General features: G+C 49.0%; 7 protein-coding genes and 1 long non-coding RNA gene across 11 annotated transcripts; all 8 read right to left on the reverse strand.

The window, feature by feature from the left end:
* Positions 1–24: 24 nt before the first annotated feature.
* On the reverse strand, positions 25–5503 carry Krt5 (keratin 5). The gene is made up of 9 exons (XM_034516795.2): positions 4859–5503; positions 4106–4320; positions 3314–3374; positions 3109–3204; positions 2824–2988; positions 2321–2446; positions 1681–1901; positions 1040–1074; positions 25–658 (listed from the first exon to the last, which is right to left on the reverse strand). Exons 1-9 carry the CDS (start codon positions 5402–5404, stop codon positions 375–377), a joined length of 1749 nt encoding a protein of 582 aa, XP_034372686.2. The 5' UTR covers positions 5405–5503; the 3' UTR covers positions 25–374.
* Positions 5504–26829: 21326 nt separating this feature from the next.
* On the reverse strand, positions 26830–35930 carry Krt71 (keratin 71). The gene is made up of 9 exons (XM_034516518.2): positions 35441–35930; positions 33132–33346; positions 32119–32179; positions 31637–31732; positions 30927–31091; positions 30573–30698; positions 29086–29306; positions 28290–28324; positions 26830–27555 (listed from the first exon to the last, which is right to left on the reverse strand). The coding sequence occupies exons 1-9, from the start codon at positions 35882–35884 to the stop codon at positions 27344–27346; spliced, it is 1575 nt and encodes a 524-aa protein (XP_034372409.1). The 5' UTR covers positions 35885–35930; the 3' UTR covers positions 26830–27343.
* Positions 35931–43752: 7822 nt separating this feature from the next.
* Positions 43753–56036, reverse strand: LOC117718806 (keratin, type II cytoskeletal 74-like). The gene is given in 9 exon segments (XM_034516719.2): positions 43753–45285; positions 45829–45863; positions 46252–46472; positions 48274–48399; positions 49920–50084; positions 50289–50384; positions 50838–50898; positions 51552–51766; positions 52555–56036. Coding segments are annotated over 9 exon segments (1584 nt in total). The 5' UTR covers positions 53020–56036; the 3' UTR covers positions 43753–45085.
* An 8926-nt stretch (positions 56037–64962) lies between these two features.
* On the reverse strand, positions 64963–74369 carry LOC117718769 (keratin, type II cytoskeletal 72). Of its 2 annotated transcripts, XM_034516643.2 has the most exons (9): positions 73917–74369; positions 72578–72792; positions 69921–69981; positions 69452–69547; positions 68797–68961; positions 68049–68174; positions 66858–67078; positions 66261–66295; positions 64963–65481 (listed from the first exon to the last, which is right to left on the reverse strand). In XM_034516643.2, the coding sequence occupies exons 1-9, from the start codon at positions 74367–74369 to the stop codon at positions 65291–65293; spliced, it is 1563 nt and encodes a 520-aa protein (XP_034372534.1). In that variant the 3' UTR covers positions 64963–65290. The 2 variants fall into 2 exon arrangements, with proteins under 2 accessions (XP_034372534.1, XP_034372535.1); XM_034516644.2 differs by lacking the exon at positions 68049–68174.
* An 8718-nt stretch (positions 74370–83087) lies between these two features.
* Positions 83088–90887, reverse strand: LOC117719049 (keratin, type II cytoskeletal 73). Of its 3 annotated transcripts, XM_076912132.1 has the most exons (10): positions 90228–90887; positions 89091–89305; positions 88295–88355; positions 87723–87818; positions 87159–87323; positions 85994–86119; positions 85426–85646; positions 84579–84613; positions 83663–83845; positions 83088–83319 (listed from the first exon to the last, which is right to left on the reverse strand). In XM_076912132.1, the coding sequence occupies exons 1-10, from the start codon at positions 90669–90671 to the stop codon at positions 83291–83293; spliced, it is 1575 nt and encodes a 524-aa protein (XP_076768247.1). In that variant the 5' UTR covers positions 90672–90887; the 3' UTR covers positions 83088–83290. The 3 variants fall into 3 exon arrangements, with proteins under 3 accessions (XP_076768247.1, XP_034373014.1, XP_034373013.1); XM_034517123.2 differs by lacking the exon at positions 83663–83845; XM_034517122.2 differs by having other exon boundaries at positions 83088–83845.
* A 4879-nt stretch (positions 90888–95766) lies between these two features.
* On the reverse strand, positions 95767–103921 carry Krt2 (keratin 2). The gene is made up of 9 exons (XM_034516628.2): positions 101835–103921; positions 100659–100873; positions 100281–100341; positions 99412–99507; positions 98994–99158; positions 98582–98707; positions 97719–97939; positions 96529–96563; positions 95767–96441 (listed from the first exon to the last, which is right to left on the reverse strand). Exons 1-9 carry the CDS (start codon positions 102423–102425, stop codon positions 95879–95881), a joined length of 2073 nt encoding a protein of 690 aa, XP_034372519.1. The 5' UTR covers positions 102426–103921; the 3' UTR covers positions 95767–95878.
* Positions 103922–107565: 3644 nt separating this feature from the next.
* Positions 107566–112288, reverse strand: LOC143434175 (uncharacterized). Its single transcript, XR_013103508.1, has 3 exons — positions 112095–112288; positions 108914–109075; positions 107566–107845 (listed from the first exon to the last, which is right to left on the reverse strand). It is a non-coding gene; the product is annotated as an uncharacterized LOC143434175 (long non-coding RNA).
* A 19427-nt stretch (positions 112289–131715) lies between these two features.
* Krt1 (keratin 1) lies at positions 131716–137250 on the reverse strand. The gene is made up of 9 exons (XM_034516718.2): positions 136574–137250; positions 135363–135577; positions 134993–135053; positions 134524–134619; positions 134180–134344; positions 133835–133960; positions 133080–133300; positions 132623–132657; positions 131716–132536 (listed from the first exon to the last, which is right to left on the reverse strand). The coding sequence occupies exons 1-9, from the start codon at positions 137189–137191 to the stop codon at positions 132196–132198; spliced, it is 1878 nt and encodes a 625-aa protein (XP_034372609.1). The 5' UTR covers positions 137192–137250; the 3' UTR covers positions 131716–132195.
* Positions 137251–137664: the final 414 nt, after the last annotated feature.

Here is a 137664-nt window from a genome sequence, read left to right on the forward strand (position 1 = left end):
AGAAAAACCATTTCACTCAGGGGCTTATATTATAAAAGCATTTTATTGGACACACTCTGGAGGAAGTCAGAACCAGGACAAAATTTAGGTAGGCATCAGGGTAGGGGTGGGGTTCTGCAATATTTTGGATGTCTGGGTTATCAGAGAACATGTATAGGTACTGACTTGCAACAAAATGTAGAACTGAGAGACATGGGGAGGCCAGAGGTTGGGATTCATTCCCTTCCAGGAACCAAAGCGTGTAGTTCTGCAGCAGGCGTGGTCTAGACTACTCTCCAGGAAAAAGAAGATGTGGCCTGGGGGACTGCCTAGAAGGAGCAGTCTCTGTGGGCCTGTGGCTGCCTGTGAGGCGGGACTCTTGCAGCAGGCTCTTCTTAGCTCTTGAAGCTCCTCCGGGAGGAGGAGGTGGTGGAGACAAATTTGACGCTGGAGCCACTGCCGCCGCCGCCACCGCCACTGCCGAAGCCTATGCCTTGACCGCTGCTTGCACTGAAGCCAGAGCCCCCCACACTTAGCCCGCTACCCAAACCAATACCCCCACTGCCCCTGGAGTAGCGTGTGCTGACACCTCCACCGAAACCAGTACTACCAAGGCCACCGGCAAAGCCGCTGCTGTAGGTTCCTCCATAGCCAGAAGAGACACTGTTCGTGACGACGGCTGTGGAGGAGAGAGGGATGAGTGAGGCGGGTCTGTCAGGTTTATCCTACACAGCTAACACGTTTGATCCTACCTAGGAAATAGTGTTTACCTGGCCTTTATTTCATAAAGTAGCAGAATGAGCCAGAAGAATTATTCAGTTGGGGTCCCTGACAGAAAACTGATGACCCAAGAGGCAAGGTAGAGGTAAAGATTTAGGACAAGGTCCAATGTGTGTGTATACTGTAGGAGGCCAGACGGAGCTCCATCACCTCATGCCCCTGCCTGTGTCCTCTCCTTCCACCGCTTACTTGGCACTATCTGATATTCATTTATGGGAATGGGGAATATCTAGTATCTAGAAACAGCAGGGTTCTGAGTTAACACTCTAAAGCTACTTACAGATGTTGACTGGTCCAACTCCTTCTCCACTCAGCCTGAAAGACAGAAAGTTGGGATAAAAGTAAAAAATTGTTCTCCGCCGCTCCCCCTCCCCCAAAAGCAAGACTGGTTGTTGTCATGGTTAGGGTGGGTCACCCGGGAGCGAGGCATCTGCACATCTCTACATTGCTGAGAGAGCAAAGAGCAAAGCACATGCTCTCTGGGAGGTCAGCCCACACACTGTGCCATCCTCCCCTCATCCTCCTGTGCCAGAAGAATGAAGAGCATGCAGTAGCTGGAGAGCCTAGAGGTAATGTGTCCAGGTTAGCAAGAGCAGTCATAAACAACTTCCCAGAGGAAGGTGTTCCAGGAGAATGAGGAAGATGGGGGTAAAGGTGGGTGTGACACAGACATCAGGTCTAGAAAAGAACATGTGCAAAAGCAGAAAGGGGACACGGTGCAGGACACATCTTAGTTGGTTGAGGAGGACAGAGTCCAAGCGCGTGAAATAGGCAGTAAGCCAAAGATGCCAGTCAAGGCTGGCAGTATGCCCACATGTCAGAGTGAAACGGGGAGAGGGGATGTTCAGCCATTTGTGTATGTATCTTTCATCCCTCATCAAACGCTTTCTCTAGGCCACTTGCACCATACTGTCTGCCCACCTGCACTCCTCGCCCTCCAGCAGCTTCCTGTAGGTGGCGATCTCCACGTCCAGGGCCAGCTTGGTGTTCATGAGCTCCTGGTACTCGCGCAGGAGCCGGGCCATGTCCTGCTTGGCCTTCTGCAGGGCCTCCTCCAGCTCAGTCAGCTTGTTTCTGGCATCTTTGAGAGCCAGCTCCCCACGCTGCTCAGCTTCAGCAATGGCATTCTGGAGGTTGGCACACTGCAGAGAGAAAGGGAGCAGAGGAGAGACATGGGTAGCTGAACTGATGCACACTGTCCTTTTCTGAGACCCTAAGTTGGACATATCAAACCTGGAGGCCTAGAAAGAACTCAGTATATGAACTCAGTATCTATCATGGCTCATATGAGTGGCTGAATATGGCAACATCAACATTGTGAATTGTCACAGCTCTGTGTGTGTACGTGAGTGTGTGTGTGAATGTGTGTGTGTGAGTGTCTGTGAGAGTGTATGTCTGAGTCTGTGTGTGAATGTGTGAGTGTGTATGTGTATGTGAGTGTGTATGTGTGAATGTGTGTGTGTGTGAGAGTGTGTGTGTGAGTGTGTGAGAGTGTGTGTGTGTGTGAGTTTGTACACATGTCAAATGGGACCTCCTTTGTCCTCCTTTAACTCCTCCCCACCTGCTTCTTGACGTTGTCAATCTCAGATCTCAGCCTCTGGATCATTCGATTCATCTCAGAGATCTCATGCTTGGTGTTTCGAAGGTCGTCGCCATGGCGGCCAGCAGTCTGTTGCAGCTCCTCATACTAAAGCCACCAGAAGAGAGGAAAGACACAGTTAATGTGGGATGGGATGCTCTTTCCCCAAGTTCACAGGCAGGAACTGACAGGAGGTGGCCAGTGGTGGAATCCTCTGGGGTCTGGGGCTGATTTGGGCCTTTTCAAGAAAGGGTTGTTCTTAAGTAACTTCTTGAGAGTCTTTGTTCTTCTAAAGCTACTGACATGAAAATTGCTCCAGTTCCTGGGCTCTGTAGAAAATAGATAGCTGGCTCCTCCTGCAACCCACGCCATGTGGCCTCGGTAGCCTTGAGAGTCTTTCCCTTAGCACTGTTATTGCCTGGAGTCCTAGACAGCCCTATACAGGTGCATCTCCTCTCTCAGGGGGTACTTAAACTAGCACTCACCTTGGTCTGGTACCAGGACTCAGCCTCTGTTCGGCTGCGGTTGGCGATGTCCTCATACTGGGCCTTGACCTCAGCGATGATGCTGTCCAGGTCCAAGCTGCGGTTGTTGTCCATGGAGAGGACCACAGATGTGTCAGAGACATGTGTCTGCATCTGGGACAGCTCCTACAGGGACCCTTGAAGTTAGTCAACTGATCCTTTTATTTAACATGAGTTTCATTCAAACTGCCCATTTATTGTGTCATAATAAAATACCCACAGGGAAAATCTGGGTTAATCGCTCACCGCATCAAAGAACAGCTTCATGAAGTTGATCTCGTCCATCAGGGCATCGACCCTGGCCTCCAGTTCCACCTTGTTCATGTAGGCAGCATCCACATCCTAAGGAACACAGAGGTGGTTGGCATGGACCAACATGCACCTACCTTAAGTGGCTCCACCTCCGGGAAAGCACAGCCCAGGGCTGCTGCTTTCTCTTCGCCACACCCACCTTCTTCAACATCACAAACTCATTCTCTGCTGTGGTACGCTTGTTGATCTCATCCTCATACCTGGTGGTCAAAGAGACAGGAAGGATGAGTCAGAGGACAGGAGGAGAGGATAAGGGTCTCTGTGCAGTCACTGTGAGCAAGCTTTCACACTAAAAGAGGCTGCTCGCATCTCACAGACAAGTATGGGACACCATGAGCCCTGAGCAACATCCCTCCCCCGCCCCCGTACTATGCCGCCTTTTCTGAAGCTGCCTGCCAGAAGCTCATTCCAGCGTCACTGCTACTCTCCCGTTTCACCCATAATCCTGCAGGAGTGGAGGTGTAGCTTGGTGGCAGAGCACTGGCTTAGCATGCACACATTCTTGAGTTCACTCTCCAGCACCGTCAAAAGCATAAGCCGAGAAACAAAACACTAGCAGCCCCCGAATGAGTAACTGATTTATGCAGCTAAAGAAATTCCTGGAGCCAAAGCCCAGTTCTGGCATCAACTTCCATTTTGAGTGGAAACTATCAAACATCACACTGTGTGTTTTGAGGGCATTGGGGAGAAAGCCCCAGAGCGTGAAGGCTCGAGGTACACACGCTGCTACTTGGGCAGGAAGGTAAATGCTTTATAAAGGGGCCTGAGCCTGGGGCTGGAACACTCTGGTCAGACTCGGAGCTTTTCTTAGTGGTGTAGTGTGCATGCATGCTTCTAGCCTGTGGGGAAGACAGAGGCCGCAGTCTGGCTATGGAGCGTATCTGGTACAAAGAAGAACTTGATGCCTCTTTTCCCCCACGTCATAGCTCACTTGTTCTTGTAGTCCTCCACCAGATCCTGCATGTTCCTCAGCTCTGAGTCCAGACGGCTCCTCTCCCCCAGGACCCCATCCAGCTGTCTACGGAGGTTGTTAATGTACTGTTCAAACAATGGATCCAGGTTCTGCTTTATGGTCTTGGTGCCCTGCTCCTGCAGCAGGGTCCACTTGGTGTCCAGGACCTTGTTCTGTTGCTCCAGGAACCGCACCTGGGTTGGGGGTGGGGGTGAGTATAGGAGGGAAAAGTTTGGGTTTGAGGCTTCTGTGGTGTTTTCACTAGTGTGACACCTGTCACATGCTGTCCCACAAAATCTGTGTTCAGTGCCTGGCCTGTGTCCTGTGAGGAACAATAGGCACTGATGCTCCCAACATCATCCCTTTAGGGAAGACAGGGGACAGCCAGCCCAGAAGTAGGTGGATGAAGTGTGGTCTAACTAGCACTGGGGCTGAAAAGGTTCTTAGACTGTTCTATAGACACTTAGGCCTCAGTACAATTGTCTGGTATGTGAGTCCTCAGGTCATCTCAGTCTACTGAGATCAGACACTCTTATGGGGCAACCTCTGGAGAAGAGGAACCCTGACTCTGATTTCCAGATGCCAGTCTAACTAAAGAGGAGCACAGAACCAGGGCAGAGATTAACTAGAAACAAAGGCAATATCAGAGCCAAGTCTGAAGCCTCTTCCCTCCACCTCTCTTCAGCATTCACTGCAGACACACAGGCTGCCCTAGGAAGGACCATGTCTCACCTTGTCGATGAAGGAGGCAAACTTGTTGTTGAGGGTCTTGATCTGCTCCCTCTCCTCAGTCCTGACCCGCTGGATGGTGGGGTCGATTTGCAGGTTCAGGGGGGTGAGGAGGTTCTGGTTGACGGTGACCTCTTGGATGCCTCCAGGTGGGCACACGGGGAAGCCAGCTCCCCCATAGCCACCACCAAAGCCAGCTCCACCACCGAAGCCAAAGCCACTACCAGCTCCACCACCAAAACCAAATCCACTGCCGGCTCCTCCTCCAAAGCCAAAGCCGCCACCGGCACCAGCACCAAATTGGTTCCTGAAGCTGCCTCCGCCAGAACTGAAGGATATCCTTTTGGAGCCCCCCACATTGTACATGCTCCGGCTGCCATAGCCCCCAGCTCCATAAGCACCCCCAAGGCTGATCCTGCCACCACCACCACCACCACTGCGGGACACCGAGCTGAAGCTGGTACGAGAGACGGATGGGGTGATGGCAGAGGCGGCGCTGAAAGTGCGGCTGCCCCCGCTTCGGAAGGACACACTCGACTGGCGAGACATGATGGTTTGTTCCTGGAGGAGCACGGAGCGCTGGTGGCGGGGAGGTGCTGGAGGTCGGCGTTCAACAGGACGCTGTGGGTGGCTCTGTAACTTAGGAGATTCTAGGTCCCCTTTTATCCCCTTAGAAGTGGGTTGGGCAGAGGAGCTGTCGAGCTGTGAATGATTAGTGGGCTGGGCATGCCTGGGGGGCAGCTGTGAGCTCACCCAGCACACCTGCATAGTGGTGTGGGGTGTAAATGCTACTTCCAGCAGGCTCTGTTCAGTTAGGAATAACCTTTCCTTGCAGCGCTGGTATCCTGGCAGTGTGTTGAGGGTCTCTTGTCACCTCAGACCTGGATGCTGTGTGTAGGCTAGAAGGATGTCAGGATGTAAGGGCTATTTGTAATGTCCTAGAGATCATTAGCGAAGTGACATGATCAACCTGGCTCATGCTCCTTTGCCAGCCCAGCTTAGGGGATGCTGTCCATCAGTGGGGCAGAGCGGGTCACCCACTTGACAATGACCTGTTCTTCTCACGCTTGGCTGTGTGGTGGGTGCTGTAGAGACCTGAGCTCCTGGCAAGGCGATCCATGGCGTCACATCTTGGGTGTATTCCAGAGAGAGAAGTAGAGAGTCCTTTACTGTGCCACACTTTCTTTAAAAGCAGTCCATTCACCCAAGATACCACTTGGAAGATTCTCTTGCAAGATTCAGACCAGAAAGTCTCCCTCAAGCCCCAGGCTCAAAACAAACAAACAAACCAAAGAAAAAAACAGAAGAGGTGGGCCTCCTCACTCAGTTCACTGTTCTCTTTAAGGCCAGATCCAGCCCTCCACAGTTTCTCCTAATTCAGCTTTTTGTGTTACTTTTGATGTTCTTTGTCCTGGGGAAGCCTGTGTAGGGGCTTATTGAGCCAGGGACCCCACGTAATCCTTTACAAAAAAAAGTCTTGACTCTCAACTGGCAGCTACGTCTTTGTGGGGAGCTGCTCTGCCAGCCTCCCCAGTACCCCACAAGCTGTGTTCCAGCAAGTTCTCAGTTATTCCAGCGGGGAAGACGTGAGTCACCGTATCTGTTGATACAGGCTGAAGGCCGCCGCAAACACATACCTGCAGGAGCTTCTAATCTCAGCAGGAACATGTTGAGAATCGGCTGGCCTGTTATAACGGGGAACCACCCTGTTCCAAGCAGCGGGAACTGCTGTGATTCCTCTATCTCTGGCCCAAAGCCTCCTTCAGGGCCAAAGGCATGGAAAATGGATTTTAAGTCTGTGAGATGACTGCCAGAGAAACTAGACAGAGCAAGTTGGGGGGACCAGGCAGTTGGCACAGCAGCCTGCTGGCTGCTCCGATGAGAGCTCCCAGAAGGCTTCTGCAAGGCTTCTTGGTATCACCTGTAGTGCCCTATGAAAGAAAGAATCTTGGTTAGATTCTAGCGAATGTCCATTCCAAGCTGTGCCCTGTCACTCTGGCTCAGGACTTGAGTGGGATCACCCCTCTTCCTGTCCCAGAGGAAAGCAAGGCTCTTGGACCCAATTGGCTGAATCAGGAGGATTGATGTGGGAACTGTTGAGAAGTCACACTCCCCGGGAGAACTGGAACAGGACATGGGAATCTCTGTATAGAGCCTAAGTTTGCCACAAGGAAGCCAAGGCTGTGGGGAATAATTCTTGAATACTAAGGGTCTGCTGAGCTGGTGATGGCTCACCAGAGGCTTGGCTGTCAAGACTGCTATAGGTAATCCAATCACTGACCAAGCTGGCCTGGCAAGTCTTGGGCAACAGGCTTGGGTGTCTCTGTCTGGAGAGTCTCAGAAACTGCTGGTGTTAGCTTTTGTTGCCATTTAGAGGCCAGGTATGAATGTCCAGAGACACACTGGAGATCCTCAGCCCTGAGAAGAACAGCTGTAGGCTTGAGACAGGTGTCTGGGTCTCCTAGCAGGATTACCCCTCCTTTCTAGAAAATCACTGTCAAGGTGTGCCCCACCAAACACACGCACAGCATCGATACTGTCCCACTGCCCTGGGGGGAGCTCCATCCCTCTAGGAGATTCTGGACACTCTCTTTCTCCACCAGCCTCTGTCTATGCTGTGAAGCTGGGCTTGGCAGGACAGGAGTGCGTTCTGGCTGGCCTGAGACTTGTCATAATAGCCACACTCAGATCCCAGGGCCAGTGACCAGAGGCTGGTGGGTGTGTTGGGATGCCTCACAAGAGAATCAGTGCTCTGTCCGAGCTCTGTGGGAGTCTCCATGGTAGGGAGGGTGAACCCTCCTACTTCATCTGACCAGTTGGGTATAAGTAACAGGTTTCTCTGTTACTTATATCCAAACAGAGAGCCAGATACCAGGGCCTCTGCCGAGTGGGAGACCCACCCTGGCTTGGCATCCCTGTGGGCAGGAGGAACAGGATCACTCTGAATCCCTGGGCTCTCCTTCAGGGCACTCCCAGGACATGGCTGGTCATGTCACCTAGCTCCTGTTTCCATTAGCAAAAGCCACTCAGGGCTATGGGGTCCTCAGCAGCTGGCTTCTCTATCAGAGGGACATGTCACAAGGCAGTACCTTTCACCTTTGCCCCAGAGAACATAGAACCTGGGCCTGTTTTATGAATAGACTCATGAGTGAGAAGAGGTAAATCCACAACACCTTCCCAGAATGCTCTCCTCAGATCCCATTCTCCAGCCTATGCATCTTTGAGCAAAGATACTTAATAGAAGATAGTTAAATAAAAGAAAATAATTTTGCAAGTATCTGACAGGGCACACCAAAGATAGAGATCCCAAAGGCTAGGACCTCTCATCAGCTTCCCTGTGAACACTGCAACCCTTCCCTGGGTTAACTTGACAGATACAGGGTTCTCTCTCAAGCCCTTCCCTAGGTCTCTGTGTGAACTCTATCTTTGTTCTGCGTACCAAAGACTTGTCTATCTGGTTCCATCTCTGGGTCCATCTCTATAAGGCAAGTCTTTTGTCCTCTTCAGACAGGACACCTTCTGAGGACAGAGGATCACCTCTCCATATTAAGGACCTCCCTTTGCTCCTTGAGCTTGCATCCCAGCCTAGACAATATCTGAAGCCCTTGTAGCCCCCCTATTCTGAGCATCCCCCAGGGAAGAAGGAAAGCAAGAGTGCCTTCATCTTTGCAGCTCTTCCATTGAGTGCTCTGTGCAAAACACAGGGGGGGATGGCTGAGGCATGAGTCACGTATTCATCGGGCTATGGTTGGCAGTCCCATCCAGAAGCCTGGAGCCTGGAGCCAGTTCACAAAATGGGGATGGGCAGATAGAGCAGTGAGCCCGCCCCAGACAACTTTCCACAAAGCCTAGCCTCAGGGAGGAATTGAGGAAAGAAGAATTTTCCTGCCTCTGCCCAAAGCTATGGTGTCCTGCCCTACAGTTCTGGGGCCCAGTGTGGAGTTCAGTGGATTCTCAGGATTGCAGAGGCATAGAAGGTGTGCATGCATATGTGTGCATGTGTATATAAGAGAATGTGTATATGCCTGAGTGCAAGAGAGTATGTGCACTTGAAGAGAGTGTGTGTGCTGTATGCGTGTGTGTATGTGCTCACATGTGTGTGAGAGTGTGGTACATGCTCTAAAGACAGAATTGCATGTGTGAGCATGCACATATGTGTGTGTACTCACATGCATGTGCGTATGTGTTTGCCTGTGTGTGTGAGAGGGAGAGAGAAAGTGTATGCCTGAGTGCAATAGAGTATGTACAAGAGAGTATGTGTGCTTATATGTACATGTGTGCACACGACAGAATGTGTGCGCAAGAGTATGGTGAGTGTGCTCGAGACAATTGTGTGTGTATCCACATGCATGTGCATATGTGTTTGCCTGTGAGCATGTGTGTGTGTGTGTGTGTGTGTGTGTGTGTGTGTGTGTGTAACTGGTCATGCTGGGAAGCTGGAAAGTTGGACACATAACCCCCAGCAATACAAGGTTGCCTGTGGAAGCTAGGAACCATGCCAGCTTATTGGGGACTCTCAAACCCAAGTCTGAGACAAAACCTAGGTAGAAAAGCAAACATCCAGAAAAAAAGTCTTGGTTTGGATTGAGCTTGGGAGCCCAGATTTCATTACTGGAGCCTTGAGTCTCCGTGTTGAACTTTCTTCTCTAAGTACTTTACACTGACCATGGCCTCACTCTCGGCTGTATCTTGCCACCAATACAACCCTTGAAACATCCCAGACCTCTGGACATGCTGCTCAGCCTCTTGTTCCCAGTTCCCTCCACACACTCTGGAGGAAATGAACGTGAGCTTGTCAGAATGGGCCATGTCGGCTGAGATTTTCATGCTGGGCTGGCTGGGGCAGGCAGGAAGGGTGGGGTAACACACTGGGGGTTGTGGGGAGCAGTCTTGGCCCCATCCCTCAGATTTAGCATGCGATTGGCACTTGCAATCCAAAGCTGTAGAACAGAGCTCTGAGTGTCTGTCCAACAGGCCCCTGCAAGCCTCGGGATGCCCGTCCCTCACTTCAAGGGTATTTTGCCAGTGGCATGCATACCAAGTCTTTGAAAATCCCCCTTGCTTGGTTGAAACTATGGACTGAAAACCAACAAATGCTTTAATTAGTCAGAGGGGCTAAAAAACGGATATACTTGCCCAGCACAAACCTTTGGGCTTTGCTTTCCCATAATGGGAGGATTCTCATTTTCAGACAAATAGAGAGGAAGTGCCAGGGTCTGGCTCTGCCCTGCACAGATTTGTGCATCTGGAAATAATGTGCTGGGCCACCAGATTTTTACAGTTGCTGTTGTTCTGTTTGTCACTCTCTGCACATTTTCTGTTTCTCGCATGTGGACAGGAACATACCTTGCAGGATCCTGGGAGTTAACGGTCTTCCTCTACAGTGGAGAAGCAGGGCCACACTGCATGAGTGCCAGCCTGCAGCCCCATTCATCAGAGGAATCAGGAGAAGCCCCTTCGAATCCCAGACACGCCTTCACATCCCAGACATTCCTTTTCCCTCTGGCCCTTTCTGATTCCATAAAAGCCACGCCAGAGAGTGGGGTCCAGGAGCTGCTTCTGGGGGCTTCCACCTGACTTGTCCCAATAGGCCAGGTACAGAAAAGAACAGCTGCCCCCCATCCTGTTTTTCCTTGACTTTGGATGAGTTCAGTCACAGAGGTTGATTCAGCACAGGGGATATCTCCACAGTCAAGAATGGAGATATGGCCACAACCAGAAATGATCCCTTTCCTCAGCTGCCTTCAGACAGTCATCAGGGTTTACCAACAACTTGCCTTCCCCAGGCCTATTCTCCACACACCCTCAGCTCCTGCAAGCTTTTAATACAGTTCCTCATGTTGTGGTGACCACCCAGCCATAAAATCATTTTTGTTACTTCGTAACTGTAATTTTGCTACTGTTATCAGTCATTATGTAAATATCTGATATGCAGATAATCCTAGGTGACCCCTGTGAAAGGGTCACTCAAACCTCCACAAGGGTCAAGGTTGAAAACCACCTGGCTAAGACAGCAGGCAGGCGGGAAGACCTACAGCTGCCACTGAATAATGGTTCCATCAATGAGTGTGACTTTTAAGCCATCGTGCCAAGCAATGGATACTGCTAGACTTGGTTGTGCACCTTTGACACCCCGCTTCCTCCCAGATGCTGTGTAAACACAGGGCTAAGCCTCTTCCTTGGATCTTCTTCTTTCCTGGCCTGGGCTGGTGTCCCACATCACGTGGACAGGCTGATACTTAACTTTCACTGTCACCTTCATCGATGAGAGTCTTCTAGAAAAATCAGTAAAGCGTAACTGTTGTGTGTGGGTGTGTCTGGGAGGGAGTTTCCAGAGAAGAGCAGGTCACCCTAAGAGTGGGTGGCACCGGCGCATAGACTGGTGTCTTAGGGTTTCTGCTGCTGCAATGAGACAAACACCATAACCAAAAAGCGAGTTAGGGAGAAAAGGTTGATTTGGCTTACACTCCCATATTGCTGTTCATCATTAAAGGGCAGGAACTCAAACAGGGCAGGAACCTGGAGGCAGGAGCTGATGCAGAGGTCATGGAGGAGTCCTGCTAACTGGCTTACTTCCCCTGGCTTGCTCAGCCTGGTTTTTTATAGAACCCAGGACCACCACCCCGAGTATGGTACCATCCATAGTTGGCAGGACCCTCCCCCATTGATCACTAATTGAGAAAATGCCTTATATCTGGATCCCCTGGAGACATTTCCTCAACTGAGGCTCCTTCCTCTCTGATGACTCCAGCTTGTGTCCAGTTAACACAAAACCGGCCAGTACAGCCGGGGACCAGGCAGAATGAAAAGACACATTCTATGAACTGGACCCTTGACTTCCCTCTTTGCTCTTGTTGATGCTTGTGGATGCCAGACTCCAGATTCTGTGGCCTCTGAATACAGACTGAATACAGACTTGGACCTGTGACCGTCCAGAGTGGCTTACAGGCCTTCAGTACGGCCACTGTAGGACTGCCCAGCCATTGCTTAGGCAAGTCATTCAGTTAAGACCTCTTACAGATGTATGTGTATATATACCTGTGCCTTGTGTGCCTGTGCATGTGTGTTTGCATGTATGTGTATGCCTATACATGTGTATGCATGCATGAGTATACCTGTGTATATGTGTGTGTGTGAACATGCTATTGCCCATCTCCTGCTCTCCCCTCACTCCAGCTGATACAGAGGACCACAGCTGTCCACACTCAGAACCTACAGCTCCTCACCAGCCCTCTATCAACTCCATGAGGATGAGGTACATGTTCAAGGCACTCATGGAGGTTCCTCCATCCACAGATGCCTGGGTTCCCATGACTACAGCCTCCACTCCCCAGCCCTGAAGACCCAGACACACCCCCATCCTAGGACTACAAATCCCTCTGTATTAACCTTAGAAAAGCAGTTCATGCTGAGTGCAGATGCTCCCCATCATCCCTGCCTTCTCTGCCCCACTGCAGCTTCCCCTTCCCAGTCCCCCTACCCCAGCTCTCCTTCCCCCACCCCCCACCCTCACCTCTCCTTCCCCATCCCCCACTTCCCATGATCCTCCAATAGCTCAGATCATAGGAAGGTGCTGGATCCATGAATCCACTCCTCCAACCCTCTCAAGCTCAGGAGAAGTGCCTATTACTATCACTATTTTACAGATTGCCAGCGTCTACTGACACCAGCAAGAGTGAGTACCTGGTAAATGATCACCTCCCTCTGGGTTCACTCAAGAATGGTCCTGAAAGCCCTTGTCTTCACCACTGTGGAGGCTCAGGTTGTTGATATATGATCACACATGGTTGTGAAGAGGGTAACTTAGCAGAGACCCAGTCAGCCTATGATGGCAGCACACACAGAGGGACATCTGGGCCACTAAGAAGTCAGTGTACCTCAACATCACCAGTAACCCTTGAGTGAAGTAAGAGGCAAGCTTTTAGGAGACCTCCCCCCTTTTTAACTTCCAAAGGTTGGGGAGGGGCATCTGAGATGGCAGGTCAGGCATCCAGGAGATGGACATGGTCTTCTACTTTATCCCTAAGGGCTAAATCAACTACTGCCTCAGATGGGCCAGACTACACAGGGTCCTCCAAGAGATCGGCTAGTTCTGTGTGCGATGCTACCTCACAGGAAAATCAATGCACTTCATTCAGGGATGTCCACAAGGTCTGCCTTCCTTCAGCCCCTTTGACCAGCTGCTGCATCATGACTAGGTACCTGGCACCGTGCTAAGACACACACAACTTGCCTGTTCACTCAGCTTATTCTCCAGAGCTAGCATCACCTCAACACCACCTCTTATTTATTGTCTCTTATGTCTGAGACATGAGAAGGGTTAGACTTATGTAAGTTCATGATCCTGTGTGGTGTCAAGATCAGGACATCAATTCAGGTCTGGCTCTTAGAGTCTATGCCTTTCCCAGGCACAGTGTTGCTGTTGTTGCTGCTGCTGCTGCTGCTGCTGCTGCTGTCGAGGAGGAGGAGGAGGAGGAGGAGGAGGAGGAGGAGGAGGAGGAGGAGGAGGAGGAGGAGTTGTTTACACCACCCACTTATCACTGACAGTAGCCTGACACCAAAGCTACCACAGACGTACATCCCACCTGAGAAAAAAAACAAAGTGTTCCACTGCAAACCAGTTTAGAGGCACATCTGCCATGCCAACATCGCTTCCTGAGCAGATTGCCTCTTCTAAGCCCAATTCCTATCCAGGAAGAAATCTTGCAGGGAAGAGGGGTGGATCTAAATGGGGTCAACACTACTGCAATGCCCCTGCAAGATAAAAGTCTCAGCTTTCTAACTATGAGGCCTCAGTGCTATCTGCTGACCCATCAGGATTTTCAGGTGTGTGCTAAGACATGAACAGAAGCTCCATTCACACAACCTTCCCCACCCCCATCCTGCCCTGCGTCTCTGACATTCTACCGGCCTGGGAATACCAACTGGTTTCAGATTTGCTCAGGTAAGGCTTGCTCATCCCACCCATCAGTCACTCTCACCCTCCAGTCTGCCCCAGGAGGGATAGAACTAGAGAGACACAGCAGACATAGGTGCCTTGCAGACAGACAGCCAGACTTATCTAGTCCTCTCAGACAGTCTCCTGCCTCCAGATGACCTGGGCATTCCAAGGGCTGGGCCCCCTCACTTTGGCATCATAACCTCCTTGTGCATTGGCACGCTGCCTTCAGCAGAGAACAGTAACATGTTATGGTCTGCAAGGGCGCAGACATAGCATGGTTCCATTGTTCCAAAGTCTGGAAAATGATCTCACGCTGACCCTGAGAACAGAGGCTATTCTCAGTACCTGGGGGATGGGGCTCTGCTTTGCTCGGGAGCTCATGGTAGCTACTTCTTCATCTTATTTTCTGACTCCTCATTTCTCTGGGTGCTTTTCCTCACTGTCTTCTCACCTCCTTTGGTTGGCAGAGCAATATCCCCTACCCCTCCCCACCCCAAAGATGTCCGGCATCCTACCCCTCAAACCTGTGAATGAATACATTAGGTTCCAAGGCAGAAAGAGACGAAAGCTATGCATGGAATTAAAGCTGTTAATCCACTACTGGCCTTGAGGGAGAGAGACCATCCTACATTATCCAGATGGGCAATGTCTGTCCTGTGGGTACTGGATACGGAAAGGGAAAACACAAGAAACTAGTACAATGCCCTGTGGAAAGAGCACAACATGTTGTTACAACATGTTTTAAAGAAGACAGGAAGGAGAACAGGGGAACACTGGCCGAGGCCTGTGTACAAGCCTCCAGAAGCTGGAAGGACCAGAAAGCAGATTTCTCTGGAGGCTCCAGGAGGCCAGCCTTGTCAACCACTCGATTTTAGCCCAGCAACGCAGATTTCAAACTCAGGCTGTCCATCTGTGATATAATAAAATTAAGAAGCTTTATCACTGAGTACTTGGTAATTTGTTACAATGGCAGCAACACAACAAAGAACTTCTCTAAACAAAGTGTCAATACCCTGATTCAGTTTCAGCTGAGAGGCAAGTCTAAACCTTCCACATCCACCCTGAGTCTCACCCAACTTCAAGATCTCTTCCCAGCCTCTGTCTCTCAGCTCTACCCACTCCTCCTCTTCCTGAAGTCTGCCCCTTACTTCTCCCGTCCAGAGAGCTCCCCTCTCCAGGCAAGGACCTCTTTCTTTATCCCCAGAGCCCCAGTTTGCCCCTCTAGGACCTGAAGTAGGTTTAGTGAACCCGTAAATAGGTAGTGCTTGCTGTCTGCTATAACTCCTGTGCTGCCATCGGGTCTCAGCGCACTGAGACTGGCCCAGCAGTATCAGATTAAGAGCTGAGTCAACCTGTCTTCTATGGATTTTCTCTCTGCACTCTAAGATGACAGTCAGGAGGAATGCTCAGGGAAAGAAGCTGGAGGCAGATCTACCCTTTGCTACCGTCTGATGGGAGTGAACTGCCCAGCCCAAGCCTCTCCATCCTGGATTCTTGCCTTTTGTGGAGGGTCCAACCTGTTCTTACCTTGCCTGTTTTTCTCTGATGTGTCCAGGAGATTGGCCCCTTAGCACCACAGTGGCCTTGTGTTCTGGCCAACTGAGTTTGCCCTTCGCTGTCTGCCTACTTCTGTGTTTCCTCCATCATGTGTTTTAGTGGTTCTCAGGCTAACATGCATCTGAAGATCACTGCCTTCCCCATGCCCACACTGGACAGTGGCATCTCGCTTAACAGGGAACCCTCTCCCTGCCTGTCTAGACAACTACTGTGTGCCTCATTTTGAGTGAAACCTGTCCCCCCCTAAGACCCACTGTTAAGCCACCCATGGTTCTGTTCCATGGAAACTGCAATAGGAACAGATTCATCCTTCTCCCTTTGACAAATGTTTTCATAGTAGGGGACATGTCTTAGCCATCCCCCAACTCTGAGGACATGAACTCCCTGGATAAAATAACATGGTTCTATTCTCGGTGCTTGCACCAACTCAAGTCCCCAGGTACCTTCTCATAGCTCAGCAGCTATCTGTGACTTGGTAGATAGCCACACCTGCTCTGGGTACACTGGCCATTCTAGCCTGTGCCCCTGTGCCCCTGTGCCCCTGTGCCCCTGTGCCCCTGTGCCCCTGTGCCCCTGTGCCCCGTGCCCTTCTCCTAAAATTTATATGGCTCTTTAAATAGTGCCCAAACTGTAATACTTTTGAGGGTATCTATCAAGAATTGTTCCATGTCCACAAACCACCTTTACAATCAGTGTCTTTAAAGTGGCTTACCTGCTTATTTGGTAATTTTATAAAGCCATTTCATAAGGAACCTTTGTTGGCTCCTAAATTACAGCCCCCCCCCCACCAATGTACATGAAAATACTGCATATAAAGCAAGCTGTGATATAGGGTCAGAAATAATTCAGTGTGCCTACAGTAATTTTCCACCCCACGCAGGAGATACTGGCCCACCTCACCCTCGATCACGCTGCCCCTACCCCAGCTTTTATACATCTCCTTCTGAGATCCATCTTGGAGGGGAACCTGGGAGCAAGAAGAAGTCTCCATCTTTCATCTGCCTCCCGTTCATGCCCCAGCACGCCAGCTGAGCCCTTCTCATTTTTCAGGTCTCTTCTCCCACCAAACCAGGAGTCCCCTTGCTAGGGTAACCCAGAAGAGCCAGGTGACCAGGCTGATTTACAGCCTCAACTGAGAAGAGCAGGTACACCTGCCTCGCAGTCAGGGAGGTGGCTGTGGCTGAGGAGCTTCTGTAATTACACAACGGAGTGCTGCAAACCACAAATGAGCACTTAGAGAGCTGAATAACAGTCCTTAGAGGTGAGAGGGTGTGAATGCAGAAACAGCTTCTGACCTGTCCAAACAGCAGGCTGCAGGAGGTCGGCCAAGGTGCCAGTCAGGGAAGAAAGGAGGAGGGAACTAAAGAGTCCAGGGAACTCCCACTTAGAGACCCTCTCTCTCACTGGCTGCTGGTAGGCCTGGGAAGTCTCCAAGCATCTGCCCCTCCCAAGTCCTGGGGCTTGCTTGCCCTTGAAGATCTGCTGCAGCTTTGGCTCAAACAGCGGCCCCTCCACCGGCTTTCCGGCTGCTGCCCTACCACGGGACCACATCTAGCCTCACTCCAACCCTCCCTTTGTTGCTGGCTCTGTACAAAGTCCTCAGTTTCTCCAGTTGCCCTTAGGGCTCTCATGGCTCCAGTCTTACTGCTGTAACCTCAGGTACCAGACAAGAGACACAAGATGGAGGTGAGATGACCTCTTGCCTGCCTTCCCAGCATGCACCGCAGTGCATGGTGTGGGTGGAGCAAGGAGAGAAGAATGGCTGCTACTCACCACTTAGGCTGGCCACTCTAAGCATGTACCGGGGCCTCTCTCGACCTAAATTCCTTAATTATACAAGATGAGGTGTCAATAAGGTTGTGAAGCAGGCTAAAACAGGGAATGGAACCTAGCTCACCATCAGACAAGAGAAATCCCTCATAAGCAACAGCTGCGGGCACTATTCTGCCACATTTACCTCCTGCTCCCAACTCCCTGTGCATCTTCCCCTCCCCTTTTCTGAGCAACCCTGTTAATGCCCAGCACTTGGCCCAGGTATTTGGGAATCCAGAGTCTGATCTGAGGCAGGAGACTCTCACTCTGTTACAGATGTTTGCTCCCTAGCGAGGAGGAGTCTACAGGGCCACAAAGATAAATAGCTCACTTAAAGCTATATTCCCCTCTTCTAGAGCAGGTCAGTTAACTACCCCATGTCCCCTCATTAGAAGTGTCCCCAGCTTGTGCCCGGGTCTAAGAGGGGCTCTTGCCTTGCCCTGTGGGGAGCGTAGGTCCTTACTGTGAACTACATGCTGTGTGCAGGTGGAGGTTAGAGCCATGTGGATATATTAAGGACAAAGCCAGGGGTCAGAAGGGAAGCGGGCAGAGCAGGCTCTAGGGCTCCCTCTGTGCTGCTGCATTCAGATCTGGAACCCTAAGAAATCAAAGAATAGCAGACCACCAGATCCTGAACGTAGAGGACTCAGAACCTGAGCCCCTCCTCCACCACTGACCTGGAAACCTTTAAAAAGAGAAACTTTGTCTCAATGTCGAGAGGAGCCCAGGGCAGCAGGTGTGGCTAAGTGCTCCCAGGGACTCTGGGATACCCACTGGCTGTGTTCTGCCTGATCTTCCAACCATTTCCCTGAGTCTTTTGAGGCATTTTCTCACCATTCAACTCCCATTTCATGTTCTCTTTGTTAAATCTCAGTATAAAAACAAAACCCCCTTCCTATCACATTCTACTTCCCGACACTTTATCATTCTCCAAGTTTCTGGAACTATTTCTAGGCACCGAACCTGCGCAGTAGAAATGCTACAGAGCAACGTGCTGGTGTGCACCTCTTCCGGCTCTGTGATTGGCGACACTGTGCTGGTGTGCACCTCTTCCGGCTCTGTGATTGGCGACACTGTGCTGGATGTATCCATTGTGAAAGTATTTGCACCAAAAGAACCGGAAGTATTTCGGTTGAAGCTTGGTTGACCTGCCTAGAGCTCCGCCATCGAATACACACGCCACTATTCCCATCTAGCTGATGGAGCACTTGACGTGCAACTAGCCCAGATTTGTACAGGCATCAAAACCTAAAATATGTGCTTTACTTTAAAGATTTGGTGTGCTGGTTAGGTGTTTTACTATTTGACATAAGCTAGAGTTATCTAGGAAGAGGAAACCTTAACTGAGAAAATAGATCCATCAGCCTGGCCTGTAGGCAAGATTGTGGGACATCTGGATTAATGTTGATATGGATGAGTCTAGCCCATTGTGGATCGTGCCACTCCTGGACAGGTGGTCCTTAGCAAACCATGAGGAGTAAGTATTCCTCCACGGTCTCTGCTTCAGTTCCTGCCTCTAGGTTTCTGCCTTGAATTCCGATTCTGACTTCTCTTCATGATGGAGAGGAAACTGTAAGACCTCCCTCCCCTAGTTGCTTTTGATCATGATGTTAATCACAGCACTAGAAAGGAAACTAAGACCTTTGGCATGGGAAAAAATATATATATATATATATATATATATATCATATCACCAATTGTTAGTGTTTATCAAATATTAAAGTGATTGTATAAACACATTTACCTTGTGATGTATGATATGCTTGAAGTAATTTCATCTTTTTTGTGTGTGACTATTAGAAGATTTAAAATATATATAGCTTATGTTACATTTCTATTGGACATCTCTCTCCAGATTACGTGATAGAGAAAAAATGTCAGTCATGAAGATTAAACTCAAGTGTAGCTAGTATACTGTAAATACTGGTAAGATCTGCAAAGTAAGCTCCACTACTCAAAAGCTTCATCCAGTCCAGCAGAGAAGTCTTTAGTGTTGCTGAGAAGCACCTGAGGTCCAGCTTTTCTCTTTCCTGACTGAGTCATCTCCTTAGCACCAGACCTGCTTTAATACATGCCTCACCATTCACATACATCTGGGCAGTGCCACACACTGGAGATGCCACTTCTTCACGTCTAGCCATGTCACTTCATGCCACGTGGCTGGGCACTGCAGCTCTCTGCCACCTCCCAGCATCACCAAAGAGTGTCCGTGCTTGCTACATTTCTATTACTATACAACAAAGTATCAGAGAAAACCAACTTTTGAAGAAAAAAGGTTTATTTGTGTTTATGGTTTGGGGGGTTCAGCCTGTGGTTTGAGGGCCACAAGGCAGTTAAGCATGATGCAAACACATGATAAACAAAGAATTTCACATCGACAGCAGAGGACAGAGGGAAAAGAGCTAGGTCCCCAAACCCTTTCTACGCACACCTCAGACCTCAAACCTTCCCACTTGGCCCTACCTCCTAATGGCTCCTCTACCTCCCAGTGGCTCAGATAATGGCCACATCTTTAATACAAGGACCTTTGAGAGACATTGAGATCTAAACTCTTAATAGAAGCATGTGGTATATTGCTAGGACATGAGATGATCAAAAATTAAAATAGGAAGTAGAGCTTCTACAGAACGCCCATGCCTTTCACTGTAAGGTCAAGCCACCATGCATTAGGGCTCTCTGCATGTTACATGGGTCATGGTCAGCAGGTTGCTAAGCTCACCAATGTCCTTTACTAACCAGCACACCCTTCTCCAGCCTCCTGATCCCTCCTCGTCCTCTCCTTTCCAGTTCTGGGAAGCCTCAGAGGAGTGGCCTGGAAGGCACCTCTCATCCCTCCTAACTCTGTTCTACCCAGAACAGCACATGTGCAACTCACCTGCCCTGGCTCCAATCCCAGTTTCTAGATGCCTGTCCCCCATAGCCAATCACAGTGGGTATTTTGTTCCACAGGCTTGATGTGTTGCCCAAGCTCTGCTTGCCTGCTTTCGACATTTGCTGGTAATTGCTAGCATACCTGGTCCTGGGAATGTCAGGCAGTCACAGCTTGCCTGCCTGCCACTCCTGGGAGCATCAAAGACAGACAAAATCAGGTCATAGGGGAGCTAAGCCACAGAGGATTCTGTGTCTGTGAGATGGGTTCAGAGAACTGAAGACACAACTATGTGGGTTTCTTGAACCCAGTATTCATCTAATAACAGTTTTGTTCTAGACACATTGTATAAGAATTGTCAAACCACCAGGCTGTATCCCCCAAAGATCCTCTGGACAAATGGGCCACATTGACCAAAATACAGCTAGCATTTCTGTAAATCATGCATTAGGCACAAGCTGGTTTAGGTGGTGATTCTAGAGGTCCAACTGAGAGAGAAGTCAGGGAGAAGGGTGTTCCACTGTGGTGGCTGAAGGAAGACAGAGAAGGAAGTGATGGGCTCTGAGCTCTGAATCGGCTGCTGGAGTCAAATATACAAGTCTGGAGTACAAGATGAAGAAAAGAGGAAACAAGTCCCCCTCCAATTAGTTTTCTTAGATAGCCATTATTGTATCTAATGCTGATGATGAAGAAGAAGATGATGATGATAGTGACAACAATGATGATGAGATGATGATGATGACAATGATGATGATGACAATTATGATGAAAACTTTGTAGATAAAGAGGATGGTGATGATGATGGTGATGATGATGGTGATGATGACAATGATGATAAGTAATGTTTACCATGATCTTCCTGTGGGCCTGGCTTTCCGTGTCTCCATCACATCAGTGCTAAGCAGCAGCAGTAACTGTCATTACCCTTGCTGTGGTTGTCATCCTCACTATGGCAGAGGCAGAGACTCAGTGAAGCCAATGGCCTTGGTGGCAGTGGATGCCCCGCTGCAGCCGGGGTCCAAGCCCCAGCCCTCCTACACACAGCCTTTGTCCTCATGAGTGAGGTCCATCCTAGCATTCACCAGCTCTTGCTTTTCTTCTGCATGCTCCCCTTACCCTACCCTAACCTACCCTCTTTGCAACTTCTCCGCCATTGTACAGTTAGCAAAGCAGCCATATCCCCAGTGTGTAGAGGACACTGAGGTACTAGGGGAGATACAGCACATGCTAAGGCAGCACACACACTTGGTATGGAACACTTGAGGAAACAAAGTCCGATGCAGTGGCGTGCAGATAACGCTACTGCTTTTGCTGACCTATGAGAAAGTGAAGCAGCTTTCTCCCTGGGGTATCCCCCACTTGTCCCTTCTAAGAAATGATTACACATTGAGTCCTATTGTAGCAATATAAAAGGCCTGCTGCCTCAGCACTGCATTTGAACCCCTGGTCTGTGATGTGCTCAGCATTGGTCTACATTGTCCTGGAGCCACTGCGACTGGCTTCCATTGCTTCCTGCACACATGATCAGATACTCCAGTGCATCTGTGCTACCCAGGGGCAGTGAAGGATGCTCAAGGGTGTTGGCCTAGCTGCCTTCCAGTCAAGTGGAAGAGTCCCTTGGTTACCCTTGATCAGAGATTAAGGAGCTCTTAGGGCTGGGTTTGACTTGTCTGGGTATGCAAAGGGGACAGTTTGGTCTTTGTGGCTTCAGAGGGTGTGGTGTACCAACTAACCCTTTCATAAACCTGCCTCAGCCAGTGTGGTCCCCTCTTCCTAACACTCCCCTGTGTACTTAGGTAGGGGATGAAGTAGGAACCTCCCTAACACCTCCTCTCTGCCCCATCCAGCATCAGGGAAATCCCACACATGATTCATCCACCTTTTAATTGTTTGGGGATTTTCCATGACAACCCAGAGGCCCTCTCCATGGGATTGGCTGGATCCCAAGGCCTTTAACGTCTTCAAGGAAAAAAGCCATGGCCCAGTAAGGGTGGCACTTGCTCCCATCCAGGGATGGGAGCACACCTAGATCATTGTTCTCACGGCGTCTGTTTCATGTTCCACGCTTCAGTGGGTCTATGACAGCCTCTCTCACTGTCCACTGGTCCAGCCATGGGCTGTGATTGTACTCTAGACAAGAGTGGAGAGCCAGAAACAGCTCAGGCAGGAATCCAGCCTTGAAGAAGTCATGTCCCCTTGAGCTTTTTTGGGTTGGAGGAAGGTGATGCTGAATGGCTGAAAGACGGATCCCAGGGGACTGGTTCACTGTGCTCAGGTCACAGAACCTGAGATGCTTGACCTGAAGACGGCCCAGAGCTGAAAGCTCTTGAGGAGAGCCAGGCTTCAGTGAATATGGCAAATAAGCATAGATACTCTTTTAGTCCTGAAGAGCCAGAGAGCGGAAGTCAGACACAAGGCAGAACAAAAGCAAGCATCTGAGACATAAAAATTCTGGGCCTCAAAGGGAGAGGACCTGTCCTTCATGAAGGGATAGTCACAGAGATGGTAGCTGGACACTGGTGGGAAGGACTGGCCTCTGCACTGGAGTCTCAAGGGTCCATTCACATGAGGCAAACTCTTGCTTCCTGGATCTTTCTTGGTTTCCATGCTTCTCCACTGAGAAGTCATGGCAAACCACCATCCCTGCTCCTCCAAGTCACCACACACCTAAACACATGCATACACACACACCTTTACACACACACACTTGTATACACATACCTAAACCCACACACTTACATACACACCTAAACACACACCTACACACATATCTATACATACACAGCTACACACACAAGCACATCTACATAAACACCTGCACACACCTGTACACATACTTGCACACACACACCTAAACATGCACACTTACACACACCTACATACTCACAGCTTCACATACACATGCACCTAAACACACACATTTACACACACATACACACTCACAGCTACACACACACATGCATGTACACACACACACACACACACACACACACACCAGCCTGACTTCCCAGACCCCCTCCCATACTCTGCCCACGTCTCTCCTCATCCCTTTATCCATCAGCTTTGCTTAGGCCAGTGTTGCCTCTGCTGCTCTGGCTGCCCCTGACCAAGGGATCAGAAGAATTGAGATCAGATCTTGTTCTAACAATCTTACCACTGTGGCAGGGGTAGGGGAGGGTGACCTGGAGTGGCAATGTGTCCAGCCTATGGCAGCCTTCAATAGGAAAACCCAGGGAGAGGGGGACCCAGCTCCGTGACTGGTACCCAGAGCCATTAGGATTCCACTGATGGAAAACACCAGAAGTTCCTATTCAGGATGTACAGGAAAGCCTACGGGACATTGTGAAGGTCTGGGAGGGTGCAGCAGCTGGGTGGGCAGAGCACTGGCTCCCATCCTTGGAGGCAGGGTGGTGTCTGGAAAGAGTGTGGGCTGCGAAGAGACAGAGCTCTTGTGTCTTCACTGCCTTCCTAGCCTTCGGACATTATGTCTCAGGGCAAAGAACACCCACCTGGAAGGTGACACAGGTGCTGTTCAGCCTATGGAGAGTGGCCAAAGGGAGTTTAAGCATCAGCCTCTATCCCAGGCTGGCACTCTGGCCTGGCCCACAGGGAGGGGCTGTGGAAAAGAAGCTTCACAGATGGAAGAAGATGACAGTGGCCAAGGCAGGCATGTAGTGTGGGGACCTGTCCCTTTCTCTTTCCCTTTCAGAGATGACTTGTATAGGTCCTAGCCATTGTGATCCAGCCTGAGCTGGGCTGCTGTGCCTGGCTCAGCCAACCCTGGGGTGCCCTCCAGTTGGGTACCTCCAGGATGGCTTCTGTCAGGACTCACGGTGACAGCTTGGAGTCAGAGTCCTATGGGCAGGGAAGTCAGCCCAAAGCTGTAATGAGAGTACAGGGTATGCCATGAACATGCACTGAACACAAAAGAGAAGACAGTGGCTGGAAGGGAGAATGGAGAGGACCAACAAGGTGGGATGAAGAGAAGATTAGTGTCTCTGAAGCAAGAGACACGAACCAAGCATCATGGGCGGTCACTGTTGGCCTTGAGGATAAGACTTTGTAATAAACGCTGCACTTCAGGTACCAATACCACAGCCAGTCAGGCCAATACCCACAGCTAGTAACCCACAGCCAGGCAGGCAGGCTCCATAGACATCTGTTCAGAAAGTCAAGGGTGACCCCCATTCCCTGTCCAATTTTCTTTTTCTTTTGTTTTTCCCTCTCTTTTTTGTCTTCCTTCCTTCCTTCTTTTTTCTTTTCTTTTTTTCATACTGTGTAGCTCAGACTGACCTTAAACTCTTGATCCTCCTGTTCCAGCCCCCCCAGTCCTTTGATTATCTGTTCCTGGTGTGTGTGTGTGGTATATGTGTGTATGTGGTATGTATGGTGTCTGTGTATGTGTAATATGTGTGGTGTGTATATGTATGTATGTGTGCGTGGTATCTGTGTGTGTGGTATGTGTGTGTGTATCTGTGTGTGTGTGTATCTGTGTGTGTGTGGTATGTGTGGTGAGTTTGTGTGTATGTAGTATGTGTGGTGTATGTGTGTGCATACGTGTAGTACATGAGGTGTGGTGTGTGTGAGGCATATGTGTGTGTAGTATGTGTGGTGTATATGTGTGTGTGTGTATGTATGGTGTATGTATGGTGTATATATGTATGTATGTATGTGTGTGTATGTGTGGTGTGTATATGGTGTATGTATGTATGTATGTATGTGTGTGTATGTATGGTGTATTTATGTATGTATGTATGTATATGTGTGTATATATGTGTGTGTAGTATTGTGGTGTATGTGTGTATGTATGTGTGTGTATGTGTGTATGTGTATATGTGTAGTATGTGTGGTATGTGTGGTTTATGTATGATGTATGTATGTATGTATGTATGTATATGTGTGTGTATGTGTGTGTATAGTATGTGTATATGTATGTGTGGTATATGTGTATATGTATGTGTGTGTGAGCATGTGTATATGTGGAAACCAGAGGTCAACCTCAGGTGTATTCCTCAAACTTCTCTAATTTTTAAAGTCTCTTAGTGATTCTCAACCTTCCTAATGCTGTGACCATTTAACATAGTTCTTCATGTTTCTTTTAAAAGGGCTTATTCTATGGAGACCACCAACCATGTAGTTGTTTTGTTGCTATTTCGTAACTGTAATTTTGCTACTTTTATGAATTATAATGTAAATCTCTAATATGCAACCCCCAAGGGGTGGTAACCCACAGGTTGACAACACTGACAACTGAGCCTGAAGCTGCTGGATACACACTGTCACTATTCCTTTGCCCCAAATTGCTCACCAAGTTCCATCTGGGCTGTCATCCAGCCACGCACTCCCGTGCTGGGATTTGCCATGAGGCTCATGTGGGGCTCCTAGCTGTTTCCTGCTTAGTATCTAGGGCTCTAAAGAACAGACTCAGAGTTCAGGATAAATCTGCTCACCTCGAAAGCTCCCATGAGCCCTGGGACATAAAGGGACAATGGGGGGGAGGGGATTCTTTACTCCTTCCCCAGATCCAAGTGGTAAGTCAGCCATGCCCAGAAACGTTTTCCCCACCCTGAGTCTGAGACGTGTTCGAGGCTCTTGACTGGAAACATCTTTTACTGTCTCATTTTGTTCCTTAATGTTGTAAAGGCAGTGGGGTAACAAAAACAGCAGGCATGTAAAGGACCTCTTCTGAGGAAATGAATGGCAGGGTGTGTGAAACACACACAGGCACACACACACACACACACACACACACACACACACACACACACACCAATCGCCTTGCCAGTCAAGGAAACTGGCTTGAAGGCTGCCTCCTATATGGCAGCGGGGCTACATAGCTCAGCAACCTTGCCCCAAGCCATAGTCACTACTCTGAACATTGCACCAGCTGCCCAACCCATTCAGCCCTTTCTCTGAACCCTCCCCTCCCATCTGCCACCCCCTCCTGCATCCCAGCCTCACATCCTTAATCTTCTGTATAACCAACCCCTGGTCTCAAACAGCACCATTAGTATGGTTATCTTGCAAACAGATGTTACTCTCACTTACTTCATGGGTCTCTGGCCCACAAACACCTGGCTCCTCCTCTACCTCTGTCCCTTCTCTATCTAGGCCGACAGTTGGCCTGGGGAATCTGTCTCCTTCATGTTCTCCTTCTCTACACAAGGAAGGACTGACCATCATGATATTAGTCTCATCAGCCGACAAGAGCTAATCCTAGTAGGTGCCAACCACCCAACCTCACTGCCATGACTCCACTCCAGCCTCAGCTTCCAGAAATTGCTCTATTGGCCACAGTGGTGACCCAAGATGTGGGAGTCTCACCAGCTCTACTCTCCCAGGAAGCTTAGTATAGTGAAGAGCAGGGCAGCTGCAGATACCAGCCTGCCTGCCATGAAAGACCCCAGAAAGGGGTCAGGGTTCCTACCAAGACACAGTTCAGAGACCTGTTGACACCCTTTCTGTCTCTGCCACCGACTCCTCTGTCCAGCCTGTTCTCTGCATTTCCCACCTGCAGCCTCAGTGAGGCCCCTCCTTCTGCCAAGTATGCTGATACTTTGTTATTTGGGGTCTACATTGTTACTCACTCTACTCACAGTGGCAGCACACAGTGGGTGAGGGGGGCTTGCCCACAGTGGCAGCACACAGTGGGGGGAAGGGGAGCTTGCCCACAGTAGCAGCACACAGTCAGGGGGAGGGGCTTGCACTTCACTGTATTTGTGCTGTACATATGCATATTCACATGATCATTTGACGGAAGACTCAGAGACTAAGCCATCAGATTATGCTGTTTATTGAGAATGCAACAGGGAGGGTTAAAGAATACAAGAGTAACCAAGGCTGTCCCCTTTTCTCTGGTTCTGGGTACAAGAAAGTGAAGACAGAGTTCCTTTACTCTGAGTGGCCCCGCTCAAAATGAGACTGTGCTGGGGTGGGGTGGGCTGGCCTCTCTGAGTTGGTTTTCTGTCAGTCTTCTTGGGTACAGCTAGCTCCTGTCTAGGAGCTGAGACAAAGCTCAGCAGATAAGGAAGCCCAGGTGAAGACCCAAGAAGCCTGGTAGTACGGTGAAGACAGAGGCAAAGGCTGGTGGAAGGGACAGGCTGGACCTGAGCTGAAGCTGAGAAACCCCTGGTGTCTACCAGAAGTACACCACATGGTAGCCCAGAGCTACCCAGGCTCAGAACACTTGGAGGGAGAAGGAGGTTGACTGAGGACACATCCAGGGGCCCAGGAGTGGTACAAGGGAGTAGAAAGGGGGACAACAGGCTAGGGCACAGATGCTGAGGAATCGAGGACACAGGAAGCCCTCTCACCGGCCACCTTTCTTGGAGGGGGTGCTCAGACTGGAGCCCTTTGTTAGGGTATCCTTGTAGTCACTGGCACTTCCTCTGCTCCTGTTCTCCCCACCACGGACACTGCACACTCCAGAGATGCAGCTAGTGCTATTGGCCACGTAGCCACCGCTGACTGTGCTGGGCCGGAAGCCGTAGCCTCCACTGCCACTGGTGCTGCTGATAATGGCTGCAGAGAGAGAGTGGGGGGGGCGGTGGACTCAGACCCACTCAGGCAGAGCTAGGGAAGGGGGTCTCCTATCCCCAAAATAGGCAGGGCTCCATGAGAACCTGATCATAGTCGTGTCTTCATCCTGAGGAGAATATCCCAGAGACACCTTCCCCATGCCCTTGGCTTACTCAATTTAAACCCACTGTGACTGAGTCTTGCCCTGTTGATACTCAAGATCATCTCTCCACCAGGCAACTCACGCACTGACCACTGCCCCTCCTATTAGTGGCTCTGCTAAATCTCCTGCCTCTAACCTCTTTCTCCTGCTGGCTCCCCACAGATGGCAATCCAAGAGAACAGAATGAATCCTGTTGGCTTGAAACACCCCTTCTGGAGTTCTTTCATCCCTGCCTAAATTCCCACTCCAGATCTGACTGTAACTTGCAAACTCAGCCTCGAAAGCCTGACACAGACCCCCAGACATTTTATTAGGATTCCCCCTTTCATTTCCCCCTCTCCTGTGGCAGAGGCTATCTCTTACTTCCATCCTCTGGGAGGCAGAATGATAAAGATAAAGGGCCTTGGGGGTAACAGGAAGTTGGGAGAGCTGCTCTGTCCCTGCCCTCTGGCTTTCTGACCTCGTCCTTTTCCTTTTTATTTCTTAGACCCCTCATCTACACCCACAGGGTGTGACTAAGGCCCTTTCCAGTATCCAGTGCCTCTGACTCAGATCCAGGCCCACTGGTACTTACAGATGCTGACAGGGGAAGAATATTCTCCAGACATCCTGTTTAGGGAGAAAAGTAAAATCAGAAAGAGCTTCCTACAGTATCTTCTAAGCCACTTTCCCCTTCAGACTGAGATGTGCCTTCTGGACCCAATGGGTACCTGTAGACACTCCAGGACTGCTTTAGCTCAGGCACAGCCTGAGGAGCTATGGAGGCCACCCCTCCACACTGGGGAGTAAGCAGGCAACACACTGGATCGAATTATAGATGTTAAGAGGTGCATACATGAGGACTGTACTGTCCACTCCCACCACGGTGAGCCTTCTCATACCTAGTACACTGGGAAGCTGGAGTGGCTGGCTAGCCTAGCACACCTACAGTGTACCTGTGATGGTAAGGAGTGGGGACACGGAAGCCTAATAGAGAAATGGGGTTCAGAAGACAAGAGAAGTAGGAGGCTCCCAGATACTCTGGCAGGTTGTAATGGCTGAATGTGCTGATACAGCTTTAGTATAGCCCACTGCAGCACAGCACCCAGGATGGGGTGAGCATTCAGCCTTCATGAATATGCCTGCTACTTTTTTGAGATAGTTTTATGTAACCTCAAACTCACTATGTAGTCAGGGGTGACCCCAAACCTCTTATGCCCCCATGACCACCTCACAAAAGCTGAGACATAGGGAAAGCATCACCATGTCCAGTTGTACACAGCTCTGATGATTAAACTCAGGCTTCACACATGCTTGGCAGGCGCTCTACCGGCTGACCTGCATCTCCAGCCCAGCTGATACTCCTAATTGCCCAAACACACTCTGCACACCTGCATTCCTCGCTCTCCAGCAGTTTGCGGTAGGTGGCGATCTCCATGTCCAGGGCCAACTTTAGGCTCATGAGCTCCTGGTATTCACGCAGCATCCTGGCCAGCTCCTCCTTGGCTTGGTGCAGGGCACCTTCCAGCTCATCCAGCTTGGCCCGGGCATCCTTGAGAGCACTGTCTCCTCGCTGTTCAGCATCAGCGATGGCCGTCTCCAGGTTAGAAGCCTACAATCAAAGAAGTTAGAAAACAGAAGCAGGCATGGGCATTGTCTGCTGCCAAACCCCTCACATTCAGTAAAATACAGTAGCAAACGCCAACTTCATTGGATGCACGCCTGGCTTCTGCCCTGGCTGGAAGGGGCTGGCAAGCCCTGCTGGATCTCAGCTATGCACCTATTCCCAGACATCTGTGGTGAGGAGAAAGCATGCTCCCTGCCTTCTAGAGACCACAACCACCTCAGTGCCAGACACTGATCACCAAGCAATCATTCACAGTGAATAAGTGGCTATCTGAGTTGCTTAGGGCCCCAGAGGAGCAGAGCAATATTGCAAGACAATGTGCTAGAATGTAGCTATTAGATGCAACCAGCCTACAGGTGAGGGTCACCAGAAGGAGAGTCTCCAGAATAAGTTATTTGCCAGGTGCTCAGTGTGCACCCAGCACTTCGCTCGCTCGGCACATGCATCCCACGCCTCACCTCATTTGCTCCTTATGACCTCCCGTGAAGTAAGGAGGGGTGACTTGCACACATGGTCCCAGAGCTGCTGTGCTAAAGCCCGTAGGAAGAATGTGGGATAGGGGTCTAGAAGCTACAGATCTCACACCCTCACCATGCCTCCCCTCATCTGGTACAGAGAGAAGGTTGCTCCTAGGGGGTCTTTGTTGGACTTAGATGTAGTAGGATGGTGGGCACGGCTGTCCTCTCATTCTATCTGCATTTTCTGTCCCCACTGCTAACATGGGGCTTACCGCTGCATCTGTACATCACTGGGGACTCCCCAAGTCCACTTCCCTTTTCGGCTGCATCAATAATATTTATTTATTTATTTATTTATTTATTTAGCTAATGCTATGTGTAGGCAAAGCTCAAGAAGCTGAGGGGGGAGTATGAAGCAGCCCGTGCCCTGACTCCTTTCAGTCTAAAGAGTGTGGGGGACAGGCAGCTGTCAGGAGGAACTGCCAAAAGCTGTGAATAGATCAGGGAGCACAGCCTGGGGGAGCACAGCCTGGGGGAGCACAGCTGGGGGAGGAGGTACAGCCCAGCCCATAAGCCAGGGAAGACTTCCTGAGGGAGAAGAGAATATTCAAGGAGAGGAGCTTAGAGTGAGAAGAGAAGAAGGAAGTAGCCCAGAGATGTCCACATGCTGAGGCAGTGACCTCACTGGTATCTTCTCTTGTTGCTGGAGACCTCTGGGAAGCTAAGGCCCTCAAGGAACTCACATGCACTCCGCCAGGCTCACTGCCCCTGGCCACGGGCCAGAGCTCCTCACCTGTTTCTTTGCATTCTCAATCTCTGAGCGGAGTCTCTGGATGAACCGGGTCAGCTCGGTGATTTCATTTTTGGTGTTTTTGAGGTCATCTCCATGGCGGCCGGCTGCCAGCTGCAGCTCCTGGAACTGGAAAGCCCAAAGCACAGAGATGGGTAAGTAGTGTGATAGCATGGCTTCTGTGAGGTCTCTGCATCCCTGAAGGGTCATGGCAGCAGGGCACAGGGGACTCTGACTTTAGCATTGACTCTTATTGGACATATCAGGTTTATCCCTCATATAATAGAGTCACTCCACCTGACATCTCCCACCTGACACCCCCCTCCTGACACCCCCAGCCCAGTCTCAGCTTCTCACCTTGGTCTGGTACAGGGCTTCGGCTTCAGCCTTGCTCTTCAGGGCGATGTCCTCATACTGGGCACGAACCTCATCGATGATGCTGTCCAGATCCAGGTTCCTATTGTTGTCCATGGACAAGATGACAGACATGTCGCTGATGTGGGACTGGATCTGAGCCATCTCCTACAGGCACCATGAGCAGAGGACTGTATTAGCTTGACCACTGTCAAATTCTAGCGATATCACATAGAGCCTGAAACACAGGACTGTGAGCTTTGTGTGTAAAGAAAATACCTTGTTGGGCCCTAGGCAGATTCTGCTGCCTTGAAATGAAGCCTCAGGATAGAGAGGGGCTCTCGGCAATAACATGCAAAGGTGCTTGGCCAACTGAGAGGCCTCCTTGATAGCTCTGTGACTCTCACAGGCCCTAAACTAGATTTTTAGCCACTGGCTACTCTGAAGAATAGGGTGCAAACACCATGAGAATAGGGTGCCAAGCCGGGCAGTGGTGGCACGCGCCTTTAATCCCAGCACTTTAATCCCAGCACTGCAGAGGCAGGCAGATTTCTGAGTTAGAGGCCAGCCTGGTCTACAGAGTGAGTTCCAGGACAGCCAGGGCTACACAGAAAAACCCTGTCTCGAAAAACCAGAGAGAGAGAGAGAGAGAGAGAGAGAGAGAGAGAGAGAGAGAGAGAGAGAGAGAGAGAATAGGGTGCCAAGAGACTTACGGCTTCGAACAGACACTTGAAGAATTTGATGTCCTGGTCCATGGTGTCCACCTTGGCCTGCAGTTCCACCTTGTTGGCATAAGCTGCATCCACATCCTGAAAGAAAACCCAGCAATCCACAGTCACCTCAGTTAGGTGACACCCAGATCACCCCAGCTGCCTGGCTGGAGACATTATCTTCTCCCAGGTGGCTCATGAGGAAGGCAGTGGGGACAGCTGAAGGCACAGACCCAACTTCCCATCATGAGAACCTCTTCCATGATTAGGAATATGGTTGACCCTCAGAAAGGGTATTGCAGTGAAAGAACATCTGAGCCAAGTCCCATGGGTGCAGGGAGCCCCTTATGCTGGTTCTTCCCTGTCAACCTGCCTGTCATTCCTTCTCCTGGACACTGTGGTCCCCTTGTTATTTCTGCACCATCTCACTTAGAAACTGATGGTAAAGCTATGGTAGCCTCTCTGGCCAGATACCTTCCACTCACCTTCTTCAGCAGCACAAACTCATTCTCTGCAGCTGTCCGCCGGTTGATCTCCTCCTCATACCTGTGGGAAGGGCGGGGATCATAGCTTACATCCTTCACCCAGGGGAGACCTTGAACACATAGAAAAATGCCAGGCTATGGGGCATAGAGAATTGAAGGGATAGCCAAGCAAAGAAGGCTTCCTGGAGGAGAGGATGATGGCAAAGTTTGGAAGAAGATCCATCTTGGAAAATGAGGAAGCACGTGGAGCAGATGGCCTTTGGGAAACCTCGGAGGATGCAGGAAGCAAGCTGCCTCACACCAAATGTGAGCAGTGCTCCAGGTTATCAAGAATTCTCATGCCACTTCTCAACATAAAAGCTCTGAGAATGTGAAAAGTTTGCTCATGGTTGACCTCAAACCAGAGCTCTGACACTGCCCAGCTACCTGGAAGTTTGTCCCTGGTGTCAGTCTGGAGGCTATGGGTCAGGAAGCTCATGTGTAATGGTTGGTTGACACAAGCTAATGTCATCAGAGATGACAGTTGAGGAAATGCCTCCATGAGATCCAGCTGTAGGGCATTTTCTCAATTAGTGATCAATGGTGGAGGGCCCAGCCATGGTGGGTGGTGTGCTCCCTGGTCTGGTAGTCCTCAGTTCTATAAGAATCAGGCTGAGCAAGCCAGGAGAAGCAAGCCAGTAAGCAGCACCCCTCTCTGGCCTCTGCATCAGCTCCTGCCTCCAGGTTCCAGCCCTGCTTGAGTTCCAGTCCTGCTTCCTTCAGTGATGAACAGGGCCATGAAAGTATAAGTTGAATACACCCTTTTCTCCCCAACTTGCTTTTTGGTCATGGCGTTTCACCACAACACACCAAAACCCTGACTAAGACAACGTTCTGGGTTTCTGATGTGGTGACTCTACTTGGTATGACCTAGAACATACAAACTCATCACCTCCGAAACTTTGAAACCAAATGTTTAAGCCCTTCAAATGGACAGGGCACGCTGTCCTGCGTCAGGTTCCCTCCTCACTCACTTCTTCTTGTAGTCCTCCACCACGTCACGCACGTTCCTCAGCTCAGAGTCCAGCCTCACTCTGTCCCCAGACAGTGTCTCCAGCTGCTTCCGCATGTTGCTGATGTAGCCCTCGAGGATGGGCTCCAGGTTGTTCTTGCAGTTGTTCAAGTCCAGCTGCTGCAGAAGCTCCCACTTGGTCTCCAGCACCTGGTTCTGCTGCTCCAGGAAGCGCACCTGGAACCCAAATCCAGCAGATGTTGAGCCCCACAGAATTCATCATAGTTGACATGCAAAGCCGTTGTGGTCAGTGCTCTGGATGCATCTTTCCCATTACCCCTCTACAGCTGTAAGAGGTGGGCACATCGTGAGACATGATCAGTGGAGAAGAAACTGAGGCATAAGAATGTTTGCTTCTTTCCAGGGTCTAGAAATTTCTTCAAGGGTAGAGCTCAGAACTAAGCATAGACAGGCATCCCCTCACTGAGAACATCCAATCAACCAGAGCCCACTGTGGCCAAGCCAGACTAAGGTAGGAACATGCCAGAAATAGTAGAATAGGGCCAGGCTGGATATATCTGTCTGGAAAGGCCACCCACTCTGAAGATGGGGTGCAGCCCCTGTCTATGACATGTCAGAGCACAGTGAGGTTAAGGCCAAGAGCTTCTGGGAATTTCAGAATCCCACACCAGACCTCTGCTCACTGATGCTGTCTCCTGAGCAGCTCTCAGAACCATGCTCTGGGGCAAGTACAACACATGGAACCAGATGGACAGACAGACAGAACCTGATCCTCACCAGACCATGGAACTTAGCATATACTTCTATCTGGTTACAATTTTTAAAATTTGACTTCTTTCCTTAGCATTCGTGCGCACAGGCACATTTATGGAAGGCTGTGTTCACAGAATGTGGAAATACTGCCTGGAATTCTATACTGAGAGGAGACTGCACTGAACTGCTGGTTTCTAAAGATCATCCAGTACTTGGCTTGGTTTAACCGATCTGCACTTCTTCCTGAGCTGAGCCTCACCTAGGACAACACAGTACCCAGCATGCCACTAGACATGAGTAGTTCACCATAGGAGTGGACATCTCTTCTCTGTCTGAGGTTGTGAGGTCACAGTGTTTCTGGGACCAAAGCTCCTCAAGAGCTGACCAGGCTCTGGATCCCCTTCCCCCTCCCCAAGAGGCAGGAACCTCCCACCCAAATCCTCAGACTTTGATTGTCTAGATGTGAGTAGCCCATAGGACAAGAAGCTGCAGCTCCAGCCTTGGCACCTCTGAGACTGCGCTGACGGTGGGGCCTCTACACAGGAGGACTAGCGCTGGGGCAGGGGTCTGCTTTCATGGCCCCAAGGTCCAGGACTATGAAATTTGACTGTCATAGAGCCACCACATCCCTCTCATCTCTGCCCCTAGACCTGGAGGTAAGAGTCTGAGGGTGAACTCTCACTGTGCCTGTCCTGCAAATGGCTGTAGGTGTTGCTGACCCAGAAGCTAAGGGAAGCTGTCTTTCAGATGCCACAGCAGACATCCTGACTGAGAGCGGATCCCTTGAGGTCTTGTACAGATCTGAGGTTCTTTTTCTTCCCAGAACCCTTTCCCAAAAACAACAGCCCCAGTTTGGGGAGGACTTGGTCTGAGCCACCGTTTGAGGAGGACTTAGCCTGAGCCAGGCATTGTGCCAAGATCTTCGCATGAGATTTCTTTTCTAAACTGACAGAAGCCTCAGAGGAGGGTCATGATTTCCACACTAGAGGGAAGGACATAGGACCCAGATGAAACAAGTAATTTTCCCCCAAAGCCTGCCAAGTCTGACTCTAGAGTATCTCTACCCCTATCTTGCAGGAGAGCCCTTGACCACTAAACAAACACCCCCAGTGGAGACATCCTTTAGCCTAAAGGGCCTGGGTGACCACACACCTGATCCATCAGTCAGGTGACTAGGGAACAAGATCAGCCTGAGAGGAAGACAGGCTCTTTGGAGCCTGAGGCTGATTCTTTCCCTGGTCTTTACTGTGTACAGCCAGTGTGACCACAAGGCTTAACAATGGTACCAACCTAGGTCTTCACAGCAAGGCCCATATCTCTTTCCCAGGGTTCCCCCGTGAGTGTCCCTGAAAGCCTCTACCAGCAGAAACTACCTCTGCAAGTGTTCTCTATCCGGACAGCAGAGAATCTTTTACAAGATATTAAGGTTACAGAATGTACCAGCCTCGTGTACAGTAAGTGTACCAACTTCAATGCCTCTTGAGGGATTAAAGATAGCCTACTCCGAGCAGATGAGAGAAGAGCTGTTTCCAGGTCCCTGTGTCCCAGCAGACTCACCTTGTCAATGAAAGAGGCAAACTTGTTGTTCAGTGCCTTGATCTGCTCCCGCTCCTGGGCGCGCACCTTCTGGATCTCAGGGTCCAGCTCCACGTTGAGTGGAGCTAGAAGGCTCTCATTGACTGTGACCTGGTGGATACCGCCAGGCGGGCACACAGTCGGGCACACGGGTCCCAGGGCCACACTACCAAAGATACTTCCGGCAAAGCCACTGGCCCGGTTCCTGCCAAATCCAAAAGCTCCGTTCTTCCCGCTGCCACTAGCCATGTTGAAAGTGATGCTCCTGGCGCCTCCCAGGCTGTAGAGACTCCGACTGCCAAAGCCCCCGCTGAGCCCTTTGCCTCCTGCCCTGTAGGAGGATGAGCTTCCCCCGGACAACACTGCAGAGCAACCGCTGAAGCCCCTGTTGCCGGCTCCAGACTTGCAGCTGTATTGGCGACTCATGTTGTTGGTAGAGATAGATGGAGTAGAGGTGCAGGAGGAAGGCAGATCCCACGAAGGTTGTGTTGGCTGTAGTGAGGACCAACAGGTGCCTTTATATACGCTTGCCATTGGTCTAGCAGATGGGCAGTGGAGAGCTTAATTCGTGGGTTTGGCTTGCCTGGAAGCAAGAAGTCATTTTCTCTGTGCTGAGCCAGAGATCGGCCCTCCCCACCTCTGAAACAACATGAAACTGTTAAATTGCTGGGCTTGCAAACTGCGCTCTGGTAATTTGGGCCTTATCTAATTAACCCGCTGTTATAAGGTAATTTGCCCCAGGCCACAGCCTCCCCAGGGGAATGTCACCACCACTCCACCATCTCCAAGATTCATCTCTCTGTGGCTGGCTTTCTTGCAGCGGGGTTCAGAAGACAGAGATGGCGTAGACATTTTGGACAGAGCAGGTCACTAAGTACAATGCCCAAGGACTCTACCACAGCTGTATCCTCTGGCTTAGAAAGGGGAAGCCCAGTTGGGCAGATTTTCTCCCCAGGCCTCCTGCAGATATAAACCATGAAGAGAATTGGGTCTCTCTTTTGGAGTACCAGGGTGACGGGACCCTATCTTTAGCATGGGACCTGAGCAGCCCAGGCCACGACAGTTGTGAGCTCATGACAACCGTGTGTTTAATCACACTTTCTGCAGAGCTAGAGGTCCCCAGTACACCTTTCAAACCCTGTAGTAAATTTGATAAGGGGCTGAAGAAAGAGACAAGCCTCTGGTCCTTGGGGAAAATCAAAAGTCAAGAGAGTGGAGTTCAGTGGGGACTCCACAGGCAGACAGCACAGTGGACCACCACAGTCTGAAGAGTTCAAAGGGCACAGGAGTTCCAGTTCATCATGCCTCTCTGCTGCCATGTTAATTTGCACGTTCACAGTAAGGGCAGGAATCAGTTGTCATCCATGGGCCCTAGCTCCAGCTACTACTGCCCAGGCCTAGGAATTGAGGAGTCCAGCCTGGTTGGGGCCATTCCTAGGCATCCAAACTTCACACAGCTAAGGTCAGAAAGCCCTCAACGGGAATACAAGTGTACACCACAACAGTTTCGTTGTTGTTGTTTTCTGTTGCTGTTGTTTGTTTGGTGTGTGTTCCCTGTCTGCAGTCCCCTCTATCCCGAGTCAACAGCTTTCATGATGGGCCCCAGTTCCTCCACTGATCATTCTGTGCAGCCCATGGCTGCCTCATTCCTGGAGAACGGCCTCCCTCAAAGTTCCCTGATACAGCCCCACAGTCAGGTGAGGCTCTCAGCTGCGTAGGACTCTAAAGGGAGAAAAACCTGAACACGGTCTGGGCTAGGGCTCTATCTGGATTCAGTGGGCACGGAGCCCACTCTCTCCTCCCCTGTGTTCCTTTCCATTTCCTCCTGCCATCTTATCTTTATCGCTGAAATCAAAACATCATAGCTTACTCCCTCCAGCCTCTTTTCTCCCCTCCCAACGACAGCTAGGTCTGAGCTCCGCTCCCCTCTCTCTGTCCTAGGCCTGCTCTTGGATACATAGTAACGACTTCCTCACCGCTCCTCAGGTGTCCACACCACGCACCATGTTAGCTTCCTTTGTGAGGATAGATAGAGCTTCTCCAGATCAGAGATACCCAGAATGGCCCTCTCCTCCCCCAGCCCCTGCTTCCCCCGTTAGCCTCCATTCAGTTCCCACGGAATGTCTGTGTAACACTGATGGGCTTGTCCGTGCTCTCAGAGCACAGCCCTGGTGCAGAATCCCTGTCAACGGCTTTGCCAGCTACACAATCCTCTGATATACATGGCAACATCCCTGCCCAGCCAGCCGTGTCCTGCATTCTCTGCTCCTACCCATGCACTGTTGCTTGCTGCTTCCCCTTCGTCCATGGACACCTCATCCTCTGGCCTCATCTTCAGTGCTCCCAATGTTTACCCAAGCTATCCCTGACCACTTCTGTCCCCACCTCTGGCACACATCCCTCTTCTCTGAAATTCTGCTTAAACTCCAGGCTTCTGGCCTCGCCTGTCTGTTCTACACTCTGGTCTTCTGTCCATGACATCTACATGAGAGAAATGGTATTTTCTGAGCATGATGCAGGTCCAGGAGCCAGTGATGCCTCCCTCTATGGGACCCTTGCATCCCTGGACCAGCCCCCTCCCAGTAAGCAGCCACTTGCTGGAGACACAGTAAAGAGCAGAGATGGATGTTAGACTTGTTCACCTGGAGTGGCACCAGATGGTAGCCTGGACCCCAGAGAATCAACTTCCTCTCCACCACCCAGTTTGGCCTTTCTGGTCTCAGCTTCTCCCGTGGAGAATGTAAGAATAGACATTAGCACAGGAGTGGCAAGGATGGCTCCTGTTGTTCCACAGGAAGCAGCCCCTAAGGCCTGACACATTCTTAATGTCCAATAACCGGTGTCAGTGACTAAGGAGCCAGAGGCTGGCCTGCCTTCCCTCCTTCCTCTCCAGCATGGCATCTTCATCAGCACATTCCCACACAGTGGCATGAGGTGCTGAGGACAGGGAAGGGGCGGTGACCCTACAAGCCCCAGGTTCTCCCAGACCGCTGTCGATCCCAGAAAATTGACCATTATGAACAATAATAATAGTAATAGCCACAGCCAACCAAGTGGCTGCCAGAATGAACCTCAGTAGGAAGCACTTTATAGACATTATGTCACATCTATTGATGTTGGCCCATTTATCAAATATTTGTTGGACACCTAACCAACTTCTGATGGAGACAGTCCAAAGCATCCTGCCTCCAAAGAGCTTGTTCTCAGTGTCCCTGAGAGAAGCAGCTCACTAGGTTATTACCAACTCGTTTACACAGTGGCATCAACTAATCAGATCTTGGCCATTAGAAACACAACGCCCAGTGTTGTTGATGAGGATGATAACTGAGGAGGAAGCAACAGAGTTCTGGACCACCCACAGGAAGGGTGGGCCCAGATTGGGTGCCTGGGATGCTTACATTTTGCTAGAGGGTAAAGGGAGGGAGTAAAAAAGACCAAAGTGGAGCCTCAGTTCACAAAGGGCTCTGCCCTTACCTGTGCCATAGTTGGAGAGAATTGTGGGTAGGAGAAGGCAGACTGACCCCATGCTTTGGGAATCCCATGGCCTGATGGTGAAGACCTTACCCACCTGTCCCCACGCAGGTGGCTCTCTGTGAGAGAACTGACTTCTAGTGATGTTTACCTATCCATGCATGTCTTAGGGACACAGTGTTGCTCACCTGTGAAATGGGGAGATGATGGGGATATAGAAATAAAACCCTGAAGATACCAGGAAGATCTGGCTTAGGCATTCAAGGGAAAGGCCAGCTGTTTATCCAATCAACTTGCACACATCCCTCTTCTCTGAAATACTACTGAAACCCTGGCTTCTGGCCTGGCCTGTCTCCTCTGCGTTCTGGTCTTCTGTCCATGATGTCTGCATGAGAGAAATGGTGTTTCCTGAGTGTGATGAGGGTCCCAAGGACCCTCTTTGTGGCTCTTGGCTGTACACTCGGTTCTTTTATTTTGTTTATATGAGTAAATTGTAGTTTTCTCTGCATGTGTGCTTTCGTGTGTGGGGACAATTGGTTGACACATTTGTTTGTGTCCTGTGGCTTTGTTTGGTGTGTCTGTTGTTCCTTTCCAGAGGTCTTGGGCCAATAAGCCTCTTGAGAGAAACATATCTGAGAAACTTGAGCCCATGAGGCTTCAGCTTCAGGGTTGAAGAAGGAATGAGCAAAGAGGCAACCCTTAGGAAACTACCACCACATGGGCCGCCTGCAGGAGAGGCTTTGATTCCAGTCTTCTAAGGGAAGAAGCATTGAATTGATTGTTCTAAGAAGTCAGGAAAGCAGCCCAGGATGGTGGGACACGGGTCATTTGTGAGGAAAAGAAACTCCTGAGTAGGCTGAAGTGATGATAAGTAGAGGGAGACCTTGGGTAGAGAAATTCCAGATCCCAGGCTGTGTGTGAGACAGGGAGCCACTGAAGGCTGTTGAGTCTGAAAGAGCCTAAACTGCACATCTGAGGCAGAATCCATTCCTGTGTGGGTAAAACTGGGAATGGGAGAGGCTAGAGGCACCAGGAGAGGGCTGGGTAGTTTTCTGAGCAAAGTAATTATCTCCAAAATTAGAGAAAATGAGCAGGGTTATTTGATGACATCAGCTCGGGTCCTTGCAGGCGTCCCCGGCTGATGGAGCAGGTTGTGAGTGTGCTGTCTGTGCATCCCCAAAAGGGGTCTCCTTGCATACTTGCATGGCCTCAGGTAGGCAGTGCCCTCAGCCTGAGTCAGCTGGACTAACTGCAGTTCCTAGGGGCCTTGGCCACAATCAGACCACTTGAGGGCAGGACAGGTGTGCTCAGCAGATTTGGACCTTAAAAGGCCAAAGGTGAGCTCACCCCAGGAGCAGGCTATAAAGGACAGGGGCATGCCCTGAATGCAGCTCTGCTCCCACCCAGTCACAATGCGTTCTTGCATTGCAAGATATCATTTGGGCTAGCCCTGTCCCCTGTCACCTCCATTAGCTCTCTGACCAAGACTCTTCTTTTGAGCATGGTTGAGCACCTCCTTCTTTACCTGCTGACTCCACACCTCTGACATAGTGTGTGGACTTGGGACTCTGAGGACCCTTATTATAGTCTCTCTTGGGCCACTCATGACCTATGTAACAGTAGGTAGGGCTTCTACCTTCTCTACATCCCTAATGAGGGGACACCAACATCTGTTCCACCTACTCCCCAAGGTGGATGGAAGATATCTTGTAAATAATAATAATGATGATGACCATGACTGTGCTGGCTCACACTTAGTCAGGGTTCATTGTGCCAGCCATGGTTCTAAGCACCTCACGTATATTAATTCACCTAATCCTCACAACAGCCCCGAAGGCTGCCACTATTATTATCCCTGCTTCTTAAATGAGACATCAATGCTGAAGGAAGTTTGGCAATTTCCTCGAGATAGCACAGCAGGAGGGAAGCTGCACCATAGCTTGGTTATTGGTAGAGCGGCCGTAGCCTGTGACCTGGGCCTCTTATAGCCTGCCTTTCTGTCACACAGATGCCTGGAGCTGGTGCTTGCCCTCCAGGTGCACACACCCAGCTATCATCCCCCAGAGCCTCTGGTTTCTGCCTCTTCTTGTCTAACTCTAGACCCATGGTGGTAAATACCATGCTGTTTGGATCCTGTCCCTCTGTCCCAGAATGCTCATGTCTCTAACTCCAATGGTCTCGTTTCACATATTTTCAAAGTATTATTGCTCAATAAAAGCCTACAAAAGGAGGCAGTGACTCCAGCTGCTGACAGACAGAGTGAGGTAATCATTCATCCTTCCATCCACCCTGAGACCACGAAAGCAGGAGAGGGCTGAGAAGATGTCCCTTCCCAAATGACTCACTCAGCAGTTATCAAACTGCCTCTCCATGCCAGGCATCTGCCATACAGTGATGAAGGAGAACAGCCTGCCTTAGAGGACTTCTCGGCCCAGTAAAGCTTGACCTCTTCTGCTGATTCCTCAATGGAGAGAAGGTTCTAGCAGTGGTTTGATTCTGTGCTTACATTAGCTGGTTGCCGTGGGGTTGAGAATTTCAGCAAGGTTGTACCATAAATACCTGCTCTAATAGGCTAGGAAGGTAGCTCAGCAGACAAAGTGCTTGCCACAAAAATGTGAACAACTGAGTTCAGATGCTAAGCACCTACATAGAAACCAGGCCTGGTGGGATATGCCTGCAATCCTAGTGCTGGGAGGCAGAGATAGGAGGATCCCAGGGGCTTGCTGGCCAATCAGAGTGGCTAAATCCAACTGATGAACACCAAGTTCAAGGAGAGATCCTATAGATAGATAGATGACAGACAGACAGACAGATGATAGATGATAGATAGATAGATAGATAGATAGATAGATAGATGATAGATAGATAGATGATAGATAGACAAACATACAGACAGGTAGACAGAGTGGAGAGCAATAGACAAAGATAACTGAAGTTGAATTATAGCCCAGCTAAATACACAGACACACATATGAACAGGTACACAGGTACACAGATGCACACACACACACACACACACACACACACATATCCTGGTCCAAGCTCCAGGGCTGGGGCCACAGTTCTGTCTGAGAAAGAAATGTTGTAGTTTGTCAGCTCCCATTGCTTCAGCTCACCATTCATCAAGGCGAACACTGGCACTGGGCTACCATCTGTCCTCCATGCCAAGCTGGAGACATAGATAGCCTGTTGAGTAATCAGGTGACTAGTTAATCAGCAGACAAAGTGCTTGCCACAAAAATGTGAACAACTGAGTTCAGATGCCTCATCTGGTGGAAGCCGGTGTCCTGGTTATTTATTTATTGGCCGGCAAAGATGAGCTTGCCCTGCTCAAGGCCAGCTGAATAGAGGGTATGTTGTCCCTGTGCCTTGTGTTAGCCTAGACAGTTTCCCTAGGCATGCCATTTGATGAATCATGGAAGGACTGGGAACTTAAGTCTAGGGACACAGTTTCTCAAGCCTCTTTAGTCTAACACGCTCACATTCAATTTTAGTTTTATTGAAATGAAATTTATAGACCATTAAACTAACCATCTCGGTGAACAGTTAAGTGACATTTCTATGTTCCCAATGGTACAGACACTCAGCTCTGCCTAATTTCAAAACATGCCATCACCCCAAAGAAAGCTCTGGGTCCATTGCCACCAATCTGCTACTCCACCTGTTTCTGAATATTTGGATTTCCTAATCTGTACACTTTCTATGAATGGATCATGCAATGGGGAAAACCACTTCTCTCTCCCTCTCCTCCTCCCTCTCCCCCTCCTTCTCCTCTTCTCTCTCTCTCTCTCTCTCTCTCTCTCTCTCTCTCTCTCTCTCTCTTGTGTGTATGTGTCCCAGTCTCTCTGTCTCTGTCCCTCTCCCTGTCTGTCTGTCTCTCTGCTTCTGTCTCTCTCTGTCTCTCTTTGTCTCTCTGTCTCTGTATCTCTCTCTGTCTCTCTGTATCTCTCTCTGACTCTCTGTCTCTCTGTCTCTGTATCTCTCTTTGTCTCTCTCTGTCTCTCTGTCTTTGTCTCTCTCTGTATTTCTCTTTGTCTCTCTGTCTCTCTTTGTCTCTGTCTCTCTCTGCCTCTCTGTCTCTGTCTCTCTCTCTGTCTGTCTCTCTCCGTGTGTCTCTGTCTCGCTCTCTCTCTCTCTTTCTCTCTCTCTCTCTCTCTCTCTCTCTCTTCCTTCTTTTATTTAACATGATTTTCCCCAGGACTCACTCACACTGTAACAGATAGTGCCACGGCATTTCTTCTCATGGATAAAAAAATTAGTCATTGTAAGTATATACTGTACCTCAGTTTTCTGTTCACTCACTGACAGATGTTTGGGTTGTTTTGTATAGTACAGCTCTGAGCTTCCATGTTACATGTACTGTTGAAATATCTGATTTTAGTTCCTTTGCCTGTATCTCTAGGAGTGGACTTACTGGCATGTGACAATCCTTATATTTATTGTATTACTTTATATATATGAGTATTTGTTTGTATGTATGTGTACCACATGCATGCCTGGTGCCTACTGAGGTCAGAGGAAGGCACTGGATCCCCTAGAATGGGAGATGATTGTGAACCGCCATGTGGGGATTGGGAACCAAACCTGGGTCTTCTGCAGGAGTCCCAAGTGCTCTTAACCACTGAGCCAACTCTCCATTCCCACCAGGACCTCTGCAATAGGCTTAGTAGCACATACCCTTAAGCCCAGTGCTTGGGAGGCAGAAGCAGGTGGATCTTGAGGTCAGCCTGGTCTACAGAGTGAGTTCCAGGCCAGACAGGGCTGCACAGTGAGACCCTATCTCAAAACAGAACCAAAAGCACAAAAAGTTTCAGCTTCTCTTCATCCTCACCAGTATCTGTTATTTCTTTATTATTAATATTTTTAATATTAAGTTTGTCTTAGAAGATGCAAATTCATAAAGTCCAATTATGTTGAGCATATTTTCATGTGTTCATTGGCCATATGTATACTTTCTTTAGGTGAAAATCCATTAAAGTCCTTTGCACACTTCTTTTAAAAAAACAATATTGCTTTTAATTGTGCGAAGGGTTGTGCACGTGAATGCAGATGCACGAAGAAGCCAGGGGTGTTTGGTTCCCTCTGGAGCTGGAATTACAGATGGTTGTGAACCTGACGTGCATGCTGGAAATTGAATTTGAGTCATCTGGAAGAGCAGGCAGTTCTCTTAACTCTGAACCATCTGTCTGGCCCCTTTGCACCTTTCTTAACTAGGCTGTCCTTGTACTGTGGAGTTGTGTGGAGTTCCTTTCATAGTCTGAATACTAGACCCTTACTAGAGATTTATAAATATTTTTCTCCTTCTGCAGATTGTGTTTTCCCTTACAAAAGCCACTGTTACCTGATGCTTCATTGAGGACTGTGACATTGATGCCCTTCCTGTGGCGATGATCATGACCTACCAGCAAAATGTGAAATCTACTGTCTATTGAGCTCTGTCTGCCAGGCCTGAGATGGCTCATAGGTCTGTGACAAGGGCTAGCTCACCCATGCTAAGAAACAGCGTCCCTCTGTATCCCAAAGATGTGGCTTGTGCATTCCCTGCAGGATTAGGTGAGAATTTGAGGCAACACATTCAGGGTTCCTGACAACCTGCCTCATAATAGGTGCTTGGCAGGTGGAAGTAGCTATTATTACTAATAAAGATGATGGTTACAGGTGGTAAGGAGCCCTGTTCTCTTCCACATAGCTCTGTGAATAGGAGACCTGCAAACACATATGCTTTCTCCTCAACAGTCAACAATAGTCTCACTAATAAGACAGAGAAAGGCTGCCAAAAATTCCACCCCTTCTAAGAAGGTCAGAAAATCTAGACAATTGAGAACACAGCCTCAATGTCCCCCTTTTCTCTCCACCACCTCCCTCTTCCCTCTCTGGAAGAGCCTCCTTATCATAGACTCCTCAGCTCAAGAAGTCAATGGTGGCTTGAGTTTCTAAAGCCTCCTGCTGGCTGAAGGTACAAAAAGTCAGAAGCCTGCATGGGGCCCACCAACATGGGAAGACTGACCATGTCGATCAGAACTTAAAGTAGAGAGTGGGTAGTCAAGTGTACTAGAAACAGTCCTAGAACTCAGAGATGGCACTTTCAAGTGTCATGGGCATCTCTGAACAGTAGCAAAGGCAGTTCTTCTCCAGACACTGAGGTGAGTGGAGTTATCAAGTGGTCTTCCTGGCCAGGGTACCACCAGCAACAGTGTTCTTGTCCTGGGCATCCCTGAGGACTACTCTTTATCCTCTGGTCTTGGCCTGGCTGTTTCCAGGGGTGCTGGGGCTGCCAACTGCATTGCCAGCCTCAGAGACAGAGATCATGGAGCTTGGATGATAACCGTAGGAGCCGTAACTGCTGCTGATGACAGCTGCGGACGAAGAGACAAAAGCAGGTGTTTCTCAGCAAGTGACAGCCATGGCAACTCCCATCTCTGAGGAGGACCTGCCTAATCCTGTGACCCTCCTCAGAAGTCAATCTGCATAGCCAGTGCAGTGAATGAGACCTTGTTCTGTGCTGAACTGTATGGGGACCACACAGAATAGGCATGCTGCCTGCCATCTGGGATATCCTGAGAAAGCAACCATTCCCAAGCTGTTCTCTAGACAGGAGTACCTCAGGCTAGGACAACAAAAGAGATGGGTGTGAATTTTAATCACTTTTTCCTGGAGACAAATGTGGGAAATATTGCTCTGGTGCAGAGAACCTTCTCAGGCCAGCAGAAACTTCTAGGTGAAGTAAGATTATGGTTGGCAGTGCATCTCTGTATCCCAGGGACCCTGGCCTCAAGCATCTCTGTATCACAGGGCCCCTGGCCTTAAGCACCACTGTATCCCAGGGTCCCTGGATTTCCACATCTCTGTATCCCAGGGCCCCTGGCTTTCTCAGCCCAACCCATCTCTAGGATACTCACAGACACTCACAGAGGATGGGTTCCCACCAGACATCCTGCAATACAGAAAGTTAAAGGATAAGACCACTCAGGAAGCTGAGACTGGAGGAGTTTGAGGCCAGCCTGGACTATAGAGAAAGACCCTGATTCTTTCTTTGACCAACACGTGAAGATTCAAACCTCCCATCCTATAGATGGCATGATCTACTGGGACCATACTGCTAGCATGCATCAATCTGTCTGTCCTCACAGCTCCATTTGTATCATCGCACAGTCACCTGTGCGTATGGCCGGCCTCCGTCGTCACCTGGCAGGGAAACCACAGCCACCCTCTCTCACGATGTTGCCAGCACTGTCTGCTCAGCTTCCTGCTCCCAAATGTTCCCTCAGCCTGAGAAGCCATCGGTTCTCCCTTGGCGCCGTGGTGTTGCCCCCAGGTCCCACCTGCACTCCTCACACTCCAGCAGCTTGCGATAGGTGGCGATCTCCATGTCCAGTGACAGCTTCAGGCCCGTGAGCTCCTGGTATTCGCGCATCATCCGAGCCAGCTCCCCCTTGGCCTGCTGCAGGGATCTGTCCAGCTCATCCAGCTTGGCCTGGGCATCTTTGAGGGCACAGTCACCTCGCTGCTCAGCATCAGTGATAGCCTTCTCCAGATTGGAACACTGGGGAATAAAAAAAAAAAAAAACAGACTATCAAGACATAAAGTACAATCTAGATCATACCAGTCGTGACTGTTAATGTTATTAACTTGATAGACTTATCTAGGAGACAAGGCTCTGGTTGAGCCTATGAGGAATTATCTTGATTAGGTTGGTTCAAGTGGGAAGACCCACCCTAAACATAAGCAGTACCCTAGACTTAGGTCCTGGACCACCTCTGGAAGAAGGAAGCTAACGGAGCTCAAAATTTATCATCCTCTTCTTCCTAACTATAGATGCGACTAGGCAGTCTGCCATGATGGACTCTCATGGCCAAAGTAAGTCCTTTCTCCCTTGAGTTACTTCTGTCAGGTATTTGATTAAGACAGTGGTAGACTAACACAGCAGCCTTGTTATACAGATGGGACCCAAGGGTTCCACTGTAATGCCTGGTTTTCCTTACTTTTGAAAAATATGTGTGCATGTATATGTGTGAGTTTGGTATATGCACACACGTGCACAGGTGTCCATACCCGTATGTATACAGAGGCCAGAGGAGGACACTGGGAGCCTGATCTGTCAGCCTCTGTATTACCTCACTGAACTTATAGCTAAGCTGGCTGCCAGCAGGCCCCATTTCCCCACCACAGTGCTAGGGTTGCATGTGGGTATGTGGCCAAACTAGTTTTTTATGTGTATTCCAGGGACATGGATGCAGGTCCTCAAGCAGTATGGCTTTTACCTTCTCAGACATCACCCAGGCCACAACCATAAACATTCATCTGTGATGAATGCATACCCAGGTTCTGGCCATGGCTCTGTAGCTCCTTCCTGCACCTTGCAGGTTTCTGCTGCAGGTAACCTTTGTGTCTGTTGCACCGAGACAGTGTGGCTGGAGCCAACCTGCTCTCTGCAGGGAGCTTTATCTCCCTGCCTGCTCCCATGCAGGACCTCAATAGGCAAGGCAACCTTCCCTTAAAATAGTCTAACTTACAGCCCTGGATAATGGACTCTGAGGAAGCCCCCAAAGCTGCTATAATTTCAAGGGCTAAACAGGAGGGTGTTTCTGATGGAGTCTGTAAACCAGCCAACCATAGAGTCTTACAGGTGTACCTGTGCCCCGCTCCTCCATGTCACATGAGGTCCTGGGGATGCAGAGAGAAGTGTCTATAACAACCTATTGTTAACTGTGTTGATGTGGTTCCTAGGAGGGTCCCTGAGAGGAATACACACACACACACACATACACACACACACACACACACACACACACACACACACACACTGATACAACATTTAAGAATTGCTGTCTCTAAGTGAGACTAGTACAAATAAGAGTCTGATGGCATAGATGGGAGAATCCAGACACTTCATCTGCTGCTGCACCCTTCTCTCAGGGTCCTGCCCCTGCAAGGTGGCCATAGAGGGCCCTGTCTTGTTCCATGCATTTGGACACCTGGGAGAAGGCCTGGTCTCAGAGGGGCACACACAAAAGGCACAGGACAGGTATGTTGGACACAGAAATAACTGAGCACGAGGGTACCTGGAACACCGCTGCTCTAATCCTGCCCTGATAATGAAGAGCTGGGGGGTGGGGGAAGGGCAATTCTCTGCCTCTTTCCTGCCCAGCTACCTAAAGGGCACCATGGGTAAGCCAGAGATATATGGTGTCTTCTCCATTCTCATACAGGGTGAGAAAGAGGCCTGTGGTTGTTCCTGGGACTCCCATGCCCCTGAGGGAGACCTGCTTCTCCCTCCATGGCAGCCCTGAGTTTCCACCACACATGTAGAACTTTGCTGTTTGTTCTCTGGTTTGCTGCCCACCTGCTTCTTCATGTTAGTGATATCACAGTGGATCTTCTGGATAAGCCGGTTCAGCTCCAACATCTCATTCCTGGTATGATTTAGGCTGTCCCCATGGCAGCCAGCCACCAGCCGCAGCTCCTGAATCTAGTGTTCCAGAGGCAGGAAGATGGTGATGAGACAAGGCACAAAGTGACTCAGGGGGAGCACACCTATCCCGAGGACCTTGAGGTGAGCCTCAAGTGGAGGTGGTGAAGCCAGAACCCAGGTGCCCTTCCAGCTCTGACCAAGAAAACCCCCTGAGCCCATCATAGGCAGAACCTGCATGTGGCCCTCCCTCCTGGCTTGCTTTCTGTCCTGAGACTTTCCCAGGGTAGACAGGATATAGTTCCCACTCATAAGCACTCGCACTCTCCAATGTGAGAATTCTGACCCCTCTTTGTTCATCATCCAGTATTCAGAAATGTCTTCTAGAGGCCCCACTTGCCTCTGGCACTGGCATTGGATGTAGTGGTGAGTGGGGCAGCCCAGCTCTTCTGAGGCTCACACTCTCCCTCAACACTTTCCCAGCACAGGTCAGAGAAGAAGGAAGTCTGGGACCAGGTGTGTCTTTAGAAGAGGTTATAGGTAGGACTTGGGTGAGGTTCTGTGTCCATCACTTCAGGATGGAGAAAGTGTCATGCACATGGACATGGGACAAGGGACAGGAGGGGATATGACTTTGAACTATACCTACCATCCTTTCTTGGTGATACTATAGTTTAAAATTGGACTGTCCCTCAAAGCCTCATGTGTTACTAGCTTGGGTTACAGCTTGCCACTAGTAGATGGTAAGTCCTAGTAAAAAAGTTTAGGTCACTGGGGACAAACCCTCAAAGGAGATCTTGGGACCTGAGGCACCCTACCACTCTCTCCTTTCTTCTCTTCTCCCTGGATGCTGGGAAGTGAGCTGCCCCCTCTGACAGGAGCTCTTACCACAGTGTACTGCTCTTCCCCAAGACCAAGAATCTGCAAATGGAAACTTCTGCAACCAAGGACCAAACAACCCCCCCTGCTCACCAGCTGATTTAAACCTCCTCTGCTCATCAGCTGGTTCTCCTCGCTATTTTGTTTCAGAAATAGAAAGTTGGCACCGCTGGGCTTTCGTGACTGAAGATGGGGTTTAGAGGAGGAGTGAATGGAGTGCCTTACCTCACCACCTAACCTATCACTCGGAATGCTTTTAGAATTCCAACTTGCTGTTGGAGGGCTCCCGACATCCCCATGCATAGTAGAAGGGAGCTCGGGGCTTTCCCTTCTCTCCCCACCCGGCTCCAGCTTGTGTCCTCCATCCCTGTGTCATGTACCCCCATCCCTGTAAACGCATCTGCATTAGAAGAGAAGCATTTCAGTCTATGCCTCCTGAAGGACTTGCTGTTCCTCTCCATTGGACTTGCTCATCCAAACTCATTTGATGACACTGCTGAGAACACCTTCTGGATAGATTGCCACTGGTCCTTGGCTGTAACCAGCTCTCAGTATTCTTGCCCATCCAAACTCATTTGATGACACTGCTGAGAACACCTTCTGGATAGATTGCCACTTGTCCTTGGCTGTAACCAGCTCTCAGTATTTTTATGACCTTTCTCAAGAAGGAAAGAGGTTCCCCCCCGCCCCAACAGCTTCACCTTGGTCTGGTACAACGCCTCAGCTTCAGCCTTGCTCTTTAGGGCAATGTCCTCATAGTGAGCACGGACTTCGGCAATGATACCATCAAGATCCAGATCTCGATTGTTGTCCATGGACAGGATGACAGAGGTCTCACTGGCATGAGTCTGGAGCTGGGCAATCTCCTAGATTGTGGATGGAAACAGGATCAGCACCCTCAGATGCTCTCCTCTTCTCTATCAGGCTTCTGTCGTCTCTGACAGAGTTGGTCACACTTATCTGTGCAAGCACCTTTATCTAATGTGGTCTTAAGTCCCACCCACTGATGTATCTTTGGGAAGGTATCAGCTGGATTGAGGCAGAACAGTGGGGGAGAGGTGTGTCCTCACCGCATTGTACAGATACTTGAGAAATTTGATGTCTTTTTCCAGAGAGTCCACTTTGGCTTGAAGTTCCACCTTGACCATGTAGGCTGCATCTGCCTCCTGCCAAGAGGCCCCATGACATCATTAATACATCTAGCCCCATCCCACCAATCACTCTGCCTCTGCTGCTGCTCTGTCCTGCAGGCATCTGACTTGCAGCTGTCCAGTCACTTGACACCAGTTTTTCACTGACTGAACTTTTGGGAACAGAAGAAGGGAACACCAGTCTTCCTTTGTTTCTCCTACAGACATGCTTGCCTTTCCTCAAGCCACACAGAAAGACTGAGCTGAGCCATATCCTCCCAATGTCCCCACTAGGATTCTCTCCTGTTTTTTCCTATTCAGTTTCTGGCTGTATGCCCTTCCTCTCTAACTTGCTGGAAGCTATAACTCTGGTCCCAACCAAATTCAGCCCCTAGACCCTCTCCAGGTGTCCTAGATGAAGTCCTGAATGGAGTTACTTAGGATACAGGCACAGGAGGGACCAGAGCCCATGGGTGCTTCTGGTCTCACCTTCTTAAGCAGCACAAACTCGTTCTCCGCCGCTGTACTTTGGGTAATCTCAACCTCGTATCTATGGGAGAAGAGAGAGATGGCAGAGGTTCTGTCTGTCAGATAACTTCCTTTTTCTACTAATGGGGCAAGCCCTGTGGCTTCTGGGATCTCTGACTATCATGATTTAAGTGTTACATGTACCCCCACAGACTCACATGTTTGAGCACTTGGTCCCCAGCATGTGGTACTGTGTTGAAGGTTGTGGAAGCTTCTGATCATGGCCAATATATGACTGCCAGCCATATAGCTGGAGGGTTAGGGCTGTAGAGTTAAAGCTTGACCCTATTTCTAGCCTCAGCTCTCTGCCCTTTGCTTGGCAGCATGAAACAAGCCACCCACAAGGTTGCCATCACCATGGAGCTACCAGCTGCTGTACCTTCCCTGCTAAGAAGGACTGTATCTCTTCAAACCACAAGCCAAAGTAAACTCCTTCCTTACGTTGTTTCCTGTCAGGCATTCGTAACAATACCCAGAGAAGTAACTGATATGCCAGGTGTAAGTAAGAAGTCTGTGGATTCCCTCATTATATCCCAGGAAAATACCCAAACGCCTACATAGCATCCCTAACCAGCAACTATGTATCCAGAGGGCCATAGCCAGAGACCACATGACCTGACCTCCTGACCCTCGAGCTTTGCTCTATGACCCAGGAACCTTTGGTGGCCTGCTCACCTTTTCTTGTAGTCTTCTGCCACATCCCTCATGTTCCTCAAGTCTGAGTCCAGCCGCACCCTTTCACCAGCCAGCGTCTCCAGCTGTTTGCGAAGGCTGCTGATGTGGGCCTCATAAACAGGCTCCAGGCTCCTCCTGCAGTTGCTCAGGTCCAGCTTCTGCAGCAGCTCCCACTTGGTCTGCAGCACCTGGTTCTGCTGCTCCAGGAAGCGCACCTGGAACCCAAACCCACAGCCACTTGGAACCACACAGATATCGTGCCCCACAGACGTACACCATTGATTTTCCAAGAGAAGGGGGATTTTGTAAAATCCTATGTGTTGAGCTCTGACTGTCCACCCTCAGATATCATTAACAAGTGCTCTTTCCCCAGGGATCAGTAACAAGCTCTCCTTCTGGTCTTGTGAATTTCCAGTCACTGTGCACTTACCTGGGAGACAGCATCCTAACTTCTTCTGTGGCCTATCTTTGGACCCAGGAGACATTCTCCCTTGCATCTAACTGTGCCTTCTGTACTGTGAACTCTGCCCTCTGGACTGTGCTCAATTCTCTCAGCTATTCACATTCTAAAAAAAAAAAAAAAAAAAAAAAAACCTGAAGACACCCTCCACTGTTGGACCTTCAGGAACTGAACACTTCTCAAAAAAAAAAAAGCTTACCTCTATCCAGTTTCCCCACTTTCTCTCTAAAATTCCCCAAGGAGACAACCCTCATTTCCTCCCCGCTTTCTGGGCAGCTTGTAAATCTATTCTCTTCTCCTTGGGAAGAGGGACCCCACCCAGACCCTGTCCCATAAATCCATCCATGCATCTGTCATTCATCCATCTATCCATCCATCATCCACCCATCCATCTATCCATTCATCATCCATCCATCATCCATCCATCCTTTCATCCATCCTTTCATCCATCCTTCCATCTATCTATTCATCCATCCATCCATATTTCACAGGAAACAGGAGAACTGCTCCTGATATGACATCATGTCTTCCTGTAAGACTCACCTTGTCGATGAAGGAGGCAAACTTGTCATTCAGAGCCTTGATCTGCTCCCGCTCCTGTGCACGCACCTTCTGGATCTCAGGATCCACCTCCACATTCAGGGGAGCCAAGAGGCTCTTATTGACTGTGACGTGGTGGATGCCCCCAGGCAGACACACCAATGGACAAGTGGACCCCAGGGCCACACTGCCAAACAAGCTGTTGGTAAAGCCACTGGCTCGACCCCCTCCATACCCATGCCCATAGCTATGCCCTGAGCCCCAAGCACTGCCACCCGCCACACTGAAGGAAGTATGCCTATTCCCTCCAAGACTGTAAAGGCTCCTGCTGCTGAGGCTAGCCCCAGTCCTGTGGCCAGCTGCGTGGCAAGAAGTAACACTGTCCATGGGTTTCCTTGGCAGCACTGCAGAAAGCACACTGAAGTTGCCTTTGTCACTGCACAACCTGATGTTCAGTTGCCGACTCATGGTAGAGCAGTTAGCATGCTGGAGCTGGAGAAAGACAATACTGGGGCACAAGAGAGCTGACTCCTTTTATCCCCACTGAGCCCAGAGCACCGGAAAAGGGCGTCTCTCCACTATCTCCTTCCCCTTCTGAAGGTCTGGAGCAATTTGCAGAGCATAGATTTCCAAGCCTTTGAGCAAGAGAGTCCTTTTGATAGTAAGTGGAATACGCTGCACTTGCACACTGCAGTGGTCTAATTTGGAGTTTATCTGGCCCCTAATTAGGGACCTGCAGAGTTATCCCCTTCAGCAATCTCTTAGCTTCACTTTTCCAGTGATGCTGCCATCTTGTTTATCTACCAACGAGGCAAGGGTAAATGCCTGCCTCGTCCCTGGAGGGGTCCTCTGAACACTCAGACTTCCCCTCTGAAGAGTCCATTTCCTGTCACCTAACCTTCTTGAGGAATGGGATACTAAGAAAGAGGATGACTCTGTCCTCACAGATCTAGATAGGTCAAAAACGAAGGTCCATGGATTTGCCATTTGGGTTATGCTAAGGACCGCAGCTGTCCAGCAATAAACAGGCCCCAAGACAGGGTAGAAATGAGAGCCAGTGTCAGTTTGACCCCACATGAGCACTGTGTGGGCTTTCCGTGTTTGGTATGGAGTACCTAGCTTATGGTGACTTCAAAGATGTCCTGTCAACAGAGAGAAGCTTCTCAGGCAGCTGCCATTTTGCCCTCTGGAATTTTCTCTCCTGGATGAGGGTGTCTGTCTGTCCTGAGAGCTCAGGTAGGACTGGACAGTAGCCAACCTCTAGCTGGGTTAGAACACATCCTGACTAAAGTTAGTCAGAGGTAAGGATTCCTCCTGGGCTCCCGGGCACCATTCTGCCAATTCCCTGATCACTTCCAGAAACTGCTTGGTTTTAGTATAGAAGACATGAGCCTGTGGGACATCAGGGGACCTGGTGGGATGGGATCTTTTTGAAGAATCTCAGAACCAAGTATCTGGCAGCCAGCCCAGCCCAGGTACTGTCCACTGCCCATGAGCAACACTGGAAAGGTTTGACAAAGCTCTGACCAGGCAAAGGGTGGGAGAATCCGTCCCCTGGGGAGAGGGCTACGGGGAGGAAAGGGTAAGCCTGGAAGAGAGGAGCAGAGAAACAGAGCAACCTCAGAGGACCACCCCAGGAATGGTTTTCACATCAACCCTGAAGCAGTGAGTCTTCCCTCTCAGAGGCACTGCATCTTACAGTCCCTCACAGAGCCTGGCCCCAAGACACAGGGGACACAACAGAAGTGGTGGTTTTGCCTGTGGTTTTCTAGGCCAGATTGCAAAGGTGGCAGAGTCTAGCTTTGCTTCCTTTCTGATGTGGAAATGTCAATAAACTTTGTAAGGTCCTTGCCCCAGAATGACCATTATATGTCCCTGGACTAGAAAGCAGAGTCTACTCCAAGAACTGAGCCCAGGCTGAGGTCCTGGAGTAACTGGTGAGCTCTGTGAACAGTGAGCCAAGATGCACTGAGGAGGAGGGGCTGATTTTGATGGTGCTTTAGGGATGTCCAGAAGACTGGACTCAGGAGTAACAATGCTCACCATAGGAGCTAGCCTAGACTAGCAAGGGCTGAACAATGGCATATAGTAGCAGGCGCAATGATGGTAACAGTAAGACCTGTTGCTGTCATGATGGTAGTGTGAGAGGAAGAGTCCATGTGTGTCTCTTTCCTTACGTATGAGATATTATACCAAGTGCTATACACCAAACTTTAATTATTTAAAGACATGATCTCCCTTTCATGTCTTAGATAGAGCAGGAACTCGAGATCTTTCTACTGCACCTCGCCACGTGCTAGGATTGCAGGCCTGTGCTACACATGACAAGGGAAAGCTAATTGATCCATGTATTACTGCTTACACTTGTGGAAACAGAGTTTTAGAGACATTGCCCCAGATCACTCAACTAGTAAGTCAGAGATGGTCCTCAAGTTTAAGTGTGTCTGTTTTCCCTATCTGCTACATCATGTGGCCGACATAACAGTTGTAGGCCAAGACAGAGATTTCTGATGTGTGTAGCAGGCACTGCAGAGAGCATGGTATGAGAGAAAGGGGTGTTTGCAAGGGACCCAGGGCTCCCGTCAGGGGAGACCCAAGATTGGACATCATCCTCGTGCTCAGAGCAAATGGTGGTCAAAGCAGTAATGAGCAGATGGGAGGAAAAGACCCACCTTCACATTACAAGCTATTTGGGAAGTTTTAGAACCCCTGTGCTTGCCTCTCATCTCCAACTCCAAAAGGGAAGTAAACTGGCCTCCAACTGAGATTCCCTAGGATGAGTCAAGACAAGCAGGTGCACCACCTGGCAGAACAGGAGCTGTGGTAGGAGAGCTAGACTTCTTACCGGGGCCCCCAAAATGGAGCCCTGGCAAAACAGTGCATGCTGAGGAAGACTTGGGGGTACACAGCAGCAGATTTTCAGGTGTCAGTGAACATGCTGCAGAAGAGATGTGTCAACAAAGTTCTTAGCCACAAACCCACACATACCATCTCCCCAAGGCCCACAGACCATCAAGGAAGAGGGAAGCAGAAAGATTTTAACAGTGAGAGGTCAGAGAGAACCAAAGAAAAGCAGTGCCTTCTGGGTATGACAGGAACTCGGGGCAGCTGGAGTTCCTGCACAAGATCAAGTCTGTCAACATTCTAGCTTGGGGTGGGAAGGGGTCGAAAGCACAAACTCTTAAATAAGAGCTACGGGTAGCTGAGTTTCTGGGGCCTGTCCAGAGATATTCAGGTTTCTTCAAGGGTGTGGGTCCCGATAGGTCATCTGTGCTCCAGTGACTGGCCCCACCCCCCAGGAGTACATAGGCAGTCAGTTGTTAAAAAATGGAGTTGATTGTTATAAAAACAACATGACTTTAAGTTTCCGGGTAAGGATGTGAGGGTAGGTCAGGGAGGAGATGGGGTGAATATTATCAACACATTGTATAAAAGTCTCAAAGAATTAATTTTTAAGAAGGAAGAAAGGTAAAGGGACACACATACACCCACGCCCACCAACACACACACACACTTCAAAGCATCAGGCTGTAGGGGACTGGAAAGGGGCCCTGGGGCCCTGGAACCCTTCTTGTTCATTCTCAAAGAAGTCCTGAGGGTCCCTATGCACAGACCCTGCCTAGGGTGGCCAACAAGGGTGTCATGGTGGCCACTGAGGTGACTATGACAGTGAAGCAGAAGGCAGAAGGGACAGCAGTGGTGTGACTGAGCTCACTTTGGGCTGTTGGCTTCTTCCCTGTGTAGGATAAATAGATCTTGCTTGTAATCAGCATTGCTATTGGGGTGTGTGTGTATGTGTGCGTGCGTGTGTGTGTGTGTATGTGTGTGTGTGTCTCCAGGAGAGACACAGTTTGTGTGAGTGGAGACAGAGGTGCCTCCTGATTCCAAGGAGGTGCAAGCAGGAGCTGCCTGAGAATCTCCTCTTGCTGCCGCCGCCACCACCACCACCACCATCACCAACAACAACAGCAACAACAACAACACCATCATCACCAACACCAACAACAACAACACCATCATCACCACCAACACCACCACCATCACCACCACCAACACCACCATAACCACCACCTCCACCATCACCACCACCAACACCACCAACACCAACACCACCATCACCACCACACCACCACCATCACCAACACCAACAACACCATCATCATCACCACCAACACCACCACCAACACCACCATCATCACCAACACCACCACCATCACCAATGCCACCACTACCACCACCACACCATGCTGGTTATCCTTCAGTTGCTCATGGCCATGCACACTCCTCTGTAAGTTCATTAAAGTACTGAGTATCTAAAGCCTGGAGAGATTGATTCAGGCAATGCATGTGGACCTGAGAACCTACTATGTATACTCTATGTGGAACTGAGAACCTACTGTGTGTTCTCTATGTGGAACTGAGAACCTACTGTGTGTGCTCTGTATCTTAGACTCTAGAGGCAAGCTAACCAGGCTGGAGACGACAGAAGAGATACAAGTGGGATGTGTCCTGTGAGGGTTGTCGCTGTTTTATCTCCACCTGCCTGTGTCATGAGTGAATCAGACAAACTGTGTCTTTCCCAGGGACTACACACACACACACACACACACACACACACACACACATACACACAACAATGACAGTGACAATAGCAGCCAAGATCTATTTGTCCCAGACAGAGAAGAAACTAATGGCACCAAGTGAGATTCTATCAAATTCAGCTTGGCAAGTAAGTAGGTGTTTGGGATTTTTTATGGGAATATAGGTAATTTGTGGGTACCTGTGCTACTAAGAAGCCCCCCACCCCCGCACAGTCCTCTTGTTTCTTCGCATGTAGTAGCAGCTGGAAGGCTGGGAGGTAATGATCACATGAATGTATCTCAAGGGTCTTGTGTCATGGGCTTTGTGGCCGTCCCTCTCCCTCTGAGAAAACGTCAATAGTCCTGCTTACCTGAGAGTCCATGGCCTCTGCATCAGCTCCTGCCTTCAGGTTCCAGCCCTGCTTGAGTTCCTGTCCTCCAGTAATGAACTATGATCTGAAAGTGTAAGCCGAATCAACCCTTTTCTCCCTAACTTGCTTTTGGGTCCTGGTGTTTTTGTTGCAGCAATAAAAACCCTGACCAAAACAAAGGCTGAGCTTTCTGGTGTGGGTTGGGATCTGGAAGGCCAGGCAGTCTGAGCGGGTACAGAGAGCAGGTTGTGAACAGTCCCCTTCTCCCTGTAAGCAGCATAGAATCAGGGAAGATTACCAGTGGGCGACCCCATAGAAACTGTATCACAAGTGGGTTCTGCATTGCCTGAGACTTCAGGAGTTGCAGGGACCCTAGAAAGTCCCAAGGAAATTGAGCCCATTGTGTTTTGAACTGTTACCATGTTGATTCAGAATATCTTGCGAAGGCAAAAATCCAACCCTGTAAAGCACATCACACCAAAGTAAAATAGAAAGACTTCCCAATGGGACACCGTGACAATGCCAAATGGGTAAGGCTGAGATCATGCCTGACTGTTTTGCAGGGGGTAATGAAGGTCGTGTCTCTCTAACCCCTTGATCGACTGACTTCCCCTGGACCAGAGACAGATTCTGTAGAGCAAAGTCAATTGTGGAGAGAGGAAGAGCCTTGAAGGCTTCCGAGCTAACTGGAGCTACAAGACGATGAAACCGCTGAAGCCACTGAAGAGGGTTTGGCACTGAGTCTCCTGTTTGCCCTTACCAGATGAGCTCAGTATCAAAACCCAGCCCTGCTGCCTCTCCTCAGCATGAAGGGCCTGATTTCTCTCCTCTTGGCCCAAAGTCAGGCAGCTCCCTTGACAGGAGACACCTTTTCCCCCTCTGTCTTCCTGCTTCTTCTCTAAGCCATCACCCTCCTGACATGAGCCTCTTTGGCTGTAAGGTTCATTCCCACACCAGAAAGGCCCCGTCTGGAGGTAGAAGCTGAGTCAGAGTGGGAGAGGACAAGGGGGAGAACGAGGGAAACAGTAAGCAGGGACTCTGTTACTAAGCAGTGAGAAGAGGGACCAGGCACAGATCAAGGCAGCCAGGACTGCCTCGATACTGTTTTGTAGGGTAAAACAGTTGGGCCTTAGTTGGCCCAAGCATGACGTTGGACTTTCAGGACTATCTCCTGGGAAGTCCTCAGTGTTCATCACTGGAACATCCCCATTCTCTTGCAGAGGAAAGCCCTTGGCTCTTGAAGGAAATGTATAGAGAGGTCTTTCCATGGGGAATATTCTGTGAGACGGCAGAAAGAGGAATGGCCACTGGGTTCCACTTCCTTGCTGCACACTTATGTAATAAGAAGCATACAGCACAATATGCTTTGCACTCACTGCAATGAGAAACACAAATCTTGACCATGGTGACCACCTGACTTGGACATCACTCAGTACTGTGTCTGTGACAGAATGCTCACCATAGCTCACTAGGACTCTGACTCAGGAGCTCTACCCCCGCTCAGCTTCTGTGGACTCATTTTCATGTTCCCAGTCTGGATAGCTTTTAGCTTCAGGACTCACTAAGCTGCCCCCAGTTCATCTCTCCCTTCCAACTCACGATCGTAACCACTTGACAGACCCTTAGTCTTTACCAGAAACCAGGCTGTCTTTCTCCTGTCTTCTTTTAAGTTCTCTGAGGCCCGTGCAGCCCTGCCTACCCCCTCCCAGTCATCACAGGCCTTTCTCTCCCCCTGCACTCCCTCCGGGCTCACACACTCTCAGGTATGTCCAGGCAAGTGCAGTCTTGCTCTAAGAAACACGAGGCTTCTTCCTTCGCTTGTTCCAAAATACCACGGGGCCCCGTTCAGGTACTGGTTCACTTATCTCTTTGTCCCAGAATTCCTCTGGCCTCGACCACTTCTGGGAGATGTGTGTGAGATATTTTCTGACTCTGTCCTTCTCTGTGGTGTGATTCTTTTTTAAAAAGAACAAAAGGGTTGGGGGAGGGAGAACGCCTTAATCTTTTGATCATGACAGGGAAGTCTGATGCCTGATCCACCTCTTCCTCTGCACATTTGCAGAGTAAACAAGCCTGGCTCTGCTGAGGGCTGTAATTGAGCCAAGTCATCACTAATGACATGTTTCTGTCTCCCACCATCCCTGTTCAAACAGGAAGGAGGAGCCCTGCCCCATCTCATCCCTAGGGAGATGCTGGAGTGGTAGGCCAGGCCCATGGTGTCACATGCATGCCTCAGTGTAGAGCAAACGGCTAGCCCCCTCTCTGGGTCAACATTATAACTGAGCCTGCCAGACCCTGGAGAGAATTAGGAAGAGGGTGGGGAGCTGGGAAGACACTACTGGGTAGGGCCAAGGTACTGGGCACCAGGTAACACAAGAGAAGGTGGGGATTGGGAGGAAGAGACACAGAAGTAGGATATCAAGGGGAAAACGAAGGGTGTTGAGGGAAGAGAGAGTCTGCAAAAGCGGCTCAGTTAGGAGCCAAGACTGAAGAAAAGGGCTGCACACCATGGCCAGTGATGGACTGTGAACCAAGCAAGCCCTTGGAGTTCGTCAGTACAAGCATCTGCATGCTGCCCAGCCAGGGACTGAGAGGGACAGGTCACCTGCCGACTTCAGGAAATGTCCTGCCCGAGCCCTATCCCCACAGAAGTAGACTGGTCATAGAACTAGAGACTGGAGCAAGTAGTGCCTAGGAGCTGCTAGATGTCGGCAACTGGAGCTCAGAGCCACAACTCACCTCCTCCCACTGTAGCTAGAAAATTCTACCCATTCTTCCCTCACAGGGGTAGGGAGGGTAGGTACCAAAAAACCAAATCTTCACTTCTGTGGTGACCAGGAGTCCCAAGAAGGCAAGCGGGGATTGATGGCTGGCCACAAGTCACCATACCCACTGGCAGATCAGAAGGAGGCTTTGTAAAATGAGCCAGGAGAACTAAGAGGAGAGAACGGCAGCCACCAGGGAGCCAGGAGACTGGAAGCAGTTTGCTCAGGACTAGGGCACACTAGTTTTCCAGGTATGAAGAGCAGAGGGTAGTGTGGAACAAGTCAGACATAGTGCTTGCAGGAGCTGGTAGCCATGAGAAAGAGCCCTCTGGGGTCCGAGGAGAACTCGGCGGGAGCTGTACAGAGCAGGGCTGGAATGTGGCTAGCCTGGTAATGTGGCTAGCCTGGAATGTGGCTAACCTGTGGCAACTGCTTGCCCATGGCTTACAGGCGCCAGTTCCTGGAATCAGCACTTCAACTATTTCAGCTCATTCATCCTCACGCCAATCTTTTCTCCTTTTTCCCACTGTTAAAATAAAGAAACAACAAAAGTAGGCAGACTGAGTCGCCCCAGTCGGTCATGCGTAGCAAAAGAAACAAAGCCAGGAATGAAATGCACCGCCGGTTGGCTGCGGTGTATCCTTCCAGTCGAGGACACTGCAGGCCTGGTCCTGAGATGGCTTTCATCTCTGGTGCTTCGTCTATAGTTACAGCTGGAAGGACCTGGGACCTTGAAGATCTAGATCTAAGACCCCACGCCTTGAGGGGATGGATGGTGGGAAGGAGGAGGTTAGGTCTCCTAACACAGGATGTGGAGTGGATGCTACTCTGAGACTGAGGAGATGGGGAAGACACCCCCACCACCCAGCCCTCTGCTGGTGCTGAAAGGAGTTGCCATTGCCAAAGAGGAATACAGAGACAGAAGGGCAGTATAAAATAATCATCAATCACCCTGAAGACATTTGAGGCATGGCATCCTGGGGACCTACAGAGTAACCTTCCACATCCTCCTCCAGGAAGCCTTCCAAGATTGTCTATGTGCAGCTCTGCGCTGCTGATTTATCTGCTGTGAGAGCCAGTTATTCAAAGGCTGCCCTTGTAGCCAGGGCTGGGGCTCACTCAAGGTGCCAGTGGGGCTTGGAAGAGGGTGTGTTGGTGAGTGACAGACCTCTCACACACCCAGGACCTCTGACACAACACCGAGATTCTCAGGCACCCAAGGAAAAGCCATGTGAAAGAACAGCTAGCTACTGAAGGTGAGGAGGTTCAGAAAGAGGGGCCTGGATGCCTCCTTTCTCCTTCCGTGAGAGGAGAGGAGGGGGAGGGGAAGACAGGGCCCTGGGCACCTCAGGGAACCAAGCAGCTCCTCCTCCAGAGAGGCACTGGGCTGACCCAGGATTATGCCCCAGCTTCCTTGTAATCTTTTTCTCAGGGCCAAAGTAGGTGCAGTACCAGGATCTGCTGGCAGAGGGCAGTATGTGCACAGGTTAGAAAGTACCAGAAGTGTTTGCACTTACGGAGCCGGATCCAATGTTCCACAGTCAGACTCCAACTTCTGCTGTTGCCAGACTCCTGGGCCCTGAACCAATCAATACCCATCCTACAAACACAGAGAGAGACCCACAGTCTCAAGTCCCGTGGACAGAATGTGGTGATGAATACCTCGAATCCCAGCATTCTGGAGAGAAAGACAGGAAGACCACTGCAAGTCAAGGATCAGCCTGGGCTACACAGGGTGTTCCAAGCTAGCCAGGGCTACTTAGCAAGACTCTTCCCAAATGAAGTTATCAGCCACCCAGACACACTGCAGGTTCAGATCAGCAAACAGTAGTCTATATGATCGGGTCCCATAGAGAGATAACAAGGCTGAAAACTTTCTGTCATTTGCTGATGCTGCAGTTATCAAAGCACTGGGTACAACTCCGGTGTTCACGGTAAGTCTGGAGAACACACACTCACAGCACTGCCAGACGTAAAACGCTGTAACTTACACACTTATGGGCAGACGCAATACTTGACAAGAAGACAGTGCCGGTGCCTGCACTACTACAGGACGTGTTGAGTCGTCGTCTTTGAGTGTGTGACTTCTGCTTATCCACTGTGCTGCCCAAGCAGCAGCTGTGTACAACTCACATCTCGATCATCTCTTCAGGGTTGAGCTGCGCTGTCTAGGTGGGCATAAGCAGACTCTGACGCTTGCACCCTGACACGATCACCTAGCAACACATTTCTCTCACGTGAATCTTCATTACGCAACTCGCAGCTGCAGTCATAACAGCGGCGAGGTGCCCTCCAGACTGGGATCACAGACTCCAGAACCCCGCAGAGCTTCAACGCCCACTTCTGCGCCTCCTCATAGGGGATCTGAGCCTTGCTGAGCTGTTTAACCTCCCCCCTCAACCCAATACCCTCAGAGCAAACTGTACAGTATGGCAGTAGCGCTTCCATTATTAACAATGAGCCGTATCAGTTCCCAGGAGAATTAACCATGCTGCCAGGTAGAAAACTCTCCCGTGGGGCTGAGCTGAGCTCCTGGCATACCGAGAAAACAATGCTAGCTAATGCTAGCCCATTTTTACAAGGGCATGGTTTTTGTACTTGGGCCACAACTGGCAATTAAAAGAACCAAAATCCAAAGCCAGAATGCCAGGTCCAGAGGGACCATTAGCCCGGAAGTCAGCTTTGCCTCTTTCCCAAGGATCAGTCTAGCATTTGACGACATCAAAGGGCCCCTGTTTGAATAATAAACTATGTAAGCTGTTTGTATGTGGCTATGTAAGAAACACAAATCTATTAACCCGGTGTTTTCCCACTTGGATGGCAAGTCATTAAAGCATTTGTATTATGTAGGGCTCTTGTTCCTCAGAAGAGAGGACTCCACTCAGTAGCACATTCCTGAAGAAAATATATCCTGAGTTGAGCTACACTTGAGGACCCTGGGACAAGGGGGTTTTGAGGGATGGAGGAGGAACATTCATGAGTAGCAGCATAAGTTCGAGGTGTCACAGCTACACAGGTACCTGCCGAGGCTCTACCACCCACCAGCACTGTGAGCAGATCTCTCAATCCTCTGAGGGATGACAGCTTGCACTCCTGAAGAGTTGGGCCTGGGGAATGGTTGGACCGGCAGCTAGAATGTTGCTTCTCTTCTCATGCTAGGTGGCTTGATGGGGCTTACTGGAGGAACTGGGTACCACAGGCACATGAGAAGGAATGGTGTTTCATCCTGGCTACAAAAGATAAGGAAGGACGGACATAGGAAAAGACAAGTCATGGGCGCCCTTTCGACAAGACTCGTGCTTGAAAGACAGGCCCGCCCATGATAAGTACTCTGTTCTCATCAGTTGGCTGGTCACCTGAGAAATCAGCATCCTTGCAAAGACACACATGCCTACAAAGATCACCCAAGTCACTCATCTTCCTGTGCTTATAATTCTTCATAGAACTAAACCCTACTCACTGCCATGTTACACAATGTGTTGTTTGTTGCTGGGTTCTCCTATCCTCGGTAGATTGTGAGCCTCCCAGGTCTCTGCCTATGCCGTTTGTTTCAGTATCCCCAGTGCCCAGACAACGGCTCACTCTGTACTTGCCCATAAGCCAACACAGTTTTGCACAAACAATGAGAACAAATACAGTCAAAAGATCCCTGTGCACAGGCGTCCTGCTTGTGCTAGAAGACAAGTGGAGCCTCTGTGGGGGGCGACTCCAGGCCGACTACATCTCCACAGGGTGGGTGACGTCACCCATCCCATGTGTGACAGCATGGGAAACATCGAGCCTGCCCACTCAGCTGCCTAGCAGGGTCAGCTGTCACCTGATGCCTACTAGGCTGAAGGCAGACAATTGAGAGGATGTGTGGTTGACGGTCCAGAGCAGAGCAAGAGTCAGACCCCAAAACATTAGACCACTGTAAAGGGTGACATTTGGGCAACACATAAACACTAAAAACCAAAGGAACATGTTTGGACATTTTTCCCCCAGCTAACTCATGCTGAAGTTGGATTCCCAGTGAGATCTTTGGACTTCGACTGAATCATGGAGACATTGCCCCATGATTGGATTAATGACTTTCTCTATAGTAAGTGAATTAACTGAGCCTGACAACTTCCCTTGCTCACCCTTGGACACAGGCTCACCCTTGAACACAGGACCCCTACACACATGCCCACTTCCCCTGTCTGCATCTTCACCATGCAGTGACTCAGAGCCAGACTATCACCAGGAGATGGAGAGACTCTGGTGCCCTGCTCTTAGACCTCCAGAACTGTGAGCCAAAATAAACCATGTTCTTTATAGATTACCAGCTGAAATACTCAAAACACCTGTGGGAAAGAAGACTATTTTGGCTTATGAGCTGAGAGGGTTACCATCCATCTGGCTTGCCCACAGCAGTGGAGTGTGGGCAGACTCCTCAGATGTTATCTGAAGAAGCAGAGTGGGCTGAAGCCCAGGCTGGGTATAACCTTCAAGACCTAGTGACCTCCTGCTACCTGCCAGAACCCACCTTCTAAAGGCTCCATGGACCTCCCAAGAATACCACAGCTGGGAGCCAACTGTTCACAACATGAGCTTGTGGGGTGACATTTCTAGTTCAAACCAGAATATCCGATCTCAAGTATTCTATTACAGCAACATGAAAAAGACTAGGAGGATGGCATCCATCAATCATTTATTGCAAGAGAAGCAGAGAGACAGACTCCTCATCAGAGGACAACAGAGAAGGCTGGAGGAAGACACAGACAGAGGCTGGCAGTTGGCTTCAGGGAAGTATCTTAGGTCTGTGCTTCGTCTCTGTGTGGGGGCAGCTACCCAGTAAGAACTGAGTGGGAGGGGTCACTGAGAGGGCATATTACTGGCTGGCCTTCCCCCACCCGACAGTTCCCTGCGCCAGGGGAAATAGGGCTGGGAGGATGGCTGGGATTTCAGTGATGGAGAAAACGCTTCCTGACTTGGAAAGGGACCCAAGGGAAGAGAACGAGAGAATGGGGTCCACAGGTCTGCTCACAGCAGCCCCTGTCTGTCATCTGGAGGTCTTTTTGGTTGCACAGCTGCTGCCTGAGCTTTTGGCAGGGGGATCCTTGAGCTCACTCCCACAGCTGCCCTTGGTCTTCACCTCCAGGGCCAGAGGTCTGTAGTTGTAACTGCTTGAGGCACCAAAGCCCACACTGAAGCCAGAACCTCCTGGTCCTGCATTGGTACTACTGATGACAGCTGGAAGGGGAGACAGAAAAACCCGGCCTCAGTCAGTCTCTTTGTCTCTCTCTGTCTCCTGTCTCTCTCTGTCTCTCTGTCTCGCTCTGTGTCTCTGTGTGTGTGTGTCTCTGTCTCTGTCTCTGTGTGTGTGTGTGTGTGTGTGTGTGTGTGTGTGTGTGTTTATGTTTGCATGGGTACATGCATGTGTGTGTGAGAGTATTTAAGAACCTGAGTTAGTGCATGTGTGTGTTTCTGTGTGTGTGTGTGTGCGTGTGTGTATTTGTTATGTGTAGTGTGTGTGTAGGGGGGTATGATGTATGTATGTGTAGTGTGTGTGTGTGTGTGTGTGTGTGTGTGTGTGTGTGTTTACAGAGATATCTTTGTAGACACCATTCATAACCATGGCTTCCTGTATTTAACCCCAAATATTCAACCTCTTTTGCAAGTGGTCTGGGTCTATACATCCGTATAAAACTTTGAACTCCTTACAGAGAAATAAGCTAAGGGAGCGGCCGTGCTGTTCTAGCAGGAGTAGGAAGAAGAGTGCTGTGGCCAAGCATCATTTGCAGCACACTGCTGGGAATCCGTGGATTGTTGCCTTTCATATTTCAATGTATTATTATTCTCCAGCTGTTGCTCTCCTGGGCCACTGAAACCAGACCCCTCTTTCCATCCTTAACCCCTTCTTTGCTCCCAGTCTCCCTGAGATTCCAATGACTTCTTTGTACCATGGAATTAGAGCTGCATGGGCTCCAGATAAGATAACCAAGGACAGACCAGGACATGCAGATACTTACAAATGCTCACAGAATTTGGGTATTCACCAGCCATCCTAGAGAAAGAGAACAAACAGGTAAATCCACCACAAACATCACATCTACTCAGGGAGACCTGAGTCTTTCCAGTCAGAACAAGCCCCATCCCCCTCACAACCTCCTTTCTTCTAGTTACTGAGCAACCTCTGAAGAGAAGTCTGCTCTAGGCAGCCTCTCTATACCAGAGGCTCCTGGGCCATCTGTTTCACAGAAGTACGACCCAGTTGTTTTCTAGTGATAGTGAAAATGATTCAAGGTCCTCACCAAGCTCGGACTTTGCCACAGTGACTTTGAACTTGGATGGCTCTGGGAGCCTTTCTTCCCTCTCTCCCATCCAAGAACCATGAAGAGAGCCAGGGGACACTCTCTAATATGGGTGGCATTGATACTTGCTTTTCCATAGCCTTTTAAGAATTTTACAAGTCGGTCCATTTTACTGTCTAATTTATGTCTTCCCTACCACAAGGCAAGCACACCAGTCAAGTGATTTCACTTCAGTAGAGCCTAAAGAGAGCCAAACTGTCTTCTACCTTCCTGTTAAAGCAAAAACTGTCCCCAGGCAAGGGTGTCGCTCCTCACCGGCTCTCCTCGCTCTCCAGCAGCTTCCTGTAGGTGGCGATCTCCATGTCCAGGGCCAACTTGACATTCATGAGCTCCTGGTGTTCACGCAGCATCCGGGCCAGCTCCTCCTTGGACTGATGCAGGGCTCCCTCCAGCTGGTCCAGCTTGGCCCTAGCATCCTTGAGGGCACAGTCCCCTCTCTGTTCAGCATCAGCGATGGCTGTCTCCAGGTTGGAGCACTGAGGAACAAACAGACTTGTCAGTTTGGGTCTGAAGTCTTGCTCAGCCCTCCTCCCCTGATGCTGACGGGTAACAAATGCTTCAGGATCCCACTGTATGGTCCAGCTTGGACTGAACTGGAGGTGAGTCTATTCTTTCCCTGACTCTAAGCACCATCTACCTCATCCCCTTCTTCACTGCCACCAACCCAACTCATGCCTCAGCCTCTAAAGTTAGACATCTTCACTTGAAAGGAGAGAGAAGAAGGGCATAGAGAAGATGGGATACCTGGGTGTGTGCCCCTGGCCCTGGCCCACTCAATTAGAAACCACCAGCTATCAGATTCTAAGTCTAAGGATGAAAGTCTCCCTGTGGTTAGAGGGTACACATTGCAGGGTGTCTCGGCGGTGTCCATAAATCTGGGGGGAATATGGCAGCTAATACGTTCCTCTTAGTAAAATACCTGTTTGATAAGTCCACTATGCCTTCAGTCTGCCCACCCATCCAGCAGAGAATCACACTCAGGGCAAGAACAGCCCTGAAAGATGTGTGTGCGTGACTGGCAGGCTTAGCAAGTGACAAGCACCTTCAGTCAGGAATCTTGCAATCTAGCAGTTGTTGGTGTTGTGTGTTTGCACATGGAAGGACTCTGGGGCTTCTTCAGTCTTTTAGTTTGAGTGTGTTTTGCTCACCCAGCTAAGACTTTAGTGGTGGTGGTCTAAATTCCAGCCCTTTTGGGGGGAGGGATGCCCCCTTCCAGTGGAAGTTTGCTCCACGAGTGAAGAAGCAACAACTAATTTTGTCACCAAACAGATTTCTAGGTTTCTCCTCAACTGTCCTCTCCTCCTCTGATAAGCAGCCCCCAGATCTGCCAACACGCACAGTTTCTGATGAGTGAATCACAGCCAGTCCATCCCACCAGATGAGGATGGTCCCACCCAGACTGGCACCGAGTAAACCTGCTCACTGTCTCGTTTGCAAAGAACCCACCTGCTTCTTCATGTTTCCTATCTCTGAGTGGATCCTCTGGATCAGCCTGTTGATCTCTGTGATCTCAGACTTGGTGAGTTTGAGGTCATCCCCATGCTGGCCTGCAGTGGCCTGCAGCTCCTGGATCTGTGGTCAGATCAGAAGAGAAGGATGCAAGGTGGTTAAGGACTTACCCAATTGGGAGCACTTAGCATGGGGAGGGGTGCTCAGTATGGAGGCAGTGTTCCATGCCTATGGTCTCCATGTTAGGGAAGTTTAAACACCAACCAAAGAGGAAGGGATGTGAAGCGGGGTGATGGAAGGAACTGGAAAAGCAACAGTTTCCTCTACAGAGCAGGGTCCTGCACCAGCTCAGCAGGGCCCTTGGGTTCTTGAACACAGTGGCCTGGCAGAGTCCATTTTCTACCCTTGTTTCACCAAAGAAATAAAGCTGAGATGTGTGGATTACTCACAGGCTTATGAGGGTTGTAGCAGGCATGGCCTCATCTGTCACTTAGAGCCACAGTGAGGGAAAGGCTAAGCCTGTATTTGTCCGTAAGGTTTGCTAAGACTGACTGACCTCCCTAGACCACAGGGAAGCATTTCTACAAGGTTCAATTCCAAAACAAAGGAATCTCAGCTAAGTCCACACATATATTCAGGCCCACACGTGCATGTACACAATCACAAGCACACGCACATGCATGAGTGCACTCTGAGAACACAGAGCTGTACCCACAGCTCTCTGCCCACTGTGCACCCGGCTCACCTTACACTGGTACATGTTCTCCGTCTCCGCTTTGCTCTTCAGGGCAATCTCCTCATACTGGGCTCGAACCTCGGCAAGGATGCTGTCCAGGTCTAGCTGCCGGTTGTTGTCCATGGACAGAATGACGGACGTGTCACTGATGTGGGACTGCATCTGAGCAATCTCCTGGAGGCCAGAGGAAAGTCTGTTAGGGGCACCATGAGGACACCACTTCTCCTGACTCTTCCTCAGCTGAGGATGAGACTGGTTTCCTTGAACTTTATCCCAAGTGATGGCACTCTACTGTACTCACCTCCCACCCCTCTCCAGAGCCAACATTGCTAATCATGTCAAGACTCCAGGTATCACTCAAATGCCTCAAGGGAGTCTCCTGCCACCTTCCCCTTCCCAGACCTCCTCTCTTCAGAGACAGTCCCTGAAGACCCAGGCAAGGTTCATATGCCTTTCTCTGGTCCCCCAAAGCACCTTCCCATGCTGTTTTCCCTGCCAAGCCTGGAGGACAAACACCATGGTGGTCTCCATTGTGGTCTCCTCAAAGTCTGACTCTATGCCCATCCCTTAGTATGACCTAGGTGAAGGTTAGCTGCACCAGAAAAAGCTCTTTCCTCCCAACCCTTAGGAGAAGCTACCTGAGAGAGGCTGGTAAAGAGCTCACCCCTTCAAAGAGGACCTTGAAGAATTTGATGTCATCTGTCAAGGAGTCCACCTTGGCCTGGAGCTCCACCTTGTTCATGTAAGCAGCGTCCACATCCTGGGGCACATGTGATGGTCAGGCTGCCCTCTCCAACCTGCCCACCCTACCACTCAGAGTAGAGGCTATTTAACTCTTCATTTTCCTTCACCTAATGCTTTAAGAATGGCCCAGTCCCTAGGCAGAAACTAACTCTTGTGAGTTCAGTGGCCACACCAGAAATACAACAGAATACCTCGGAGCTACACTGAATTCTAAGTGTGCATGTTCTAGAGGCATCAGGTACTCCAGGGGAGGGATTGAGCAGAAGGAGCTGAGATGTTAGAATTCCAAGGAACCGAGTTGCCCAAGGGTCTCTCCCCTACCCTACGGACATCACTGACTATTAGAAATGCTCGAACCTTCTTCCCACCCCAACAGTGCCCACTCTTACCTTCTTCAGCACCACGAACTCATTCTCAGCAGCTGTGCGTCTGTTAATCTCCACCTCGTACCTGTGGGAGAAAGTAGCCTTGCCATTAGGCCAGTTAAGTCCTGCAGATGTCCACCGTGTGGTAAGCCATTGTTTCTGTGTCACAGCTACAGAGTGTTTACCCTGGAGCACATAGCCTCCCCGAGAAGGAGCACCATTCAAGGAGTATTTGTTTCTGTCTCCTCAATCCATGTACAGTCTGCCCTGACACGATTTGCCTGAGACATCACCGGGGTGGGAACATGCAGGATCCACTGCACTTCCCTTTCACAAGTGGCCTTCTCCATGTTGTGGCAGAAAGGTTGACCCATCCCTAACCCCATTGTTGTGACCGTGGCCCAGGGCACAAAGCAGAGGTAACTCTGAAACTATTTTATGCCAGTCTCAGACTTCCATTTCAGGTGAAGCAAGCTTAGTGTTCAGATTGCACTAGAATGTTTTTCATGTAGATACATTGTATATTAGGGGAAAATATTGTTAACTTTTTTTTATTTGAAGAGCTCAAAATGGTAACATTTTGTTATATATATTTTACTTCAATAAAAGGAAGGGGAGGTCTAATGTTAAAAAATAGTTCCTTCTATATGCTTAAACTTTTCAGATCTTCTTGTATCCCTAAGTACATCACTGGCAGCCCCTCCACCCAGAAAGTGTAAATGGAACAAAATCAGTATGAGTTAGAAAAGCGAGTTCTTCATGAGGTAACTGGGGGGGCTGATGCTGTAGCTCAGTGGCAGAGCACTTGCCTAGCATGTAAGGAGCATTAGGTTCGATCCCTAATATAACTAAATAAACAGACCAATCAAGTAAATATGCCTGGAAGGTTTTCTAAGGCTGCCCCCCTTTATTTTCTAACGATATTGGATAAATGCAAACGGTTTGTATGATTTATCCCAGATTTTGTGTGTAGCTTGGCAGGTATCTGAAAGCTTTCAGATGGCATATATGATAAAATGTTACTCTTACTCAACTCCTTGCCTGGTCATACAGACATGTAAGGTCTGCTGCCTCAGGACAAAAATTAAGGCATACGTTACTTGCCAGACTGATTAGACTTCATGACTTTTATAGATTTAGTAGTTTGTATCTATTTCTTAAGATTCATAGGAAATGTTTGATCAAGAAGACTGTCAGAAGCAATGGCAATAGTTACAAATGGTTTTTCAGCTAATAACTTTAAACAATCAATAAATCCAAGTAATATTTGTTGTTTTTCATTGCTGCATGCCAAACGACATGCTAAATGTTTCATCATCTCATTTATTTCCTGTATCTCTTTCTTTCTTTCTGTTTTAGACAGGGTCTCTCTATGCATTTCTGACTGTCCTTGAACTCACTATGTAAACCAGAAAGCCTCCTACCTCTGCCTTCCCAGTGCTGAGCTTAAAGGTGTGTGCCACCATGCTCCACCACAACGCCAATAAAATCTTTTGTATTATTCTATGAAGTCTGTTCTGTTGTCCTGATGTTGTATAGGATGGGGTGGGGAGGATGTGCTTGGCCAATGTCACACAGCTAGCTAATAGTGAAGCTAAAATTAACATTCAGGACTCTGGGCATCAGGCAGGCACACATGCCCTGGGCTGAACTTTAAGCTTTTAAGAGATGCCAACACACTGCTGTTTGCCATTTTCCTCTCAGAAGCTCATTCGGGTGTCCAGACAGCTACCTGCGTTTGATGTCACATGTACTTTACTAATGCTGCAGTCTGAGAGGACTGAGTGGCTTACCTTAAGCCACTCAGTGAATAGCAGTTCAAGAACTCCAGATCTTTACCCTGTGGGAGACCCAGAGACAGCACAGCCTCTACCCTGACTCTCTGTCCCTCTTCGGCAGAACCTACTCACCTGGTCCCATCTGAGTTCCATTGATCTCAGCTGTCCTGTACTCATTGCAACTGTTTGAAAGCACTTTTTAAAAGCTTGATCCCATAGTCTCTCTATGGTCAAGGCTATGACCAGCTCTGTTAGGCTCTATGCAGAGCTCAGGCCAGGCTTCTGGCTGAGGGGCACTGTAGAATAGGTGGTTAGATCTTTCGAATGTAGAACAAGAGAACTATGCCAGCTCTGACCATTTCCACCCCTTGGAGTTGTGGCAGCAGGTGCCTGTCCCTACAAACTTGGCACCTGGAAGCAAACTTTCCAAATACCGGGTTTGTGCCCCTATACTCCTTCCCGGCTTACTCTCAATCTGGTTTCAAATCTGCTCTCTCCTGAGAGATGAGATACTTCCACAGAGCATGTACACTTCACGACAAACTACACTCTGAATTCTATTTTGCCTAGTTTTAAATTTTGTTCCAGGGTTGGTGGGGTGTCTCTCTTTGGGGGAACTGCCATAGAAACCTTACTTAGGGAAACCACAAAGCCATCTGGGCTGCACAGATGAGTTCCAGACCCGGCCTTCTATCTCCAGGGCTAGAAATTAGACAGATTCCCTGAACATTAGGAGGAGCATTCTGGGTATATCTGCCATCTTTCCAACCCCATTCTATCCAAGCGTCTCTTCCATGGGACGTGAGGGAAATACCAGCGGTCTTGACAAAGGAGCTAAGGAAAACTGTCCACGGGGAACCCTCTGCGGTCACTGTCCAGTAATTGTCTCTGCCTCTCTCTCACCTCTTCTTGCAGTCCTCCACCACCTCCCTCATGTTCCTCAGCTCTGAGTCCAGCCTCACTCTGTCCCCAGACAGGATCTCCAGCTGCTTCTGCAGGTTACTGATGTAACTCTCATGTACGGGCTCCAGGCTCCTCTTGGAGTTGTTCTGGTCCAGCTGCTGAAGAAGCTCCCACTTGGTCTCCAGCACCTGGTTCTGCTGCTCCAGGAAGCGCACCTGGAACCCAAAGGCAGCCATGGCCCACAGTTTCCCATGAGGTTTAACTAATAGCATCACCTGCCTGGTGAGTTGTCACATGACTGGGTCAGTTTCTCTTGCTCAAGATGCTGGAAACTGGGGAGTAGAGGAGAAAAATTGGGCATTCTGGCGGGACAATGTTCCCTTTCTCTCAGAGCTTAGATTCTACTGGCTGATGCCTCGGTTTGTTCACAGTTCTCACATACTTCAGGGTTTCTCCCTTGTCTGGTCCTCTCTGCTCACCAGCCTCCCTGTTCTACCTGTCTCTGAGCACAGAGACAGAAGGACACATACAAGTTAGGAGAAACTACATCAACTCTTCTATCAACATGGGCTTGTGTCTCACCATTCCAGGCCTAATTCCTTTGCATAAAAGCCAGAAAAACAGAATCAGAGGCCTTGAGTTGTTAAGAGTCACCAGGCAGCACAGATATGCAATAATGTCTTCATCAAAGCCGGCCATTGGTATTATGTCCCTACCACCCTCATGGCCAAGATCTCTTATAATGTGAGTGTCCCGGTGAGAGAAATCCATTTCTTGTCTCTTTCCCATTCACTGGGGTCCCTGCTACTGACACTCCAAAGACCCCTTTCCAGCTACCCCAGCCATTGCTGAACACCTTGGTATGCCTTCCCTGCAAAGGCCCCTAAGGATGATGGGAATTTTCTAGCCCTTTTGCCCCCTCTTCTGGAAATCTGCCTCCTCTTCTTTTACTTTGACTTCCATGCCTTATGACATCCCCTGACTGTTGTCCCTCTAGTGCCCCTCCCCTGTTCTGGATCTGGGTCTTTACCTTCTTGTCTAACACTGGACACCATTGTAGGACTCATGCTATATGCCTCCCGTCCTTCCCAAAGCCTGGTCCCACATGGAAGGAAGGATAAGGTTCCCCTTCATTGGGTGAATGTACCAGGCACTGTCCTAAGCACACAGGACAGTTGGTCCCAGTGTCTTCCCACTGGGTAAGATACATTATTAAGCCCTCTTGATTGACAGATGCGGAAGGGAAGCTCACATCAGTTCCTACTCATCAGCCGCAGAGCAGGAGCTCTACACCATGCTACGCAACCAACCTAGGGCTAACAGATGCAGAGCGACCCACCTTGTCAATGAAGGAGGCAAACTTGTTGTTCAGAGCCTTGATCTGTTCCCTCTCCTGTGCGCGAACCTTCTGGATCTCAGGATCCAGCTCCACATTGAGTGGGGCCAGAAGGCTCTTGTTGAGGACGACCTGGGGGATGCCACCGGGCGGGCACACAGATGGGCATGTGGGCCCCAGCCCCGCGCTGCCGAAGACTGTGCCCACGAAGCCCCCCGGCCGCCCACCGCTCGCCCCTCCGTGGCCTAGCGTGAAGCCGCCGCTTCGCCCTGCAGAGCTCAAGGCCAGCCGCCGGCCTCCCCCCACACAGAACAGGCTTCTGCTGCCGAATGCTGCTCCCTTGACTCCAGCCCGGACCGAGGCATGGCTGCCGCTGAGACGGCCTGAGATGACGGCAGAGCAGCCACTGAAGCCCAGGCGTTCAGCACCGGGATAGAGGGTCAACTGGCGGCTCATGGCTGGCAGCGGGCAAGGACTGGAGGGCGGCAGCAGGCAGGCCTGGGGCACGGATGCAGTTGCTCTCCTGGCCCAGCTCACCCCTTAAATAGTCCTGCCTGGGCTGGCAGGATGGAGTCAGCTAATTTGTATGTTGGAAACCCCTTTTGGGTCATTGGGGTGGAGGGGGGGGGACCATCTCTTGTGTCCTTCATTTAGGAAATTACCATTCGCTTGCAAAGATTTCTGTCTCTTCCACTTCACCTGTCCACGAACCCCCTATAAAATGTCCCAGAACCCTGAATTTCCCGTGCTCGTCTCCTGAATTATAATAATTTCACAACCTTATCTCTATAGGTATCCCTCCAATTATGTAGGTCATCACTACCAAGATCTTCAGTAGAAAATTCCAGTGGGTCTGGCTTGTGGAGGACTGGGGAAGAGGGCACCAAGTGGAGTAGATGTCCAGGTTGGCTCTGCTCCAGAAACTCCCCATGTGATTGACAGCCAAGCTGAGATTAACTCTTCTCTCCCCTACTCCCAGGATTCAGAGCAAGCCTTGGTACATTTGGGGATGACTTTGAAAGACACTGGTGTCTCAGACAGGGCTCTTCGTCACACCGGAGCTTCCCCTTGGGGCAGTCCCTAGGGGCAACTGACATGGCTTCCAGTGAGCCAGTCAGAGGGCATAATAACAGCTAAGCTGTTTGCCCACATTGGACAGTGTGATGTGGATGTTGGGAGTGGCAAAGATGGCGGCGCCAGGCAAAGATGGACAGATAGAGGAGCCTGAGGTGTCCCCATGGGGAAGAAGTGGGCTCTCTGTGCTGCCGGAGGGAGGGGTGAGATCAACAAGCCCTTAAAAAAAACTCCAGGCTGTGCTTTTAACAGTTTACTATTTCAATCCCACTCACTCAATTTTTAACCTGTATTTCCCTCACAACAAGAACAAGAGTTTATTGATTCTAGCCATTTAAGAACAGGAAAGTAAGAAAGCTGTTTACAGAGGATAATTCTTATGGAACATTGGCTTACAAAAGATAACCTTTGCAGTCACCTTTTCCTAAAAACTAAGGCACAGAGATCTCTGTTTCTCTCTGGCCAGGTGTCCTCTTCCTCAGAGAACAGATAAACATGATCTTACCTTCCCCTGAGGGCTCCATTGCCGGATGAATCAGGAGCTCCTCACCCTTGCACTGCCTTTATTACAGATGGCGGAGGGACACCTGTGGCTTCTGAGGAATCTTATGTGTGGGGACGTGGGCAGATCAAAGGCGGCTGAGGCCCAGGAGAGGGGTTTCTCTGGCACCTGCCTCTGATAGCAGGTGGCTGTGTCGTCACCTCAGGGTCTGGAGGTGACTTCTGTACCATTCATTTTTGGATTGCGTTGCCCTTAGAGGTGGGTAGACCAAGACAGGAATGTCTCCCTTCAAAAGCAAAGCCCTACCACGAAAGACAGATGAGACCACTCTGGGATGGGACTTGCATCCCAGAAATCTGGATGAACTGGTTAAACTGGATCTCTTTTGGCCTGAAACACCCATTCTTGAGAAATTAATAAGGTATCATGTGAAAAAGTGCTAAGTTATTTTTTTGTTGTTTTCTTTTTGTTTTAGGTTTTAAGAAAAAGGCAGATCTCTTGTGCGAGATTTGTTAGCCTACTTCCACACTTAGTGGTAGAGTGTTTTTAAGACAGTATGGTGTTGCAATATAGTTATCCAAGCCTATTTGATGTCCTACACCAGAGCTGGGGTAGGGGTGTTCAGTGGATACATGTGAGGAGCCACATTCGCCATTAAAAGATGGCGCAGGCTTCTGCTTCCTGGTTCTTCATGGAAGCTTTACTTGAGAATGCGCCTGCGCATGGCGCGAAAACCGAGTATGACAATTGGATGAAAGATTTGAGCCAATGAGGGATCTGCACGTCTCCCAAAGCTCTATTTAAGCAGCGGGCTTTCTGAGTTCGGCGTCCTTCCCCTTCTCACCATCTTGAAGAGCTGTTCAATAAATGCTGTCAGAAGAATCCTGAGTGTGGCGTTCTCCTTTGCACGTTGCAAGTGGAACCAAAACCCGGGATGAAGCCGAACATCTCGGGGTTTTGACCAGTCACGAAGGACCCTGTTGGCTCGCAGAGGATTCAGAACTGACGGCGCGGAGAGTCTAGACGCTTTTCTGCAAGGTATGGTGGATCTTGTTTGGCTTAACAACAAGATAGCCTATCAGAAGCAGAAAAGGGAGAGAGCGCTAATAAAATAGAAAAGAAAACTAGGATAGAGAAGAAAACTAAGAAGGAAAGGCTAATTTGGACAGAGCCTCAACGTTTGAACTCCAGTAAGCGGGATACAGTGGAAGACACCCTGCGCTGGAGAACCAGTGGACTGACAGAGACTCAATGTTTGAACTCCAGTAAGCGGGATACAGTGGAAGACACCCTGCGCTGGAGAACCAGTCGACTGACGGAGCTGGTTGAATTCGGAAGTGAAACAAAGGTGATTGCATAGTAACAAAAATGGGGCAAAAAATAAGCAGAAACAGATGAAAAAGGTTTTAAAGATGCAAGGAGTAAATTGCAGGCTGCTCTGAGTCAAGAGAGCCAAACAGATAAAGGTTATAGTAACGAAAATGGGGCAAGAAATAAGTGAGTAAAAACAGATGAAAACAGTTTTAAAGACGCGAGGAATAAATAGAAGGCTGCTCTAGACAGAGAACTAAGCAGAATGATAATGTTAATTGATTTAACTTTCAAAATGGGTGTGATTCTGAGTTGTATAATATTTTTCTGGGTAAAAACTCAATGTAAAGGTTTTTCTGGTTACTGGCTTAAGGAAAGGCTGATTTGGAAAAGGTTTTTCTATGTGTTTTCTGATGAGGTCATTAAGGTAGTAGTTATGTCTTCCAGAATTATATGGATCAGACATGACAGAGGTAGGCCTCCAGAACACTAGATTTCAGAGAATCAAAATAATTTATCTTGATACTAAACCTTGTTTTGAGATTTGTATATTGCAGAATACACAGCTTTGGAGAATGAATCTTATCACCTGCATGTTCACTGATGCCCTGGACTTCCAGCTGGATGCAGTTAAGACAGACTTCAGATGCTTTCAATTTACCCTTCCCCTCATTCCTCTTCTAATATCTCAACGCCCATGTTCAGCTTGAAGAAGTTAATGAGGAGTCAGAGCCCCAATTCCCTGGACTTGGGGACTGAGGTGGGGGTAGGGTTATTTGGCTGCATGATCTTTGGGGGAGTGCTGCTTACCCTCTGGTTGCTCTGCAAATTCAAACAACAACATCAAAAGGATAAGGTGGTGATCACACAAGCATTGCTTGCCGTGGAGCAGGGAACATCCCCTCAAGCCTGGTTGAATCTGCTTAAACAATGAGACACCATCACTTAACAGGATATCCTGAGGGCTCGTGTTCCCATTGCACCAGGTATCCTAGTGGTGGTCCTCCACACTTCCCGGGGCTCAGGTTCCCGTTGCACGGGATAAAAGGTGTGGAGGGTCTCGTACTGTTTAACTGCCTTGAACGCCTATCGGTAGAACGGTGGGCTAGATCGGCAACCTAACAGTCCTCGATTGTTGTTGCAGTTTAATAAGGAAGGGGGAGATGTGAGGAGCCGCATTCGCCATTAAAAGATGGCGCAGGCTTCTGCTTCCTGGTTCTTCACGGAAGCTTTACTTGAGAATGCGCCTGCGCATGGCGTGAAAACCGAGTATGACAATTGGATGAAAGATTTGAGCCAATGAGGGATCTGCACGTCTCCCAAAGCTCTATTTAAGCAGCGGGCTTTCTGAGCTCGGCGTCCTTCCCCTTCTCACCATCTTGAAGAGCTGTTCAATAAATGCTGTCAGAAGAATCCTGAGTGTGGCGTTCTCCTTATCGGCGAGGTAGCGCGCTACAGATACAGAGTGTGCCATGCATAAAGAAGACCAGAGTTTGGATCTCGAGCAACCACACAAATGCCAAATAGATGTATTGTACCACTTGTAATAAAATGTAAGGAAGGCAGAGATAGGGGATTCCTAGAGCAAGCCGCTAGTTAGACTAGCCTAATCAGTGGGTTCCAGAGTAATCTAAGAGACCCTTCATCTGTATATACAGTAGAGAGTAATCAAGAAAAACATTGACACCAGCCTTGGGACTCCACAAATATAATGTAAAAACAAACATAAAAGGACTGCCCAGCACTGTTATCGAGCCATGGGCTGCAGTCACTGTAATCACTGTGATGTAAGTTCATCAACCATGTTGAGCACACCACTTGGAGAGGGGGAAGATGCTATTGGTGGGGGAGGCTGTGCCTCTGTGAGGCAGAGGGCATGTGGGGAAGCATTGTACCTACCACTCTGTGACCCTTAAAGTTTTCCTTTAAAAAATCAAAGCCAAACTGGGAATGGCAGTGCACACCTTTAATCCCAACACTTGGGAGACATAGGCAGGTGGATCTCTATGAGTTCAGGCAAGTCTGGTCTACAGAGTGAGTTCCAGAACAGCCAGGGCTACATAGAGAGGGCCACATAGAGAGACTCCATTTAAAAAAATAAATAAAATAAAAGTAAAGAATAAGTAAATAAATAAATGGGTGGAGTCAGTTGTGTTAACAGCAGCAAAGGTATTTGCTTTCCTCTGGCCAAATGATACTATAAGCCTTGACCCTTTCCACAGACAGTGTCAACGTAGGTTAAGAATGGAGGGTATTTTCAACTTTTTACTATTTCTGGCCTTTCAAATATGAGCAGAAAGTCTTTTCATAAATAGAGTACTTTTCAATAAAACCAGAGAATAAAAAGAGAGAAAGTTGATCTTTATATCAGACATAAAATACTCCTGTTATTCACAAGAGAAAGGCTCAGAGTGTCCAGAGCCTTTTTAACCAAAGCACTCACTTTGGCTATCTATCTTATGGAAACCAGGGTTTCAAGACATAGCCTTTGAAAGACACTATGTAAGGCATTGCCACTTTATCATTTAATAGACTTAAATTCTCCAAACCCAGAAAGATTGGCATCACCTCCTTGTAAAGTATATCGTATTGGTAATGTGTCATGTGCTATTCGAGCTCACTGGTGGCTGGGTCTGGAAAGAGTCCCCTCCTCCTCACTTCAGATCCAAGCATGTTTGTCTCAAACTGTCCCCCACCTTGTCCAGAGATAGGCTGGCCTCCCTCACTGTGTGACGGGGAAAGAACGGATGAGCTAAACAGCCTGAATGAAATCACTGTATCCTTGACAATAGCCAGAAGGTCAGCCATTTCCAATAGAGGTTACTATCGTTTGTCCCGTGATATAAAAATCTCTGGAGAGGGAATGGAAGCCAGGAGTTCAGCCAGGCAGCACTCACACATGATCAAAGTGTTTTATCAGAAACTCCAGCTGGCTGCCTCAGCTTCCCAATCACTTCTGCTTGGTGATTGATTGTAAGTACTCAACTCCACATCTGTACCCTTGCACTTAAGCACTCTTAAAAGCCTTACCAGATCTCTATTCCCCCTGGGACTCTACTAGGAACCCCAGTCTCAGCAGGGCTTTCCCAGTTGGCTTCCTGGTTTGATGATGTCATCCTTTGTACTCTCAGTGCCAGGCTACTCCTGTCAACTCTGCCATATGCCACAAGTGCCTGATTTTACAACGCTTGCTATGTACCTGCTGTATCTCTCTATCAGCTACTTGTTATTTATTCTTTTGCTTGGTATACTCAGTGAATTTACACATTCAAATGAAAAACATGGCTGCCATATAGATAATTCTCGAAGCTGTAGAAAGCATCTCTTAACAGTTATTAAGAAAAAAAAAGACTTAAATATAACAGGCAGTCTCATGTAACTTATAGTAATATGTCCAGGGTTATTGTCAAAACCAAAAGGGAATGTTGCTTGTATGGACTCTGGAGAATGTGCCCAGTGTCTCTCAGCTCTGGCCAAAGGCAAAGGAACTCTCAGACTGAGGCAGCTTGTTCCAGAGACAATCAGATGATAACAGATAGACGATTCTCCTCTTGATCTCCCAGCCTCCTTTGAGGTTTTACTGGTATATGGAATCATGGAGTGTTGGCCATAGAAAAGTCAGTGTCATTGAAAAGAACCATATCTGGAGTGATAAAGCAGTAGGAGCCTTTGTGGGGTTTTTTTTCTTCTATCTCAGTGATCTTGGGAACCATGAATCCCATGCACACTAGCTGAGAAAAGCCTAAGATCATTAGTCACCCACTGGAGCAGCCCTGGGAGATAGGTACTGTAGCCTGCTCCAGACAGTGGGTGAGAAATTAGACCCTTTGTGTTAAGACATTCAGATTTAAGGGGTTGTCCACTGGGGCAATTGGCATCCATTCTCTGGATCCAAGCATAGAAATTAGATAGCAGAAATACCATTTAATGTTCTTTATCCTAAGTTCATGTTCATCAGATAATCTGATTTCTAATAGATTTTCTTTGCTTCCCTCATTACAGGAGCTTCTTGGAATAACATTCTGCACCTCATGATACCAAGAGCAGCCACTTATGAAGTTTTCTGGGCAACAGGCAATGAGATAAATGACTCTCGAATACTACCTTAAATTTAGTTGTCATGGCAACTTCATATGGTAACCACTGTGATTAACCACTTAACAGCTGAGGAATCGGAGCAAAATACACTGTCACAGACAGGTTCAAGTCCTCTTGATTTGGTTTATTTGGCAGCTGGGGTGTCATTTCTTCTTCACACTCTACAGGAAACAATCCTGGCTCTCAGCAGAAGAGAATGGGTCTCCAGGGGCAGCCATGCTTCTCTTTTGAGACCCATCCTGTCTCACCAGCCATGCCCCAGCAACTAGAAACAAGTTTGCCCACTCAAGTGCCTATGCTCCAATCTTTACTTCTTTCTGTTGTTAACCAAGTAAACTTCAGGCCTCTGAAGCCTCCAGATACACTGCCTCCTGTGAGAGCTGCCCTTCCTCTCTCCCTCCCTCCCTCCCTCCCCTCATCCCTTCCTCTTCCTCCCTGTGGTCCCTCACTGCCAGGGTTGCCTCTGGGTATTCTTTGGTTGCTGTTGCCTCATCAGGGTGCAGTTAGCTTTTCTTGCCATCATACCTCCATGAAGAACATACACTGTGTTTCTTCATACCTGTATTCCATGTGTCAACACATGAAATAAGAAGTCTGATCACAGGACTTCCCAGTCCATTCACTTGCTTAGTGCTAGAGGATCTATTAAAGCAGTGAAATAACTCTGTATTTTGCCATGATAGCAGATACATGCCATTGCATGTTTATCTAAATCCATAAAATGTCCACTTTGAGGAATGAACCCATAATGTCAACAATGGGCTCTAAACCATTGCACTGCCCTTCACTTCATTCCTGAGGCTACCTATTGGAAAACACGGTTGATGTTTAATCTTCATGGTCACTCTGACAAGATTTAGAATCTTCATGGAAACATATCACTGGTGTGTCTTTGAGAATGTTTCCAGAAAGGTTTGAAGAGAGAAGAGAGCGCTGACTGTGGGCAGTGACATCCTGACTGTACAAAACACGGAGAGAAAGTTTTCGTCCTTTCTCGCTTCCATCAGCCTCCTGACTACAGATGCAATGTGACCACCCACCTTCTGCCGTCACACCTTCCCTGCCACAGTGGACTGTGTCCCTTCTTCCCTTCAGTTGCTTGTCAGGAATACTGGTGCAGCAATCAGAAAAGTAACCAGTACAATCCCTCATGAGACGGTCTCTCCCATGTATGCATTTTGCAAATTGCTTTCCTAGTTCCTACACACCTTTCAGTAAGCAAGTCAAGCTTTTGAACCAAAGAGATGGCAAGCTTCTGTTTCCACTTGTGTCAAGTTAAGATGCCTCAGCTCACAGTGCAAGGGTTTCCACCCAATCTCCTCTTCCTGCCTCACCACAGCTAACACCAGAAGTGCCATTGTGCCTAAAGACATGAAGCTCACAGGGACTGGGAGTTTTGCTCAGGACCACCAGTTAGTTGCAGAATCAAGAGTTCAAAAGTCCTAGCTCTGTTCTTGAAGCCTGTTTTCTCCCTGGACCCGCAGGGACCCTGCTCAGATGCCACACATGAGTCCCCAGCTGACTGTACACCAATCTCTTACTTGCATCTGCTTTTGTTGCATCTGACAATATCTCTGCAGCCCAGAGACCTGGGAAAGATCACTGAGTATACAGAGTTCTGTAAAAAGATGGGAGTTCAAAGTTCTGTAAAAAAGTGACGTGTATAATTGGGATGGCAATCCACTTAAGTTCACACACATATATATCCATATGTGTTTATACATATAAGTTCTTGCATGCATGCATATATGCCTGTGATTGACTCCATACAAACTTTATTAAGGACCACAAGAACTTGGGTCTTTGCTTCAAAGAGGAATCAGCCTTTGGGGTTTTTAATCAGAAAACAAGTCAAGCCCTAAGCATTTCAGAACTGTCTTTCTTCTGCCTCTTGACAGTTTTAAATTTTGCTGCCAGACACTTGACTCCTTCTCCTGGGCTCCTGTATGCTGTTAAACATTGTATCCCCTGACTGTTGCCTGAGGAAAGCAAGACTCAGAAGGCACACCTGTCAGGTATGGACAAGTGAATGCTGGGTATCAGTGCAGGTGGTTCTGGGGTTCATGCAGGTTGGTAGGGATCCTGTACAGGGTCTCATTCATGCAGATGCCAGAGGCTCCCATTCAGTGGCCACTCCACATATCAAAGGGGCATTGACTGAAGTGAGGATTTCTACAGGAAAGAGGCAATTTGACCTTATTTTATAAGTTTATTAGTGGGGTATAGGAGCAGAGAGCTGGGACCAAAACAAAGTCCAGACTGGATGGGGACTCCCAGTCCTACAACAAGAAATTATGGCAGATACAGCTGGTGGTCAGGTGCTTGATTCAGGCTGGGCTGGTACTTGCAGGAATGTTCATCAACATACTTCAAGTCTCTTGTACCCAGATTATCATGGGCAGCAGGTAGACAGCATAGAGGCTGCAAGAGGGCATGCAGGCAAGTCCTCATGAATGTATGGAAGGCTAAGAGAAGTAGTCCCTTCTCAATGGGGCAGAAAGATGCATGAGATAGTGTCAACCCTAGAATCCTGGTGTGGTTAATAAAGGCAGAGGAATTGGAGAGAAGGCAACGTTGGCAACAAAGAAAAGTAAAAAGTAAGCAATGGTAAATAAAACAGAATGATTTTCTGGAATAGTGTCTGGAGAAACCCAAAGCTGGACAGAAATGGAGGACTAGCTGTCAGTTTATCTCACTGTTTTCTTTGAGGGTGAGCCCAAAGCCAAGGTCTTCCCCGAAACCTCCTTAAATTCACTTGCACTACCCAGTCTGGTCTTGGTATCTCCACGGGGGCTGCAGTTTCCACTACCAGTGACACAGCCCCCTGACAGTATGCCATAGCCCCCAGCGACAGAGCTCGGTCGGTAGCCATAAGTGCCGGTGCTACTGAACCCGAAACTGGTCCCTGCACCACCGACTGTCCCAGGTGTGGAACTGCTGATGACAGCTATGAAAGAATGAGAGACTGGGCATCAGTGGGTGCTTCAAGGTAGACATGGCCCCAAGTCCCTTCCAGCATCCAATGACTCAAACATATCACTGCTAGCTAAACTCCTCACATGGACCCCAAATTTAAGTTTATTGACACATACTCAATCCTAAGCAGATCAAGCTTTGAGGAAAAAGAGCCCAGATGTCACAGAATCCCTAGTCGGCACCTGTTCTTTCTTGGATGAACAAGAAAATCAAAGTTTCCCCCCAAAGGACAAGCAATGCCCTAGCATAAGCTACTTTCTTGCATTTGGCCTGAGACGGCATCCTTACAATGTTTCTATTGTTTCCTATGGCTTGAATTAGGATGCTTGAGCTGAGAAAAGAATGACTGAACCTTGTGGGGCCAGCATTAACACTTGATCTACACAGTTGCATAAGTCTCTCCTATCAGAGGGGATAGGTGACTATGTTTCCCATCCTGCAGGTCAGTGTGGGTAGCAGAGGAGAACGTGTAGCTACTGAGTGCTTCATCCCAGCACTGGGGAAATGTTGAGCATGTGAAGTCAGAATTGTGGGAAACTAACTCCACTGGTGAAGAAGTAGATCTGAATGGCAGAGGCAGCAGGAGGCAGAGCACAAGCTGCTTAACCTCAGTGGGGGGCCCTGACAGCAGACACCCATTCACTCATTCACTTAGGACTTGTTGACTGCTTGGAACTATCCCCTCAGAGACACGAAATACTCACAAATGCTCACGGCATTGGTGTGTTCTCCAGACATCCTGCACAGAAAAAACAAAAAGCACAGAGATCCTCCATCACACTTGGGATCCTGAGCGGTCCTTCCTATTCACCAGACAGTAGCTAGAATCACCAGCCAGTCCAGTTCCGCCTCCTCCAAGCCCACGAGCCACCAACAGTCAGAGTTAACAACCTCTGTCTAAAGGCTTGAGCCTCCAAGACCCTTCTGCCATCCCCAGGCCTGAACAAGTGGAGATGGGAGAATACAGACAACTAATGGCCATGGACGAAGCGAAGCATCTGTGTGACTTTAAGCCAGTCCCAGGATTTCCAAATGCCAACAATCTGTGTCCTGTCCCTCCACCTGCACTGGACTTTGCACAGCCTACATTGTTAACAATTGAGTAATTTTTAACTGACTCTTTTATATAGTGAAAAAATGCGTTTCTCTTAAAAGAAGGTTATATATTGAAATGGACAAAACCAGAATTACATAACCAAATAAGAAAAAAAATGGCACTAAAAATAAATACAGTGAAAATAAAGCAAGTTGCCTGGAGGGAGAGTGCTAGGTGGTGCTGAGAGACTGAACTCAGGATCCACTGCCCCTGTATGAACACGAGTTATTTGTAAGGGCCATAGAGTTCTTGAAGCTGGCAATAGTAAGCTGAGACTCTGAAAAGCTGAAGGAGAGTATAAAGGACATCGCTGTCATACTGCGTGGATGGAAATCACTCTGGAATCTGTTTGTGGTTAAGCTGCAGAGTATCTACAGCTCCTCCAGCATCTGCACCCATGTCCTGGGCACCTGGATGGGGAGGATTGCATCTGCGCACCCCTCCCCTGCAGTTACCTGCACTCCTCCCCTTCCAGCAGCTTGCGGTAGGTGGCGATCTCAATGTCCAAGGCCAGCTTCATACTCATGAGCTCCTGGTGCTCCCGCAGCATCCGGGCCAGCTCCTCCTTGGCCTGGTGCAGGGCTCTCTCCAGCTCATCCAGCTTGGCCTGGGCATCCTTGAGGGCACAGTCACCTCGCTGCTCGGCATCAGCAATGGCTGTCTCTAGATTGGAGCACTGGGAGAAAGGGGTACCACACCCCTGAGTTCTGAGGTACCCAGATCCCACTTTATTCCCATGTACTAATCGTGGATGGACCTTACTACATACTGTTATACTTCCTGGAATGTAACAGGCAATGAGGAATTTTACTTGGCCCCAGGGAAGCTTGTTATTCTCAATCTTGCGGCATTGTGGGGAACCCTATGAGGTTCTAGACTTCAGATGGGGAACAAAGTAGGGAAGAAATGGGGATTCTCTGAGGAAGGGGTTTCTAAAGCAGAGGATGCAGAGAAGGAGACAGGGCAGGAAGGCTCTAAGCCCCCAGACTGCCATGGGGATGTGGAGAAGCCCCAGTCACTCACTTGCTTCTTCACACTCTCGATTTCTGATCGCAGTCTCTGGATGAGCCGGGTCAACTCAGAGATCTCATTCCTGGTGTGCTTGAGGTCATCTCCGTGCCGGCCAGCTGCCAGCTGCAGCTCTTGGAACTGGCAGATGGTAGGTAAAAAGCACATATATGACTCAAGGGTTATATCAGCCTAATTTAGCACAGTACCTTTACCTGGCCCTCTGTAGCAGAAGAAGGAAGGGATATAGCCTCTTCCTCTCTAACCATCAGTCTCTGAATTTTTTTATTTGCCTTAAGCCTGGCTGATCTTCCTGAGGGTTGGATGTGGCCATTGGGCTCTTGGAAGTCCCACCTCTCCACACTGCATCTTTAGAAGATGGGTTTGAGTACTGGATCCTGACTACCCACAGGGGTTAAGTCACATGGCCATTTTCAACCCTGGATTATGAGGATAAATGGGGGAAGAAATAGGACCAGGTCAGAGCCTAAGCTGTTGTCAAAAGCCCAGGCCTGTGTTTTCCCTTAGGCCCTGAAGGCTACAAACCCTTCCCCAACTGGCTAAACCTCTCCATCCTAGACTGGGAAGGAGATAGGAAGCAGAGATAAGGTCTCCAAGGGGTGATTTCCCTAGAGAAATTGAACAGCAAGGAACAATTAGATAGTTACCATCACGATCAAAGAAACCAGATTATCTAAGAGTCACTTCCCACACACACCCATCAGGGGAGCTAAGATGTGAAGGATAGCATCACCCTCGTCATCCTGGGAGATAGACTTAAAGGAAAAGATGGGAGTTGGCTGCTCCCAGATCACACTGAGGAGACCTGTGATTTACTGTGATGACAGAGCAGAACCTGTCTGCTCATGCTTACCTTCCCCCACATGTACTAAAGAGCCTCTTCCTCCAGAAAGCAGGCCCTACCCAATCCCACCTAGTCCTGCATTAGGATGCTTCATTTGTGTCTTGCAGTTTACACCCTGAAATGGCTTCCATGAGTCTAAGGGGAGTCCAAGGACAGAGTTGTGTCTTCCCCCTCTCGTTCCCACAATGTCAAAGTTGGTGTCATGTTCCCAGCAAGCTGGGGGCTGCCATGAGTGGTGGAACAGAGAAAATGAGACCAAAACAGATTCCCATCGTCACTACACACAACTCTGGAGAGGTGTACCGTCAACCCTACCTTGGTCTGGTACACCATCTCAGCCTCCGCCTTGCTCTTCAGGGCGATGTCCTCGTACTGAGCTCGGACCTCAGCGATGATGCTGTCCAGGTCCAGGTTCCTATTGTTGTCCATGGAGAGGACCACGGAGGTGTCACTTATGTGCGACTGCATCTGAGTAATCTCCTGCAGGAAACAAGGTGTAAAATGCCTACTATAACTGAGGAAAGGGAACAAAATGATGGTCTTTCCCAGTGGGATAACCCCAGACCACCCCAAACAGGCACAAGCAGCATTCTAAAACTATGACATAAGGACTAAGCTGGAGGTTCCAATACCATGCTGAAAAACTGCCCGGAAGATGTAAAGCAAACTGGGAAGAAAATCTGTCCCACGAGTAAGAGAAGCAAAGGAAAATGCTCAGCTCTCACCCAGCCTCAGCACACAGCATTGGAGGGCTTCTGGGCTCTTAAACTGACTGATAAATAAGTAATTTAGCATCACAAGTCCTTCCTGAATGCAAAGCTAGAGGTGAGGGCAAGCCTTACCCCCTTGTACATACACTTGAGGAAGGGCAAGCCTTACCCCCTCGTACAGACACTTGAGGAACTTGATCTCTCCATCCAGGGCGTCCACCTTGGCCTGAAGCTCCACCTTGCTCATGTACGCGGCATCCACATCCTAAGGTGAATCCAGACAACTCCCGCTGGCCAGCCTTTCTTATGAACCCCACCCTGTATCCCAGGAATAGACTCAAGACCCAAGAGGTGGGAACCTGACTTCAGCCCAGTCTCACTGTGAGAGTTTCATCCCCTTTGTCCAAAGGAGGATACAGAGCCTGTTCCTCCCCCACAGTCACTGAGGTAGCCATAGAGTTGTCAGAGATGAAAAGAAGCAGGCTGTGGCCCTTCCCAGAGTCCTGTGTGCTGCTGGGCATAAGCTGGGACTGACTATCCACAGCTGGACTCTTGTCCATTTACACAACTGTGAAGAAGCTGACTGTGTGATCTGTCTTGACAATTACCAGGGTCCACCATGGACATAGCCAGCCTCCATCTCCAGGATGTGGACCCCAGGCCCTCTCTGGAGAATGCAGGCTTCAGTCCTTCCTCTGCTCCTACCCACCATGGGGGACCGAGGACAGGTACCCCACTTACCTTCTTAAGCACCACAAATTCATTCTCGGCAGTTGTACGCTTGTTTATTTCTTCCTCATACCTGCAGGGAAAGCATCAGTGAACAAACAGGGGCTCGAGGTGCCAGTGTCTGTGTGTCTATATATGTGTGTTCTCACTGAGAAATACAACAAGATGTCTGAATGTAGAGCCTTAAGCAGGTGTTCTCCACTGCCCCAACTCGGTAGTGCCATTTGGCTGAGCTGTCATTGAGGACCTGGGCCTGGTGGCTGGAGGGCTTGAAGGGGTCTTCCAATGCAGGGAAAGTAAGTCCATTTTTCCTCCTCCCTCTCAGAATTCAAATCACAGGAGCAGGACTCTGCCAGCAGACGCCAGTCACCAACAATGCTGTTCCAACCTGGGAAGGGGTCCAGGAAGCTACAACTACCCCTACCCATGTCAAGAAAGAATGTGGCTCAGATGTGTAGGACCCAGTGAAACTGAGAGAGCCCCAATGGGAAGCTCATCCCCTGCTCTTTGGGGGTTTCCTTGAAACTTGGGGCACCCTGGGTGAGCTAAGGAGCTGAAGGTCTGTGTTGAACACACACAGGGGCTCTCTAGGAGGGCTTAGGAAGCAACACATGAAGGAGAAAACTACCTTGAAGGGCATCCCTGATATCCACATCCAGCCTGCTTGGCTGTGCCCATGAAGGCTCTCCTCTTACCAGGTGAACTCAAATGGCTTGTTCTATCCAAGTTCCATCCCCCAGGGGCAGCAGGCAAAAGTTCCAGGACTTACTTAGGAAGCTCACCCCAGGAATCAGCTAGTCCAACTCACCTCTTCTTGCAGTCCTCCACTGCATCCCGCATGCCCCTCAGCTCGGAGTCCAGCCTCACCCTGTCCCCAGATAGCGAATCCAGCTGCTTTTGCAGGCTGCTGATGTGGGCCTCATAAACCGGCTCCAGGTTCTTCCTGCAGTTGCTCAGGTCCAGCTGCTGCAGAAGCTCCCACTTGGTCTGCAGCACCTGGTTCTGCTGCTCCAGGAAGCGCACCTGCATGCAAACAGAAGCCACCTGAACCCACTCCACAACCAACGGGGCCAGAGGATGGGAGAATTCCCTTCCAGAAGAAAAGGGTGGGTTTTGATCTGCAATGTGACCTTCACAGGTGAGCTCTGAGGGGGAGAAAGCCACCCAAGTAGCTCCCTATGGGAGTCCTTAGTCTAGCAGCCAGAAGGCAGGCCCAGAGGTCAGAAGGGGCCCAAGCTAAGAATGTGAGTTTCCCTCCAACCTGTCACAATGTTGGCTAATTGTCTCCTGGTGCAGTCTAAAACTACTGGCTCAATATTGACCAACTGTAGAAAGCCACTCTGTAGCAAGTTCTTGGATGTTTGCCTGTTAGCTTCCCACTCCTCCGGGTCTGGTGCTCTAGTCTGTTTGGCCTTCTCCCTCCCTCCACATCCACGGCCTCTCCCAGCCCACCTGGAAGCCCTGTACTCATTGTACTGGGACCTTAAGCTCTCTGTGGTTTTCATGCCAGGAGCTTCCATTGCCCAGTGCTCACCTACCACTTACTCTTAGGCTCTCAGACTTCAATATGTATCAGTATGTATCAGTATGTATCAGTATGTATCAGTATTCCTAGAGGGCTCGTGGGAATGCAGACTGCACAGGATCCTGGCTTTCTGTACCTCCCAAGGCCGCTGCTGGCCTCTCCTCTGCCTTCTCTGGTTCTGCCCCACTTCTTTACCAAGAGGCTACTGCTCTTCCTCCTAGACACCTTCCAACTGTGATGAGCTCTCTCTTTATATGCCTTTACATCAGCCTCTCAGTCCGGGGATTGTCTGCTACCTCTCTGTCCTGCCCTGTGATGTGTCTGTGTCCTGGGAAGGGGTAATATCATCCTATCTCCAGACAGGCGGCCCTGAGTGGAGATAGAGGGAAACAAGAGATATTTAGCTATCAGCAGTCCCACCTTGTCAATGAAGGAGGCAAACTTGTTGTTCAGTGCCTTGATCTGCTCCCGCTCCTGGGCGCGCACCTTCTGGATCTCCGGGTCCAGCTCCACGTTGAGAGGAGCCAGGAGGCTTTTGTTGACTGTGACCTGGTGGATGCCTCCAGGTAGGCACAGGGATGGATTTGAAGGCCCCAGAACTCCACTGCCAAACATGCTGCCAGCAAAGCCACTGGCCCGATTCCGGCCAAACCCATATCCCCCTGTGCGTCCGCTGCCACTAGCCACATTGAAGGAGATGCTCCGGGGGCTCCTCACGCTGTAGAGGCTACGACTGCTGAAGCCTCCACTGAGCCCTTTGGCCCCTGCCCGGTAAGAGGATGCGCTGCCTCCGGATAGCACAGCTGAGCAGCCGCTGAAGCCCCTGTTGGCAGCTCCAGGCTTGCAGGTGAATTGCCGGTTCATCGTGAAGAAGCCACAGACAGGGAATGAGCCACACGCACACCTTCACCGAGAGACTGACTGTTTACCTGCTTGTGATCTTGGTCTTCCCCTTTATAGACCTCAAGAGAACAATTGCTCTAATTGTTGGTTTTAATTTGCCTGGAAGGAAGAAATCATTTTCTCCTATCAAAATCATAGACATAAGGCAACATGAAAACCCCCAAAGTGCTGGGCTTGCAAGTCCTCTGCATGTAATTGAGTCTTATCGTATTAGCATGGGGGTAATTAGCTAGGCTGTATTATCCCCAGGAAGATCTTGGCTAGGAAGCTTGTCATGGTCCCAGCTGTCCTTCTGCAGAGGGTTGGGATTGTAGGAGTTCTGAAGGAGACTTCTAATTGACAGTGTCATTGCTGAGAAATCTCCCACCTGTGCCAGCATCAGATCATCTGCGTCAGAGACCCTGGCTAAGCTGCTTTCATGTGGTTAGGAAGTCCCAAGGCCTGGTTTCCCAAGGCTGCTAGAAACATTTCTCATGGCTGATTTGTCAGGGACACAGGACAGGAATCCAAATCCAGGCTCCATCCTCTGGTGGTGAACCTCATGTGTGCCTTCAGGTAGGTCCCGTGATCCCCTGTACCAGCCAGGTGCCCATCTACCTTCACCTGCACAGAACGACTTCTGCCCTCAGTCCTACAATGGTTGATGCCAGTGTCCATCTTTCCAGCTCCATAAAAGACCACTGGGAAACCAGAAAGAAAGCAAGGGTGTGGGATATATTTCCCACCTTCATGGAGTGAATGGTGGCTCAGCCGACGCTGAGCCCCAACAGAGTTGCAGAACTATTGGTCTAGATCTCTGAGGAAGATTGAATGCCAAGAAGCTGTTCCTTGGGTATTCTGGGAAATAAGTCTCTCTTGGGAATCTTGATAGCAGAATGTCCTGTTATCATGGCCACAGCTGTCTGAGGTAAGCAATGGTCTGCCTGCTCACCCATCTTGCTGTCTTCATGACCTCGCCTGTAGCTGCAAGCAACCAGCAGCAAAGGAGCAAGGCATGTACATGATGCACATATGTACATGCAGGCAAAACACTCATCCACATAAAATAAGTAAATACTGAAAACAGCACTGGGAGGCAGTTACTGCTAATATCTTTGTTTTGACTAAGCTAACTGGTAGAAGCAGGATGTGAACCATGGCCAACTGGTTCCTTGCTCAAAACACATGCATAGACTTGACTCAGGCACTATATTTCCATAAGTGCTCGAGGGAACACACTTTGAGTGCCCTGTGTGGAGTTGGTGAGCTTAGTCTCTAAGTACCTACTATTTATCTCAACAGAACATAGTAAAGTATCTGGAAAGCACCAAGCTACAAATATCGCAGCGTTTGCATGAGTCAACATGACAGAGGCATGCTAGTCAATACTAGTCAAGTTCTTTGGGACTTTGTACATACACAATCAATGTATAAGTGAGAGCAATCTTGTTTCCTCCTTCCAACCTGTATGTTTTATACTTCTTGGATTAGGAACTCCAATATAATACTAAATAAAATTGGTACCTGTTCCCTCTTACGGGGAAAACATTAAAGCTTTCACCATTTAATGTTCACTCTAAGGAAAATCTCTCTCTCCTTTCCTCCCTCTCTCACCTTCCCTCTCCCTCTCTCCTTCCCCTTCTCCCCCTCCCTCGTCTCCCTCCCACTCTCTCCCTTCTTCCTCCTACCTTTCTCTCCCTCCCTCATTCCCTCTCTCTGTTTCTCCATCTCTTCCTCCCTCCCCTCCTTTTCTCTCTCCCCCTCTCTTTATCTCTGTCTCTCTGTCTCTCCATCTCTCTCTGTCTCTCTCTCCCCCTCCCTCCCTCCCCTTTCCCTCTCCCTTCCACTCCTTACCCCTCCCTCCTTTCCCTTCTCCTGTCTCCCTCCTTCTCCCTCCCTCTCTATCTCTGTCTCTCCCTCCCTCTTTCTCTCCCTCCCTCCTTCCCTCTCTCTCTTTCCCTCCCTTTCTCTGTCTCTGTCCCTCCCTCCCCCTCCCTGCCCCTTCCTTTCTCTCTCCCTCCCTCCTTCTCTCTGTCTCTCTGTCTCTCTCCCTCCCTCTCTCTGTCTCTCTATATCTCTCCATCTCTGTCTCTCTGTGTCTCTTCATCTCTCTGTCTCTCTGTATCTCTGTCTCTGCTTCTCTATCTCTCTGTGTTTCTATCTATCTATCTATCTATCTATCTCTATCTGACTCATATGGAAATCTTACAATGCAGAGTCTGATGGGGGAGATGGCAAACTGGAGAGTGCAGTTCAGATCCAAAAGCTGAGTCCAGAGAGCACCTGCTAGAGAATTTTCCAGCAAGTCCCCTCCATCTTCTTTGCTCACAGTGTGCTGTCTGATTTCTCAAGGAATAGATGTTCGACTTATCAAGTGCTTTTGCATTTGTTCAGACAGTCATGTGTGCTTTTCTCCTATACTATGACAAAGCAGCAAATGGTTTGGTTTTGTTTGGTTTTTCAGTTCTGGCAAGTGAACCAAGTAACTGATTCTTGCTATTGACCAGCCTTTCCTTTCTGGAAAAATTCTCACATCATATGATGTCATATCCTTTTTACAAATTCCTGAGTCAAATTTGCTCATATTTTCTTGAGAACTTTGGAGTCTGTGTTTTTGAGGGATGTGAACATGTTTAGAGGGATTTTTTTTTTGTTTTTGTTTTACAACATCTTGGTGTGGTTTCTTAAAACAAGTTGGAAGGTATTGATTTTTCTGTCTTCTGAAAGAATTTGTGTAAAATTGGTGTTATTCTATCTTAATCCTACATATTCCTCAGTGCCTGTGTGCAAAGCCAGCTCAGCTGTGAAACCTTCCCAGACACCCACAATACTGTCTAATAAGAACAGTGAGGAGTGCACCGCTGCATGAGGTGAAGGCAGGCCCTAAGGAGTGAGCAGACCGTTCTCACTTTCACTGTGTTTATCTTTCAGGCAGCCTTGTAAAGAGATACTATTTTATTGTTTTATAAATGTATAAACCCAGGCTCTGAATTGTTACATTGCTAAAATGTACCAGAGGTCTTATACTCCTTCATCCAGTCCTTACTGTTTTTACTAAGTGCCTACTGAATTTCAAAGAACCAGACGATGAGCCCACCACTGAGTCCCCAGAATGCAGTTCTCACGCCACAGCCTCAGGCGCACCTAGAGCTTGTTAATCCTGTGTGTTTCCAGGATCCTCCCAACTCTTCTAGGAGCTGCAAGTAAGACTGTGTGTTTTAAATAAGCTTCCAAATTACTTTAATATACACATCAGATCCCGTTGTAGCCACCTCGCTAACTGCATCCCACTTTGAATAAGTGCATCCATCCCTACCTCCGTGGTGAACTTCCTGCCAGAGCACAGTCTTCATCTCTGAGCAGCCAAACACAGCCCCTGGCCTCCATCACAGTGTGAGACATTTAGCTAAGTAGAATAAGAAGAACTTGGAGGATTCCATGCTCACATTCATGTTCATGCCCATACTCACATCCATGCTCACACTCATGCTCACACACTTGCTTACACTCTTGCTCACATTCATGTTCATACCCATGTTCACACCCTTGTTCATATTCATGCTTACACCTATGTTCATACCGATGTTCACATTCATGCTGACACTCACAATCACTCTCATGATTACACTATTGCTCATATTCATGCTCACACCTGTGTTCATGTCCATACTCACACTCATGCTCACACTCAAAATCACTTGTATGATTACACCCTGGCTCACACTCACTCTCACATCCTTGCTCACTCATACTCACAACCATGTTCACACTCATGCTCACACTCATACTTTTGCCCTTGCTCACACTCACACCCATGTTCACACTCATGATCACACCCTTGCTCACACTCATGTTCACACTTATGTCCATACCTATACTCACACCCATGTTCACACCCACACTCATACCCATGCTCACACCCACACTCACATTCTTGCTCACACTCATCCTCCGAGAGCTCTTCAGCCTCCTCACTGACTGTGAGTCCTAAACTATGATTTCTGGGGAAATGGAGGACACATAGACCATGTTCTTGCATTCAGAGCTCCCAGTCTGACTCCCTGAAGTGATACAGAACTACAGTTTGAGAAGAAAAGCAATTCTCCCAATGTCACACAAGTGTTTATTACCAGTGTGAGAATACTTTCCCCATTTCACACCTGAGTGTTCAACCTCAGTGGGCCTCCAGGAATGGTATGACCAGAAGGAGAACTTGTGAATGAAAAGGAAAGCGGGGTGCCTGGTATGCTGACACAGGGCTGTTCACCTGTATGAACAGGAGCAGATTTTTCTGCAGATCCCATTCAGGCATCCTGTTTCAGCCTGGCCAGGGGGAGAACACTTACAGGGACATAAATCTCTCCTGTGCTGGGCTGAGTGTGTTCTGCTCTGAAAACTCAGCTGCAACAAACTTGGTGGCTATCCAGGGCTTAGCTAGTTTGCCCTGAGCAAAGCTGGAGAGGACACTCTGTGGTAACTGTTTCCCAGGAAGAGCACTTCTGCCTAGAAAGAAATTTTCTATAAATTTCCCAGCTTGCCACTAAGCAAAGCCATGGTTCCCAATCTGACGAATCCTTTCTGAGAATGTTGCACCAACCCTGACTCCAGAACCATCCCCTGTACTCTCCCACTACAGGAAAACCTCCTGAGCTCCCCAGACACCCCTTCCTTGAAGGCTCATCCCTTCCCAAGAACCCTCTTTTATCATTCCAAAATGTCCTTTCTTTGTGGGCCCCACTTCTACAAAAGGTTAACATCCAATAGACATTACACAGTATCAGTTTGCAAATGAAATTTATTATGTAGAGACCCAAACCCCAACACTCAGAAAGCAAAGTTCATTCAAGAGGCTATGTACAAAAAAGCATAGTTCCCTGGACCACTGTTGGGGGTGGAATAGGGAGGCTACCCTGGGATCCTCAACACACCATCATCTGGGAGGGGCTTCCAGGTAGACAATGCAGGAGTGGGACACGGCTTGAAGACACACTTGGACAATGCAGACTCTTTCCCAGAACACAGTGAGTATCTCTGGCTCTAATTGTTAGGAGAGATCTTTTATCAGCCCCTCTCAAAAAAAAAAAAAAATCACATCAGAGGTGGATTACAAATACTGGGGTTGATCAGAGCTAGAGATACAGAGATACAGCTGAAATTCTGGAGTCAAAGAGTAGAGAGAGGACCCATCTCTATCTAAAGGAGAAGGTGACACCTGAGCTGCAACCTTCCCCTGACCCAGAACTTCCCCTTTCAGAGCCAGACACTGCCCCTCCAGAACTGGAGCCACCTCTGAAGTCTCCTCCAGAGCTGTATCCTCCCCCACCAGAGCTGGAGCCACCTCTGGGGCCTCCTCCAGAGCCGTATCCTGCCCCTCCAGAACTGGAGCCTCCTCCTCCAGATCTTCCCCTGGAGCCTCCTCCAGAGCTGTATCCGCCTCCAGAGCCAGAGCCGCTTCTAGAGCTGTATCCTGCCCCTCCAGAACTGGAGCCTCCTCCTCCAGATCTTCCCCTGGAGCCTCCTCCAGAGCTGTATCCTCCTCCTCCAGATCCTCCTCTGGAGCTTCCACCAGAACTGTATCCGCCTCCTCCAGATCCAGATCCAGATCCTCTGAAGCCAGAGTTTGTACCTCCAGAGCCATAGGTGCTTCCTCCTCCTTGTCCTCCATAAGACCCTCTTCCTCCTGAACCTTGACCTCCAGAGCCAAAGCCAGCCTTAGATGCCACAGATGAGGAGATGGTGCTGCTTGTCACAGCTGTAGGAGAGATGGTGTTAACCCAGAAGTTCTGATCACCCTTACCCTCCACTGCCCCATAAGACAGGTGAGTGCCCCTCTACATACACACAGACACGTTGTCACTGAAGTCTCCAGACATCCTGTCAGGGAGAGAAGAAAAATTTGTGAGCAGGCATCTAGATTCTGCATGGATCGACAAAGTTGTTTTATAACTTCTACCTACTAATGTTCAGTTTAGTTACTTCGGTCAGCCACACCTTCTATGCTGACAGAGGTGGTGACAGACCCCACACTTATCTACAGCCTGAATCTCAGCCCATCCTAAGGTCTTGCTTCAATCAAAACAAACACTTGCACTGTAGATCCAGAGTGGCTGAAAAACCAAGTCACTTTTAACTGCCTACCTCAGTTTGTACTTACAGCTCAGGGAATCTGCTATCCAGAGTCCAGTATCCAGACACACCCAACATTTCAAAACAAGGCCACACCATGAACATTCAGCAGAAAGAACTACTGTCAAGTTGCCTACCTTTCCTAAGCTCCCTGTCTCCTGTGTCCACTGAACCCTTGGCTGTTCCAACCCAGGTTACAATGCCTGCTAGCTCCTTCTTACTCACAGGAGACATTGCCTCTCAGACAAGCATGCAGCAGTCACTTGGAAAAGGCAGCTCCTTTGTCATGCTTGCTGTTGATGCCCAGGAATACTGATACCCAGGGATGCTGATGCCCAGGGCTTCTGATACCCAGGGATGCTGATGCCCAGGGATACTGAAGCCCAGGGATGCTGATGCCCAGGGATTCTGATACCCAGGGATGCTGATGCCCAGGGATGCTGACACCAAGGGTGTTTCCCCTTTCAATAGTTTCAGCCACCTTAAGTCACTAAGGATGCTGGTGACAAAGCAAGCAAAGGACTCTCCTTAAAGTAGTCAGATGATTCTGTTTGTCATTCTAGAAGCTTTAAAAGAGCAAAGCGTGTTCCTCCGACACATCTGATACCATGTCCCCATTCTGGATTATATCATGGTGGGGAAGGAAGCTAGTCACTCTACAGGCTTAAAGACAAACCCTTCAGCCTGTCTACCCATGTTCACATCATTCCATGTCTCTTTTAAAGATCAGGATGTTTAAATGTCTGGTAACAGGCCCTGCCTATCATCCTGTACTTCTTAGAGAACAATGCTGTTGCTCTCGTCCTAAAAGTCTACTTGAAGAAGACTATTGACACCCACCTCACTAGTTCAAGGCCTGCCTAGAAAACATAGAGCCTGATACCCTCCCCAGCAGTGCCCCACCTGCACTCCTCGCCCTCCAGCAGCTTCCTATAGGTGGCGATCTCCACATCCAGGGAAAGCTTGGTGTTCATGAGCTCCTGGTAGTCCTTCAGCAGCCGGGCCAGGTTCTCTCGGGCCTTCTGCATGGCCTCTTCTAGGTCTGTGAGCTTGCCCTTGGCATCTTTGATGGCATGCTCCCCACGCTGCTCTGCATCTGCAATGGAGTCTTGTACACCCTTACACTGTGAGGAAAGAAGAGAAGGCTCTGTTTGTACAGAGTTGGGTCAGGCTGCTGGAGGGCATGAGGGACAAGACACTTGGCACTGGAAACCAGAATTGCTGGCCCTGGAAGTCTCAGATACTCCCCTCCTCCCTCGGAGCTAATACATGTTGCAGACATCTGTGCCCTGACTTGCAGCTGGCATCCCTCAGCTATCTTCCTCCCGCATGCCCTTGACTGGATCCATAGGTTTTCCCTGCAGTGCTCTTGACCCTCCCAGCACAGGTAGCCCTGCTACCTATTCAACAGACTATGTCCCTTGCAGCCAGCTGCACAGACAAGATCCATCTTGCGTCAGCTCATTCGCCGCCCTTCTGTGGACATAGTTGTCACAGCTAGTGTCTAGGGGATGCACCATACAGGAACACGAAGCTGTGTCTAAAATTACCACAAGCCGAACCAAACCAGATTTTGCTTTATTTGTGGTTGCTCCTTTTAAGTCAAAAGGTTCTTTCCCTTTGCCAGTATTCACTGCAGAACATTTCTTGAACTACTCTAAAAGTCTAAACGCATTGATGTGGAAGACATTGGGATTGGTGTGAACGAGAGAGAGAGAGAGAGAGAGAGAGAGAGAGAGAGACAGAGAGAGAGAGAGAGGCCCCACCTGCTTCTTCACATGTGATATCTCCCCTTGCAGCCTCTGGATCATGCGGTTCAACTCACTGATCTCCATCTTGATCTCTTTCAAGCTGTCCCCGTGTTTCACAGCGGTGACCTGGAGTTCTTCATACTGATGAGGAAAAAGAGACGGTTCACAGGGAAGTCCATCTGAGGAAGGCTTAGCCTGAGCTAAAGAAGGCTGATGGCGGGCAAGGAATGGTCAACCAACATGACCGTGACATTCATGGCAGATGAGAAACCACCTCACGTGGCCCAAAGGACTTAGTTACTACTCTCTGCAGTGTTCTAGCAATGGCGCTGAACCTCCATTAGACAGACACTCCAGTACCCTTCCTGGACCTGACCCAGCTGATGAGGCTCAGCCGTGGCTGGCTCCCTGTGTCCCCAGGACTTGCCTTGCTGTGGTACAGCTCCTCTGACTCAGCCTTGCTCTTATGGGCGATCATCTCGTACTGACTCTGAACCTCCGCAATGATGCCGTCCAGGTCAAGGTTCCGGTTGTTGTCCATGGACAAGATGACGTTGGTGTCGGTGACATTCTGCTGTAGCTGGGACAATTCCTGCAATTCACGGATGATTGGTCATCAGGTTCTGCCCGTGGCCACAGAGAGTGAAAAGCTTCCTTTCCTTGACATTGAGGAAATGGGGACTCCCAGACTAACCATGTCCTGGGTATTAAAAGTGGTGTCACCACAGGACTATTCTCAAGATGGCAATGGTGACAGAAAGGTGTTTATGAGCATTCTAATAAAGCATCTTTGCCACCATGACAATAGTAGGAAGTAAGGATCTGTTGGGGACAGCGTCCTTTACCGCATCATAGAGTGTTCTCAGGAAATTGATTTCCTGTGTCAGTATGTCCAGCCTGGTCTGCAGCTCTGTCTTGTCCAGGTAGCAACTGTCTACATCCTGCAAAGAAGGATACAACCCACGATGAAGGGCCACCTGAGTGGGTCCCAGCTTCTCTCTGATGCCTCCACCCAGTGCCTGCTGGTTAACTACCCTCTGAGATCCCAGCACTTTCAGATGAGCTGTATCCCCACAGAGCCTCATTTAGCATAGGTACCTCTGTAGGGGGATGCATGCCCAGATCTACCATTCACACACTCCATCATCACGAGAGCTTACAATGGACGGAGCATCACCAGTGAGTCTCCCTCCCACTTAAGACATGGTGAGTTTCCTTAGGGGTGAGTCGGTTTCTGTACCCTTTCACTGTGTTCACACCCCCATCCTACCTGCCCATCCAGACTCTCCTGAACTTATATGGATTGTTCTCTAAAACCCCTGCAGGACCTAGGCTAACACTTTGTAGTTTTCTAGCTCAATCCTTGATCATCATAACTCATTCATAAGCAGGCATTTCTAACAAACCCGATTTCTCCCATCCTTGTTAGAAGAATAGAGTGCCTTGTTTATTTCTTTTGGTGTTTTTCCCATGACAGTCTTTAAGTTGATTATTGATGAGGGGTGCTCTCCCAAACACAGTAAGCAAATTGGAACATCGCCTATGGAAGTTAGAACACAGAGGCCATGTTCTTCTCAAGAGAACCAGCTCCTGACATGCCTCTAACCTAACTCTGGCTGTGTGCTCTCACAGTGATTTCTTAGCCACCTCTCTAGACATGGTAAGATATGGAACCATCTTAGTCCCCATGGGGCCAGGGTAGTCTCTCGCCCACCTTTTTAATGGTCACAAAATCATTCTCTGCAGACGTGCGCTTGTTGATCTCATCCTCGTACCTGTTGAGACCCCAAAAGACAACCGCAGTCAGGCCAGATCCAGTTGGCCAGGTTTTTTCTTTCCCCTTTTCTACTAGAAAAATTAAACTCTTTTTTAAATGCTCAGATCTAAAATATAAAACTACAAAATGAAGGTAACTTTCTATTCATTAACTCAAACATGTATGAGCTCCAGATCCCTACCTTCTCTGCACTCAAAAAAGATTTTCCCCTCCATACCACCCTGATATACCAGCCCAGGCACTGCTGAACAATAAGAAAGCAGATGACCACAGTAAAAAATCCCATCTCCACTCAGGGTCTCCTTTGTCACCTACTTCTTCTTAAAGTCTTCAACAAGATCCTGCATGTTATTCAGCTCTGAATCCTGTGAGGTCCTTTCTGCAGAAAGCCTGTCCACCTCTTTCTTGAGCATGCCAATGTAGGTTTGGAAGAGGGGGTCCAGGTTGGTGGTGCGGGTGCCTACATCCAGCTGCTGCAGGAGTTCCCATTTGGTCCGCAACACCTGGTTCTGCTGCTCCAGAAAGCGCACCTACAGTGGCCAGAGGAAGAATACAGAAGGCGGAGTCACCTTTCACACCAGTGAACCACTCTCAACCGAGAACCTCTGATGCTGCTCTGGGAGATGTACAAGTCACGAGACTTCACCCTCACTGCCCAAGGGGGGCTGGGAAGCACCATGCAGAGCTTCTGAGCTCCCCGACATCACACATGGAAGTTCTATAGACTTCTGACATGGCCTCTGTTCCTCTCTGCTCTTAATTCTCCTACTTCAGGCTCATTGCTTTGCCCCCAGCTCCTCCCCAGACTCCAGGCATTCCCCTCCTCCTTTCTAACACTCTTCCAAAGCCCTATAAATTCTAGACAATTAAAAAAAAAAAAAGCAGGCACCTGCTGTCCCAGCAGCAGATTGCATCAAATAAGAGAGTCCTGGGGACAGGCAGGACTCCTCCCCTGAGTTTTAAGAGCCTTGTAAATCCTGTCTAATCCAAGGCAGAGGAACCAAGACAGCAGCACCCCAAAGTGACACCAATAAAAAGTTTATGGGTCACCAAAATGAGCTGGTTCTCTAGAAGGCTGGAATTTTATTCAACCCCAAAGATATTTCAAGTATAGATTCCTGGGATTTATTAGACTAATAGCAGGAGAAACAAATGCTATACTTTCTTGCTATGGTTTCTAATCCTGCTGTCACCTGGCCTGACCTGCTCTGTTACTACTTGCCTATTTTGACTTTTCTATGAGATCAGAATTTTCTATAAATAGCATTTATTTGGGCTGAAAAATAAAATAAAATAAAATAAAACAAAACTGTTGAAGAATGTGCAGTCCACAAGACCCGCATCTCTTCTGTTTGGAATTTGCAAAGTCCCTTGGCTACAGTGGCCTCAGTAATGACTCTTGAGAGAGAGTCTGTCCTTTCCTTTTCAGCCAGCCCAGCAAGTGCAGGATCCCAGCGTCTGATCACAGAAGGTGCGGCCTCTCCCACTCACCTTGTCAATGAAAGAGGCAAATTTGTTGTTGAGGGTTTTGATCTGCTCCCGCTCCTGAGACTTCACGTTCTGGATCTCTGGGTCTACTTTAACATCAAGAGGCTGCAAAAGGCTCTGATTGACAGACACTTCAAGGATGCCTCCACCAGGGAATCCTCCAGGGCCCCCAAAACCTCCAGGGCCACCTCCAAAGCGGCCTCCACCAAATCCACCGCCTCCGATGCCACTGCCAATTCCGATGCCGCTGCCACCTCCAAATCCTTGGCCTCCTCCAAAGCCACCTCCGAAGCCACCGCTGCCTCCAAAGCTGCTGCCACCTCCGAAGCCCCCGGAGCTTCTGCCACCAAATCCACCACCGTAGCCAGCCACACTACTAGAGATACTCCTGTAGCCTCCAAGGCCAACAAGACTCTGACTGCTAAAGCCACCAGAGCCTCCTCTGCCACCACCGTGGCGGCTCAGGCAGGAGAAGCTCGAAGTCGATCTCCGGCTCCCTCCAGAGACCACAGCTGAACCACTACTGAAGCCCCTGAATCCACCGCCTCCTCCGCCCCCTCCTCTTCGGGACTTGCAGGAGATCTGGCAACTCATGATGGTTTTTGCTCAGCAAGACAAGTGAATATTCCTGAGCAGATCCGAGGTTGGAGACCAAACTGTGCTGTTGGGAGACTCACAGTGTCCCTTATATACCTGCCAATTAGGTGTTGGTGAGCTTGGGTGTGGGCCCACTTGCGCATGGGTTTGGTCTGCCTGGAAGCTATTCCTGGTGAGTGATTATCAACCTGATGGCCATTAAAACATCTACTAATCAGCTCCAATCCAGAACCTGCTTTGGTCTGCGAATGGCTCCTGTTTATCTGCACATCTGTCATGCAATTTGGTTTTTGTAAAATCATCAGAAGAGGAGATTAGTATTTGGGTTTCCCAACTTGAAAAAAAAAAAATGTCCTGAAGAATATGTAGCTCCCTGTTATGGACCGACCCATGGGAAGCTGGCCACCACCCAGGCCTGCGTGGGCTTCCCGTCTGGCTTGCCAGGGGGGGGGGTCTGGTTTGAGAGTCTGAGCCTATTCACTCCAGATTTCCAGCTCTCTTGCCTCCATGTGGCCCAGGAAGTGGGGCACTGTATACCATGACTATGGTGGAGGGACCAGCCTGTGCTTACAGAGAGAAACTGGCCTCCAATGCTGCAATGTTGCGGCCATTTATCAGAATATCTCAGCCCTTTTCTTCCCAGGCCACACCAAACATACACATAGCCCACCACTGGGGAGGGGATCATATTGGGTCCTGTCATCAGGAACTTTTAAGACCATCAACTCCATTGGGGGATGAAGAACAAAAAGAAGAGTTCTGTCCTTAAGTCTGTGTGACTCAGAGTGCATGTGAACGTGTTGCTTTGAGATCCAAATGTGGACCGACTCTGTTGCTCAGAAACCGTGTATTGCCTTGTGATTCTGAAGGCATTAAGAAGGCAGGCTCTTCACTGACTTTCAAAGACAGGTGAGCTTGGGAAAACCCAGACAGTCTGTCCAAAGTTGCCAGCCACACAGAACATTCATTGACATCAAATTCAGACACGGTTTCTCCTGTCCAGATGGCTATGAACATAAGACAGATGCTATGGAGAAATAGAAGCAACTCAAAGTCAGAGACTCTGGAGTTAAATCTCAGTGTTACCATCATTCTGGCTGTGTGACCTTGGATGAAACCTTGAGTCTTTGTTTGACTTAGCTATGGGGTAGGAAATTGGCAATGTCTTGATAGCCATGCTATCATAAACATTAGATCATGCTATTTTGAGTGAGACAAAGATATTTTCCTTTCCTTTCAACCTTGGTGCACTAGTCTCTCTTCTAATGGCCTAGGTCACACTTTCATTGTGACTGAGAAAAACGGAATTGGATAACTCGTGTTGTTCTGGAAGCCTCAGTTACTCAGTTTCCTCGTCTATTAAAAAGTAAGGGGAGGATGAAGCAAAGAAGAGGAGGAGGAAGAGGAATAGAAGGAGAAGAAGAAGGAGAAGGGGAGGAGGAAGAAGAGGAGGAGGAGGAGGGGAAGAAAAAGAAGAGGAGGAAGAGGAGGAGGAAAAGGAGGAGAAGGAGAGGAAGAAGAAGAAGAAGAAGAAGAAGAAGAAGAAGAAGAAGAAGAAGAAGAAGAAGAAGAAGAAGAAGAAGAAGAAGAAGAAGAGGAAGAGGAGGAGGAAGAGGAGGAGGAAAAGGAGGAGAAGGAGAGGAAGAAGAAGAAGAAGAAGAAGAAGAAGAAGAAGAAGAAGAAGAAGGGGAGGAGGAAGAAGAGGAGGAGGAGGAGGAGGAGGAGGAGGAGGAAGAGGAAAAGGAGGAAAGGAGGAGGAGGAGGAGGAGGAGGAGAAGAAGAAGAAGAAGAAGAAGAAGAAGAAGAAGAAGAAGAAGAAGAAGAAGAAGAAGAAGAAGAAGAAGAAATAATACACACATACAAGACACAGTTGCTATTTAATAGCTGAAACCCAATGGATTTGTTCACCTTCTGGTTCTCCCCCTTCTCAGCCCCATGTGGTAACTACACAGCAGGAGTGGGAACAGAGATAAGAAGTGAAGAACCTGTGGAGCTATTTCATTTGCTGTATAAGAATGCTGAGCAAAGCAGTCCAAGAGTCTCCTCATTTTTTTCCCAATGCAGCTTATATAATTACAATCATGCAAATATACTATAAACCTAAAAGCTTTGGAGTCTCAATCCAAAGCCAAATGTGTCATTATCTATGGATATCTAAGCAACGCCCTAATTGTCCATTACTCCACTCTGACTCTGCCAGGGCCGTGCCAGCTTCAGAGGGGTCTGAAGTGAAGAAAAGGAGCGACCATTTAGTGAGTGTTTGCTGCATCCTGGTTTTGTGACCAGCACGTAGTCGACATGAACGTTTTAGTTTTGCTCTCACCAGTTTTGCAGCTCTTTCTGCTAAGCACCTGAGTCTCTGGTGTGTGAAAACTAAGTTGAAGGAGACTCCTCCCCCTCTACTGAAGTGTAGGGGTTAGAACCATTGGAACTTGGATATTACCTAAGATTTTATTTCTATGTGGGTTTTTAAATTTCACATTTAAAAAACAACTTTACTGCTCTTTTAAAAATAACATGTTTTGCATTTTTTGAGGGGGTAGTTATTGGTCTGGCTGTGGTTTTGATGTTTATGTTCAAGGGAACCATTGTCCCAGATAGTCACTGTGCCGTGATTAGCCTAACGGTGGAAAGGACACCTTTGTCCCTCAGAACAAAATGGGAATCATGTAGAACGAACCCCTTCCTGTATACCCCAGTTCCTTTGTTTCAATAAGCTGCCAGCAAGCCCAAGTTCTTGATACTTCTCATGGGTTTGCAGAAGGCTGTCTGTGGGCCAATGGGGCAACGCTGAACCCTCAGGGATAAGTGGAGGGAAAGTCAGTTCTTTTAGCCCACAGACTAAGTCTAAGTCAGATGTGACAGCAGAAAGAAATCTCACACACCCTTACAGCCTTCCTTTGTTATAATGAATTTGTCCCTAGACTTCTGCAGGGGTGAGCCAAGATCATATTCCCCTTTACCAGAAACCTCCATCTCCAGAGTATCCACCCCAGAAATAAGCCTGTAACCAAAATTCATTTCTAGAATTTGGTTGGGGACTGCAGGCTGGCCCTGGTGCAGGACTACAGTGGTGACCCTGCCTCAGCCTTCGAAGCCTCTCTTGGAGATCCTGATGATCCCACCACTGTGGGAGTGGTCACAGGTTTCTATGCCACTCTGGCAGGTTCCCCTCTCCATACCTTTAAACAAGCTCATCTCCCTTTCCTGAAGTCTGTGCATTAGCTGAACAGAGTACCCAGACTCTCAAGATAGAGGTAAGTGTTTGGATTTTTAAAATAAATATAAAACAACACCACAGCCCTCTTCCTCCTCCTCTTCCTCTTCCTCCTCTTCCTCTTCCTCCTCTTCCTCTTCTACCTCTTCCTCCTCCTCTTCCTTCTCTTCCTCTTCTACCTCTTCCTCCTTCTCTTCCTCTTCCTCCTCTTCCTCCTCCTTTTGCTCCTTTTCCTCCTCCTCCTCCTCCTCTTGCTCCTTTTACTCCTCCTCTTCTTCCTCTTCCTCCTCTTCTTCCTCTTCTTCTTCCTCTTCCTCCTCTTCTTCCTCTTCTTCTTCCTCCTCCTCCTCGCCCTGCCCCTGTGTGCTGAAAGTGACAAAAAGCCAGAGAGGTGTCAGTTGTGTCCCAAGGTGGTCAGCATGCCCAGGCTGCCTGCAGCTTCTTACTTCTGCTTCAATGGGAGCACCAGCTGCTCCAAAGAGCACCATCACAGAGCCAGTGGCTCCAAGGGAAGGTGGGACACAGCCTGGCAGACTCCCAGCAGGAGCTACTTGCTCAACATCTCCCTCCAGGGCCTTTCTTTGTAAATGATTATTCTAAAGCTGCTTACTCAGTCCAAGTCCAGCCCCTGACCCAGTTCCCTATCCCAACTCCAGCCTCCCCTTCCTGTGTTACCTAACCTGTTCCTTTTCAGTAGTTTGGGCTTTTGCTTGATTTCTGTTTGCCCCTCTTTTCTGAAATAAAAACATGTGGCTGTCAATTTTAAAGAGTCCTGACCAAACCGGCTGTTGCTGAAAAGGTTAGCTGGTAGTTCCAACAAGCCTCACTCGCTCTGTACCTCTGTAGCTCTGTGAGACAGTCCGGAGTGAGGACATTCCAGGACACACATGCCAGGCTTCTAGAGAAAGCAGGATTCGCAAGCTTCAAAAGCAGAGGGACACTGAGGACAGGGACAGGCCCAGTGGCCAGCAGGCATTTGACACACATTTGTGAAATGCAATAATTAGTGAAAAATCAATTAGTCAATGAAGAAAGTCACTAGCGTAGAACCTGGCTTATGCTGGGCAATGAATGAATGAATGCAACTTTATTTCTCCTTGCTGTGGACATACTCGACATATGTAACTTAATTTTAATTGGGGTGTGTGTGTGTGTGTGTGTGTGTGTGTGTGTGTGTAAATGCAGTCCTATAACCCAAGCTAGCACTGAACTCAGATATCCTCCTGCTCTAGGCAAGTGTGAGAATTATGAACACATACTCAAGCTCAGCTTTCTGGCCCAGAAACCTGCAGGTTCTGTATTGTGAATTTGTTCTCTGCATGGTGGATCTGAAGCTTCATCAACTCAGCTTCTTCTGTAGGTATCCTAAAGGTTAGTGAAGACTTGACCCATTGGTTAACGTGCAACAACGTGAGTATATCTGTGGTCCCAGGCCTTTGTTCACATACAGAGAACTACAAAGGGTTCTCCTGGACAGTCCAGCCCCAATCCTCCCTCTGGCCACATGGTTTCCCTGGTCTACGGTCTCTACTGCCAGATCTGGGTGCTTACTTTTGTCCACTTCCTGCGGAGCCACTCAAACCTGGAAGAGCCAGATCATTGGATATCCCATGCCACCCTAGTCAGGATCAGAACAGAGCATCACCACAGCCACGTGCCCATGCCTTCTTCAATACCCTCCTCACACTGAGACCTCCCAGACTTCTCCAGGTTCAGTGCTGCCCCATTCTCACCCAGTCCCTCAGAGCTGGGGAGCCCTTCAATCCCATATTGGACTTGCTCCACTGACAGTCAGAATTCACATCTGACCTCCTGTCCCCTCCAACAGCAGTGGGCAGAAGTCTTCTTGTCAGAATCCTGTCTTGTTCCATGTGGATCATTGTAGGAGGGGATTAATGGAATGACATCATCCCAGTAAAATGAGTCAAAATATACAATATTTTATTTTATAAAATATTTTTATAAACTTTTATTTTAGAAGCCAAAAATTGAGTGATTTCTGTTGCTCAGCCTATCAATAAACTTTTTTGTTTATTTAAAAAAAAAAACATTTAAAGACAGCCACCGGCTCCATCCTGAGCAAGTCTTTCGCTGTACGGATTTGAGGGAAAGACAGACAGACAACCGGTCAGAATTCTTTGAACAGCTTTCATTTCTTGACATCCAAAACAACAGATCTTGCAAATTCTTCTTTAAAAACCTTTTAGATACAAAATAAAAACGGAAGATGTAAACAAAACCATTGCTTATTAAGTGATTAAAAATAGACCTAGTACAGTCATTCTTCCAGGATGTATTAAATTTATGACCTGAATTATATTTTTATGAGCTTTAGGCACACTTCAGAGCCCATTGAGTATTCAAAAAAAGTGTGTTCACCTCTGACTAGCGATCTTTTACAAGGGAAACTGGGTGATAAACTAGGAAGCCTGTGTTTAGGAACAAAGGTCAAGTCCTTGTACCAGAAAGCAAATGTGTCACCGGCTCACATCACTTCGCTTGGTCCCATTCATTGACTACAAACTGAATTGGTGACCATCAGGGAGACTCTTGGGTGAGGTGTCAGGGGACCTGCATTCTTGGGTCCCCTGACTCATGACCACTCTGGGTCCGTACTTATTATAGCACCATACTACTCTCGGCTTTGGGTTTCTCTATGAAACATGGCACTGCCCTACCGATGCAAAAGGTTCATATGCCAACAGTGCTTCAAGCACATTCAGAGCTGAGGCACCTCGGGGAAGCCTGGGAATGATATGCAGAGCCAGCCGGGCTTCCACCCAGTCCCAGGCAATGACAAAGGATCCTTAGACCTCAGGAGCCACGCAGAGGGGAGAGAAAGGGGAAGCCGCCAGGTGCCACCCAGCTGGTGATGGGGTTTCTCCTGTGGGGCGGACAGTTAAGATCTGAAAGAACAACAGTCTCCTTATATTTGATACCCCAACTGTGGACTCCTGGAGAATGGTCACCCCTGATTGTTCACAGATGCCTACGGCAGACACACACAATGATGTCTCCTGGAAACTCATTTTTGCCTCCAAAATGGAGCTGAGTCCCTCTGACCCAGCTCTACTGCTCCAGACTCTTTTCTCAGCATCCTCCTTCTCTGGAGCACCAAGGCAGGCCGGCAACTTCGCCTCCCTTCTGGGGTACCGTGGGTATTCGTGCAGGAATACTTTAAGGAAATCTCAAAAGGATCAGAGTCTCTCACCATGTATAATGACCCCCAAGTCCTCTTCTCCCTTGGACACCTGTGTCCGAGGCTCACCTCAACACCTGCCCTGTTTGGGTCTGCATGCGTCTGTGCTGTGTCTCCCACACCAAGCAAGACCCAAAGATGCAGATGTCATCAACTGTCCGGACAGAGTCCTCACTGTGGAAGGTTTATCTCCATGCCAGCCTTTCACTGTCAAGCAGAAATAATGCCTCTCTGGTAAGAAAAATTATAATGTCAGAATTTTACGATGAAGATGTTATAGCAGGCTTGTCCAGGCAAATCCATGAAGCCAGATTATTGCCAACATACATTACCGTTGCCCTGCTCAGCGCTGGTGCTGGAAAGCAGGAGGCCCAGTTTCACCAGCTCCCTGGGCTCCTCCCAATTCACAGAGGAGACAGCATCTTGAGTTACTGTCCCCCACCCCCACACACACACACACACAATAGAGGCAGCTGGCTGAAGCAGCATCTCCATTTCTCTTTGGCATCCTTGGTGGGGCTTGAAAGTCTTCTCATTGGAAGTGTACTTTCTTCTTATGTGTGTGAGTAGTGTGCATTTGTGATTTGTGTGCATGCATATGTATGTGCATGAGTGTGTGTAGTATGTATATGTGTGTGCATGCATATGTGTGTGCATGAGTGTGTGTGGTGTTTATACGTGCATATGTGTGTGCACGAGTGTGTTTTGCGTGCATGAATGAGTGTGCACAAGTGTATGTGCATATGTGTGTGCGCGCATAAGTGAGTGCACAAGTGTGTGTATGTGTACACAAGTGTATGTGCATGTGTGTGCATGAGTATGTGTGTACTTTTCTACTCTCATCCTTAATCTGCTAACACCCCCATGAGAGGAGAATGGTGAGAGAATGGTAAGCAGTGATAGAAGAGTCTCTCCAGGCATGTGGAGTCTGTGCCCAGGGAAATCTGTGCAAAGCTGGATGCTGACCCAGGAGCGTTTTCTTCCTGGAGGAGGAATCTCACACGTTCACAGGCTTCGTGACCTACATACATTAGCCTGTGTCCTGAACTGTCCTCACTTCCCTGCATTTCTCACCAGCTGCTCCAGGCCATGGCTCCCAGAACCAACTTCAGCACATGACAGAGCCCAAGCAGTATTTTGATTGGCTCTCTTTTCCTAGGCTGCTGCTCTCCACACACATACCAAGACACGTGTGGAAAGAACTTTGCTGTGTCTGGACTCTCTTGGTTTCTGCTCACACCCTGAAGGGTGGAGACAGTGGGTGGGCCAGCACACAGTGGGAGGGGCTGTGGGGAGTGTCAGGGCCACAGGACTAGGAGAGAGGAGAACTGAAATTGTCAGGTTGAATGTGAGGAGGAAGAGTGGACCCCTGGTTCCTTGGCATCTCAAGAGTCCATGTGCCACAAACTGGAGGAGACAGGGAGTCTTGTCATCCTTTCTCTCTGTGAGGAGACAGCATAGCTTACCTCCTGTTGGGTGTGTGGCGTCAGCAGGAAACTCCCACAGGGTTTTTTAAGGACATGTTTCAGAGGCCTTTGTCCTGTTGAGTTTTGAAACTCAAAAACAAAGTTGGCCTGAGCCCGGTGACAATCTGAAGACAAGGGTTAACAGAGGAGATAATGGCCTGAACTACCTCCAAGACTTGCTTTGGGAGTCAGACGTAAAGCTGGGCTGCTACCACATCTTAGGGAGTTCCCAACATCCCCAGAGGAGGTCATGATAGCTGAGGGAAGACTGGAAGACAGAGCTCAGAGCCCTGAATGCTAGGGTTCTCCAGAAGACATATAGGATGGGTCCACTGGATGGATGGATGGATGGATGGATGGATGGATGGATGGATGGATGGATGGACAAGGGAGGAAAGGACAGGAGCACCTGGGAAGCAGGGAGCCAGTCACTGCCTCCCGCCAACTGCCAGTGCTGAGAGATGAACACATTTACCCAGCTCCTCCCTCAGATCTGATCTCTTACGCACTGTACAGCCTCCTGGGTTCTTTCTTCAGATCCTTCCTCCCTAGATGAGCTCTGAGACACTGAACACAGCTCCCACCTGAACATGCTTCACCTACAAGAAATACCTGCTCCAGCCCCTGGACTGGCCCCACGGCACTGCTGCCTGGCCTCACAGTACTCCTGCCTGACCTCACAGTACTCCTGCCCGGACCCACAGTACTCCTGCCTGGCCCCACAGTACTCCTGCCTGACCCCACAGTACTCCTGCCTGACCCCACAGTACTCCTGCCCGGACCCACAGTACTCCTGCCTGGACCCACAGTACTCCTGCCTGACCCCACAGTACTCCTGCCTGACCCCACAGTACTCCTGCCCGGACCCACAGTACTCCTGCCTGGACCCACAGTACTTCTGCCTGACCCTACAGTACTCCTGCCCGGACCCACAGTACTGCTGCCTGGACCCACAGTACTCCTGCCTGGCCCCACAGTACTCCTGCCTGACCCCACAGTACTCCTGCCTGACCCCACAGTACTCCTGCCCGGACCCACAGTACTCCTACCTGACCCCACAGTACTCCTGCCCGGACCCACAGTACTCCTGCCTGGGCCCACAGTACTTCTGCCTGACCCTACAGTACTCCTGCCCGGACCCACAGTACTGCTGCCTGGACCCACAGTACTCCTGCCTGGACCCACAGTACTCCTGCCTGGCCCCACAGTACTCCTGCCTGGCCCCACAGTACTTCTGCCTGGACCCACAGTACTTCTGCCTGGACCCACAGTACTGCTGCCTGGACCCACAGTACTGCTGCCTGGCCCCACAGTACTGCTGCCTGGCCCCACAGTACTGCTGCCTGGCCTCTGGCCCTCATCATAGATCATCACACTAGATCTGTCAGGTACTCACTTTACCTTGAAAAGCAGATTTCAACTTTGTCCAATTTCAACCTTGTCCCAAACGGCACCCAAGGGTGGGCAGTCATGTTTCACACTTTCCCTATGACATGGGGGAATAGTGTTACCCAGCAGTGAAAGGGGCTTCTCTCTGTCATTTGGGGCTTCTTTTTGCCCTAGGCCCAGTATTTCTTTTTCAATGCCTGCAATATCCCTGAAGAAATGAGTGATTATTTATTTAGGTGCTACAGCTGTGATTCTAATCCTGGCATGGGGCCCTTTAATGAACATAGCAGTGGTGCTGTCCCAAAGCCAGACTGTCTGAAGGAGAGTTAACAGGAGGGGTGGACACTCCAACCCGGGTCCTCCTCTAGCTCTACTAATAACGGACATGAACCTACCCTGCATAGCTGGACGGAAGCACGACTTCATCACTTGTAAGCCTCTCGACCTCCTCACGAGGGCTATTTACCCTCTTGCTGGCCTTTGTCACCTGGCCTGTGAAGAGGAGATAATAATGCCAGGATTAGCTAAGGGACCGTCATATCCACAGCACCGAGCACTAAGGGACCGTCGTATCCACAGCACCGAGCACTAAGGGATCGTCATAGCCACAGCACCGAGCACTAAGGGACCGTCATATCCACAGCACCGAGCACTAAGGGACCGTCATAGCCACAGCACTGAGCACTAAGGGACCGTCATATCCACAGCACTGAGCACTAAGGGACCGTCATATCCACAGCACCGAGCACTAAGGGACCGTCGTATCCACAGCACCGAGCACTAAGGGACCGTATCTACAGCACTGAGCACTAAGGGACCGTATCCACAGCACTGAGCACTAAGGGACCGTCGTATCCACAGCTGAGCACTAAGGGACCGTCGTATCCACAGCACTGAGCACTACTCCCAGGGCAGAAGAAGCTCCTTTCCCTTGGTTTGCACATGTTATAGAAGTTCTAACTGTGATAACAAGCTAGAAACACTCTCATCTCCTGGGCTTCATCTTGCTGCCTGGTGGGACAGCCCTCACCTATGGTATGTAAGCCCATCTCCCAGGCCCTCACCATCCTTGCATTCTTCCCTTCTTGCCAACCCCAGCTAGCTCCAGGCTCCTCCCTGGGCAGGTGTCATTATATAGAAGCTGTGTGTGTGTGTGTGTTTGTGTGTGTGTGTGTGTGTGTGTGTGTGTGTGTGTGTACACTCTCACAGAATGCTGGGGAGGTGCCTATGGAAGCCAGAAGAGATCAGCTTATCCTGAAGCTGGGGTTACAGGCAGCTGTGAACTAACCAACATGGGTGTTGGGTGTTGAGAACTGAGCTCTGGTCCTCTGGAAGAGCAGCGAGCATTCTTAAGTGAGGACCCACCTCTCCAGCCGAGCGCTTGCTTCTAAAAGAGCTTTATGGGGCACAGTGTGATATGACTCAACACAGGTGACCACATGTACTGATCCAGCAGAGGTGTTAACATTTCCCCGAAAAGGAGGATACTTGAGCCATTAAGAAGGATGGGCAGGACACACCTCTTGGCTACCGAGGAAGTGGCCCTTCCCAGAAACCCCAGATGCAGCTCATCCCACACTCAGTACCTGATCAAGGAGGAGCAGGGACAAGGTCCCCTTCGTGATAACTGCAGGTCACCCCGTGTGTTATTTGCTTTGACAACCTCCTTCTGAAATGATGGCAGTCAATACTAAATCTTCACACACAAGAAGAAGCTCTACCAGAGCAAAGAGAGCTGCTGACAACCACACACCCCACGTCTGTCTGGGAGCCCGATTTCTGTCAGTTCCACCCTCTCTGGCCCAATTCTCCCTGCTGAGGGGGGAAAAAAAAAGAAACCAATGTGTTCTTCCCCTTGCCAGGCTCTCTCCTTTCTGGCCTCTGAGAGGACAGCTCAGAAACCCACAGAGACTGATCATCTGAGCTGCTCACTGTCTTCACAGTTAAGAGGAAGAGACTGCTTCTATAAGACCAAGCACATCTCATCACATCAAGGCTGTATGAAGCAACTCAGTAGGAGGAAAAGCATCCATAAGCAGGCTGAAGAGTCAGAGACAAACCCCACTCCCACTCTTAGGATTTCGACAGGATCATCCAGCTACTCCACCATAACTTATATGCAGAGGACCTAGGTCCGACCCCTACAGGCTCCCTGATCTCTGCCAGCCCCCGAGAGTCCCAGTCAGTTATTCCAAGAGCTGCATTCTCATGGTGTCTGACCATAGCTTGTTATTCTGGGTTTGGTTGATGTCCCTGGGAGGCCTGCTCTTTTCTGAAGGAAGGCAGAGGTTGGGTGAGTCTGGGGGAGAGGAGAGGTAAGGAGGAGAGACTTGTGAAAGACAGGGAGGAGAAACTGTGGTCAAGATGTAATACATGAGAGAAGAATTTAAGAGAGAGAGAGGGACGGAGAGAGAGAGAGAGAGAGAGAGAGAGAGAGAGAGAGAGAGAGAGAGAGAAGCAAAACAAAAACTCAACAATGAAACCAAAACTGGGCATAGTTTTAATCCCCACCAATCTCTGTGAGTCTGAGGTTTTACTTAGCAAATTCCAAGCCAACCAGTGCTGCGGGGCTGCACTGCAAGATCCTGGCTCAATAAGAAAGGTATCAAAAGGATTTTAATTCTAGGAAAAACTTCTCTTCAATAAAAATTCAATTGAGAGAGACAGAGACAGACAGACAGACAGACAGACAGACAGAGAAACAGAGACAAAGACAGAGAGAGACAGAGAGACAGAGACAGAGAGAGACAGAGAGACAGAGACAGAGAGAGACAGAGACAGACAGACAGACAGACTGACGTCCCTAACAAAGCAGGATCCCAGCTCAGCTGGTCCCTCACCAGGCTGTACCAGCACAGGAGCAATAATTTCACAGTCAGAACAAAGGCTAGGGAGTCCAAAGACAGGGGCCTAATAAACACTGCAGTCAACACTCAATTACACGTAATGATGGAAAAGAGGAAGCATACAGTTGAGTCCTTCACAACTGTCTAAATCTTTTATTGCAATGCTTCCTTCCCTTGGGGCTGTCAGGGAACCAGACCAGCCGTACCTTCGTACTGGCTTCCCTATAGATGGGGCCGAGAGAGGGGCTGATGAACTGTGTTCAGGAGCCCAACCCCGCCTGAGCAGCCATAGGCTGGTGACAGCTTTACTGTGAAAAGACTGCATTGCCCCCTGCTCTGGCTAAGCTTGCACCTCTCTGTGGTGGCACGTGGCAGGCCACAAGTACCAATGAGGTAGCCTTGTGCTAGCATACCCTCTTGCCTCCAAGCCTGATGTTTTTACCAGGGAAATCTTTTTCATCCACTGTCAAGAGAGGATGGATGAGGGGATGCAGCCAACAAACCAGAGCATTCTGGGAAACCGAAGGGCTTTCTCTACTACAAGCACACCTTAGCAGTTAACACAGAGGGGATGAAAGCACCCAACTGTTTCGAAGTACAAGTTGATCACTGGTGACTTCACCTGCGAATCATGCCATTCTTTCTTCTGGGACACAGAGATAGACGTCACATTCTTCTTTTGCCTGGAATGTTCTTTCAGCATCACCAGGTATGGGACAAGAGGAAATCAACTACGCTGACATCAGAAGAAACTTACACCCAATAACAAAGGGATCAACAAGTGTCCGTATTGTGTAGAGAGTAGAAGAGGGACCGACCGTGTGGGATTTGGGAGCAGAAAGCTAAGCCTAGGCCTTGCCTCCCATGCCTCTTCTACCATTCCACATAACTGATACCAATCCACATAACTGAGGATGAACAGGCACATAAATCTGGGACAGATGACAACCATCTAGACCATAGACTGCCTTACAGGCTTTTCCTCTGGGATGAGGAATGTCTGGGATTCTACTCACCCACCCCACCTCCACCCAAGACCATGACCCACCCTCCAAGACCCAACTGAGACACGATCTCTTTCTGGAGTAGTGGGCCCTGACCTGTGCCGATGGGGTCCCTCCCTCTGATCCCTGTCTGTTCCAGTCACTGATCAACAAGAATTCTCTGCTCTCAGGTAATACAATGCACACTCTGCTGTATTCTTGGGATGAAAAGGTGAAGACACAGTCCCCTCCCACAAGAAATTCGTTTTCCCATGGGTGAAAAACTTAAGAGCAAGAACACCACACAGATGCACAGTGTGGAGATGATGTGTTGGTCTGGGTTTAACAGTTGGCCTCTGGTGGAGGAAAGCCCTGATTTGGAGTATTTTCTAATCTGTGTGGCGGTATTAAAACAGCCACCAAAGCTGACTTTAATCTATCACAGAATGTGATGGGATATAGCTAAAAGAAGAGGCACTCAGCTGGACTTCATGAGCTGGCACATCACCAGACATACCTACCAGGAGCAAGAAAACAGAGATAGAAAAGGTGGTGCGGGAGTCAGGGAAGGAGGAACGCCCGTGAGCTAGTTTTCCAAGGATGGATAAGGGTTATGCCCTGAAGAGGGAGAGGGGAACTCTGAGATGAAGAAGCACTTGCATAAAAATGGATAGGTTTGGTTTGTTTAGCAGATGACAGTACCACACCTCTGCCCAGGCCTGGCCAGGGCAAGAACTAAGTTGATAGTAACATTCCCAACAAATGGATATAAAAAGGTCTCGTGCAGGTTCTCAGCCAGGACCCCATGACCTTGTCACCTACCTTCACCAACTAACTCAGCAGGGCCTCTGTGGCATCTCAGGAGGAGGACCTGCTTGGTGTACCTGCAGGGGCATCTGTCATGATGGGAGAATCTGAGGCAGGGTGTCTTGAACTAAAGTTAGATGTTCTGTGTGGCTAACGTTCATCTCCTGTATTGGGTGAACTTGATGGAACTCTTTTATTTAAGGACCAGAGAGGATAGGGAGGCAGCTCAGTCAGTGATGTGTCTGTTGTGTTGGCGTGAAGACCTGAATTCAATGCCCAACACCCAGGTAGAAAGCCAAGAGTAGTGGTGTGGGCTTTAATGGCTGGCCTATCCTACTCATGGAACTAACCACAGTGGCCTTTTGCTCACCTTTCTAGTAAAAATCAAGGTGAAGGGCCTCACACCACCCTGAAAATGGCCTCAGAGGCTAGGCCATTCTGACCTAACTGTTACATGGCATGTTTCTCAAAATGGCAACATTCCTTCTGAACTGAAGCATTGGCCCCAATGACGAGGGGAGTCTCTGAAGCCTCAGCTGGCAAACAGGAGGTAAGCAAAAGTCAGGTATCCCGGGACAACAGAAGCTGGAACTCCTGAGGGCCCCTACCAACTGAAAAAAAGGAAGTGAACAAGAGGGGGTTGAGCCAAGGTAAAAGATGTTTGGGGTGTGGAGTAACCTGTGGAGAACTCAGGGTTGCAGGTCTCAGGGGCGATGAGCTGTGTTTGGGTAGCCATTCTGCTTTTTAATTATCTCTGCTGGCTCCATGTGAGTAACTCTTCATTTATACTCCTGGTAGTGACCCCAAAGAAGCTCCTGGGCTCAGTGTGTGTGTGTGTGTGTGTGTGTGTGCGCGCGCGCGCGTATGTGCACATGTGTGCGTGCGCACATGTTTGTGGTGTGTTCATTGAGCTTGTGTGTCTGTGAATGTGTATAAGAATGTGTGTGTGTGTGTGTGTGTGTGTGTGCGCGCGCATGTTTGTGGTGTGTTCATTGAGTTTGTGTGTGTGTGAATGTGTATAAGAATGTGTGTGTGTGTGCATTTCTGGTGTGTTCATTGAGCTTGGGTTGTGTGAATGTGTTTGAGAATGTGTGGGTGAGTGCACGTGATTGTGTGTATGAGTGTATGAGTGTGAACGTGCTCGAGTATATGTAAGTGTATGTGATTATGTGACTGTATGTGTATTTGACTGTGTATCTAAATGTGTGTGTTTGAGTGTGTGTGTATGAGTAAGTGTGAGAGTATATCATGAGCGTATGTTTGAACATGTGTGCAGGTATGTGAATATATATGTGTGTGCTGTGTATGTGTCAGTGTGTATGAGTGTATGCGAATATACGTATGTGTCAGTATGTGCATGTGAGAATGTGATTGTATGTATGTGTGAGAATGTGTGTGTGAGAGTGCATGAGTGTATGTGTGTGAGAGAGAAAATGTGTATGTGAGTATGTGTGTTCATGTGTGTAGCATCTCTTCAAAGACTGTCACACAACACTGACACACCTTTCCCTGCCCAGATCAGCCACCACTGAAGCACCCATTTTGCCCACAACAAATTCTCCACTAATGAATGATTACATAACTTACTACACACTCCTGACTTCCTACCCTGGCCCCCAATTTCAGGAAATATTAGCTCTCTGAGGTCTTTCTAAAGAGATAACTAGTCTTCTCTTCTTGCTGGGTCCCCAGGAATAGCCCTAAGGACCTCTCCAACCCTAAAAAAGGCAGAAGTTATTGCTTCTCCTGCTAGGCCCTCCCCCACCCACCCCAAGCCCACCCCTGCACAGGAAGCACTGTCCTGTCATGTACTGGATAGCAAGTAAAGCAGTGGACTTGTTTTAGACCATGGACACAATTATGTCCCTGAAATGGTTTGAAAACTAAAGACCCCATGTGCTACTTTTTAGTGATTTTAAATGTATTTTAAAAGAATCAGAAATAAATAAAGCATGACCCTACCACCCACTTAGGGCCTCCCAAATCACTCAGGTGACAGCTGTATCATGTCTCAAACACGAGATGTGGGCAGGCTAAAATGGGACAGGAAGGAACACTCTCTTATCTTATGGACCCACAGAAATCATGGCATTTGTCTGAGCCTTGAATAAAAGGTCATTTTAAAATTCTTTACACTTCTTTTATTGTATGTTTATAAGTGTTTTGCCTGTGTGTTGTGTCTATGTACCACTTACATCCCTGGTGTCTACAAGGCCCAGAAGAGGGGCACTGGGTCCCCTGGAACTGGAGTTACAAATGACTGGGAGCTGCCATGTGGGTGCTGGGAATGGAATCTGAATCCTCTATGAGAGCAACCAGTGATCTTTAACCTCTGAGTCATCTCTATACCTCCCAGCTTTGGGCTTACTGTTTCTCTAAGTTACCTGGGTGAGCTTTGAACTGGGATTCTCCTCCCTGTCTCTAGAGCAGCCAGCACTGCAGCTGGCTGAAAATACCTATTTCAAACCTCCTAATAGTTGTACATAGTCTGCGGTTACAACCGCAGCACCAAGAACAAACTAGAAACAGTCATTTGTAGAGGTGGCCTTTCTTTCCCTTCTGCCTTCCTCCATGTTATCACTGTTTATGCAGTTTTTAGGTTGGGGTAAACAATAGGCCCTAACAAACTCAGCTGGACTGTCTCCATCACTGTCCTGTAATGTCCTGCTAAGATGGCCAGAGTATTTCTATAGCTACAGAAGAATGTGGCAGTGGAGGACCTGCAGCAGGCACAGCCCCCAACTGTCCTCAGCTTCTTTACAGTTCCCCTCCGAAAACTTTTAAGCCGCTCTGGGTATGTAGCAGAAACCTGAGTAGAATTAAACCAAGCAACCCATGCCAAAGGCTGAACTCCTTTTTAAAGGGGTTCCATATCTTCATTTTATGGGCATAAGCATTTACCTGCTCATGTATACCACACTCATTTCTGGGGTCCGTGGGGTCAGAAGAGGACACTGGATCCCCTGGAATTATAGTTATAGATGGTTGTGAGCTTCCACATGAATTCTGCGAACTGACCTCAGGTCCTCTGCAAGAGCAGTCAGTGCTCTTAACCACTGAGCAGTCTCTCCGGACCCTACCTATATTTTTTTTTTTTTTTTTTTTAATCTGAACAAGCAAAAAATGTTTTCCAGGTAGCTTATGAGACCACCCAAGCCAAAACCATGGCCTTTGCATTTTTAAAATAACTGGTCAAAACATTCTAGAAGTTCAGTCTAGGAACCTGAGACTATTTGGGACAGGAACGAGAGAGAGAATCTGAAGGATGTGGGAAGAGAGTAAGGAATGGACTCAGCCACAGCATCTCACAATCACTGCCAAGAATCTTCCTGAATGCTTCCAACTGCAGCATCTCCCCTCCTTTACCAGAAGCCTGTGCCTTGTGCAGCTTATAGTCCAGGCAGCAGTGTCTACGTGTAAAGACACCTCTGTACCAGCAGAGGACACTCCACACTGCCTAGACAAGAGCGAGCAGGGCCTATATTGACAGATTGGAAACTGGGCGTGGGCCCTTGGGAAGGGTGGGAACACCCTTGCCTGAACCTGTGAAGGTCACAAGTTGACTAAGACGTCAGGCGCCATTTTTCTGATAATGGATTGGCAGGGAGTGTCAGGTGTCCTCCAGCAGATGTGGGAGGAGTGAGAACAGTGACACAGAGTGGTGCAAGGCATCATGGGTACTCATCCTTTCAACAAAGAACCAAAAATTACCAGCACCACCCAAATGTCTTGTAGGCATCTTTCCTTTCCTTTCCTTTCTATTTGGCACACAGATTCAGCCAACTTTTCCTTTAGAGAGCAGTCTTACAGACCATTGCTGCTTCCCGGCTTCCAGCTTCCCACTGAAGCTGCCCACAGGCCACATCCTGGCTTTGGGGCAAAAGAAGCCTCTGAGCAACTCCCAGCTGCGGGGACCCTGCTCTGGCTCTTCTCAACTTGAGTCCTCATCCCCACTGGCTTCTTCTCTTCCAGGCAGCTTCTTGCAATGTGCTCTTCTCTCCATTTCCATGACAGCACGGCCTCTGACTTCCCTTCTATAGTGACAGCTCCCTTAACATGTTTGACTAGTTTGGTTTGGTTTGGTAGTTTGGTTTGGTTTGGTTTGATTTGGTTTGGTTTGGTTTGGTTTGGTTTGGTTTGGTTTGGTTTTTTATCTTAATTTGCAGGCAGAGTGGTCCTTGGGTTCTGTTTTTAATCATTTCTCTTTCTTTTAAGAAACTAAGTCGCTTTAATGGAAAATAAAACAAAGTAACAAAATTACACACTCAAGAATACATCTAATTTTCTCCCAGCTGAAGATACAGCTTTTCTACAACTCAGATGGGAAAAGAGGCCATATAGTTGAAACTGTGTACCTTAGGTTAACCCCAGAATGCTCCACTAATGTCCCTGCTCCTACACACACACACACACACACACACACACACACACAGTGAAGATGATTGCTGTCCTGGGCATCTTTCAGAAACCTCTGGATATGGTTTTCTCTTGTCACTGACTTGGCAATGTTGCTAATATCTAGTGACCTGAGTCAGATTATGCTTGACTTCAAGAATTTGTGTCATACACAAATAAAAAGTACTTTTGCCTCTTTCCAGGACACCAAGTTGTTGCAGAAGATAGCTGCTGTCTAGAGAGAAGAAATCATTTTCTTTTCATGAGGGAACTTACTAGAATTTGGTGGGATTGTTGTTTTGTTTTTTGATTTTTTTTTTTTTTTTTTACTTCTTTGTAAACTTGTGTCATTGATGATGAAAGTACTCAGAATGTCGATATTTCCAACAGACAGCCCACATTTGCTGCTAACCAAAGAGTGATTATGAGTTTGAACACATCACTGCTTAATTCCGAATTCCAGAGCAACCTGGCCTAAGAGTCTACACAACAAAATATCTGGAGTCTGGAAGGGCTCACAAGCCCCCACCAGCTGGAAGCCATTCACAGTTGGTAGCTGTTGGGGAGAAAGAATCAGTTTTCTTCCAAAGGGTGGCCCTGGCTGGTTGACCATGCCCCCTCAGATGGTGACCCCCATGGCTATATGAGTATATATGTGCCACACAAATTAGACTTGGTGAGGGGGGTTTTGTGAGGTGGAGGGGGCATAGTTGGGAGGGGTGGGAGTGGGGCTGTGTGGGAGGTGAATATGATAAAAATGTATGAAATATATGGAATTCTCAATGAGTTAATAAAATCATTATGTTTAAAATATGTGTGTGATCATATGACCAACCTTTTCTTCTGTGTCTCCCACATCTATGCTTATCTCCTCCTGACAGTACAGGGTCTCACTTTAATTCTTCATCTTAAGACAGGAAGCAATGAGACTGATATTTTCAGAATCCTGACCCAAGAAAATATCTTAACTAGACTTGGTGGTTCTTGTCTGTAATGTCAGTGCTTGGAAACCTGAAGTAAGAGAATTGCCACCAGTTCAAGGCAAGCCTCAGATATATAGCACGTTCCAGGCCAGCCTAGGCTAAAGAATGGGACCCTGTCTCAAGTAACAATAATGACAATACTAGTTCTTTTTCCAAAGAAACTTTGATCAATATCCATAAAGCTAAGATTTTATACTTTTTTTTTTATTGTTGGTCGCAGTTTGTTAACTGGGGTTTTTGTTTGGTTTGTTTTGTTTTGTTTCATTTTATGTTTATTCGCAGGGCTGGTAATTGAAATTAGGACATGCTAAGCAAAACTGTATTACTGAAATGTATGTTCCCAACCATCATGGTGAGAGAGAGAGAGAGAGAGAGAGAGAGAGAGAGAGAGAGAGGTGAGACCTCTCCATCTTTACCCTAATGAAGTCTTCTGGAGGATTTTAGTTCCTAAAGCTTCAAGAATACCACAGTCTCCAATTCCAGACCATCTTTTGGCTTTCTTGCTCTCTAGGTGCTAGCAAACAGCCCTGGGTCAGTGAAAACCCACAGGAGGGAGTTGGATGGTGGAGTGAGCTCAGCCATGTTAGGATGTCAGAGATGACAGGTACAGGAAGAGCTGTCAGAACTGCTAGGTTCCCTGGGTCTCCAGGAGGTTGCCTTGGGATGGCTGATGTAGTGGGAGAGGAAGCAGCTGGTATTGGGTCAGGGGGCAGGAGAGAATGGGGAAAGTGAGAAACCTAGTTGTCTCTGGAGCTAGAAGAGATATCTGTATAAGAGCCATATCACTATAGGGTGGAAAGACTCCAGCCAGTTATAAGAGGAACTGGCCAAGCACTAGAACATAGTGACCCTTCAAGAGAAAAAGAATGGCCCAGAGATATTCCCATGGCTTCTTCAGTCAACAGAATAAGGAAGGGACTCTGTCTTTCCAGCTACATGATGCTGGGGGAGACACTTGGGTCTAGGCTGAGGAAGAAGGCGTCTACAGATATGTGAAGATTCACACAAAATGCAGAATTTGCACTATATTGCCTACAGGTAAAAGCCACAGCCAGGTTCCAAAATGTTTATCAGCTGTGTGGCAAGCTTTCAAATCCCAGTGGGGTGGAGGCAGCTAAGTAAGCTAAGGAGAGATGCCCAGAGCGCAGAAAGCCTGAGTGTATGCCTTCTCTATTGATGTACAAAAATACATTTGGAAGGATATTCCAGACACTCGGGACAGTAGCTGCCAGAGAAAGGGAGAAAGAGCAGGAAAATGTGACCATGGAGTTGTATTCCTGGAGTCCCCTCCTGCTGGTTGTAACTGTGACTCTCAGATAAACAAAGTATTATATCCGCATCAGGCCACCAGGAGATGACATGTCTGAGTCGCACTGGAGACCTCAAGATTTTTGCTGAATAGCCCTTCAAGAATCCTTACTCTAGGGGCTGGAGAGATGGCTCAGCAGTTAAGAGCACTAACTGCTGCTCTTCCGAGGGTCATGAGTTCAATTCCCAGCAACCACATAGTGATTACAACTATCTGTAATTAGATCTAATGCCCTCTTCTGGGGTGTCTGAAGACAGCTACAATGTACTTACATAATAAGAAAATAAACCTTGGGGCTGGAGTGATCGGGGCCAGAGTGAGAGGGGAATCCTTACTCTCACATCCTTGAAGCTTTTTCAACTCGAGCAGCAAGCGACTCCTTTGAAAGTTCTCCGTGGCCCCCAAACTACCCCTTCTTTCTAAGTTATCTGATAATTCAATCTGTTTTCCCAACATGGGTGACTCAGGTTTACACCTGTAACTTCCCTAACACCAGGAAGAGAGTCAGAATGGAGGCAGCTGCTGACCAACCTGTCTTTTACATCACCACCCCATCTTCTGCCTCTACCGACTGGTGTGACCCAGGTCATTTCAGCTTCCTGGGTCTCACCCTCTCGCCCTGCCCTGCCTACATCTTGTCTTCTGCCCACCCCCTAAGATCTGACTGCTTATTATCTAAAAAATGTGTAGTCTCGTTTTGGGTGGCTTTGCCATCTTTAAGGACTTGAACTTACTGTCTACCCTGATGTTTTCTGATGATGTCTGTGTTCTTACAATTCTCTCTCTTCAGGAAGAGTCTGTCCTCTCTGAGAGATCATTTTCTTCTTTAAAGAGGAAATGGATGGTCCATGGGCCACTAGACAGTCCTACTGCATACCTCTCTTGATTCTCACATTAAATTCAGATGCAAGTCTGAATGATTCCTGTGCCGTTTGGTTCCTCTCCTGTAATTGTCAATTTAAAATAAACTTTGGTAATTTTTTTCTCACTCAAAATGGACAGATCATGAAAGTCCATTGTGCTTGACAAGTTTTCACAAAGTAAACAAACCCATGTGGCTAACACGGGTTTTAAGGTCATTTTTAAGTTTTGCATGAAATGAGGAATACAAGAAAAGCCCATTTTGTGCTGCAGCTTCACAGATGAGGGACCATAAAGCTACAGGAGTACAGATCGGACCAGACATGTTCTGCCCTGCCTCACTCATACCTGAGACTGGCTGGTGAGGCTCCGCTTACAAACGGTACACACGCCACAGGAAATGGTCGGCCTTAAAATCATCTTCAAGACGTCCTTCCGTGTGACACCTGAAACTTCTGACCACCAGAGTGAGCTCTCTGAGTGCCAAGGACCGTTCTGTGTGCCCAGGCCTAACCAGTACTCAAAAACCAACTGTGGGGCTGCACAGAGCTTAGCACTCTAGTTCCCGGGAATGTCTCTCAGTGCTCGGACTGGAACACAGAGCCAACACCATTCATGCCATGCAAACTGAAACATCTCTTATGAGGCAGCCTATGAAAAATTCTGCCTTTGGTGATCCTTCTAAAACCCCAATCTGACCAAGTCATGCTCCTATTGCTCTGATGGCTCCACACACACCCTCCCACCGGCAGATCGGATGTTCTAGGGAACTCAGGCACAAGGCTGTTACCCACTCCATTTCCGGTTCCGGTGGCAGCAAAACCCCCCCCCTCCACTGGCCCAGTATCCCCTTCCTAAGCCAATAGGTCCCAAAACTCCATCTGAGAACTGGCTACATCAACAGTCCGAGCTCCTTCGGCTGCCCACACAGCCCACATCAACAGTCTGAGTTCTTTAGGCAGCCAACGCGGCCCAGAGCAATAGTCTGAGTTCCTCCTGCTGTTGCACGGCCCACATTGACAGTCTGAGCTCCGGCTGCCCACGAGGCCCATTTTCGTAGGGTAGGAATATCTTCAACTTTATTTTTGTCACTGAGTTTATGCTTCAAGCAATTTCATTCTTCCTTCCCTTTGCTCAGATTAGTCCCTCTTCCTGGAGAGTCTCTCTCTGCTTCCCATAGTCTTACCTTTTCCAAAAACTCGCATGTGTCCCCTTAAATCCCTGCCAAACGTCACCTTTAATCACATTTATATCTTTACACCATTTTCTGTGCCTTGTGTGATTCCTTCATTGCTCGGGTCATGGGAATTGTACTGATATGTTTTTATACTCCCTACTATCCATGTTTCTGATATTTCTGGAAGCAAAAATCATGTTTCACCAAGCAGAGTCCTCAACGCTTGGTTTACCCTCTGAATTATACTTTTTGTACAGAAAATTTTTATTTGAGCAGTCTTGAATCCAGGCACTAATTCCAAACAAGAAACATACTGAAATATGATGGATAATTGTGTAACCTAGGGGCTAGGGAGATGGGATCTCAGTGGGTAAAAGTGCCCGCTGTGCATAAAGACTTCCCTTTGGATCTCCAGTATGCACATAAAAGCCAAGCACAGCAGTGCAGGCCTGTGATCCCAGCGCTGGGGAGACAGAGACAAACAGATCCCTGGAGTTCACTGGCCAGACAGTCCAGCCAAAGCAATGAGCTTCAGTCTCAGTAAGAAAACCTGTCTCAAAAACTAAAGTAGAGAGTAATTGATCAAGGAAGTCACCAATGTCAACCTCTGGCCTCCACACCTCCCTACATGAACACAAGCACACACACACATGCATGCACACACACCACACACACACCACATGAACACACACATACACTAGAACAAACACACGCATATACCACTCACACACCACATAAACACACATATACACACATACACACACACACCACATGAACACACAAATACATACACATACTACTCACACATATGCCACATGAACACACACACACCACTCACACACCACATGAAGACACACATAAACACCACATATACACACACCACATGAACATACACATACAGAAGCACACCACACACAATACACCAACACACACATATACACACCACACACATATACTACATAAACATACATACATACACCACATGAACAAACACATGCACACACACATATACACACACACATGAGCACACACATTCCACCACCACCATGCTACAGTGTAACCCTAAAACAGACTCTAACATATGCAAGTTAAAGTGCAGGAACATGTGGCATCCTTGAAAAGTGGTGTCATAACCATCACCCTGCAGAGGTCAGCTCCTTTTATGTAGACAGTAAACCATCCCCCGAAGCCACGCAACCTCCATTATTCTAAAGATACAAGCCCCAAGATACCTTTTGTGATGAATTTAGGTACTGATAACAAGGTTGGGTGGATCTGGTAGTTCAGATAGTGGAAATATAGGTTACTTTCTTCACAAGCTAATGCAAGCTCTGCAGCACCCACTCCTTATATGCATAGTTCACACAAATCAGTTGTCAGGAGCAGCTTCAACTTTGTACATACTGGTGAAATGGATCCACCACTCTGCAGTGCTGCCTTGGGCCCAAGAAACTGCCGCCTTCTCCTTCTGTCTCATTCCCCTTCTCAGATCATCTGGGTCTTGTGCACATGAGTTCATGTTGGTACATGTGTATAATATATACATACATGTGTATGTGTGTGTCCATGCATGTGTGTGTGCATATGCATGTATGTGTGCATACTTATGGAGGCCAGAGGTCAACGCTGTCTTCTTCAGTCATGCTCCAGCTGACGTTTTGAAACCGAGTCTCTCAAGGAATCTAGAGCTCATTCATTTGGCAAGCTGACTGGCCAGTGAGTCCCTCCTGTCTCCATACCCTGGCCCCACCCCCCAGGGCTGATGTTACAGAGCCGTGGAACTCATGCCTTCGTGTGTGTGTGTGTGTGTGTGTGTGTGTGTGTGTGTGTGTGTGTGTGTGTGTGTATGCAGCAAGCCCTTACTAACCCAACTCCCCAGTGTTAGCATTTAGTCTAGGCTCCACCCCACAGTTACCTGGCAACACCCAGGTGTGCCTGACTCACTATAAATGGGGTTGCTTGCCCCCTCTTCTCTATTTCTCTCTCTCTCTCTCTCTCTCTCTCTCTCTCTCTCTCTCTCTCTCTCTCTCGCCTTCTTGCTCATGCTCTATCCTTTTGCCCCTTCCCCCTCTCTCTCCATTCCCCTCCCCCCTCTATCTCCATATGTTTATGGTTGGCCTCTACCCCCACCCCCCTCTCTCTCCCTTTCTCTGTCTCTACTACCCTCCTAACTCTCCTCCCCATGTCCTGAATAAACTCTACTCTATACTATACCATCATGTGGCTGGTCCCTCAGGGGGAAGAGATGGCTCAGCATGGGCCCATGGAGGCACCCCTTCCCCCCAACCCCTGCACCTGACTGCACATCCACCAAACATATTCCTTCTCTCCCTTATTTTTTTTTATAAAACACAACACCCAGCTTCCTTTTATTATCAGTAACCATTTAAAATAAAAAAAATAAAAAAATAAAAAAATAAAAAAAAAACCATTTCTATAAAGCAGCCACAATTATGTTTTATTCTCTTGGTGTCTAGAGCAGATACTCTCTTATCCATTTCACCTAAAAGATGACTGAGATACAGAATAGCCAAAGAGCTCATTCAAGGATCTACACATCCTGGAAGCATGAGTTACTCTTCTTCACCTGCCCTTAAGTATCAGAGTGGATTAGACACAGGTGATATAAATAAGTTCTTTATTCTTCCCATTGCTTTAGAACCAGACTCTCAGTCTGGGCAGCAACACTTCTGACAAAGATATTTCTTCCAGCTGAACACACAGGTGGAGTGACCTCAAAAGTTGCAGCAAGGAAATTTCCAAAAGGGAGTGTCCAAGTCATGTCAAGTTGGGGGTGGGGGAAGGATATCAGAATTCCAAAGCAAGAAACACCCCATGCCAGGATGGCCAATCTGCAGCATTCCTTAAGAAGGATTGTATAAAGAGGTAGTTGAAACATCCTGAGGTACACCGCAGGATGAGGGCTGGTCAGCACCAATAAATCAACAAGGAGCGGGTTGAGCTAGCCAGTTTTGTATGAGAGCTTAAGGAATTTGTTTCAGGACAGGGGCCAGTTGCTACGTGTTTAGCAAAACGGATTAACTTCTCAGTGTTTTCAAGTGCCAATCTAGACAGGTTTACCAGTGCAGGGGAACAGTCGAGGCTTAAGCCTGCAGGGAAAACAAGCAAGTGCCTAGTGGCTAAGCCACAGAGCAGTCAAGGTGCCAGGTATTCCAGAGGACACAAAGAGATCTGGAAGAACTGATTCTATGGAAGAAACGACTGCACAGGAAGCAGGACGTGTCCCCCAGTGCTGTTTACACATTTCCCCTGCCCATCTGAACCCTCCTTATTCCTTAGCCCTGCCTGACCCTAGAGATAGGAAGACACTTTCTAATTAGAAGCTAAGAAAATGGTGCTTAGAGAACTGACTTTTTCATGGTCTTTGGAACCATCAGGAAGGTGGTAATTTGTTGATTCTTTTACATGAGAATTTACTGGGCTATCCAAAGTTCAGAAAGCAATGTTTACGATGGCTACTTCAGCACCATCACCATCAACACCACTAATCACCATCATCACCACCACCACCACCATCACCACCACCATCACCACCACCACCACCACCACCATCACCACCACCACCACCATCACCATCAACACCACTAATCACCATCATCACCACCATCACCATCACCACCACCATCACCACCACCACCACCATCACCACCACCATCACTACCACCACCATCACCATCAACACCACTAATCACCACCACCACCACTATCAACACCACCACCATTATCACCCCCACCACCATCACCACCACTAATCACCACCACCACCATCACCGTCACCACCACCATCAACACCAACACCACCATTATCACCACCACTAATCACCACCACCACCATCACCACCACCACCATTATCACCACCTCCACCACTACCATTGTAAAGTGAAAAATTATAAAGGCCATTTTATGAAATATGTGTAGATTTTTTCACCTTACAGAACTCGGAACTGAGAATAAGATTTCAGGCCTTTACATTCCAGGTGAAGGACACTTGCTGGATTACATTCCCCAAGCCTCGCCTAAGGCAGGAAGGCATTCCTGACTACAGATAAAGATGCTATCATTTGGGCTAGATTCTCTGAAATGTTCCACTGTTCTTGGTTACCCCTCCCTTGGTCTTCCCAGTGCTATGTTCAAAATTTGTAAAACAACCAATCATGTGTAAGCGCTCGAAAATGCAACCATTCATGTGTAAGCACGCGAAAATGCCTTCCTCTCCCCACCCCATGCTATAAAAGACCCTTTAACCCACCACACGGGACCAAAAACCCTGCTCTTGGAGCTAAAGAGCTTGTCGTTTTTTGACTGCCGGCTCCTCCCCTAATAAACCTCTGCTGATTGCATCCAGGTATGGTTTCTTGTGATTTTGGGGTGGCCTCAATGTCCTGAGGCTTGAGGAAGGGTCTCCTGAGTATGGGGGTCTTCACCATCACCACCACAACCACCATCACGACCACCACCATCATCACCACTACCATCTCCATCACTATCACTACCACCTCCACCATCACCACACTACCACCATCATCATCATTATCAAAGAGCACTTAGTGGGTGTTAGCTATATCTGAGCTATAGTTTATCGGTTTTACTCAATCCTCATAATGATCCCCATGAAGGAGATGTAATTTCATATCTCCCAATACAGAGCTACCGAAACTGAGACCTGTGTCTTGTGGCTTTTCCCCTAACTAGTTAAGAATCCAACCCAAGCACCTCTGACTTCAGATGCCCGTGCTCCTAATCTCTCTGCCGAGCCCTGGCTACTTCCCAAGTTTGGTTTGTGTACCTAGAACAGCACTGCTTAGATTAGACAAAGCCCTGGCTGATGGTCTGTGGGGAGGGGAAGAGACAACATTGCCTGTCTGACTCTGTCAGCTCTCCTCAGGCCAATGCTTGCATCTTGGCTGCTGTCCCCACAGACCCTTCATCACTGGCTGTTCCACACGAGCAATTTCTCTTTCAGGCAGTGTGTTCCTATCTTCTCAATTCGAGATACTTTCCCAACCTGCTCCTTCTAAGAAAGCCTTCTCACATGAATAGTGATGTGTTTATAACAAGATAGAGAGAGGGGATATGTTTTGGTGGAGGTGTGGTGAGGTGTGGGGGAAGGGGGTGCCTCTGCTGGTCCATGCTGAGGCATCCCTTTCCCCTGAGGGACCAGCCACACTAATGGAATAGTATAGAACAGAGTTTATTCAGGTCATGGGGAGGGGAGTTAAGAAGGTAGTAGAGGCAGAGAAAGTCAGAGAGAGAGAGAGAGAGAGAGAGAGAGAGAGAGAGAACGGGAGGAGGAATAGAGGAGGAGGGGAGAGGGAGGGGGAGAGGAAGAGAGGGAGAGGGAAAGAGGGAAAGAAAGAGAGAAAGAGGGAAAGAGGGAAAGAAAGAGGGAAAGAGGGGAAAGAGGAGGGGAAAGAAAGAGGGGAAGAAAGAGGGGAAAGAAAGAGGGGAAAGAAAGAGGGGAGAGAAAGAGGGGAAAGAAAGAGGGGAGAGAAAGAGGGGAGAGAGGGGAGAGAGAGAGGGGAGAGAGAGGGGGGAGAGAGAGGGGGAGAGAGGGGGGAGAGAGAGGGGGGAGAGAGGGGAGAGAGAGAGGGGAGAGAAGGAGAGGGAGGGGGAGGGGGAGAGGGGGAGGGGGAGGGGAGGGGGAAGGGAAGGGGGAAAGGGAGAGGAGGGGAGAGGGGGAGGGGGAGGGGAAGAGAGAGGGGGAGGGGAAGGGGGAGGGGAAGAGGGAGGGGGAGGGGGAGAGGGAGAGAGGAGAGGGAGGAGAGGGAGAGGGAGGGGGAGGGGGAGGGGGAGAGAGTAGAGGGAGGAGAGGGAGAGGGAGGGGGAGGGGGAGGGGGAGAGAGGAGAGGGAGGAGAGGGAGAGGGAGGGGGAGGGGGAGGGGGAGGGGGAGGGGGAAGGGAGGGGGAGGGGGAGGGGGAGGGGGAGGGGGAGGGGGAGGGGGAGGGGGAGGGGGAGGGGAGGGGGAGAGAGGAGAGGGAGAGAGGAGAGGGAGGGGGAGGGGGAGGGGGAGAGAGGAGAGGGAGAGAGGAGAGGGAGAGGGAGAGAGGAGAGGGAGAGGGAGAGGGAGAGGGAGAGGGAGAGGGAGAGGGAGAGGGAGAGGGAGAGGGAGAGGGAGAGGGAGAGGGAGAGGGAGAGGGAGAGGGAGAGGGAGAGGGAGAGGGAGAGGGAGAGGGAGAGGGAGAGGGAGAGGGAGAGGGAGAGGGAGAGGGAGAGGGAGAGGGAGAGGAGAGGGGAGAGGGGAGAGGCTGGCCATGAGCACGTGGAGAGAGAGGGAGGAATGGAATGTGGAGAGAGGAGGGAAGGGGCCAGGGGACAGAGCAGGAGCAGGAGCAGGAAGTCAAGAGCAAGAGCAAGAGAGAGAGGAGAGGCCAAGCAGCCCCTTTTATAGTGAGTCAGGAACGGAGCTTAGACAGAATGCTAACAAATAGAGCCCTCCAGTAGGACCACTTTCCCAGAGAGAACTTGTGCTCTAGGGGTCCCACCCACATTAAAGTGGCCCAATCTGTCCCCCTTCTCACTCAGGTTCCTGGATCCTGACTCCCCCACAAGCCATTCGGTTGTGTAGCCTGTCAGACACACAAGTCACCCACCCACCCTCCACCCCATTGTTCGCACAAAAGGGCAGAAACGGATTGAGAGTTTCAAATGCAGTTTATTGCAGCAAAACAAAGGAACGGGGTTGGGATGGGGGAGGGGCGTTCAGCGCTTCCATAAAAGACAAATTTGCAAACACCTTATGTACAAAAACAAAGCAGCTCAGCAGGGCTGCAGGATTCGGGATGCTAAGGGCAATCCAATGCTCTGGGCGTGCCAGGCAAAGACGCCCTGGATCTGAAGTCCTCTGAAATGTCACGTTGGTGATGACAGTTCTGAACTGTTTCTCAGCAAAACATAAAGTGAGATTGTTACCAGGGGACTCAGACTGCTACTAAGATGAAAACTTCTTTGCAAGGGGAGCAGAAAAGAAAGCGCAGAGAAGATAAGCCTAATAATCTGTGCAATTAACCATAGCTCTTCTCTCTGTTGAGGCTGGTGCAATTGAGCCTCTGTTGAGGCTGGTGCAATATTTGGCCATGATGGAAAAGGAGAGCTAATGGGGTGTGGACACCTCTTTAGTTGATCCCTCGGGTGTAAGTGGAGGAAACAAACTTCACGCTAGAACTGCCAGAGGACTTAACACCACCGGAGCTGGATCCCCGGCCTCCCCCAGAGGAACCACCATAGCTGCCTCCAGAGCTGCCACCGGCCCCTCCAGAGCCACCTCTGTGGCTTCCACTGCTGCCGCCGCCGTAGCTGCCACCTCCGTAGCCGCCGCCGCCGGAACTGCCACCTCCGTAGCTGCCACCTCTGGAGCTGCCCCCGTAGCTGCTGCCTCCAGAGCCGCCTCCGGAGCCATATCTGCCGCCACCTCGACTACTGCTTCCACTCATGCTGGTGTGGCTGGTGCTCACCGCTACAGAGAGAACCTTAGTTACACCCCATTTCACTGCGCTCGCCCATCACCCAGCCAAGTACCCTGAGAAATCCCCTTATACTTACACACGCTTACGTTGGGGGTGCACTCTCCAGACATCCTGCAGGGAAACAAACCAAGCCCCTCAGTACCTGCAGCACCCCCTTTCCAAGGAGCTTGTCCCAAACTTCTTCCCAGCCCTCCCAAGTCGGTTTTCTCAGCCTGAGTCCAAGCAGGGAGGAATCTCCCTAAATCAGACAAGGCTCTTTCAGCTGTGCAGCTCAGCTGTTAGGTTATGTCAAGAGTTCCAGGGTAGCCTCAATAAATTGCTCCATTTCATATGAGGAGCAATGGGGAGGCAGGCAGAGGGCAAGTCAGAAAAATAACAGTGTGGAGAGAAGAAGAAGAAAGAAAAGAAATTAGGATTTGTGAACTCAAAGTCTTGCTTCCACCCCATGTTGTAGTGATCTTCCCAAACCAAGAGAAATTACTGTCAGCAAGGAATCACTAAGAAGTGACCAGGCTCACAGGGGCTTTCCTCACCTGATCTCCTCTCCTTCCAGAAGTTTCCTGTAGGTGGCAATCTCCATGTCCAGGGCCAGCTTGGTGTTCATCAGATCCTGGTAGTCACGCAACAGCCTGGCGAGCTCCTCCTTGCTTTGTGTCAAAGCATCCTCTATCTCATTCAGCTTGTTCTGGGCATCTTTGAGTGCTTTCTCACCACGCTGCTCAGCGTCACTGATGTTCTGCTGTGCGTGGGCGATCTGAGAGAAGAAGAATGCAGCACGGTTAGACAGGCACACAGTCCCTCATGTCACCCCGATCTTCCCATTCTATCAGCCTCGATACCTCAGTGGGCCAATACACTGAGGCACAGAACCCCTGGGCCTCTGGTCACCTCAGCCACCATCATGACTTCCTTAAAGGACTTGACTTCTTGACTCCTGGCCCTGACATGAGGCTCTGAAGTCCTTTAACCACGTTCCAACTTCAAAACTTCTGACTACTTCTCCTCTTCCCTCAGCTCCTAAGGTCTTGGGCTAGGAGTTCATTGTGACCACCATCTTTTCTCTACTATGTCATCTCCTCAAATTTCCCTTAAGAGTATCATCCCTCAAGAGAGTTAAATTCTGGAAGCTGACATAGTCCTCAAAGGGAATGGAGAAGGTAGTACAACCTTGGGAAGGCTTGCAAGACTCAAATTCAGGAAAGTCTCCCTCAAGGCCACAGGGTCACCCCATTCTGTGTATCTGAGCCCAAGGCCACAGGGTCACCCCATTCTGTGTATCTGAAGGTACCTGCTTCTTGACAGCATCGATTTCAGATTGAAGTCTCTGGATCACTCGGTTCAGCTCAGAAATCTCCATCTTGGTACTTTTCACACTGTCTCCGTGTTTGCCAGCAGTGACCTGCAGTTCTTCATACTAAAGACGGCATGTTGTCTCAGTTAGATGTGGATGGAGACCAGAGTACTCGGGCACACAGACATACCAGCAGGCACAGGACAGACCAGTGTGCTCGGGCACACAGACATACCAGCAGGCACAGGACAGACCAGTGTGCTCGGGCACACAGACATACGAGCAAGCGCAAGACACGACATCAGGTTTCCCAGAGAACCAGTTAAACATGCAGGTGCTCACCTTGCTCCGGTAAAAGGTCTCAGCTTCAGCCTTGCTCCTCTGGGTAATGTCCTCATACTGGGCCCTGACGTCTGAGATGATGCCGTCCAGGTCCAGTGTGCGGTTGTTGTCCATGGACAGCACCACATTGGTTTCACTGATCTGAGTTTGCATCTGAGACACTTCCTGCAGGATAAGATAGTTCAGTGACTCTTACAGAGTTTTTAAAAAACAGCAACAACAACTTGGAGGCTTGGGGGCATGGAGGACTAGAGGCTGGGGGGTTGGGAGGAAGGTTTCCGCTCTGCAAAGCAGTGGGGTCGATGCTCAAGGCAGGTAGTCTTGCTTGAAATTCAAGAGTTTACCAGTTGGTAGATTGTGGAGTAGAAGTCAATGTCTTGCTGGAGGGCGTCCGCCCTGGCCTGAAGTTCGACTTTGTTCATATAAGCCGAGTCCACATCCTAGAGGAACAGAGGTATCATAAAGACATGTTTTTTCAAGGATTGGCCTCCCCTCTCTAGCCATAAAGGGGTTTCCAAGTAGAAATGGAGTTGGGGATCTACACTTCTTTTGCCCAGTTACATCACAGTTCTAGACTGTTCTCTCTTCATATACCACAAAGAGCCAGCCTGACTTGCGCTCAGCACTTGCCTCTCTGCTTGCTTTGAGTTGCATGGAGCAGCCGAGGACTGGGACAAGCATAAGCCCATGGAAATAAAACAACCTACCCCAGATGCCCAGCAGGCTTGCTACCTGGTTCTCCACAACATGGCTTCCTTCTGCCATGATCTTTATTGTTTCATAGATGAACTCTACCCCACAGGACTTGCTCACCTTCTTGATGGTCACGAATTCATTCTCTGCGTTAGTCCTCTTGTTGATCTCATCCTCGTACCTGCAGGAAAGTATGAGTGATTGGGTGATTAAAGCAGGCTGAGGCCTGAAAATTGGTGCTCTGGAGTAAAGGAGCCTCTGCCTCTCTTTACAAGCAGGGTCATCTTGGCCACCTCTTTCTTCTGAGCACTAAAACCATTCAACTGTATCTATGTTCTGAGAAGATGAAGAGGTTTTGCTTTTTAATGCCCAATTGATTTGTCCCTATCTGAGGGAAAGACATCGCTACCTGGTAAATCATATCCTTAGCATATCAGTTTCGGCAAACTGTTTAGTTCAGTAGTAAACACGCCCGACTAGGCTTTCTTACTTGGTCCTGTACTCTTCCACCAGGTCTTGCATGTTCTTCAGTTCAGAATCCATCCGTGATTGGTCATTCTTCAGCGAATCCACACGCCCTTTGAGGACACTGATATAGTTCTCAAAGTAAGGCTCTAAGTTTTGGGTCCGGGTTGAGACGTCTACCTGCTGTAGCAGATCCCATTTGGTTTGTAGCACCTGGTTTTGTTGTTCTAGGAAGCGCACCTGGAAACAGAAGACCCATTTACCCCAGTGCAGGAATGGGGTCTAATGGTCACTTAGCAAGACTAATGCGACATTTTTTAAAAAGAACTTCAATTCCTATTTGACAGCAAGAGACGTAGGGAGAAGCTGACCAATTTCAGAGGAAAATCCAACAAGTGTCTTAATTCAGAAAAGCCCTGGAAGGAAGTAACTCTATATTACCAATAGCACCACACACGTAAAATTACTAGCATGATGCTTTGGGATGGATACATGATGTTTTAGAAGTTTGCCTTCCGATTGTTTTTAGGTAAATAAGCATTTACATCTCAGGGAGATGGATAGATAGATAGATAGATAGATAGATGCAGTTCACTGTCAGGAAAATACTAAATTGGGTTTGGAATTTAATGTGGCTAATTTTATATTGACATTATTGATAAATTAACAGAAAAGTCAAAAGTGGATCACGGTTTTCCAGAACTGAACCCTGGAATGTGCATATTTTCAAACTCTCCTCCTGATCCAATACTTGTGGGAAGTTCCCAGAGGGCAGCAACCCCTCTGAGAGCACGGGGTGCTTGGTGCTGAGCCACTCCACCCTTCCTGCTCCCTCACAGGGTATCCTGAGTTCCACCTCAGGATGTGTACACCTGTGTTACACCTCTGTGACCAGTGAAACCCTTGTGAGTTTCTCACTTGCACCCTAGAAAATTCCAGTAGCCCCATTTCCATAATCTTCAGTCAACATATGTGAGCCCAACTTAGTTCAAGAGCTCAGTGAAAAGGCAATGGGGTATCAACCATATTCATTCTCGGGTTCCCTTTGTCCAGCAAAGAACACATTCATTAACATCACTCCTGAAAATACTTTTAGCATATATCCCAGAATTCCATTCCACAACATGTCCTTTAGTCATCAAATGCAGACACACAAGGCGAAGCCCACCCCTTCTCCTCCTCAGTCTCACAGCCTAGGAGCAGCTAGCGACCTGCACTCCACGCAGGTGAACTCACCTTGTCGATGAAGGAGGCAAATTTGTCATTGAGAGACTTGATCTGCTCTCTCTCCTGAGACTTCACTTTTTGAATCTGAGGGTCAACCTCGACATTGAGGGGTTGCAGAAGGCTCTGGTTGATGGTCACTTCCTGGATGCCACCAGGGGGACAGACAGGCCCAAAACTACTCCCAAATCTACCACCCCCATATCCTCCACCACCAAAACCACCTCCGCTACCAAAGCTACCACCACCAAAACCACCACCAATACCTCCGCCAAGACCTCCACCAAGACCTCCGCCAAAACCCCCATAGCCACCACCAAAGCTGCCACCCCCATAGCCACCACCAAAGCTGCCACCACCTCTAGCCACACTTATGGAGATGCTTCTGCCACCTCCAAGGTTAACAAGACTTCTACTTCCAAAGTTGCCACCACCAGAACTCCCACAGAAGCCTCCTCCTGAAAATCTACCACCACCACCACCACCTCCTCCTCCACCGCTGCGGCGCATAGAGCAGCTGGTGGATCTGCGCTGGAAGCTGACTAGGCCAGCAGAACCTGAACTGAAGTTCCTGCCGCCACCTCCACCACCACTGCGGCACAGGGACCTGGAGCTACACTGTAAGCTCATGATGGCTTAGAGAGAAGTGAGAGCAAAGACAAGAGATCGAAGGAGACTGAGAGGTGCCTTGAGCTCAGTGCCATGCCCTTATATACTGAGAGAAAACTGGGCTTGGTCCTCAGAGTCAGCCGGAGATGCAGAGCCTGCAAAGGGTTTGGCTTGCCTGCAGCCATACAAGATTTTTACGAGCCTCAACAATACGATAAACACTACACACCTAGCTCCCAGGATGGGCTCTCAAAATTGCTGTGCAGACAAGAATGGCTCGTGTGGTAATCACTTTATCAGACAGGATCTCTCTTCAAGTGTCTGTGGGTTTGAGAAAGTAGGACCCCCACATTGACTTCTTGGTGGTTCCTGATAGGATTGTGTAATCCCCAGCTCATGGGCTCACATGCCCACACACTCACTAGGTCATTGTAGGCTCCTTGAGTAACAGGTGTGCTTGGTCAAGCTCAAATCCCTAAAGGAGCTCTCGTCCA

This window comes from Arvicanthis niloticus, chromosome 13 (genome assembly GCF_011762505.2).
Source record: "Arvicanthis niloticus isolate mArvNil1 chromosome 13, mArvNil1.pat.X, whole genome shotgun sequence".
NCBI lineage: Eukaryota > Metazoa > Chordata > Mammalia > Rodentia > Muridae > Arvicanthis > Arvicanthis niloticus.

Coding starts and splice junctions, on each gene's coding strand:
- LOC117718769 (XM_034516643.2), bottom strand. CDS start 74,369: ATGAGCCGCCAGTTGACCCTCTATCCCGGTGCTGAACGCCTGGGCTTC. Junction 68,175..68,796: donor AGAACATGTACCAGTGTAAG/GTGAGCCGGGTG, acceptor ATCTGACCACAG/ATCCAGGAGCTGCAGGCCAC. Junction 66,296..66,857: donor CTGGAGAGCGAGGAGAGCCG/GTGAGGAGCGAC, acceptor CTCTTTCTCTAG/GATGGCTGGTGAATACCCAA.
- Krt5 (XM_034516795.2), bottom strand. CDS start 5,404: ATGTCTCGCCAGTCGAGTGTGTCCTTCCGAAGCGGGGGCAGCCGCACT. Junction 4,321..4,858: donor TTGCCTCCTTCATCGACAAG/GTGAGACATGGT, acceptor CCCCCAACCCAG/GTGCGGTTCCTGGAGCAACA. Junction 2,989..3,108: donor TGAAGCTGTTCTTTGATGCG/GTGAGCGATTAA, acceptor GGGTCCCTGTAG/GAGCTGTCCCAGATGCAGAC.
- LOC117719049 (XM_034517122.2), bottom strand. CDS start 90,671: ATGAACCGGCAATTCACCTGCAAGCCTGGAGCTGCCAACAGGGGCTTC. Junction 87,324..87,722: donor TCAAGTGTCTGTACGAGGGG/GTAAGGCTTGCC, acceptor TGTTTCCTGCAG/GAGATTACTCAGATGCAGTC. Junction 85,647..85,993: donor TCGAGAGTGTGAAGAAGCAA/GTGAGTGACTGG, acceptor CCTTTCTCCCAG/TGCTCCAATCTAGAGACAGC.
- Krt2 (XM_034516628.2), bottom strand. CDS start 102,425: ATGAGTTGCCAGATCTCCTGCAAGTCCCGAAGAGGAGGGGGCGGAGGA. Junction 100,874..101,834: donor TTGCCTCTTTCATTGACAAG/GTGAGTGGGAGA, acceptor TGGCCACTGTAG/GTGCGCTTTCTGGAGCAGCA. Junction 97,940..98,581: donor TATCACATGTGAAGAAGCAG/GTGGGGCCTCTC, acceptor CTTTCCTCACAG/TGTAAGGGTGTACAAGACTC.
- Krt1 (XM_034516718.2), bottom strand. CDS start 137,191: ATGAGCTTACAGTGTAGCTCCAGGTCCCTGTGCCGCAGTGGTGGTGGA. Junction 135,578..136,573: donor TTGCCTCCTTCATCGACAAG/GTGAGTTCACCT, acceptor TTCTGTTTCCAG/GTGCGCTTCCTAGAACAACA. Junction 133,301..133,834: donor TCGATGCTGTCAAGAAGCAG/GTACCTTCAGAT, acceptor TTCTTCTCTCAG/ATCGCCCACGCACAGCAGAA.
- Krt71 (XM_034516518.2), bottom strand. CDS start 35,884: ATGAGTCGCCAATACAGCTGCAAGTCTGGAGCCGGCAACAGGGGCTTC. Junction 32,180..33,131: donor GTGGAGGACTACAAGAAGAA/GTGAGTGAGGAG, acceptor CCCTTCCCACAG/GTATGAGGAGGAGATCAACC. Junction 31,092..31,636: donor TCAAGTGTCTGTTCGAAGCC/GTAAGTCTCTTG, acceptor TGGTGCCTGTAG/GAGATGGCTCAGATCCAGTC.